A 120789-nucleotide genomic window follows, 5' to 3' on the forward strand; every position below is an offset into this window, starting at 1 on the left:
TTCTCAGGACTTTTCCCCCTTCCTAAGGTGATTGAGGGCAGAATAAGGAAGTAAGGAGGAAATACAATGGAAGGGAGGGTTGGCGGGTAGTTTATAATTTCAGGGTCCTTTCTGCAGGGTCAAGGTCACTCGGACCATAGCTCTACTCCCCCCCACCCCATTTTTCTTCCCTTTTTAACCCAAATTTTGCTGCCCTAGCGGTGATGCAATCGAATTCCTAAGGACTAGGTGCAATCAGATTTCACTGGATCAAGAGGTGGAGGTGGAGGTGGAGGTGGGGGTGAGGGGTGGGAGGGAAGGAAGGGAGGGGCTCAGCTTGGCACAGGATGGGTGGGTGAGAAACTTGTTTTTCCGGAAGAGGGGCTGCGCTCTCACTGGGCATCAGAGGGGCGACCGTCCTACCGGGAGGGAGAAAGGGGGCCACGGCAGTAGCGGAGCACGAGTTGGCTCCCGGCTGCCTCCCCCCGGCTGCGCTGCGGCGTGTCCCGTCCTCCCCGCCCCCCTCTCTCCACCTCCAGGCCCCCTCAGTGACAGCTTCCCCCCTACTCCCCGTTTGCCGCCCCCTCCCCCTCCGCATTGCCCAGCCCAGCTTGCAGCGCGGCGCTGGCGGTTGCGGCTTGGGCGCAAACCTTTGCAGCCTCTTTCTCCACGCTCCACCTTTCCCTCTCCAGGCTGCAGACGCGTCCCGGCCAGCTGCGCGGTTCAGCCCCAGAGGGCGGGGATTTTGCTTCAAGAGGCAGCGGCTGGGTTGGGGTTGGAGTCAAAGGGCGCAGGCTCCCTCCGGGGTGGACGGACTGAGGAGGTGGTGGCCGCTGAGTTCCGGGGACTAAGCGAGGGCATAAAGGAGGAGGAGGAAGGCTGGTGGGAGAGCCAAGCGGTGGGGAGCTGGGGGCGGGGAAGGTCCAACTGCGGAGGCCCGCAGAGCTCTAGCTCTGGAGTGAGAGGGCCCGGAGAGCCACGAGCCACGAGCCGCCCGATCCGGGAGGGAAGAAGGTGAGTCCGAGGAGTTGGAGCAGCCCGTTTCCTGGGCGCTCTCTGTCCTTCCTTCCCTCCTTGCTTTTGCTCATCTCTACCCTCACCCCCATCTTTCCTTCTCTTCCTTTCTCTTTCCTCTGCTGGAGTAACTTAGACCTTAGAGCTCCACGCTGCTTTCCTTTGGGGACCCCCCCCCCACACACACACCTCGTCTTTCCCAGGCGATCTGTTGTTTGTCGGCTTTGTTTTATTTTCAGTTGAGTTACAGGATCCGTACCTTCTACGTTAGAGAGGGCACCGGTTTCATATCGCCCGAGAGAAGGTCGCTTGCTGCTCTGGTGCCCCCTCCTTCCCCGCCAGTTCTGTGTCTAGTTTCCATTCTCTCTCCCCACCCCACCCCGCCGCCCCTGGAGAGGTCTGGCATTCTTTGCAAAGATGCTCTGCTCCAGTGGAGGGGTCCCCCCACCCATGTTCCTCATTAGCATGCTCTCGGTTCACTGATTCTTTTTTGTTCTTGGGTTCTGTCATGAATGTTAATGTCAAAAAATAAAATATATCCTCATTGGGAAAATGAAGTTCCTGTTCTAAACTATATAAGTCTATTTGCTCAGCCGATATAGGAGGGTGGGAGAAAAACGAGTGACTTATTCACCTCTGCCTGTATCCCTGAGATTTTTTGGTCTTCATTTTGTTTTCCTATGTTATCACCGGGGAAGGGGTGATTTGGGGCAGGTGCAGTTGGGGCAGGGGGTGGCTGGGACGGGGAAGAGGAACCAGGGCTTCCTGCGGTCCGCGGGCACCTTGCTGGTTGCTAGTCTCCATCAGCGTCCCGTCTGCATCCAGAGACTCACTTAAGCTCATTTCGTGAAACATGAAGGAGTGTCTCTCAAAAGAGAGAGGAAACAGGATGGGTTACGCTATGTGTGGGTGCATCGTTGTGGTGGTGTTGGGGCGAGGCAAAACTTTAACGCTGTTGAAGTGGAAACCTTCCTATGACAACACTTTTTGTTGTTGGAATGGGTCTTAAAGTACCAGTGTTATAACTGACTTAATGGCCAACCTGTGATAGAACCAAGGGTTTTAAAAAAATCGTTATTTTCCATTGCTTTTTTTTTTTTACATTACTGATGAAATTGTCTTTGTGATATTGGGAAGCTACCCACTTTTACAAGACTTCATACCATTTTTCAATTTGGGAAAACAAGTTTCTGTGACTTTTCCCTTGGAAAATTCCTCAGTTGTTTGGGGGGGGGGAGGGACTTCCAGCTCTAAGTTAAAGTATAACCCAAGGAAAATTGAAGAGGGAGTGGGTGATTCCGGGAAAGGTCCATTTATCCAGTAGAATATTCAGCAGCTGTCATTTGGACTTGGCATTACTTAGTTTAAGGATATGAGGTGGGTACAAATTTAGGCCTTTGCCATGTGTGGTGCAGAGTGCTGGGCCTGGAGTCAGGAAGACTCAGCTTCCTCAGTTCAAATCTAGCTTCAGATACTTACTAGCCTGTGACCCTGGTCAATTCACTTCACCCTGTTTGCCTCACTTTCCTCATCTGTTAAATGAGCTGGAGAAGGAAATGGCAAACCACTCCAATATCTTTGCCATGAAAATGCCACATGGGTCACGAAGAGCCAGACATGACTCAACAATAATAATGTATTTCTGGATTTTTTCAGACTGGCTGTCCCTGGAGATATATTTTATATACACCTTTGTAATGGCTGTCCTTTTGATTCCTTTACAGAATCACCACTGATGCTCTTTCCCCTGCTCTTTATGTGACTTTTATATAAAGTAATTCCTTATGAGAAGAAAATAGTTTATTTCTAGACCATAATTAATTTGGGGGGAGGGGCCAGGGCAATGAGGGTTAAGTAACTTGCCCAGGGTCACACAGCTAGTAAGTGTCAAGTATCTGAGGCTGGATTTGAACTCAGGTCCTCCTGAGTCCAGGGCCAGTGCTTTATCCACTGTACCACCTAGCTGCTCCCACAATAGCTATTAATGTGTTAAATTTGACTTCAGCATAGAGGCAAATTGGATGATGGGATATTATAGTTAAATAGTAGAAACTGGAGTTTTAAAGTAATTTTGAATTTCTGCCAAGAGTATCAGGTTCTTACTAGGCTTCCTACCAGTTACTTACAGGAATGAAAGAGATTGTTTAGAGGGCAAAAAAAGAAAATAGTGGGGGAGGATTGTCACTATAATATTTTTTCCACATAAATATTTTATTATTTTCCAGTTACATTTAGAGATAATTTTCAACATTTGTTTTTATAAGATTTCTAGTTTCAAAATTTTCTCCATCCATCTCCTCCCTCCACCCTCCCCAAGACAGCAAGTAATCTGATATAGGTTATATATGTACAATCACATTAAACATATTTCTGCATTAGTCATGTAATGAGAGAAGAATCAGAGCAAAAAGGAAAAACCTCAAAAAAGAAAAACAGCAACAACAAAAACAATAGAAATAGTATGGTTTGATCTGCATCCAGATTCAACAGTTTTTTTTCCCCTGGATTTGGAGAGCATTTTCCATTATGAGTCCTTTGGAACTATCTTGGACCATTGTATTGTTGAGAAAAATCAAATCTATCATAGTTGATCAACACACAATGTTGTTGATACCATGTGCAATGTTCTCCTGGTTCTGCTCATCTCACTCATCATTAGTTCATGCTAGTCCTTCCAGGTTTCTCTGAAATCTGCCTGCTCATCATTTCTTACAGCATAATAGTATTCCATTATATTCATATACCACAACTTGTTCAGCTATTCCCCAGTTGATGGGCAACCCCTCAATTTCCAATTCCTTGCCACAACAAAAAGAGCAGCTATAAATGTTTTTGTACATATAGGTCCTTTTCCCTTTTTTATGATCTCTTTGGGAAAAAGACCTAATAGTGGTATTGCTTGGTCAAAGGGTATGCACAGCTTTATAGCCCTTTGGGCATAGTTCCAAACTGCTCTCCAGAATGGTTGGGTCAATTCACAACTCCACCAACAATGCATTAGTGTTCCAATTTTTCCACAGCTTCTCCAACATTTGTTATTTTCCTTTTTTGTCATATTAGCCAATCTGATAGGTGTCAGGTGGTACCTCAGAGTTGTTTTTATTTGCATCTCTCTAATCACTAGTGATTTAGAGCATTTTTTCATATGGCAATAGATAGCTTTGATTTCTTCATCAGAAAACTGCCTGTTCATATCCTTTGACCATTTCTCAATTGGGGAATGACTTGGGTTCTTATAAATTTGATTTAGTTCCCTATATATTTTAGAAATGAGGCCTTTATCAGAAGTACTGGCTATAAAAATTGTTTCCCAGTTTTCTGTCTGCCTTCTAATTTTGCATGCATTGCTTCTGTTTGTACAAAACCTTTTTAATTTAATATAATCAAAATCATCCATTTTGCATTTCATAATATTCTTTATCTCTTGTTTGGTCATAAACTGTTCTCCTTTCCAAAGATCTGAGAGGTAAACTATTCCTTCCTCTCCTAATTTACCTATGGTATCACCTTTTATGTCTAAATCATGTACCCATTTTGACCTTATTTTATTATAAGGTGTAAGATGTTGGTCTATGCCTAGTTTCTGCCATACTCACTTTCAGTTTTCCCAGCAGTTTTTGTCAAATATTGAATTCCTATCCCAGAAGCTGGAGTGTTTGGGTTTATCAAACAGTATATTACTAAGGTAATTTACTACTGTATCTCCTGTGCCTAACCTATTCCATTGATCCTCCACTCTATTTCTTAGCCAGTACCAGATAGTTTTGATGACTGCTGCTTTATAGTAAAGCTTCAGATTTGGTACAGCTAGTCTACCTTCCTGTGCATTTTTTTTTCATTATTTCCCTTGATATTCTTGACCTTTTGTTTTTCCAGATGAATTTTGTAATTATTTTTTCTAGCTCTATAAAATAATTTTTAGGTAGTCTGATTGGTATGGCACTGAATAAGTAAATTAATTTAGGTAGAATTATCATTTTTATTATATTAGCTTGGCCTATCCATGAGCAATTGATATTTTTCCAGTTATTTAGGTCTGATTTGATTTGTGTGAAGTGTTTTGTAATTGTGATAATAGAGTTCCTGGGTTTGTCTTGGCAAATAGACTCCCAGTCATTATAATATTTTAAGGGATATAGAGATGTTTCTCATTTGACCCCCTCCTTGGTTTCCTTATTTGTAACATTAGGGGCCTCTAGATGGTGCCCTCCATTCAAGAGGACCTGAGTTCAGATGTCACCTCAAACACTAGATGTGAGACTCTGGGCAAGTCACTTAACCCTAATTGCCTTAAACATTAGGGCCCATCTCCAGTTGTCCTGTCATATATATATATATATATATATATATATATATATATATATATATATCTTGCCACTGGACCCAGATGACTGGAAGAGAGAGTGGGGTTGGTGACCTTGCACAGCTCTCCCTCATTTAAATCCAATTCAGTGAAAGTCATGACATCGCCCAGATGTCATGGCCCTCTTCTAGAATAAGCACAAGCAACATCTGTAAGATTGAGATAAAAAATAGCAGTATTCTCTTGAAACTAGTGTGAGGAGTAAATGCGATGTGCTTTGATAGCCTTAAAACATGATATAAATGTCAGGTGCTATAGTTTTTATTATTTTTCTAGTTCTCATTTTATATTCAATGGAATTCTGATAGAAGTGATCTTAGAACAGGTCACTATTCTACAGGTTCCGTGTGTGTGTGTGTGTGTGTGTGTGTGTGTGTGTGTGTGTGTAACATTTTCACGATTGCAGAGGTGGATATAATTGCCTTTTTTTTTTTTTTAGTGAGGCAATTGGGGTTAAGTGACTTGCCCAGGGTCACACAGCTAGTAAGCGTTAAGTGTCTGAGGCCAGCTTTGAACTCAGGTCCTCTTGACTCCAGGGCCGGTGCTCTATCCACTGCGCCACCTAGCTGCCCCCTATGATTGCTTTTTTTAACTAAATAAAATTGTCGGCATATACGTTTATCTTTGTAGGTTTACTGAAAGTATCCTTGGGGCAACTCCAGTAGCAGACAGGATGATAGGGATGAAGTATGCTTCATCTTGTGCACATATGGTTTGGATTTTTTTTTCCCATTGAGTCTTTATAAGTTGAGATCTTTTCATTCCACATAATTTTTAAAATTTTATTTTAAAAATTGCAAACTTAAACTCCAAATAAAATGGGGCTTTCCATATACATAGTATAACAGAAGAAAAGGACTATCTATACATGAAACTGTATAGCTATCTCTGTAATGGATAACCTTTTTTTTTTTCAAATACACAATAAGTTCAATATGTGACTTTCAAAGCTATCCAGTGTGTCTTTGGTTCTTCCTTGTCTTTCTTCTCTTCTGTGTATTTAAAAGTAGATGTTTCAATCCCCTCCCCTTCCTTCCTCTCTCCCCTCCCTCCCTTCTTCCTTTCCTTCCTTCCTTCTCTACTGCCCTATCTCTTCTCTGGAAAAGAAAAAGAAATGAAGTCTTTGTAAAAAAATATGATTAGTAAACAAAATGAAGCTCTGCATTGGCCCTGTCTGAAAATCTGTCTCTGCATCTTGGGTCCATTATCTTTTGGTCAGGCAGTGTGTAGCATGCTTCATCATCAGTCATTCGTTCTGCATAGTCTGGAGGTTATGAATATTCAGTATGGTAATATCTATGAAAAGGTTGTTTTTAGATTTTTTTTTAATTGGTCACTGTTATGCCCAGTTGATTGTGGGCAAATTATTTCTGTGCTGATGCTCTAGTTCTAATACAGTTTATTTGTTATAGTCTCAATCTTTTGAGATTTGTCTTTGCAGAATGGGATTTTGTCAGTTGTTGGTTTATAAAGGAGTATGAACTTCTAATATATTATTTGTATTTGTCTCATTCCTTGATGGGAGTTCAGATAAAAATGATTCTGGGACAGGTTGCTTTCCTGCCATTATTCTTTTGTAGTTAATGGTCTGTAGAATATTGCACAGATGGATAAAATAATGACTTTTTATAATTGAATAGAAATGTTGGGACATAAGCTTATCTTCTGAAGACTCACTGAAAGCATCTTTGGGACAAATCCAGGAGTAGACAGTATGACAAGAATGACATATACCCATTTTTATGAGATTTTTATTTCTTCTGCTAAGTATCTGTATTTTGAAAGGTATTTGTTTTATGTAGCTGGGAGATTATAATTATTGCTATTTATTAGTTATTGCTACCTATTAATATTCTTAAATGTTTATAGTTCAGTATTACGCTTAGGTGACTGGACAACAATTCTATTTATGATTGGTTTGGTTCCAATACAGATTAGTTGTTGGATTTTTGAGGTCTGTTATTTGTAATATGGGGTGTCACAGTGTATAGAATACTGGGTTTGAAATCAGGAAGACTCATATTCATGAGTTAAAATCATATATTTTACTCGCTGTGTGACCCTGGGCAAGTCACTTTTTTTTTTGGTGGTGCAATGGGGGTTAAGTGACTTGTCCAGGGTCACACAGCTAGTAAGTGTCAAGTGTCTGAGGCCAGATTTGAAACCCAGTACTCCTGAATCCAAGGCCGGTGCTTTATCCACTGTGCCACCTAGCTGCCCCGGCAAGTCACTTTTAATCTTGTTTGCCTTAGTTTCCTCATCTGTAAAATGAGCTGGAGAAGAAAATAGTAAGCCACTCCAGCATTTTTGCCAAAAAAACCCCAAATGGGGTCATTAAGAGTCAGACATGACTGAAATGACTCAACAACAAAGTTTATGAAAGAAAGCCAGCTTCTGATGCAGGTTGGTAGCCATCAAATCATGTGTTGCTTCTGATGCAGGTTGGTAGCCACCAAATCATGTGTTGCTAGGTGTAGTTAGTGGCTATGAAGTGGTCCTATGTTGTGCTGGTAACAGGGTTGGCAGTGACTTTTACTCATCCTAACTGTCTTTGGGCCCCATTCCCTTTAGGAATAGCTCAAACCAAGCCCAGGAAGATGTCTGTGGGTCAGGCTCAGTGCCAGCCTCATCTGTCATACCCCTCCTGGCCATGGTTGATTCATTGCCCAGAGGAACCCAGTTTAAGTATTCTTTTTGCCTTAGGAAGCTGTAAAAATGAATCATAATCCTCTAAATTCTGGGTCCCCAGCCAGAGATGGAACTCTATCAAAAGAGGGCAGTTTTAGAGCACTCCCTCCTCCCAAGAGGCTCTCTCCTAGTTGTCCATTTGAATGACTTACCTAGATCAGCAAAATGAGTACAATTATCCCTTCCACATTTGGGTCGGCATAAGAAATTAAATGGGGAGTTTTGTGGGAGCTGCAGACAACACACAAAGGCCAGCAAATGACACAGAAAAAGTTTAGAAACTCAGAAATGTGTAAAATATATGGATAGTATTATATTCAACAGAATTTTATCTTTTACCATAAATAGTCACATTTTTCTTCTTCTCTGGTACAAAGGGAAGGCCAACAGTGTTTACTCAGATTTTTGGGATCATGAAGGCACTGTGCCTCTAACCCCCTAGATGTGGAAGGGATAACTGTTAATTTACAGGATTTGTCAAAATTGCAGATTTAAAAGATTTAACTAAATGTTTAAACAAACTTTTTTCTTTTTTTTCTTTTCTCCTTTTTTTGGTGAGGCAATGAGGGTTAAGTGACTTGCCCAGGGTCACACCGCTCGTAAGTGTCAAGTGACTGAGGTCAAATTTGAACTCAGGTCCCTCCTGAATCCAGGGCCAGTGCTTTATCCATTATGCCACCTAGCTGCCCTTAAACAAACTTTTTAAGAAATGTATTTTCCTGTGCTGAAGAGTGTTAGCCTAAGGGGAAGAAGGGAAAAGTAATTGCTGTAGTCTGGAGGGGTTTTCAGCGACAGTTATCTATCCCTACATTCTTCAGTCATATCACCCAGATTCTGGAGTCCTGGCGATTCTTTCCCCCAACCCCCATCGCTGCTTACTGGCTCCTATGTGCTTCTTCTTCCCTCCTAGATTCTCTCCATATTTTCTTCTTAGAATGGAAGAAGTTAGCTTGTCAATGAGAGCAAGGCCCTGCCAGTAGTCCTAGAGTTGATTTAACTCTTGGGGCATTCTTATCTCCTTGGAGATTCCTAAGGTAATGCTATGTATGGAGTTATTTCATAAGTGCTCAATTTTTGCAGCCTGCAGTATTGTGTTGCCCTTTTGGCCATTTGCATAATGTACATTGATCAGTAAGCCTGGGCTCCTTGAGATGACTCTGTCTGTGATATCTGTTATCACTAAGTTCATTCTGAATTGTCATCATTGAGTCCCTCTGTTTTATTTTAAAAATCAGCATCGGGGCAGGTAGGTGGTACAGTGGATAAAGCACTGGCCCTGGATTCAGGAGTACCTGAGTTCAAATCCGGCCTCAGACACTTGACACTTACTAGCTGTGTGACCCTGGGCAAGTCACTTAACCCCCATTGCCCCACAAAAAAACCAAAACAAAACAAAACAAAAATCAGCATGACAGTTTGTTGGGAGCTTCTTTCACATATTATTGGATGTCATGCATGGAGGGCCTTTTGGTTAATGCTAGTTTAACATTATTATTAATTATTATTATTATTATCATCCTTAGGTTAATCCAGGGAAGTACAGGTATTGTCCCCATTTGACAGATAAAAAACAGGCTTAGAATGTAAGCATCCAGAACACAGAGATTTTTGTATTTTGGTCTTTGTATCCCTGGTACCTAGCAAACTTCTTATAACCTAGAAGATTAATGAATCTTTGTTGAATTGAATTGACTTACCCTTCGTTTAATGTCAAGGGTAGGATTTGAACTGAAGTCTTAATGTTTCCAAGGACAGTGCTCTCTCCAGTATACCACACTTCCTTTCTAATACTGTAAACAGCAATTAAAAAACATCTCCTGTTGCCTGTCACTTCACTTTCATGTCAGATTTTATATGTGTAGTTAACATTCATATAGTGCCATAATGTTTACAAAACACTTTACATGTGTTAACTCATTTGATGCTCCCAGCAATCCAGTGAAGTAGTTTTATATCTACTTTTTATAGTTGAGGAAGCTGAGACAGCAAACATTTAAGTGACTTGTTCAGGTAACTCAGGCTACTCTGTTAGTAAGTGTTTGAAGTAGGATTTAAATTCAGGTCTTTCTGATTCTAAATTCCAGACTTGATTCTTCTGTCGAATTTCCTTGGAGTGTCTATGTCTTTGACTGACATAGACTGACATAGACACTCCATTGAGGGTCTTGTGATCTGTTTGTGTTGGAAGATTTTACACCTTTTTCTTCTTTCTTTTCTTTTCTTTTTTTTTTTTTTAGGCAGTTGGGGTTAAGTGACTTGCCCAGGGTCACACAGCTAGTAAGTGTTAAGTGCCTGAGGCTGGATTTGAACTCAGGTCCTCCTGACTCCAGGGCTGGTGCTCTATCCACTGCACTACCTAGCTGCCCCTCTTTCTTTTCTTAATAGTACTTTTTTTCTAATTACAAGACTACTTTTTTTTTTTTTGGTGATGCAGTTGGGGTTAAGTGATTGCCCAGAGTCACACAGCTAGTGTCCACTGTACCACCTAGCTGCCCCTTGAACTGGTATTCTTATCACTTTTATTCAGTTGTGCTTTCTTTCCCCCCTTATTACTTAGGATATATGGATTAGAAGGCAGAATTAAGATGAAGGCAATAGTTAGAAAGGTCTGTCTTACTATTTCTGGAAGTCCAAAAAAGTTTTCTTCATGCTCATAATCCTTGGTGAACCCTGCTTCCTGATTATTTCCTGCAATTCTCCCGGTGATATTTTTTCTGAAAGTAGGTCTTGTCTACTTTTAGAAGAAAAACACACCATATAAATCTCCTTTGTGAAACATTATGTTTTTCTTCTTAATAGACAATCTTATTAAAGTATTCCATTTTTAGTCATTATATAAAAAGGATATTAAAACAAGCAGGATCCATTTTTAAATGGTAAGTTAGTGCTTTTTAAAAAAGCAATTTAGAACCATTATCTAAATATGCCATCAAGTGGTTTTTGTTTTGTTTTAGGTCATAAAGAAACTTTACTTTTTGTGATGGTTTTCAGCAGGAAACATGCAGCCTTTGTTTTTAACAGTGTAATAGTATTCCTTTTAGGGATGTGGTATAGAAGTGGGGGCTTGCATTTGAGAGACAGCAAGTCTGGATTGGACTCAATCTTTTGATATTTAAGAGCTGTGTGACATTGTGGGAGTCACCTAACTTCTCTGTTTTTGTTTCTGACTGGAGTTAAGTTCATTGGTACCACCTGCTTCAAAGGGTTGTTGTTTAGATCAAAAGCATGTCATCAGACCATCCATCTATAGTTGAAAGGGACTTCAGAGTCCCTCTGATATAGAGGTTCTTTTCCTTTTTGTTGTGTTGGCAGTCTGGTGAAACCTATAGTCCTCTTCTCAGAATAATCTTTTTAAATGCATAAAATAAAATACATAAGATTACAGAGGAAACCAACTGTAATGAAATGCAATTATCAAAATACTAAAAAAACCCACAAAAACCAAAACAAACTCACCAAGTTTCAGGTTAAGAACCTCCCCCAATTTTATAGATGAAGAAACTGAGGTCCAGAGAGGTTGTGCCTTGCAGGTAGTGGGCATCAGAGGCAGGTTTGAACCCAGGTCCTCTGACACCAGTACCAAGACTCTCTTTGTACCATGCTGCCTCATGTAATTTAAGCTATAAGACCATATAGATGTCAGCAATGCCGGGGTGACTTCCTAAGTGAGACAGAATTATAATGCAATAATGATTAGTTGGAATAGAAAGTTTTTAGAAGCTAGATATCTCTCAGTATCATTGGAATTCTTGAACCGTGGCCTGAAATGGATTGCTCTTGTCATTTTAAATCTGGACCACTGACAGTTAACTTGATACTATCCTACAAATGCTTTAGTCAAGAGGGACCCATTAAAGCTCTGTCATCTTACACAGACTAACTTCCATTCGGTCTAGGTTGTCTGAAGCCCCACAGGCTTTCTGAATGTTAAATTATAAGAGGGGAAAGCTTCAGAATGAGCATTTGAAGTTAATATTAAATTTGCTCAGCTCAAAGTTATTTTAAATAAGAGTTCACTTTAGCATTACTCTCTATCTTTTAAAATCTTTGCCTTCTCACTGCCTAGTGCTTTTTACATGGTCAGTGTTTTTGAGATAATGGAGAATTGGGGACTTCTTTCAGGAAGCTTTCCTGCTTCACTCTTCCAGCTGAAAGTATTTGTCCGGAGCACTTTGTCTGGATTTTCCTTAGCTCTTATCATGCTTTGTGGACATATTGAACCAAGTAGCCTAAGAAGGGATGAATGGGGACCCAGTCTGGAAAGGGAGCATCCCTGTTGATCAGAGTGGGATAAGCTTGGGAATGCCCCCCTGCACTTCAGCCTGGGTGAGATAGACGACAACAACAACAATAACATAAATTTTACAAAAATTAAAAACCTTCACAAATCTGAAAGCAATAACACCATCACACACAAACACATCTTTTAGTAGCAAGTGACTAAATATATTTCCATTGCATCAGGAAAATTTAGGAGATGGTCATTCGGCCCACAGGGAGTAGATTGCCATATCCTTCTCAGGAACAGTGTTGAGTTGATTTGGTCATGGTTCTAGAACTGGAGAGAAGGGAATTGGAGCAGAAGGTAGCTTGGGAGTAGGGAGTGAAATAAAGCATAGCCAGGATCTTCCTGAAATAGTAGTACAAGAAGGCAGACACTAATGAGAAGGGTGGCACTGGTGGTAGTGGTGGTGGTGCTCGGGGCCCAAGTCCCAGAGATAAAACGATTAAACCGTCCAGGCATGGTCTCTTGTCTGATTGAGAAGATGGCCACTCATTTCCCCACCTTTCATCTCTGTGAGAAAATAATGGGGTTTTATGAGACCCAGAGAGCCTAGCCAGACCTTTCTTTTTTTTAAAAAATAAAAGTATTTTATTATTTTCTGGTTACATGTAGAGATAGTTTTCAACATTTGTTTTGATAAGATTTCCAATTTCGGGGGCAGCTAGGTGGTGCAGTGGATAAAGCACTGGCCTTGGATTCAGGAGGACCTGAGTTCAAATCCAGCCTCAGACACTTGACACTTAACTAGTTGTGTGAATCTGGGCAAGTCACTTAACCCTCATTGCCCTGCAAAAAAAAAGAAAAAGGAAAAGATTTCCAATTTCAAATTTTTCTCCCTCCCTTTCCACCTCCCTAAGACAGCAGGTAATCTGATTTAGGTTTTAAAAATTTTTCTATATATAATAACATCAAATATATTTCTGCATTAGTCATGTTATAAGAGAAGAATCAGAGCAAAAAGGAAAAACCTCAAAAAAGAAAAACAACAGCACCCAAACCAAAAGAAATAGTATGGTTCAATCAGCATCCATATTCCACAATTTTTTTTTTCCCCCGGATTTGGAGAGCCTTTTCCATCATGAGTCCTTTGGAACTTTCTTGTACTGTTGTATTGGTGAGAAGAATCTAGTCTATCATAGTTGATCAACACATAATGTTGATGATACTGTGTATAATGTTCTTCTGGTTCTGCTCGTCTCACTTATCAGTTCATGCAAGTCCTTCCAGGTTTCTCTGAACTCCTCCTGCTTATCGTTTCTTACATCGAAATAGAATTCCATTACATTCATAATACCACAGCTTGTTCAGCCATTCCCCAATTAATGGGCAGCCCCTCAATTTCCAATTCTTTGCCACCACAAAAAGAGCAGCTATAAATATTTTTTGTACATGTGGGTCCTTTTCCCTTTTTAGCCAGATCTTTTTTAAGGCCAGCCCAGAGTCGGGAGAATTTCAAAGGAAATGTGGTCAGACCTTGGACTATGAATAGGAATTAAACCCACACCTACCTGAAGGCTTTTTTCCCTACCGAGGGCTCCACGTACTCTGACATCAGTATGCACTTCACGAAACCACCCTCAAATCCAATAAACTGATAGATTTGAATGATACTAGCCAATTAGCTTTGAGCAATGTATAAGGGTGGGTTCTGCTCTTGGCCCACAGGAAGCTTACAGGGTCACAGGAGCTCTTGGCTTGGAACGCTGGCAGATGATTCTCTTCTCTCTATCCTAGATAGGCCTTCTGATCTTTCTGAGTAATGCACTCTCTCTCTCTTTTTACTAATATTAAATATCCTTTAATAAATGCTTCATGCCCCAAATTGGTGCAGTAGCCTCTAATTTCTAAGCAGCTACATATTAAAACCCTAGCTAATTTTCCCTAAAACTTGGGACAGTAATAGGGCAATCCCATATAATTTTAATCACCACTTCACTATGGTGCATTTGGAAGGGAGCTTTCAAGTCTCCAAGTCTTTGGGCCTATGCAAGAGGCCCAATTTCCTTGAATAAATTGGGGTCATATTCTTCCTCTGAGCTCTTCAACCATAGTTTGTTATCTCTGAGACATTTGAAATTTTGTTTGTGTTTGGGGCGGAGGAAGGAAGATTAGTTTACAAGTAACTGACCTGTAACAGATTAAATATAACATTAGGCTAGATCCAGCAATTCAAATTAACACACCTTTATTAAGCTTCCTTATATATAAGGTCATGAGTGATAACTCTTTTCCTTCCTGGTACTGAGGTAAACCCTGGGGCCTCTTTGGCTGCTTAAGTCAACCTCTGGTAGGTCCTTTCAACCTGGAAAGTCTTCAAGTGCTAGATTGGGATCCATATGTATAGACATTATTCCAGGACTGGCCTACCTAAGTTTGGAAAGGTTTATCACCACAAGGCTGACCCTGATCAGGAGATCAGGGGAATTTTCGAATTCATACCAAGTCAAGAAAAGCCTTTACTCAGGTGTAGAGGGAGAACCTGTGCCAATAAAACCCATGAGTCCTTGAAGTATTGGAAAATGTATGTATGTATGTGTGCAGGGGCACTGTGCTAGAGAGATATAAAACAGTCTGTGAATAAGAGGAGTTACACAAATCCTCATGGAGTAGACCATTTAAATTCGGGAGTTTGTAAATATTTGGGATAGGGCATATTTAAATCCTTTTTAAAAAGTTGACATACATTTCTCTTTGACTACTATAACTTTTGTCACTCCTTTTAAAAATAGCTACATTTCACAGTTGTCCGAAATGAGCCAGTTCCTGTTGGGAGGTAATTTATTCTCTGAAGGCTTTGAAAAGTTGCCTAACATCTTTGTTTTCTTTGTTCCCACAGATCTCTGGTGAGGCAAGATTATTTCTGCAATGGGTGTCTGTTTATCAAATGAGGGAGATCACAGTCTTTGAATGGTTTGCTTGAGTTGGGGGTGGGAGGGGCTTTTTAGAATGTACAATGTAGAGTAGGCAAAAGGAATAGAAATAGAAATCAAAATAAACTGAATCATTCTTTTTTTCTTTTCTCTTTGTTTTTTGTGGGGCAATGAGGGTTAAGTGACTTGCTCAGGGTCACACAGCTAGTAAGTGTCAAGTGTTTTTGGTCTGATTTGAACTCAGGTACTCCTGAATCCAGGGCCAGTGCTTTATCCAGGGTGCCACCTAGCTGCCCCCTAAACTGGGTCATTCTTGTTGGACTCAGAAGAGAATTGCTTTAAAATAAACAAAGATGAGATATATGTTAACTTTTTAAAAAAGCAAAATAAAGATTAAACAGATTTGCCAAATAACAATCTAGAAGCAACTGAACACAGTAGCAAAATTCCATAATCAGAATATAAACAAGCATTTATTAAGTGCCTGCCATGTATCAGGGACTGTGATAGAAATATTAATACAAAGACTAAAACAATGAAACAAGCTTAAGAACCCCTCCCCCCAATTTGGATGTGACCCATATGGGAATAAAGGTTTTGTTTTCCTTCCTTCCTTCCTTTCTAATGGTGTGTGTGTGTGTGGAAATGAGAGAGAGGGGGAAGAGGCCTGATAATTAAAAAAGATTGAGAAATATGAGTAATATTTTTTTTTTTGGCGGGGCAATGAGGGATAAGTGACTTGCCCAGGGTCACATAACTAGTAAGTGTCAAGTGTCTGAGGCCAGATTTGAACTCAGGTCCTCCTGAATCCAGGGCTGGTGCCACCTAGTTGCCCCCATAATATTTTTAAAATAATAAAAGTTGAAAAGATGTATTCCCTAAACATGATGTTGTGATAAATAATGGAATTTGGCAGATTGATTGGGATGGGCCACACCTGTCCTGTCCTGAGTGACGTATGCTGCTGATGTCAGCAGGAGAAACTTCTCTCCACAGGCAGTTTGAAGGACCCCCTCTTTGGGGGGATGGAGAGTAAACGCTCACTGAGGGGAACTAAGTCTCTTTCAGGAGTCACTTTCCTTCTGGTGCTTCAAGCTGCAGGAGTGGGCAGAAAGAGGTTTTTTTTCCTGGCAGTTTGTCCTGTGGGCCCTGACTACAAAGCTGTTTCCCATTGAAGCTACAGACCCCAGGTGGTGAGTTAACATACAAGCCCTCCTCTTTTGAATTAGCTGAACTGGAAGCCAGTTTGGGGATTGTATAGACTTAGGTTAGAGTTAGGGGGATTATCCATTTTTCTTTTTCCCTATTCCCTTGTCTTTGATTTTATTAATTTCACCTTTTCTGTTTATTTTATTCCCATTAATGAAACCTGATTTTTTTGTGGAAAAGAAGCTGTTAGGCTCCTTTCTTATTGGCCTGGGAGAAATATCTAAAAAGGCAGTTCGGAGGGGAGGGAACTTTGGGCCTAGACCCTCATTATTTCCGGGACCCCAATATTACGGTGAGCCACTCAATTAACTTGCCCTATATCAAATTTGGCCCCAACAATGCCATAAGAAGATATAGCAATGAATGAATAAGAGGAAATATACACCCTTATTGAGTATACCTTTTCCTCAGCTATTAAGACCCTTTATTTCCTTTTTTTCTGCAAATGCTCTGAGACTTAGTTACCTAACAGAAGGACTCACAGACTTGACATGGAAAGGAAAAGGCCTCCAGTGGAGGTGCCTGCAGACTTAAGTGAAAAAGGCTCTGGGTTGGTGCTCAAAGATCAGGCAGTCTTGAAGGCATCGCTAGCACCAAGCAATGTAACTGGCACAGAGTAGGCACTTAATAAATGATTCTTTATTGACTGGGAAAAAAATGTAGTTGTTTTAAAAAGATATTTTGGTGAGGACAAAGCATATTTAAACAAAAGGGTTTAAATGAGTGGACTGGAGTATGAACTCACTATTAGACAAAAACTGGAAAATAATGTAGCAGAAACTTGGTTTAAGTAGCCAAACATTTCATACTGTCACGGGGGAAATTGGTGGTGCTAGGTTCTCATGTATTCCTCTTTAAAGAATTACACATCTCACACACAGTTCAATTAGAATAAAATAGTCTCTTATTTGGGCACTTAGAGAAAGAGACCGGGAAGGAAGTCAAAGACTTTCCTTCATGGTGGGGAGGAGATATCTTAGAGACATTTTGCTCCCTCAATAGAAGAAAGGCAAAAGCTTTTATAGAGGAAGGATGTTGGGGGAGAGATGGTGTGACCACCTGACTATGGAAAGTTCCCTTTGGAGGTGGGGAAACCTTGAATGAGGGGTGGGATGGGAAAGTCTTGAATGAGGAGTGGTGGTACTGACTTCTGGAGTTATTTCTGTCCCCTGGTGCCAATCAGGTAGCAGCTATGCCTATTGGGCTTATTTCCCCTACTTCTTAGGTGTATTCATACTTATAGCTAGTTGGCCAATTTAAACTTTAATAGTCCCTTAATTCTTTCATATGTCCCAATCTCATATCAATTCCATATACTACGAAAAACATGCTATATATAATGGATATATGACTTAAATATAAAAGACCATATTATAAACAAATTAAAGAGGAAAAGAAACCCTTTTCACAGATGTAGATGGGGGAATGTTTTTGACCAAATAAGGGATAGAGATGGTTACAGGATATAAAACAGATATAAAGTTATATAAGATTGAAAAACTTGGGTAGCTAGGTGGCACAGTGGATAGAGCACTGGCCCTGGAGTCAGGAGTACCTGAGTTCAAATCCGGCCTTAGACACTTAACACTTACCAGCTGTGTGATTCTGGGCAAGTCACTTAACCCCAATTGCCTCACTAAAAAAAAAAAAAAGATTGAAAAACTTGCATGAACAAAATTAATATGATAATTAAAAGGAAAACAGTTAATAGGGGGGAATCTTGGCTTTTTCTGATGAGATTTGATATTTAAGATATGTAGGGAATTGATTAAAACATATAAGAACAGGAGCCATTTCCTAATATGTAAATGGTCAAAGGATATGAACAGGAATTTCTCAAGGGAATTAAACTATCAATGACAACATGAAAAAATGTTTTATATGACTAGTGGATTTGAAATAAATTTGAAATGTAGAAATATAAATTAAGGTAACTCTAAAGTTTCACCTCTAATTTTGTGACAAAAATCACAAAATAGGGAAAATGATAATTGTTAGAGGAGTTGTGGAAGGATAAGCACACCAATGTACTACTGGAGAAGATGTGAATTGGTCCAACCATTTTGGTCCTGTGCCACCAATTATTTGGAACTGTACATTCCCCCCTCCCCCAAATCATTAAACTGTATACCCTTTGATCCAGTGATATAAGTACTAAGCACTTATCCCAAGGTAGTCAAGGAGAGAGAAAAAGGACCCATATGTACAAAAATAATTAGTAATATCACTTTGCAAAGATAGGAAAAGACCTAGAAACAAAGTACATGCACAACAATAGGGGAATGTCTAAGTAAAGCATGGTCTATAATGATAATGGAATATTGTTGCACCATATGAAGTGAGGAAAAGGATGGATTAAGAGAAATTTGGCTTTGAAGACACCTATGAGGTAATGCAAAGTGAGTGGAACCAGAGAAATCATTAGCACAGTGACTTCAATAATCTAAAGGAAGGCAACTTTGAAAGACTGGTCAATGAAGTGACCACTATTCCAGAAAACTAATGAATCGTGTTTCCCACTTCTTGGCAGGGAGATGATGAATAGAAGTGCAGGATGAGACACTTTTTCCAACATGATAAGTGTATGACTGTACTATATTTGTTACATGGGAAAGATTTGTATTTTTTTAGGGAGGAGGTGGAGGGGGGAGGGGAGTGAGTAGGTAATGATAATGTTGCAAAAGAAGAAAGGGACATCAATGAAACATTAAAAAACAAAAGAGAACAAAAGCAGGTTCAAAAGGAGATACAATCGGGGAAGTTTTGTTACTATTTTAAATTTAGTATATGTTTTAAAGGCTACAAAATAGAAATGCACAGTTCAGATACAGGCCTCTATCTCATCGTATAATGAAATGTTTATGTTTGTTAATATTTAAGTTCTTTAAAGAAAAAAGGGGATAGGGTTTTGTCACTTGGAGGAAAAAGTATTTTAGTAATTCAGTGTTCTTTCCTTTTTATATTCCAAAAGCTCTTCATATACTTCCCTATTGTCAATAGTCCATTATCACTAGCAGCATTAATAGTTTTTATTAACATAACTTAGCAGTATAAGCCTAAAAAGCTTTGCATTTTACAATTCATATTCTAATGTTTTTTCTTAATAGTATTTTTCCCCCAATTACATGGAAAGATAGTTTTCAACATTCATTTTTGTAAGATTTTGAGTTCCAAATATTTCTCCCTCCCTCCCTTTCCTCCCCCTCCCCAAGATAGCAAGCAGTCTGATATAGGTACAATCATGTTAAACATTTCCATATTAGTCTTCTTGTGAAAGAAGAATCTGATGTTTTAAAAGAATTCCCAATTCAACCCATAACTCAACAAGAGAATTCTTTTAAAATTATTTATTTTTAGCATTCATTTAAAAAATTTCTTTTGAATTCTAAATTCTTTCCCTCCACCTCACCTCTTACCCACCCATTGAAAAGGCAAATAATATGATATCAATTATATATATGAAATCATGCAAAATATATTTCCATATTAGCTATGTTGTTTGAAAAAAACAAGAAACGTATAATGAAAAAATTCTACTTTAATCTGCTTTCAGAGTTCACCAGTTCTCTCTCTGGAAGAGGTTAGCATTTTTTATTATGAGTCCTTCAGAATTGTCTTATTTTATCGATCAATTAGCTAAGTTTTTCATAGTTATCATTACAATGCTGCTGTTCCTCTGTCCAGTATTCTCCTGCTTCTGCTCAATTCCCTTTGCATGAGTTCATATAAGTCTTCCCGATTTTTTTGAAACCATCCTGCTCATAATTTCTTTATTATGTTTGTTTTATTGTGTTTTTATTTATTTTATTAAACATTTCCACCAATTACATTTTTCGGTTGTTTTTGTGGGGCAGTGAGGGTTAAGTGACTTGCCAAGGGTCACACAGCTAGTGTGTGACACAAGTGTCTGAGGCCAGATTGAACTCAGGTCCTCCTGAATCCAGGGCCAGTGCTTTATCCACTGCACCACCTAGCTGCCCCCCTGCTCATCATTTCTTTTAGCACAATGGTATTATATTCATACAGCACAACTTGTTCAACCCTTTCCCAATTGGTGGGCACCCTCTCCATTTCCAGGTCTTTGCCACCACAAAAAGAGCTGCTGGTTTGGGGTTCACTGCCAAAAGTTTTCATGAATCTTGGACATTTCCTATCAGTTTCTCAAGATTGGCCCCTGAACTAAAGTCACAAGGCAAAGTTAATTATAATCCACAGTTTCTAATATTTCTCCCTTCCTTCTATTTGAATCCTCTTTTTTGGTCAACTATTTCCACATAAGGAATTAATTCCAGGTCTTTAAAAGATATATATAGGCAAACAATTATACTTTGCCCTTAATTGTACTGTGGCTGCTGAGTGTCATATATGTGCACATTGCTCATTGTAGGACTTTATAAATTGTTGAATTTCATTCTTTGATGTCTATGAAGAGATGCAGTCTTCCCACCCTCCCCCAACCCTGTGATTCTTTGTGCCATGGAGGCAGCTGTAGCATAATGGATAGGGTGTTGGAATCAGGAAGGCTTGGGTTCAAATCCAGCCCTGACAATTAGCATCGGTGAGACCTTGATCTGAATCATACCAATTTGCGGGGAGGGCAAAGACAGACAGGGGGACGGCCACAATGTTTTACTGGTATCCTTGTGATGTCAGGAGCAGGGGAGGATGAAGTCCAGCACATCAGGCAGACTCTATGGTGAAATCATAGGAGGATATAGACAAGAGTTGGTTAGGATGAGCTGGTATAGATGGGTTGGTTGTAATTTATATGATTGGAGGGAAACATCTGGATGGATGAGCTCACTATCAATTTGAGTAACCCTAGGCAAGTCATTTAACCTTTTTATGTTGAGATAACTCCCTAGGACTTAATTATTAAGCTATCTGGAGGGAATTCCCAGCTGGGAGTCCCTAGTGTAATCACAGATGCTTCATCTATGCCACAAGGCACAAGTCTTTCTTAATTATAGCATATTCATTCAATAAAGTGTTGTTGTTTTTAAGTAAATATTTTTCTCAAAATTAGGTAGGGAATTTTAAGAATTCCAAGAACATTCAAAGAGGGAAAATAGGTGAATGCATATAGTGTTGGCTTTACTGAGGCCCCCAAGTAGTAGAGATTTTACAAACCCTTTCCTGTGCATTCAGACTTTCTCTGCATATTCTTTGGGTGGAGCATTTATTTTAGTAGGGCCCTATCCAAAAGTATCATTTGTTTTTTTTGTTTTGTTTTGTTTTTGTGGGGCAATGAGGGTTAAGTTACTTGCCCAGGGTCAAACAGCTAGTAAGTGTCAAGTGTCTGAGTTCACATTTGAACTCAGGTCCTCCTGAATCCAGGGCCGGTGCTTTATCCACTGCGCCACCTAGCTGCCCCAGCATTATTTGTTAGTAAACACTTCTTTTATAGCATCCATAAAAATTTGAATTACAATCTGTTGCCTTTTGCTTTCTAAGTCCAAACTGTATCATAGCTACAATTCTGGTCAGTTCTATTTTATCTGATGGGGTGTCTGATGCATATGATATGCTCGTCTTAACTTAAAATGGTATTAGATGAATCTCAAGAGTTACATGTGTGTCGTGTATGCAGTTAAAACAGTAGTTTATTGTTTTTTTTGGCCCAAACTGTAGGCAGGTTATGTTTGCTTAAGGAGCACGTGCTAGATTTGTACCAGGTATAAAAAGTTCAGTTTGTACATAGGAAAGGGAGTGTTTGCAGCTGCTCAGGATTTGTAATTTCTTCAATTTAGAAAATTGATATGGAAACTCCCTCCCTAAAGTGACTAAGCAACTATTTGTAATTAATAATCAGAGAGTTTCTTGGGGGTACTGAGAATTTGAGTGGCTTTCCTGCTGTCAAATCAAGTCAACCAACATTTATTAAGTGCCTACTATGTAGCAGGTAGGATTTTAGCTTTGATTTGAAGTAAATCAGGGAATCCAGGAGACAGAAGGAAGGGAGGGGAATTCTACTCAATAGAGGACAGCCAGTAAAAATGGATGGAATCTGAAATTGGAGTATTGTATGTGAGGAAGAGCAAAGAAGGATGGTGTTAATGGATTGTCAGGAGGATTGGAGGGAAATAAGATGCAAAAAGGCTAAAAAGATAGGAAAAGACCAGGTTATGAAGGTCTTTAAAATTCAAATAGAGTTTATTTTATATCCTAGAGGCAATGAGAAATCACTGGAGTTTAGTGAATGGGAGGGTGATATAGACCTGCATTTTAAGACTAATTAGACAAATGAGTAGAGAATGGACTGGAATGGGGCGGGGGGGGGGGGGGGGCCGGGGAGGGAGACTTGAGACAGGAAGACCCACCAGCACACTACTGAAAGAATACTGCCATGAGGTGATGAGGAACCATGCCAGGGAGGGAGTAGTGTCCAAGGAGAGAAAAGGGGGAGGGAGGATATATGAGTTAGATGTGATCAAGGTAATCAATAAACATTTATTAAGTGCCTATTTTGTGCCAGGTACTGTGCTAAGCATTGGGGATACAAAAAGAGACAAAAAACAGACCTTGCCCTCAAGGAGCTCACAGTCTAATGGGGGGGGGGAGGAGAAAATATACAAACAAATATATAGAAAGCAGGCTATGTAGAGGACAAATAGGAAATACTTAGCAGAGGGGAGGCACTAGAATTAAGAAGGCTTGGGGAAAGCTTCCTGTAGAATGTAGGATTTTAGTTGGGACTTAAAGGAAGTTAGGGATGTCATTAGTTGGAGTGGAGGAAGGTGAGCATTCCAGGGATGGGGGAGGGCCAGAAAAAATGCCCACAGTTGGGAGATGGTGTGATTTGTTTATGGAACAGCCAGGAGGACCGGTGTCACTATATGGAAGAGTACTTGTAAGGCGTAAGAAGACTGGAACGGTAGGAAGGGTCTAGGTTGTGTAATGATTGGAATGATGCCACCTACTGGAGACTTGCTGTGGGAAAGCTCTGCCATGAGGAAAATGCCTCAGAGGGCAAGGCCATGTGGCTTTTCCTTGGCGTCAGGAAGTGACATTTGCTCATGGGTGCTGTCTATCAAGGCTACCAGCCAATCAACTTGAGGAGCCTCCTATTTTCTGGGAGGAGACAGGAAAGAGGAAAGAGGGCCTGCTTGGAGAGCTCTCACTCTTTTGGGTTCCGGACTTGATGGTGGTGGTGGCGGCAGAGGACTTCACAGGAAATTTGAGGAAAGATAGGAATGCCAGGCTGTTGGAATTCTGTTCTCAATCTTTTTCTTTCTATTTTTCAATAAACCCTTAAAAACCTAAACTGGGGGCAGCTAGGTGGCGCAGTGGATAGAGCACCGACCTTGGAGTCAGGAGTACCTGAGTTCAAATCCAGCCTCAGACACTTGACACTTACTAGCTGTGTGACTCTGGGCAAGTCACTTAACCCCAATTGCCTCACTTAAAAAAAAAAAACCTAAACTCGTTTTATCAGTGATTTTAGTCAGTTTCCGCCAAAACTGGGGGAACAGATTAGAATCCACATTTAGAATCTTAAATTACACAGTTGGGAAGGTCTTTGAATGGCAAACAGAGCATTTTGTAATTGATCCTGAGGGTAATAGGAAGCCAGTGGTGTTTGCTGAGTAAGGGAGTGATATGATTAGACCTACTTTTTAGGAAAATCACTGGGGCAGCTAGGTGGCGCAGTGGATAGAGCACCGGCCTTGGATTCAGGAGGACCTGAGTTCAAATCTGGCCTCAGACACTTAACACTTACTAGCTGTGTGACTCTGGGCAAGTCACTTAAGCCCAATTGCCTCACCACACACAAAAAAAAATTAAAAAAAAAAAAGGGAAAATCACTGTAGTGACTGAATGGAGGATGGATTGGAGTAGGGAGAGACATGAGACAAACAGACCCACCAACAGGCTACTGCAATATTCCAGGCATGAGATGATGAGGCCCTGCACCAGTGTGGTGGCAGTGTCAGAGGAGAGAGGAGGGGTATAATGGAGAGATGTTTTAAGGAGGAAATTTATAGGCCTTGGCAACAGATTGTCTGGGGGTGGGGGAATGGGGTGAGAGATAGTGAGGAGTCCAGGATGACACCTAAAGTTGTGAGCCTGGGTCACTGGGAGAATAGTGGTGTTTTCTATTACTATATGAAAGGTTGGAAGGAGGGAATACTTTGGGGGGAAATGAGTTTAGTTTTAGACATGTTGAGTTTATGATGTCTATGGGACATCCATTTTAAGCCTTCTAATAGAGAGGTGGATAATACACAGGATAAAGAGTGGGAATATGGAAACTGTTGTCTTAGTAACCTCTTTCTGGCTCAGTGAAATCTTTACAATGCATGGATGGCAGGTATTGAAGTTAGTGAGAGCCTTTCATGCATTCATTTGGGACTACAGAGTTAAGCACTGTTTGTTAATCAAGTAGGAGTTCTAGAATATTGTAGTATTTTGAGTGTGAATTTCTTTTTCACCTTGTGACAGAATTTGGTCTTATAATTACCTTTTGTCTTTGTATCAAGCTCTGTCTAGGAATAAATAAATTAGTACCTGAGAAAAATTATCAGAAAAAAATATGGATTTTTGAATCAAGTTTTAGGTCAGAAAGTTTAAACATGAAAAAAAAAAACAACAAAAACCATAATAAACTAGACTTAGCAAGATATATGATCTTGGGCAGCTAGAGAGCATAGTGGATAAAGCACCAGCCCTGGATTTAGGAGGACCTGAATTCAAATCTGGCCTCAGACACTTGACACTTACTAGCTGTGTGACCCTGGGCAAATCACTTCACCCTCATTGCCCCCCCCCCAAAAAAAAGATCTGTCGTTCTCACTGTCTCCTGAGCTTCTTCCTACAGTAAATTAAAAATAAGTTAAAAGAGTTTTATTATTGCATTTTGTTTTATACCCCAATCATTTCCTCTAGGCCTGCCCTTACCCATCAAACCCTTACTTGTAAAAAGAACAACAACAAAAAGATAATTTCTTTTTAAAGGTCTAAGGTGGCTATATTCACATACCATAGTGTATCAGAGTTAGAAAGGCTTTCACTCTCTTCAGTGATTTCAAATCAATAGCCCTGGAAGAGCTCCCTTTCAGAGAAATGAAAAAAAACACAAACAACCCACCCGTAAGTGTAGTTGCTGGTCTTTGTAAAATTGTGCAGAAAGGGAGAAGGGAAAGAGAGATGGGTAAATGTGTCATGTTTTTTTTAAAGGGGAAGAAGATGGAGCCTTCAAACTGTAAGCCAGTTTCCTTAATATAAATTCATGGGAAAATGTTGAACATATTAAGAGGATGATTTGTGAGCATTTAGAAAAAGAAGCAACAGTTATTATTTTTTTTTTTGCAGGGCATTGGGGGTTAAGTGACTTGCCCAGGGTTACACAGCTTAGTAAGTGTCAAATGTCTGAGGCTGGATTTGAACTCAGGTCCTCCTGAATCCAGGGCCGGTACTTTATCTATTTCACCACCTAGCTACACCCTGCAACAGTCATTTTTTTTTTTTTAGTGAGGCAATTGGGGTTAAGTGACTTGCCCAGGGTCACACAGCTAGTAAGTGTTAAGTGTCTGAGGCTGGATTTGAACTCAGGTCCTCCTGACTCCAGGGCCGGTGCTCTGTCCACTGCGCTACCTAGCTGCCCCGCAACGGTCATTTTTACCAAGAACAAGTCACATTCATTCATTCATGGCTATTCATGACTACCAATGACTGTTGGTAAAGCAAACCTTCCAAACCTCTTGGCAGAGAGATGGTGGGCTGTGGGTGTGGAACGAACCATACATTCCCAGACATGACCAATGTAGTGGTCTGTTTTGCTTGATTATACTTATTAGTTACAAGGGAGGGCATCATGGGGAGGGAAAGAAAGGAGTCATTGGGAAGTGATAGTGGTATTTTAAAAAAGGAAAAGAACATCAGCAAAACAGGAAAAGAGATTAGGTTATGTTATGGTAACCTAATTCCCTTTTTGATAGGGTCATTAGACTGGTAAATAAGAAATGTTAACCAATTGATATGTCTGAGGTGATCTGTAGACTATCTAAGACCTGTTTTATCTTGGAGTATGCCCCATGAGACTTTTTTATCCAGAGTTGGGGGGGGAAGGAGAGAGGAGGGAGAGAGGGGGGTGGAGGGAGAGAGAGAAGGAGAGTATTTTACCCAGTAAGCTAACTTACCTAACAACAGGCTGGCATGGCCTCATCACTAGATATTTCTAGCTATGTGGCCAACTCCCAAATAGTGTCCTAACCCCAATCCATTCTCTTTCATTAAGCTGCTAAAATTGAATCTGAGAAGCGCTATCAATGTTGTAAACTTAGATTTGAGATCTGGTGGAATTGAATATAATCACTAGAACTAGAGAATATATGTTTTCTAAATGTCACTATTTTCATTGACTTAATAAGGAATACCCAGTGACTAGTACAAGGATTGTAACTGTGTTTGTACAAATGAAGTACTTTTAACTTTTTTTTTCTTGTGGTTTTTTTTTTAAGTGAGGCAATTGGGGTTAAGTGACTTGCCCAGGGTCACACAGCTAGTAAGTGTTAAGTGTCTGAGGCCGGATTTGAACTCAGGTATTCCTGACTCCAGGGCTGTTGCTCTATCCACTGCGCCACCTAGCTGCCCCTTTTAACTTGTTTTTGACTGCTTTTCCAGTATCGCTAAAAATCTCCGGTTTTGAATAGCAAGCTTTATTTTACCGTGTTATAAAAAGATTCATTTAGTCTGAATTCTTGAATTTCTCATCACATGACCAGAAACTCGAAAAAGCTTTGCCCCTAGTTTACTGGGATTTCAGTGAGGCATTTGGCAATACGTCTTGCATTGTCTTTAAGGACAAGATCATCAGTTCAGTTAAGTGGGTGTGTAAATTGATTGATTGCTGGACTTGGAGAGTAGTTTCTAGGCTGCTATCCCAAATTTTTACCTCAGCACTTTTTTTTGTTTTGTTTTGTTTTTTGTTTGTTTTTTTGAGGGCAATGAGGGTTAAGTGACTTGCACAGGGTCACACAGCTAGTTAAGTGTCAAGTGTCTGAGGCTGGATTTGAACTCAGGTCCTCCTGAATCCAAGGCCAGTGCTTTATCCACTGCGCCACCTAGCTGCCCCCTACCTCAGCACTTTTAACAGATAAAAGCATAAGCAGCATGACAGTCAGATTCGAAGAAAACAGGAAGATAGTAAGCATGGAGTCATGGGAATCTGGGGATTGACAGTCTTGGGGCTATGGAAGGGAGATGGTTCACTCTGAGATCCAGGTCAGTAATGGGCAAGCTCATGAAGACATGGGATCCAGAGGCTTGGGTGGAAGAACAAGAAACCAAATCTAGGATCAGAGAGGTCCAAGGTGGTAGAAAATGAATGCAGGGGCAGCTAGGTGGCACAGTGGATAGAGCACCGGCCCTGGAGTCAGGAGTACCTGAGTTCAAATCCGGCCTCAGACACTTAACACTTACTAGCTGTGTGACCCTGGGCAAGTCACTTAACTCCAATTGCCTCACTTAAAAAAAAAAAAGAAAGAAAGAAAATGAATGCAGAGCACAGTGAAGAAAAACATTAAGGTTAGAGGGAGAAGGATAACTTGAGAAATATCTGCCTCCTCTACATCTCACACTTCCCACCCCTTCTTATTCATACCACCAACACCCCAAATCAGACCCTTGTCACCTCACACCAGGATTATTGTATTAGCCTATTCATTGGACTCCTGTCTCTCCAGTTCCCACTTAACCTGCTTGCCAAGTGATATTATTAAAGGATGGGCATGACCATGTCACTCCCCTGTTCAAGAAGTGTCAGCTGCTCCGCCATTGCCTTTAGTGTAATAAAACACAAACTCCTCTGGTGGACATTTATCCAGCTCTGTCCTGTCCTTTCAGATTGATTACACACTAGACCCCTCATTTACTTCTATATTCTAGTCAAACTGGCCTGGGTTGTCTCACCTTTCTGGAATGTGGGTTCTCCTTCATCACTTCTGCTCCTGGGGACTTTTGACCGCTTTCAAGTTAAGACAAGCTAAGGCTCAAATGGCACCTTTTCCAAGATGCTTTTCTTTTAAAGAAAAAATTTCCTGAGTTGCGAGTGCTCTCCACTACTGTGGATTTATTCTGTATATATGTCTTTATATTTTATAAATGAAGATTATAATAATAGTACCTCCCTCCCAGGGTTGTTGTGAATATTAAGTGAGATAATGATAAGTAGAGCACTTAGCACAGTGCCCAGGACATGGTAGGCACTGTGGCCGAGTAAAATTATATGTGGCTGCTTTATTTCTGTCCCAAGTGTAGGGAAAATTAGCTGGGGTTTCTAATATAGTTGTTACTTATAAATCAGAAGCTTTAGCACCAGTTTTGGACATTAAGCATTTATTAAAGCATACCAAGTATTAGTAAAAAGAGAACACCTGGGTCAGAAAGTTAAGAAAAGGCCTATCTAACCTAGAGGAGAGAATAGAGCTCAGCCTGGCCTTCTAGCCTAGAGGAAAAATAGAGCTCAGCCTGGCCTGTTTCTTCCTCCAAGTCTTCTGCCACCAAGAGCACCTCCAAGAGAGTCTATTTTTTTTTTTGAGGCAATTGGGGTTAAGTGACTTTCCCAGGGTCACACAGCCAGTAAGTATTAAGTGTCTGAGGTTGGATTTGAACTCAGGTACTCCTGATTCCAGGGCTGGTACACTATCCTCTGTGCCACCTCTGCCCCTCTAAGAGAGTCTAATTGTGAATAACCATGTGTGGAAGTTTTTTCTGGATCCGGAGGAGAGGTGGTCCTTACACACTGCTTCAAGCTAATTGGCTAGCATCAACCAAATCCACTGGTTCACTGGACTTGAGGGTGGTCCCTTGTTGAGGTCAGAGTTCATGCCCTCTGAGAACACAGCCTCTTGAGGACCAGGCAGCTGTGGTTTTAATTGAATTAACTTTAAGTGAGTTAATCAGCAAAGTCAGTCAATCCAATCAATCTTAATCCAATCAATGAGGGGCCCTTTGGGCATTCCCAAAACCCTATTATTTTCTCACAGCACCATATATAGGTATTGATATACACACATCCACACAAGTACATATACTAATACACACATATACTTCATCTTCTTTGTCTTGTCTTTGTCTCACTTTTATAATAAATGCTTGCTGATTGATTGCTTTTCCTTGCCTATACATTTGTGTAGCAGACCGAGAGGATTTGAGGGACCTTGAAGTAAACTGAGGTACCCTAGACTCACAGAGTCCTTTGTAGTTTACAGGAATGAATTCCTCCTTTGAAATAGGGCTGCTCTTGAGGGCAGCTAGGTAGCACAGTGGATAAAGCACTGGCCCTTCATTCAGGAGTACCTGAGTTCAAATCTGGCCTCAGACACTTGACATTTACTAGCTGTGTGACTGTGTGACCATGGGCAAGTCACTTAACCTTCACTGTCCCACCCCCCAAAAAAATTAATGAAATAGAGCTGCTAATTTTGGGGCTAGCTGAGCAAGAGAGGTAGAGGGTGTGTGTGTGTGTGTGTGTGTGTGTCTGTATGTGTGTGTTTGTGTATGTTTTCATGGAACCAGAATGAAAAGTACAAAGCAAGACCTAGGTAAAAGGATTCAATTAGATCTCCAAAGGCTTTGTAACTTTTTATTTATTTTAATTCTTTTCCAAGTAGACCATATTTTTATCTGCCTTGTATCCCTTCTGTATTTGGGGAATTTTGACAGTAACAGTAACCTTGTAAGAAATTTAGTAGTACTTTCATGGTGCATAATACCCTTTGATTTGATTGTAAAGCTTACTTAAATTTAAGTATGCCTTCAAAATTTTTTTGATCAAAAGGAAATATTTCCTAATTTGGGGTGAATATTTTAGATATTTTGGCTATACATTCAAGATATCCAAAATTAATTTGAATGTCCAGACAATGAAGTGATCTAATAAACTGAAATTTCTAATTAATGGAGAATTTCCGTCTATTCTCTCCCTCTCAAAAATCCCTTTTTAGTTGAGTTTTTGGTTCATTGTCATGTCTGGATGATTGTGGGCAACAGGTTTATTTGTGACAGTACTTTGTTTCCATTATTTATTTGTTTATCCAGTTCTGTTATTATTTATTTTATTCTTATGCATTTGTTGAGGTCTGCATTTTGGGGGGGGAATTTGTTGTTTTTTAGGTTATGAAAAATAATGAACTTCAGTTTTCTCATCTGTAAAATGGGGCAATAATAGCATCTACCTCTCAGGGTTGTTGTGAGAATCAAATGAGATAATCGTAAAGTGCTTAGCACGTTGCCTGGCATAGTAAGTGCTTTGTAAATGTTGGCTATATATAATTTTTGGTTATTATTATTATTGTTGTTACTATTTTCTTTTGCAGGGCAATGAGGGTTAAGTGACTTGCCCAGGGTCTCACAGTTAGTGTCAAGTGTCTGAGGCTGGACTTGAACTCAGGTCCTCCTGAATTCAGGGCTGGTGCTTTATTCATTGTGCCACCTAACTGCTGCCCCTATTATTGTTACTATTAACCTGGAGTTTGTGAATTTGTTATTTAAAAATATTTTGATGGCTGTATTTCAGTATAATTGGTTTCCTTTGTGTTCCTCTATATTTTATTTTGTGCATTGAAAAACATTCAGAGAAAGGGTCTATAGGCTTTACTAGACTGACAGAGTTGGGGGTCCATGACACAGAAAAGTTTTAGAATCCCAGTTCTTATGTGTGACTCTAGCCATAAGGTCTTGTCTTGGTAGTTGTTTGGTGAAGTATTAGACAGTTTCTGCTGTTTCCTTCCATAATTAGCATTGATCAATGCATGTAGGACTCCTTCTATAATTTCTGTAATCCTGAATTCCCCTCATAAACTCCTGTTTTATAATCAAATTTGCATGTCAGCTTCTTTGTCTATATAGTCATGTTTGAGTTCATGTGGATGTGCCCCAGAGAAGAGCTCTGGATTTCACTGGTGGATCTTAGCTGCTTCGTGGGCTCTATCTGGAGGAAAGCCACTTTTATTTAAAAATGACAAATCCAGCTGCCTCTACCTCTTTTTCTCTTTACTATTTTTTGGTGAACCATAATTGCTCCAAATGTAGTTCTATAAATTTAAACTTTAAAAAATCAAATACTATGAAAATAGCTATCAATTCTCTTCCTTTTTGATGCAAAAATATTAATCTTTCTGCAGCTGCTTTAGGGTGATGGACCCATATCTGTTCGTATCCATTTTATAGTTTTTAAACTGTATATTAAGATTGGTATTGCATAGGAATTAATGGCTTTGAATGTGTTTTTTTTTTTTAGTGAGGCAATTGGGGTTAAGTGACTTGCCCAGGGTCACACAGCTAGTAAGTAAGTGTCTGAGGCCGGATTTGAACTCAGGTCCTCCTGACTCCAAGGCCAGTGCTCTATCCACTGTGCCATCTAGCTGCCCCCTTTGAATGTGTTCTTATTGAGGTTTGATTTTCAGGATGCTAGTAAGTCTTCTGACATGCACTAGTTATAGCTTTCTCCTTGATAGCTTTGTGTCTGAGTAATATTTATCATTATTATTATTGATAATAGTAATATATGCCATGGTTTAGCCAACTAGACCACTCTCCATCCCTGTTCTTGTCCTGCTGTCTCCTGTCTCCATGCGTTTTCTCCTACTGTCTCCTGTTCCTTTACCCTTCCAGTTCTTGAAGCCAATCTGTCCTATGAACTCCATGTTAGGTGCTACCTCCCTGAGTTCTGTGAAAGTGAACTTCTTCCTCAAATCTCCCATGAAACATTGCTTGATCTTCTCCTTTGAACTTAACACTTATTTTAACTTATTTCAAATGTACATCTTCCTTCTCTGATAGCTTGTAAGTTACTTGAGAATGAGATTGTGTTGTATTTATTTCTGTCTCTCTCAGGAATAGCACAATACCTTACATATAGTTAACCATTTAATAAATACTTTTTAGAATAGAGCTGTCAGTGAGTAATTATGTGGTTGTAAATTTTTTTAATAACATTTTTTAAAAGAAAGAGGTAGTGTAGTAAAAGATCATGACTTATCTTCAGTCTAATAAAATACTAATAACATTAAGAGTACTATATTAATAATAATTAATAGCAGTAACAATAACACAGTGCCTGCTTTGTGTCAGGCACTGTGCAAAGTGCTTTACAAATATCTCATTTGATCTCCACAACAATCCTTTGAGATAGGTGCTATTATTGTCTCCATTTTTAGTTGAGGAAACTGAGGTAAATAAATGTCTGAGGCTGGCTTTGAACTTGGGTCTTCCTGACTCCATGTACAGTGTGCCATCTAGTTGCCACCTATCTGGCTGGTCCCAATATATCTGACCTTGTCATCCCTCTATTCGGTAAACCTCAGTGGCTTCCTATTCCTCTAGCATCAAATACAAACTCCTCTGTTTGGCATTTAAAGCACTTCACAACTTGGACCCTTACTGCCTCTTCATTCTCCTTATATATTACTTCCTCACACATACTCTATAGTTAACCCATACTGACTTGCTGTTCCTCGTGCATGATGCAGCATCTGTCACAATCTTAACATCTTTGCACAGGACGTCTCTAATACCTTGAATGCTTTCCCTCCTCACCTCCAACTTTTGGAGTCCCTGGCTTTCTTCAAGATTCAGCTTGAGTGAGTAGACCAGTCAAGATGGCAAAGCAGAAAGAAGTACATTAGAGCTCTCCCCCAGATCTCCTCCACAAAGACCTAGAAAATGCACGAGATTGAGTCTTGATCAGGAATTTTTTTTTAAAAATAGCCCTTTTTCCAGTCTAGGTCAGCATAGGGAGACAGAAAGATCTGTGGACGTTGGGGGCTAAGGCTACCCAGCACCACTGCATAGAGTATTCTGGTGTGAGACTGAAAAGGTGAGGCTGTACATCAGGACAAGAAGATGCTCCAGCCCAGCCCTCACCTTGTACAGAGTATAGGATGAGGTGCCACAGGGCAGCTGCATCACTCACTACTCAGTTCTAGGTCACAGATCCAGTGTGGAATTGATGAGGGGACCTGTGTCTAGGGGTGGGCCAGAGTAAGGTGATGCCATGAACCCCATGCTCTATAGTGAACAAGAAGCAATTTCAGAAGCTAGTGGCAGCTGTGTAGTTTTGACCTCAGGAGGAGAGTGAGGTCTCAGTTCCGGCTGCCTGCCCAATATGAAGATGACAGTGGGATAAACAGGGCAGGAATTACAGACCAAAAGGGAGCCTGAAGTCCTTTAACTCTAACTGAATCTCTAGAGCTTTCCAGCTGACTGTGGCTTAGTCAAGCAGCAGTCTATTGGAATTTCAAACAGGGGCAAGCCCACGGATATATATTGCTCATACTCAATCCAGGTCAAAACTTGCAGAACTCAGACCAGGGGAGCATTCTATATTCTACTACTGGGAGATGATGCATGAGGGCTCATAGGGACTAATAAGACAGAGGGCCTGGGATTGTTTTTTTGTTTTGTTTTGTTTTGGTGATCCTAAAAGAAGAAATAAAAGAGGTTAAAAGGAATACATTAGAGAGGGGAAAAAAGGGAAGGGAAGAGTGGGTAACATTATCTCACATAAAACATACAAAAAGGGAGGAAGGAATGGGGCATGTGACAAGACTTGAGCCTCATTCATATAAATGGGCAAAAGAGGAAAGAACATGCAGTTGGGTGCAGAAATACATTTCACTTAATCAAGAAACAGGAGGGAAAGGGGAGAAGGAAGAGGCGAAAGATAAATTAAGAGAGGGATTAGGACTAAGCAAAATAAACTCTAAGGAGAGTGGATCAAGAAGAAGGGTTTAAAAGAAACAAAAAATGATATGAACCTGTGATTGGGCTTTTGTTAGGGGAAATCGAAAGAGAGAAGGGAAAGGAAGCAGAAGCAGACTGCCTCAACCTACAGCACTGATGCTGAGCACACCATTCCCTCTTATTTATATTGAGGGGACAGGAACAGAGAAAATGAGAAGTATAAGAAAATAGGATAGATAGAGATACACAATTAGCAGTCACAACTGAATGTAAAAGGGATGAATTTACTCATAAAAGAGAAGTATATAGCAGAATATGTTGTTTAAAAAAGGTAAACACGGAAACTACATTTTGCTGAAAGGCACTATAGATAATGGGCAGCTAGGTGGCACAGTGAATAGAACCCTGGCTCTGCAATCAGGAAAACCTGAGTTCAATCCTTAGACACTTACTAGCTGTGTGAATCTGGGCAAATCACATCTCCTTTTTTTTGCCTCAGTTTCCTCATCTGTAAAATGAGCTGGAGAAGGAGATGGTAAAGTATTCCATTATCTTTGCCAAGAAAACCCCAAATGGGGTCACAAAAAGCTGGACATGACTGAAATGATTAAACAACAAACCATATCAGTGCTAAAGACTAACCAAATTTTTATAAGCATTTAAATACTTAGAAGAAATAAAACTATGATATTTTACCCCTTTCAGACCTAAATAAATTTAACAACAACAAAAAGTTAAAGACCTGAATAAAATTTTAGGAAAGTTAGCTATGATGGACACCTAGAGTTTATTTAATGGGGATATTACTCAGCTGTACATAGTACCTTGACAAAAATTGACCCTGTGTTAAGCCATAAAACTCTCATAAACAAATGCAGAAAAGCAGAAATATTAAATCTTTTATGGTCCACATTACAATAAAAATTATATTCAGTAAAGGGCTGTTGAAGAAATGATTAAAAATTAATTGTCAAAGGACAAATCATAGAAACAATAATTTCATTAAATGTAATGACAGTAATGAAATAATGTACAAAATTTTGGCATGCAGCTTAAACAGTCCTGATGGGAAAATTACTATCTTTAAACACTTGCATCAATAAAAAAGAGAAAGAACAGATCAATAAATTAGGCATGTGACTGAAAAATATTAGAAAAGTAAGTTCACTCCCTGATTATATACCAAAATGGAAAATTAGTGTAGAAATTTACAAAATTGAAAGCAAGATTCACCTCAAGTACTGCTTTCTGCAGGAGTCTTTCCCAGTTCCCCTTAGCTGCTAGGGCTTTCTTATTCAAGGTTACCTTGCATCTGTTTTCTCTGTATTGGCTACATGCATGTAAATACACACAGACATGTATATGCATGTACCCATACACACAGTATAGGTACAGGCACAAGTATAGACATGTACACATACATGTACAGGTATATACCAATACATGTATGTGTGTAAACACACACATACTGCCTGTCTTCCCTGATAGAATCTAAGTTACTTGAGTTTCAGAACTAATTTATTTACATCTTTGTATCCCTAGCTCTTGGACATGCTTGGCACTTAGTGCTTAATATAATTGTCGATTGATTGATGTGTTCTAAGTACTTGATAAATGCTCTCCCACTAGTACATTTAGTACCCCAAAATATCTTTTAGCATTATCCTCCTTTAGCATATGCTCTGCTTTGATAATTGATTTTTTTTTTAAAAAGAATCATCCTTTTTTAGTTATGATTTCCAAGAAATTGCAGTTAGACTCTACAAATGGTAGTTGGAATTAGACAAGAACTCTGGACCTAGTAATTTATTTTCTTGGAAGGGAGGTAAGGTGATTCAGTTAGATGGCATTTATTTTCATTCATTTCAACCTTGTTATTATAGTGCTCCTTCTGTTAATGAAGAGGATGACTTTTTAATGATACTTTGTCATCAAAAATTTTATTATCAGAGATAGAAATAATAAAAGAGCCCTAAGGATGGATATATTCCAAAATGTGGTTCCCCTCCCTATCATACCCCCACAAGCTTCTGCCTATATTTCCATGACCCTCTGCACTCAGGGAGTGGAGAGAACACTGTCTCTTCCTTCAGGATAGTTACTATTCCAGTGTGTGATTTGCACATGACCATAGCCTAGCAGTGCCTTTTCCACTCCCAGAAGACTAATTGGTGCAGATCCCAGGAATACTCTCCTACCCTTCCACTTGCCCCACACCTCTGCTGCTGCTTAATGTCCAGAAGACCAGAACACCTTCAGTTACCTTGTACTGAGATTTTCTTTTTTTCTTTTTTTTGGTGGGGCAATGAGGGTTAAGTGACTTGCACAGGGGCACACAGCTAGTAAGTGTCAAGTGTCTGAGGCCGAATTTGAACTCAGGTACTCCTGAATCCAGGGCCAGTGCTCTATCCACTGCACCACCTAGCTGCCCCGCCTTGTACTGAGATTTAATAATAGAGAAAACAACTGTGTGTCAGAAAGTCTGTGTTGTGATGAGTAAAACTAAATGTGTGGTTGCCTTATTCCTGTCCTAAGTGTAGGGAAAATTAGCTAGGGTTTCTAATATAAAGTAGAAGCTTTAGCACCAGTTTTGGGCATTAAGCATTTATTAAAGCATACCAGGTATTAGTAAAAAGAGAACACCTGGGTCAGAAAGTTAAGAAAAGGCCTATCTAGCCTAGAGCTCCAGCCTGGTCTGGTTTTTTCTCAAGTCCTCCACCATGAGCTTGTTGAAGCAATGAACTCTGTGTGTCCAAGCCCCTTCCTGGGTCCCTGGAAGAGGCAGTCCTTACATACTGCTTCAAGCTAATTGGCTAGCATCACCCAAATCCATTGGTTCACTAGACTTGAGGGTGATCCCGAGTTGAGGTGAGCTCTTCAGAGTCAGGCAGGTGTGGCTTCAATTAAATTAACTTTAAATGAGTTAATCAGCAAAGTCAATCACTCTCAGTCAATCTAATAAGTTCAAATCAATCTGGGGCTTTTGGGCATTGGCAAAAAGCCCATTATTTTCTTACAGTGTGGTGGCTTAATTTTAATCAAAGGTGATTTACTGCTGTAGATTCCATTTTTTGGTATGTATACCTAATTGCTTAAGCTCCCTGATTTCATTTTTTAATTCTTAGAGGGAAAGTCTTTTCCATAAATGATCTTTGGGATATCGTTGTTGAGCAGCATTTTTATTCAGTACATCAATAAGCATTTATTAAGTGTCTGCTGTGTGCCAAGCATTTGTATTAGATGGCTGAGACTTACTCAGAGCACCAAGGGCTTAGGTGTCTTGACTGATTCTCCTCACTCTCGTAAAACTCCATCCTGAGTTTGGTCCCATAAGCAATAGAAAAGGAAAGAGGTTGGTTTTGGAAAGGGTGAAGAGTTGCAAAATCCTATCATTGCTTGTTGAGTTTTATAACCTTTCCCTTACTCTTGCCCTTTCATTCCTTCTGCAAGCTGATCCACATTGCAAGTATTTATTTGTTATTGCTGTTTTTTTTAATTAAAGTCATTTGAAATCCTTTTTGTTTTGAGACTTTTTCAAGAATTTCACAACTTCCTTTGAAATGATCAGAAACATTTCAAAATATCAACCAGCTATAGCATATCAAGTTTTTTTTTTTTTTGGGGGGGGGGTCAATGAGGGTTAAATGACTTGCCCAGGGTCACTCACACAGCTCATAAGTGTCAAGTGTTTGAAGCCGGATTTGAACTTATGTCCTCCTGAATCCAGGGCTGGTGCTTTATCCACTGCACCACCTAGCTGCCCCCTATAGCATGTCAACTTTGGAAGGGACCTTTGAGATCATCTAGTCTAACTTTACAGGATAAATAATTGAAGTTCATACCAGGCCTAACGTTTGTGGTCAAACTGCAAATATATTGGCATATTTACCACTCCTTGAAGTCTTCCCTGATGATGTATTTTTAAACTGCCCTGTATTTATTTATCTATGCATATGTTGTATCCTGCAGTAGAGTGTGAGCTACTTGAGGGCAGAAATTTTTTTTTTTAATTCTTAGCACAGTGCCTAGAACTTAATAAATATTTAATGAATTGAAATGAGTTCTTATGCCAACCAATTCTCAGATTTTTTTTTATAAATGACATTCTTTTAAAACCAACATTTGTTCCCCACCTTTTCCCTTTACTTTCTCTCCTTTTCTCTTTCTCTCTTTCCTGCCTCTTGCTTTCCCCCTCTTTATTTCACATCCCTTCCTTAACTTTCTTTTCTTCTCTTTCTGAAGTTACCATTGCAGTATGGTTTGATTCTCTTTCAAAGTCTGTTACAAACTCAAATTAAGGCACACCATATTATTACACAGCATACAAGTACTGTCTTCTACAGGGAGAGTAATGAATGTCAACTATTCCATTTAGCTTGACAAGGATTGAATACAGCCTAGTGGTTAAAGGGCACAATCAGAGCCAGAATGCCTTGATTCTCTCCCTGCTTTTCATGCAAGACACTTTTCCTATGACCTCAGCTAAGTCACATACCTTCCCCTTCCACAATTATGCCTTCTGAATGACAGGACTTTTTCTGAGAGACTTGCTCCTTACAAAGTTGTCTGAGATTGACTGATGAAAAGCCTTGTCTAAGCAAGAGGGTAGCAGTGATTTGCACAGCAAGATTCCCATGTCACCTTTGTAGGGTATGGTTTCTTCTGTTGCTGTGAGAAATGTTTTAAAGAAAGTGTCATTAGTAAGTGTGGCTTGTTAGTGGATATGCTCTGATCTGTGCTTATAAAGAACCAAATCATAAATGTTTCACTGGGAAGTAGTGAGAGTTTTCTTCCTTACAGGACTATACCTGGTATGTTGGAATAGCCAGATTCTGGATGTGATATCAGATGAGCATCTTTATTTATCTCTTTATACCCTCTCCCCCTTCCCACTTTCCTAAATTTTCAAATCTTTTATGGTTCCCGGAGAAAATGTCAAACTTCAAAAAGAGGAAATGGGGCAGGTCTACTGAGGTAAAGCTTCTCTGTCTTCTACAAACATTGTAGAACAAAGTCTTCTATTAAGCTGAATGACATTTAAAATATTAGTGGTACCTAGGGTATCATTTAATTCCCTGATGATAATGATAAAGATTTCATTTTGAATCCATAGGTTCCTGCACCTGATTTTGAGATGATGGGACTAGGAAATGGTCGTCGGGGGATGAAGTCACCACCACTCCTGGTAGCGGCTTTATTGGCCTGTGTTATCGTCTTGGGTTTCAATTACTGGATTGCAAGTTCCCGTAGTGTGACCCTCCAGGTATGAACGAGCCTTGGACTTTTCTTGGGAGGCCATAAGAAATTTATCGTTGCAAGAGACCAGCTAGTTTCTTGCCTTGGTGTGTTTAGCAGGATTCACTCACTAAGCTTTGGCTTTTTCTTTGTCAGTTTAGGAGGAAGCTGTAGTGGCCTATAAAAAATTCTGTTGCAGTGCCAACCTCTCTCCCCCCACCCCAGTTGGGTTCAGTCTTGGCTCTGTCTGTCTAGACCCCTCCCTTCTCTTCTCTTAACACAGGGTTTGTGTCACACTTGCTTTCAAGCCAAGTCACCCTGAGCACTTTTCTAGGAGAAGCATATGCTTTGTCCAACCATCTCAGCCCACTGTGAATCTTCTCAAGATTTCTTCCCCCATTTTTTTGTCTTGCCATCCTTTCCCACCACTTGGCAGTTCTTGAGAGAGCCATGTTGAGTGGATATTGGCAAGAGTAATTGCCAAGATGTTTTGAATATAAGCCAGTCCCAACTTTGCATCTTTTTCTAGCTTTAAATCAGTCTTTAGTTTTTGACTCTAAATATAAATTGGGGAGTGATTTTGGAATTATTTGGAATGACAGATATTTGTAAATCTATATGAACATATTTTATACAAACATTCATATTTATAGATAACATGTATATATGCAAATATATACACATGTATATTTAAATGTTTAGTAGAACCTATCAAGCATCAATACAGAAAACCAAAGTTATTTGGTAATTGTTTGCATGTAAATTAATTTTAAGACACAAAGACCCAGAGCATTTTCCCAGTCTTTCCCTCCAACTTCCATCAGAATTCTTTTTTTCATTGTTATTCACTTTTCTTTATATGATAATGGCTAATAGCTAACATTTATATAGTGGTTATTATGTGCTAGGCACTGTGCTAAGTGCTTTACAAATATTATCTCATTTGATCCTCACAATATCCCTGGGAGGTAGATGCTATTATTATCATCCTCCCCTTCTTATAGTTGAGGAAACTGAAGCAGACAGAGGTTAAGTGACTCATCCAGAGACACACAGCTGGTAAGAGTCTGAGGATGGATTTACACTCAGGTCTTCCTGACTCCAGGACTAGCACTTTATCTACTGTACCACCCAGCTACCTAGATGATAGTGTATATTCCATACCCCTGGTTCAGGGTGTTTTTTTTTTTAATTTACACTTTTTCATTAAAGACAACTGTCATTTTTTCATTCCTTGTATTTGTTCTTTCTTTTTTTTGTGAGGCAATTGGGGTTAAGTGACTTGCCCAGGGTCACACAGCTAGTAAGTAAGTGTTAAGTGTCTGAGGCCAGATTTGAACTCAGGTCCTCCTGAATCCAGGGCTGGTGCTCTATCCACTGCGCCACCTAGCTGCCCTGTATTTGTTCTTAATCACATTATGATATCCCATTTACATCTGTGTGTCACAATTTGTTTAACTTTTTGCTGGAGTCAGTGGATCTAGATTTGTGATTTCGTTAATGTGAGGCAGATGCACTCCACAAATGCAGATCAGCAATTCTAGTACAATTTATAATCTTAGAGAATTACTGGGGGTCCTGAGAGATTAATTGACTGGCCTAGGGTCACACAGCCAGTTTGTGTCAAGGTGGGTTCAAACCTACTATGCATCCTCCTGGCCTTCAAAGCTTTCTTTTCAAATAAAGTCAAGTGAGATAAAAATGTAAAATATCTTGCGAACATAAAGGTGATAGATACATACACACACATATATAGAGAGATACATAGACATAGATATAAGTATAGTATATGCACATATGTGTACACATATGTCTATGTGGTGTGTGTGTATACACATATATGCATGCTATTATTATTCTCTTATGGGTTTATTTTTCTTTTCTTTTTTGGGGGGGCAATGAGAGTTAAGTGACTTGCCCAGGGTCACACAGCTAGTAAGTGTCAAGTGTCTGAATCCAGATTTGAACTCAGGTCCTCCTGAATCCAGGGCTGGTTCTTTATCCGCTGCACCACCTAGCTGCCCCAGTTTATATCTTTTTAGTCCTCAAATCTCTTACTACAAATAAAATTTAGATCACTACTATATTGTTATGTTTCCTTTTATTACACTTATTTACCAAGTGAATATCACTTTCTTTTTATGCCCATGTTCTGAGTTGGCAAGTTGCTAGTTCCTATAAATGTGACCTTTTCTATACTATTTCCCAGGAGTATCTACCAACCATGGCTACTTTCTTCGGGAGCTTTTTCCCCAGATGGAGGAGGCCTTAGGATAGATGGAATTTCTGACATCCTGAACTCAGAATGCATTTTCCTGTAGAAAAACAGTTATAAATAATAGTTGGGAGTAGTTGAGATGGGCCTCTAAACATTCCACATCAGTTACAGTTTGGGTTAGAAAGGCTTTTGTGGGATGGCTGAGGAATCTAACCATCTGTTTTCCATGGGAAAATGCATTTTGAGTTCTAGATTATAGCCCTGCAAATGAACTTTTAGAACTCAGTTATAAAGAGGAGCCTGTTTATAGTGCTTTTCTGGCCATTTCTGCTGAGTGGTATTGCCATTCTGTTTGAGTCATCCTGCTCTCGACAGTGGTGATTGAGTGTTTGTCCGTTATGTTTTGTTTTCCATTCAGACTCAGATCTTAGAGTTGGAAGGAAGAGTCCGAAGGGCAGCAGCAGAGAGAGGTGCTGTGGAGTTAAAAAAGAATGAATTCCAAGGAGAATTAGAAAAGCAAAGAGAACAGCTGGACAAAATCCAATCCAGACACAACTTTCAGATGGAGAATTTCAATAAGATGTACCAGGATGAAAAGGTAAGACCTGTTGTTATTGCCTTCTGCCCCCAGTCCCTATCAGTGAAACTCCCTTCCTCCTTTCAGGCCCCATCCTTTTACAGGGTTAAGTTAGTGTTCCAGTGTTCTATAAACTGTGGGTGTACAAAGGAGTATTTGCATCCTTAATTAAGCTTCTTGTCTTTGTGTGGTTTTTTGGAATTACTACTATGGTATTATTTTCCCCTCTCTGTTAGAGAAGGCTCTGAAGTATGCACACTGTAAATTTCCTTGGGGAAAAAAATAATGCCTCAATCATAACATTTAATAATTGCTCAAGAAGGACATATGTTTCCTTTTGGAACTCCAGGATAGTTCATCTTATTTTCATTTTGCTTTGTGGCTCTAATAAAAGGATTAGGAATAGACCATATGTAACATTTCATATATCTGACTTTTTTTTTGCACTACACCCAAATGATGAGTGAAAATACTCAATCATTAAACCATTTAAATGGATAGCAATTTTTTTTGGGCAGGGCAATGAGGGTTAAGTGACTTGCCGAGGGTCACACAGCTAGTAAGTATCAAGTGTCTGAGGCTGGATTTGAACTCAGGTCCTCCTGAATCCAGGGCTGGTGCTCTATCCACTGTGCCACCTAGCTGCCCCTGATAGCAATTTTGATGTTAGCCACATTCTTTACATCTTTTCTGCCTGGAACCTTTTACAGTCTGCAGATGTGGTGAACTTGACTAAGACATTTTACCAAACAACCTCAATTTTTCATTTTTTTTCTTTTTTTTTTTTTTTTTTTTTGGTTTTGTGAGGCAATTGGGGTTAAGTGACTTGCCCAGGGTCACACAGCAAGTATGTGTCTGAGGCCAGATTTGAACTCAGGTCCTCCTGAATCCAGGGCTGGTGCTTTATCCACTGCGCCACCTAGCTGCCCCAATTTTTCATTTTTTAAAAAAATAAAAGTTTGTTTTTTTTAAAGTTATAAACATTTTTATTTGTAGTTTTGGGTTCCAGTTTTTATCCCTCCTCTCCCTCCCTTCCCCTCCCCTCCCCCTTCCCTGAGGCAGTAAGCAATCAGATATAGGTTATACATGTATGATTATGTAAAACATGACCATATTAGTAATTTTTTCTTTTTTTTTTTTTAATTTTTTGTGGGGCAATGAGGGTTAAGTGACTTGCCCAAGGTCACACAGCTAATGTCAAGTGTCTGAGGCTGGATTTGAACTCAGGTCCTCCTGAATCCAAGGCCAGTGCTTTATCCATTGAGCCACCTAGCTGCCCCCATATTAGTAATTTTGTAAAAGAAAATAAATAAAAGAAAAAAATGAAAGAACGTGAAAAATAGCAGGTTTCAGTCTGTGTTCCATCAATATCAGTTCTTTTTTTGGAGGTGGATAGTTTGTTTCATCATTAGTTCTTTGGGATTGTCTTGGATTATTGTATTGTTGAGAATAGTTAAGTCATTCACAGTTCTTTATCAAATAATTGCTGTCTCTGCACAATGTTGTCTTGTTCCTGCTCACTTCACTATACATCAGTTCATACAAGTCTTTCCAGGCCTTTTGGAAATCATCCTGCTTATCATTTCTTATAGCACAATAATATTCCATCACCATCATATAGTTTGTTTAGCCATTCCCCAATTGATGGGCATTTCTTTGATTTCCAATTCTTAGCCACCACAAAAAGAACTGTTATAAATATTTTTGTACAAATAGAACTTTTTGTTTTGGGAGGATGAAAGAGATTTTTAAAAAAGTGAATTTTAATAGCATTTTATGTTTTCCAGTTATGTGTAAAGACAATTAAAGAGTTATATTTGGTGTTTGATAGGTTTTCTTCCATGTCCTGTTACTTAAGAGTACACTTCATGGAAAGACCTGAGTATGAGTGAATGAAGGAAAATTAAATGCTTAGGGAAATAGTATAGTATAGCTTGCATTCACAGAACTTGTTAATTCAGAACATCAAATGATTTTATTTTTTAATAAAAAATTTCTAAAATTTTACTTTTCAGTTTACAAGTATTTTTCTCCACTCCTACTACTTATCCCATTACCAGGGAAGAAAACCACCCCAAACCTTTGTAACAAACAAAGCAAATTCCCACATTGTCCATGTCCCAAAACACACATCTCATCTAACATCTTGAATCCATCACTTCTGGTGCATGATGCTTCATCATTAATGCTCTGCAATTGTGTTTGTTCATTATGTTAATCAGAGTTCTTAATTCTTTCCAAGTAGTTTGCTTTTATCATGTTGTTCTTGTATAAATTATTCTCCTAGTTTTGCTCACTTCACTCTGAATCAATTCATATAACTCTTTCTGGGATTCTCTGAAATGGTTGCTTTTTGTTGTTTCTGACTGTATTACATTTATATTCCATGCTTTATTCAGTTGTTCCCTAATCGATAGGCACTTTCTCATTTTCCAGTTCTTTATTACTTCAAGAAGAGTTGTTTTTTGTAGCTATGGGTCCTTTTCCTCTTTGATCTCTTTAGGATATAGACCTGTTGGTGGTATTATTGGGTCAAAGGGTATACACAGTTTAGTGACTTTTAGGGCATAGTTCCAAATTGTTTTCTAGAATGGCTGGACCAATTCACAGCTCTACCAATAATGCATTAGTGTGCTTTTATTCTCTGAGTCCCTCCAACACTTACTACTTTACACCTACCAGATTGTCAAAAATGATAAGTCAGAGTTGTTTTAACTTTTATATCTCTAATTATTTTAGTGATTTGGAGTATTTTTTCCATATAGTTATTATTAGTTTGAAATTCTTTCTTTGAAAACTGACTGCTCATATTCTTTGTCCATTTATTCTTTTGTTTGTTTTTGTTTTGTTTTGTTTTTGTTTTGTGGGGCAATGGGGGTTAAGTGACTTGCCCAGGGTCACACAGCTAGTAAGTGTCAAGTGTCTGAGGCTGGATTTGAACTCAGGTTCTCCTGAATTCAGGGCCAGTGCTCTATCCACTGTGCCACCTAGCTGCCCCTGTCCATTTATTCTTGGGGAACAGTAGATTTTATCCTGACTTGACTGCATATTGTGTGAACTGTCCTATCTCTAGTTTAAAGGGTGGTTTTAAAATTATGCAATCTGAGGGCATGACACCTTCAAATTACATCACACCTGGACTCTGAGTCAGTAAATCAAATACTACCTCACATCCTAAGTTATGTGATCATTGGCAAGTCATTTAACCTCAAAGAGCTGGAGGTCTTAGGCCTTTAAAATGAGCATAATCACACTTGCATTAACTACCTCATGAGGGTTTTTGTGAAGAAAGCGCATTGCAAACCTTAATGCAGGGATTCTTAACCCTGAGGGGTTCAGGATAGATTTCAGAAAGTCTGTGAACTAGTTTTAAAAGATATTTTAATAATTGTATTTCAATATAATTAGTTTCCTTTGTAATCCTGTGTATTTTATTGTACACATTTAAAACCACTATTCCAAGAAGGGGGTCAACAGGCGTTACGAACAGACTGCCAGAGGGGTGTGCAACACAGAAAAAGTCAAGCCCCCTACCTTGAAGCATTATACAAGTACTTGGAGTTATTTTTAATTTCCTGCATAAATATTTCTCTCCTTCCTTTTTTTTCTTCTGGGATCGTTTTGAGAAACCAATATTTCAACTCAATATTGTGAGAAGCAGAGAACCCTGTTATTTTCATTCATGAAATTCTTCTTAACTTGGTGATGTGGAACATTGTCTCATGTGTATATATACCTGCCTGATGAAACTATGTTATAATGAATCATATAATATTGTCTTATCACTCATTACCTGGACCATTGTAGCAGCGCCCTAACCAGTATCTTTGATTCTTCCTTCTCCAATATATTCTTCTTCTTTTTTGGGGGGAGGGTGCAATGAAGGTTAAGTGATTTGCCCAGGGTCACACAGCTAGTAAGTGTCAAGTGTCTGAGGCAGGATTTGAACTGAAGTCCTCCTGAATCCAGGGCTGGTGCTTTATCCACTACACCATCTAGCTGCCCCGCCCCGCCCAATATATTCTTTGCACAGTTGCCAAATTAATATTCCTAAAATATAATTCTTAGCATGCCACACTAACTCCCACCAGAAAAAAAAAAAAGAAAAGAAAAACTACATTGGTTCCCTATTTATTGCCTCTAGAATAAGCTAGAAACTCTCCAGTCTGACATTTAAAGCTTCTCTAACTTGGCTCCCACCTACCTTTTCAGACTTGTTTCAGATTATTGCCTTTGACATCCTTTGTTCTAGCCAAACTAGACTCTTTGTTCCCCAGACTAGGGGTCCTGCATCCCATCCCCAGGCATTTGCATGGCTGTCTTGTTTTCCAACCCTAGAATATGCTTCCTTCTCTTCTCTGCTTAGTAGAATGTTTATCTGGCAGTCCAGGCTTAGCTTCTATGCTACACTGTGGAAAATCTTTTCTTATATCCTCTCCCCTCCCCCAAGCTCTCTTTCTTTAATTACTTTATATTTCCTTATCTCTATATACATTGTAGCTCCCACTTTCCTCTTCCTCCCTGCCCACAGGAGATTATAAACTCCTTGAGGAGAAGCATTGCTTCATTTTTGGTTATATCTCCAGTGCCTAGCAAGTTGCCTTGCACATAGTAGCCACTTAACATTTGTGTTGAATTGAATTGAGTGCTGTTTTGACAAATGTAATGAGTAGAAATAACATGCAGGATGGAGGGAGGGAACAGAGCTACTATGGCTTTGAAGGGAAAGAGCATCAGTTTTACCAGGAAGGGGGAGCAGGAAACAGGCAGAGGAAGAGAAGAGAGGAAGGTGGTGTTTTTCTTATGTTGTTCACACCCTTTTCCTGTTCCATGCTCCTGGATCTTTGGTAGTTGCTTCTTTGGTCTGGGCAGTTTGGAAGTGGCAGTGGTTGTGCGTGCGTGCGTGCGTGCGTGTGTGTGTGTGTGTGTGTGTGTGTGTGGCAGTTGGAGGTTTGAGGTTAGGATGATAACACACCTCCAGAACATGTGATGATTGTAAAAAGACTTTTCCCACAATGGACATATCATCAGATATATCACACGAGCATTTACATCCTCTGTCCTTTTTTTTTTTTTAAACACATGAAGAAAATTTGGGATCTGAGAGGATATGTCACTTACTTGTCTTTAATCACAAAACTGGCAAGTATCACAGGTAGGGTGTAAATAGGTGTTTCCTGACTCCAAGGTTGGTACACTTTCCTCTACATTGTACTTGGATGTGGGTGGCAGGACGGATCCTACTCCATTTTTAAGTTCCTAGTTCATAGATTTAGAGCTGGCAGGGATTTTAGAGGTCATCCCTTCTACTCTGTACTCTCTCCCCCTGATCATTTTATAGTTGAGGAAAACTGAGATTCAGAGAGAGTAAGTGTCTTGCCCAAAGTTATACAGATAGTGAGTGTCACAGCTGGGATTCAAAAATCACTCCCTGTCTAATATTCCTTCCCAGGCCCAGCGTGTTGTATTGTCTTTCTTCCCTTCTCTATGCACAGTACTTTCTTGTGAGTGATTCAGACAAATGGGCAGGAAGAACAGAAGGCATTAGTTGTCCAGAATTATTTGGCACAGAGAATTTGTCACAAGTAGATCAACAAAGCACTTTTGATAATGAGCCATCTTCTGTCATGGAGATGCATTTTTATTTTACAGAACATGTCTTTTATAGGGATTTTATGGGTTTATTTTAACCAAAAGGTAGTGTGGTGTGTTTTTTTCTCCTGGCTTAAGTATTCAATCTCTTTCAAAGATTTTGGAGAACTCATGAATTAACACCAGAAAACCATGATTTTTCATAGTAAAATCCAGTCCTTTATCAAACATAGGTCTTTTGGAAAAAAACTAGTGTCAGCTTTTAGAAGTTTTTAATATGATCCCTTATTGAAGAATTGTAGGCAAAATTATCCTTTTCCTTTTTTCAGTGGTCTTTCTCCTTCCCTAGAAGGTTTGATGGGTGTTGTTGAGTTTCTGGGATGGGGATGCTGATGAAACAATTGCTTTCTGGTTTGCCTTGGGTGAATGTTTTTCCTAGTTGGTTGTATGAACAGTAGAAACATCTATATTGCAAAATTCTTAAGTCTCTTTGTCAGATTGGTTATTATTTAAGCAGGAACATAGAACATTTCCTTCTTTTCATTTAGTTAGCAAGATATTTTATATCACTATTCTTTTGTATCATCTAAAATAAATTTTTATTGTAAACCCATGATTGTAGAATTTGAGTCAGAACAGTCCTTAGAGATCTTCTTAGGGAACTGGGTGCCTCTGGTCAGATTGCTCTCCAAAAAAAGGGACCATCATTTTGACAAGAGCCCTGGATTTGATTGATTAAGAAGCTGGCCTCAAATCTAAGCTCTCTCCTGAATTCAGGTACAGCATTCTTTTCATTGAAACATACTGTAGCTCAAGAAAACAGTGCTTCATGGATGTTATAATTTACTTGTCTCAGACAATTAGAGAGTTTGAACATTTTTTTTTGGTAATTAATAACAATGGTTTCCCCACCCACCCACCCACCCAATGGTATCCTTGAACCATTTATCTATTGAGGATTGGATAATAATCTTGTAAATTTCTATCAAATCCTTCTAAACTCTTGTGTTAGATTTTTTTCCATCTATGATTATTGCTGTCATGGGGAAAATAGGTGGTGGGGGTCCTTAGGTATTCCTCTGTAAAGAATTACACACAGTCCAATTAGAATTAAAATGGTCGGGGGCGGCTAGGTGGCACAGTGGATAGAGCACCGGCCCAGGATTCAGGAGTACCTGAGTTCAAATCCGGCCTCAGACACTTGACACTTACCAGCTGTGTGATCCTGGGCAAGTCACTTAACCCCCATTGCCCCGCAAAAAAAATAATAAAAAACCAAAACAAAGAATTAAAATGGTCCTTTATTGTGTGCTACAGAAAGTGACCCAGAGGGAAGTCAAAGACTTAGCATCAAGGTGAGGAGATGGCTTAGAGACATCTTTCTCCTCCTAGAATAGAAGACCAAAGTTTTTATAGAGGATAGATGGAGTGACCACCTGACAATGGAAAGTTCCTTTTGGGGGTGGGGTGGGAAAAGCTTGAATGAGGAGTGGTGGTTCTGACTTCTGGCGTTCTCTGTTTCCAACACTGCTCAATAGTAGCCATGCCTTATCTTCCCTTACTTAGGTATGTCCATCCTTTAGTTTTGCTTCTCAAGGAGAAAACTTCTGAGTTATCCTAATGTCCTAATTTATCCTAATATCCTAATTTATCCCCATGCAAATATTTTCCCTCTTAATATATTTTCTTTTTATGTTAGATGATATTGACTTATTGAGCAGGAATCCCCCTTGCGCCCCCCCCCCCTTTTTTTTGGTTTGTTTTTTTGGGAGGTAATCAGGGTTAAGTGACTTACTTGCCTAGGGTCACACAACTAGTAAGTGTCTGAAGCTGGATTTGAACTCAGGTCCTCTTGACCCCAGAGCTGGTACCCTATCCACTGTGCCACCTACCTGCCCCTTCATTTTTTTTTTTTCTGGTGAGGCATTTGGGGTTAAGTGATTTGCTCAGGGTCACACAGCTAGTAAGTGTCAAGTGTCTGAGGCTGGATTTGAACTCAGGTCCTCCTGAATCCAGGGCCGGTGTTCTATCTACTGCACCACCTAGCTGCTTCCCCTTCGTTTTTATGTAATCAAATCCATCTCTTTTGTTTTCAGTAATTTATTCTATTTGTTAGACTAAAACAAGTTCTTCACAATTGAGATACATTGTTAATTTTTCAAATTTTAAAAATATTTTCTTTTTTATATTAATCCATTGGAATTTTATTGTAATATGTAGTGTAAGAGGTCCATTTCAGCTAATTTTTACAAGGTTGTTCTCCAGTTTCCCCAATAATACAACACATAGAAAGAAACAAGAAGGAGGAGGGCAGGTATGGAGATGGGGAGGATGACAAAATCCATAGGAATGTTGCCAGGCAAAAAATGATGAGAAGGTTGCCCTAGGTTCCTTCCTTAAAGGGAGGAACTGGGAAGAGCTCTCTGATGTCTACACTCTTCTGTCAGAGGGAGGTAAGGGCCCCAGGGGTTAAGTGGTACTGAGGAGGAATATCCTGATGACTTTTCTTTCTTTTTTTTTTGCTGGGCAATGAGGGATAAGTGACTTGCCCAGGGTCACATAGCTATTAAGTGTCAAGTGTCTAAGGTCAGATTTGAACTCAGGTCCTCCTGAATCCAGGGCTGGTGCTTTACTGTGCCACCTAGCTGCCCCCCTTATTTTTTTTTTAATTTTTTTGGAAGGGAAGGAGATTTTTTTTCTGATGATTTAAAAAAAATTAAAGTCCATTAATTATCTATCTGATCAGTCTTCTGAGATTAGGCTATTTAAGTGATCTATTTCCTATTTTGTCAGTTTGTGTGTTTTATATTTATTTTCCATTTAATTAAGGTCTCAAATGTACCAGAATAATGCTTTTTGTAGTTCTCTCTGATAGGTGTATTATTTTCTTTTGTGTTCATTGTGATAGCTTTTTTTAAATAGTTGAGTGTTCTTGATGTTTTAGAAATTAAGCCTGACAATTTTTTATTATTTTTAATTTTTAAATAAAACCAAGGAGTATTTTTAAGAGCTTGCACTTCTAAAAATAAAATATTATTTTGAAATGTAGTACATTCTTAATGCAAATAAAAGTAAAATGGTATTAAAATTCAGAAAAAATTAATTGAAAAATAATTGATGGGTTATATAATTCTCCTGAGTTATATTCTACCCATGTTCTAAATTAAATAGGAATTTTAAATCACTAAATATATACCAATTTGAAAACCTAATAAGACACATTTCATTTCAAGATGGCAAACCTAGACATAGACATATGCTCACTTTTAAGCATAGATTATTTGCTCATCTCTTTACATTTTTATACATCAAGCCCTAGTCTCTCCTTTAGGCTCTAGTTCTTATCACCAGTTTTCTGTTGGATATTTTAAACTAGATGTTCCTGAGACATCTTAAACTCAACATGACTAAAATTGAACATATTATCTTTTCCCTAAACCCTTCCCTTTCTAGACTTTCCCTATTTTTGTTAAGGAACCTGCCATCCTTTTAGCATCTCAGACTTATAATAGCATTATCCTATACTCTACTACACTCTCTCTCACTCTACATATTCAGTCAGTTGCTGAAACTTGACCTTTCTACTTTAAAAACATCTCTCAAATCCAACCCTTTCTCTCTACTCGTAGAACTACAACCTTAGTTCAGGTTGGCATTAGGTTACTGAAACAGACTCCTAATTGGTCTTCCTATCTCAAGTCTCTCCCCACTCTACTTCACACTAATCTGACCATGTGACTCTGCTACTCATCTATCTGGTGGCTTCCTATGTTTTTTCTAAAATAGATTATAGACTTTACCATTTAGCTTTTAAAGATTTGCATGACCTGGTCTCCTGTGTTTCCAACCTCATTGGACATTACTTGTCTTCCTGGACTCTGGGATCTGTCTAAACTTGCCTACCTCTCTGTCTCTGTCTCTGTGTCTCTCTGTGTCTCTCTCTCTCTCTCCAGAGAGAAATACATAGACAAAAGTGAGGTGGGGAGTGCTTGTCTGAAACAAAATTACCTTAGCCCACTCACTTATTGAAGGGATACTCTGTGGACCTTACCTACCTAACTGAATCTTCTAGGTTAATCTCAGAATAGGAGAGGCAGGGGTGTGACAAATATAAAAGGTACCAGGATATATTCTTTTCAATACCCTGCCTTTATATCCAGTGGCTTTTCCTCTCTGCCTACCTCTTGGTTTGTTGTTTTTTTTTAAGTTTTGTATACTTGATATGTCCTTGCTCATTTTCAAGTCCATTTCACAAGCATTTATTAAGCACCTTCTGTGTGGTAGACTCTGTTCTAGGTGTTTTCTTTCAGTCATGTCTGACTCTTCATGACCCCATTTGATGTTTTCTTGACAGAGACATTGAAGCGATTTGCCATTTCCTTCTCCAGCTTATTTACAGATGAGGAAACTGAGGCAAACAAGGTTAAGTGACTTGCCAAGGGTCACACAGCTAATAAGTGTCTGAGGCCAGATTTGAACCCAGGAAGATCAGTCTTCCGGACTCCAGGTCAGGTACTCTATCCACTCTGCCCCCAATGTTTTGGGTGTTGGGGGTACAAAGACAAAAATGAACCAGTCTATGCCCTTAAGATCATGCCTTCTACTCAGGAAACAACGTGTATGTAGAAAAGAAAATAGAAACAAAATAACTCCAGGGGTTTGGGGGAGAAAGCACTAACATCTGAGGGGATTAGGAAAGTTCTTGTGGTGCACAGGGAACTTGATCCATCTTTGGGACTAGAGATCCTGCCAGTCTGTCAATGCGTGTGACTTTCAAAAGAAAGAAGTTGTTCTGAATCTTTCCTCAGACACTCACTGGCTGTGTGGCTCTGGGCAAGTCATTTACTCTCACTCAGTATAATAAAATGGGACTTAGAATGCCTGTAGCACATGCCTCTTACAAGGTTGTTGAATGAAATGAATGTATATAAAGCGTGAAGGCCAAAATTTGATATACGGAGCGTTATTTGGGTGACGCCTTAATATTGGGGTCCAGGAAATATGAGGAGCCTTTTAGGTTCATCCTCCCCTCTGAACTGCCCTTTTTAGATATTTCTCCCAGGCCAATAAGAAGGGAGCCTTTAAGCTTTAGTTCACAAAAGGATTAGATTTTATTACTTGGGAATTAATTAAATAACAAAGGTGAAACTAATAAAAATCAAAGATAAGGAAATAGGAAAATAGAAATACAGATAAATATTCTTAACTCTAAGCTTAACCTATTCCATACCTAGACTGTTTCCAATTAAGCTAGTTCAAAGGAATTTAGGGTTTTCCTTAATTAACTCACGGAACCTGAAAGTTTGCAGTTGCTTGCGCTGCCAGAATAGCAGCCACCAGAGACAGCTAACAGGCACGAAAAGGATGAGTCCCAGAAGATGCCTAGCATTCCAGAAGCACCCTTTGCCTCCCTTCACGGAGCATTCAATCTTTCCTTCCCCAAAAGGGAAGGTCCTTCAAAAGCTGCCTAGCATACATAATAATTTTTACCACAAAAGTACTTTGCAAACTTTAAGATGCTACATAAATAGTACAAAAATATTTTTAGCTGCTCTTTTTGTGGTGGCAAGGAATTGGAAATTGAGGGGATGCCCATCACTTGGGGAATGGCTGAATAAGTTGTGGTATATGAATGTAATGGAATACTATAGTGCTGTGAGAAACAATGAACAGGAGGAGTTCAGAGAAACCTGGAAGGATTTATGTGAACTGATGCTCAGTGAGATGAGCAGAACCAGGAGAACATTGTATACAGTATCAACAACTTTGTGTGTTGATCAGCTGTGATAGACTTGATTCTTTTCAGCAATACAATGGTCCAAGATAATTCCAAAGGATTCATGATGGGCAATGCTCTTCAAATCCAGAAAAAAAGAACTATGGAATCTAGATGCAGATTGAACCATTCTATTTCTATTTTTTTTCTTTTTTGAGGTTTTTTCTTTTTACTCTGATTCTTCTTTCACAGCATAACTAATCAGAAATATGTTTAATGTGATAGTACATATATATAACCTATATCAGATTGCTTGCTATCTTGGGGAGGGAGGAGGGAGGGAGAAAAATTTGAAATTGGAAATCTTATAAAAACAAATGTTGAGGGCAGATAGGTGGCGCAGTGGATAGAGCACCAGCCCTGTATTCAGGAGTACCTGAGTTCAAATCTGGCCTCAGACACTTGACACTTAGTAGCTGTGTGACCTGGGCAAGTCACTTAACCCCAATTGCCTCACCAAAAAAAAAAAAGAAAGAAAGAAAGAAAGAAAGAAAGTAGATCTTTTGGGGGCAGCTAGGTGGCACAGTAGATAAAGCACCTGCCCTGAATTCAGGAGGATCTGAGTTCAATTCCAATCTCAAGACACTTGACACTTACTAGCTTTGTGACCCTGGACAAGTCACTTAACCCTCGTTGCTCCGCAAAAAAAAAAAATGTTGAAAACTATCTCTACATGTAACTGGAAAATAATAAAATACTTTTATGAAAGATGCTACATAAATCGTCATCATCATGATGCTCTGCCCAGCCAGTACTCTGTTAGGAGTCCCACGAGAAGGTACACACCAAGAAAGGATAAGATGCAGATGTTCACCCTTCAGGCACTTAATGTCCATTTGGGATGATAAAGCATGAGAAATTAGCAGAACTCAGTTAAATGTTAACCTGGGAGTTCAGGAAAGGGAGAGATGAATGTGGGCTGGAAGATCAGACAACACTTTATGGAGGATTATAAGACCATTTCTGTGTGTATATGGGTGGCTGGGTGGTATAGTGGAGAGAATGCAGGGCCTCTGACAGTTACTAGCTGTATGACCCTGGGCAGGTCATTTCACCCTGTTTGCCTCAGTTTCCTCATCTATAAAATGAGCTGGGGAATGAAATGGCAGCCCACTCCAATATCTTTGCCACAAAAATACCAAATGGGGTCATGAAGAGTTGGACACGACTGAACAACAATATATATATATATATGTATGTGTGTGTGTGTGTGTGTAGATGCACACATGTATACATGCATGTATATGTACATGCATATGTGTGTATATCTCTATCTAGATTTAGATAGTTTGTTTAGAAAAAAATAGAAAAATAGAAAAATAGAAAAAAATAGAAAAAAATCTACATTAGCCTACAAATGAAAGAAATTCATTTGGTGAGTCTGATCTCTCTTAAACACACTTTTGGATTTTTGCGCTTGGGTTTGTTTTTGTTTTTGTTTTGTTTTTTTGCATTGCTAAGCTCTGAGACAAAGTTTTCTGGTACTAGCCTCAGAATCTCCTGAGGCCTCTTTTGGCCTCCTTCCATGTTCTACTTATATAATAGAAGAAATGGCATTATAGCCCAGAGCATCATGCTGTTCTTTATATAAGGTTGGGAAAGGATCATTTAGCTGTTGCTATTGTTGATCAAGTTAGAATATTTTATTCCTGTCAAGGGAGGGAAATGGGGAAGGGTGCCTGGTCCCTGAGTCTATAGCCTTCTTTTCTACTCAATTACTCTCACTCATGGGCTCAGTTCTGCCCACACTGTGATTGTTTGTTTGGGATCCAGATCTTTATTTGTCTATCAAAACCCTCCAGCAAGCCAGACAAGATCTCTCTGTGGGGTGCTTTGTCCTACAGTGGACCAGGACCACCTGGTGGGGATATTTTCTTTTTTCTTTTCTTTTTTTGTTTTTGTTTTTTGTTTTTTGAAGGGCAATGGGGGTCACACAGCCAGTAAGTGTCAAGTGTCTGAGGCCAGATTTGAACTCAGGTCCTCCTGAATCCAAGGCTGGTGCTTTATCCACTGCACCACCTAGCTGCCCCCTGGGATATTTTCTTTTGATAAAGGATGGTCATGTGGTTGTAGTCAGTGTTCATATTGTTTTCATGGTTCTGCTTTTTTTATTTTGCGTCAGTCCCTATACATCTTCCTCTGCTCCTCTGAATTTCTCATATTTATTTCTTACAGCACATATTCCATGTACAATGGAATGTGATATTCCATTACATTCATGTACCACAATTTACTTCATTTGTGACACCTCATACCACCATTTCTCAATTGATGAGTTTCTTTTTTTTTTTTGCTATCACAAAAAGTGCTGCTATAAATATATTGGTGTATGTGGAACTTTTATTTTTGGCAGTAACCTCTCTGAAGTATACACCTCAGTGGATTAAAAGGTATGAACCTCATAGGCCCTTTTCTTAGTCTACTTCTAACTTGCTTTCCTGAACAACCTCAGAGTTATTTTGAATTGTATTTCTCTTACTATTAGTGATTTGTAGCAATCTTTCATAAGCCTATTAATTTCTGATCCTTCTGACAAAGACTTTCTCGAAGAAAGTTTTAGAAAAATCACTTTCTTGATGAAAGTTTATAGAAAAACTGAAACCACCAGTGGTGGACTTAACACCCTATTGGTTACCTTGACTGGTCCTGGAGTGGTGGTTGGGACACTGCTTTCATATGTGTAGCAACCAAATGATTTCCTACTCCATCATGTCTTGTGAAACCAAGATGACATATATTACATCTAATGGGTCTTGGCCATTGGTTCAGGCCTAGACCTGGTAGTTTATGAGTTTTTCTTTGTGCAAAACGGTTCCTGGCACTAAATGATTTTTGGAAAGCTGCCTTATTGAATATTTTTCTCAGACACATAGTTTGAGAATCTGTAGCCATGGGAAGCTTTTCTCTGGACTGAGCACACTGCTGAGTTCAGTGATGCTTACATCACACATTTAGAACTAGAAGGGTCCCAGTCCAGCCTCCTTATTTTATTGGAAATTGAGATTTGTAGAAATGAAGGATGTGTCTAAGGTTACACAGATAGTGAATGTCAGAACTGTGAGTTGAACCCAGGTCCTCTGATTCCCAGTGGAACACTCTATCCACTGTACCATATTCAACTCTGAGCTAAGGCATGAAGCTTACTTACCATTGCTACTATCAGTAAATCAATCAATGAACATTTATTAAGTACTTACTCTGTACCAGGCACTGTGCCAAGCTCTGGGGATACAAAAAAGAACAAAAGACAGTCTCTACCCTTAAGGAACTCACAATTCAATGGGGAAGAAAAGAAACAAATATATACAACAAGCTATATACGGGAACATAGGAAATAATAAAAAAGGACAACCACTAGAATTAATGGAAACTAGGTGGTACAGTGGATAGGGCATTGGGCCTGGGGTCAGGACGACTTGAGTTCAAATTTGGCCTCAGATACTTACTAGTTGTGTGACCCTGGGAAAGTCACTTTACCCTGTTTACCTCAGTTTTCTCATCTATAAAATGGGGTAGACAAGGAAATAGCAAACCACGTGGCTTTGCCAAGAAAACCCCAAATGGAGTCACAAAGAGTGGGGCACAGCTGAAAGAACTGAAAACAACAACAACAACAAACAACTAGAATTAAGAGGGATTGTGGAAGTCTTCTGGTAAAAGATTGAGTTTTAGTTGGGACTTAATCTAGTGTCTTGTGAACAGCAGACTTTCTTCTCTACTGAGAATCCCTGTGATTCAGTTGTAGTCTGCTTAAGCAGAAACCTAGTACCCTCTACTCTCTTGTTAGCCGCCATCCATGTCAGTTGTTTTCCTCCCATTTACCTTTGTGCCTTACGAAAACCCCTTCTGTGGTTAACAAATTGCCTTTCCTGTCAGGCTGCTTCCCTCTTCTAGCACTCACAAAAAGATATTTCCCCCGGATGACTCTGCATCACTGGTTTCTCTTTCCAGTACTGGATGCACCTTGTCTCATGCCCTTCCACAAGGGCGTCTAAAAGAAGGCATGCTCCAGGCTTCTTGTTCCTGGCTGCCACTTCTAGGCACTTTGTCTACAACCATGGCTCAACATCTTCCCTCATAGATGTGAATCAGCCTTTCCAGATGCTGGTGGTTAGTCTTTCTCCTTTCTTAAGAAGTTCAGAATTTTTTGCTCAGTCTTTCTCTCTATTTCTATCCCTGCCCTTGCTCTTGGGAACTTTAGTTTACACACAGATGTTTTGGGGGTAGCTAGGTGGTACAGTGGATAAAGCACTGACCCTGAATTCAGGAGGACCTGAGTTCAAATCCAGTCTCAGACACTTGACACTTATTAGCTGTGTGACCCTGGGCAAGTCACTTAATCCCCATTGCCCCACAAGACAAAAACAAAACAAAACAAAATCAAGTGGCTTTGTTTCTCATTTTGATCACCCACCTCAGTGGCTATAACCTCCACCTATACTCCACATCAGCCACTCATGGAGATCTTTGATCTCATTATTATCCACTGATGTTTCACCCCCACAATCCATAAGTCTGCAATACTTATTGTTGTTCAGTCATGCCCGACTCTCTGTGACCCCACGGACCATGGCACACCAGGCCCATCTATCCTTTTCTATCTCTCAAAGTCTGTCCAAGCTCATGTTCATTGTTTCCATGACACTATCTATCCATCCCATCCTGTGCCATCCCCTTCTCCTTTTGCCTTCAATCTTTCCCAATAGCAGGGTCTTTTCCAATGAGTCCTGTCTTCTCATTATGTAGCCAAAGTATTTACGCTTCAGCTTCAGTATTTGACCTGACAGCAAATACTCTGAATTAATTTCTTTTAAGTATGACTGATTTGATCTTGATTTCCAAGGGACTCTCAAAAGTCTTCTTTTGTATCACAACTCAACAGTGTTGGTTTTGAGGCACTCAACTTTTCTTATGTATACTTTTTTTTGGTTAGTAAACAGTATTTTATTTTTTTCTAGTTACATGTGAAGATCATTTTCTTCCTTCCTTCCTTCCTTCCTTCCTTCCTTCCTTCCTTCCTTCCTTCCTTCCTTCCTTCCTTCCTTCCTTCCTTCCTTCCTTCCTTCCTTCCTTCCTTCCTTCCTTCCTTCCTTCCTTCCTTCCTTCCTTCCTTTCTTTCTTTCGCGGGGCAATGAGGGTTAAGTGACTTGCCCAAGGTCACACAGCTAGTAAGTGTCAAGTGTCTGAGGCTGCATTTGAACTCAGGTCCTCCTGAATCCAGGGCCAGTGCTTTATCCACTGCGCCACCTTGCTGCCCCCTGAAGATCATTTTCAACTTTCTTTTTTTAATAGCTCTTGAGTTCCATTTTTTTCCCCTTCTTCCCTCCCATCTCCCTCCCCAACATGGCAAGCAGTCTGATAAACTTTTTTTGGACTATGACTCAACCTTTCCCCTGTCGCTCTTCCTCTTCCTTCCTAAACACTATTTTCTGTCTTTTTAATCATAGCCTTCAGTGGTCACATTCCTCTTTTAGATTCCCAGGATATCACCTCTTCATAGGCCACCTTTTCCTCCCTTCAAAATGTCAACCCTATAGTTAACCTGTTTAGCTTTTCATTGATCTTTACTCTTGAATATCACTCATTTATTGCCTCTTGATGCTTGCAGTAGAGAGAGTAACTCTTACAGTAGTTATCCCCTAGGTATTGAGTGTAAGAATAAAGGTTCAGTGTCCTTTTGATGGGGATAAGAAAGCTGAGAAGGTCCACTGACATACAACTAATTTTTTAAAAAGTGTCCTTGATAGTTTAGTGGAAAAGAATATTGGATTTAATCTTTGCTCTGTAATTTATCACCAGTGTGACCTTGGATAAGTCACTTATCCTTTCTGGGGCCAAAATTCCTCATCTGTAAAATGAGGGTATTGGTCTATATGAGTTCTAATTTGTGATCCTATGAACCAGTAATGTCCATTACCAGCAGTGGAGGGAGTGATGGTTGGAGAAGATTTCTGAGCAGAGAAATTTGTGATTAAGGAAGATGGATAGCTTTATTTACCCCCTTAAATCAGCCAGTGAAACACAAAGCTTTTATTGAGAGCTTGGTATGTGCCAGGCACTATGTATGATAGAGTCTTATAGTGTGACTTTTTAATTTAATTTGAAATATCATGATTTTAAAATTTGGTTTAAAGTATCATGAATTCTTGAATCGTCATGAACAAGTGCAAAAAATAAGTCAAATAAAAATCATTTTTGGATTATTAGTCACTATAAGTGATCCTTAGTAGTATTTCATTCCATCAGGTTTTAAGTTCCACAAAACTAAACAGCAATCAGACATTATTTGTAGTATTCTACACACATGACTCCCTCCCTTCCCTTCCATGAAAGGAAACACATTTTCTCACTTCTCTTCTATGGTCAACCTTGATCAATATCATTGTGTATAGCATTTAGTTTCACATCATTGTTCTTTCAGTTTACATCATTGTAGTCATTGTGTTTCCTTAAACAATCTGCAGACTTTAAGTTCTGTAGGTGTGCATGGAATCCTTTTACTCTGGTGCATAGTGGTTTTTTTTGTTTTTGTTTTTTTTAGTGAGGCAATTGGGGTTAAGTGACTTGCCCAGGGTCACATAGCTAGTAAGTGTTAAGTGTCTGAGGCTGAATTTGAACTCAAGTACTCTTGACTCCAGGGCTGGTGCTCTATCCACTGCGCCATCTAGCTGCCCCCCATAGTGTATTCTTTAATGAAAGAAATAAGGTTGAGTAATCTTCTATGTTATCCAGTCAAGGAAAAAAATATCTCTTGGTTGATTATATCAGGAATTGAACAAGTTCAGTGGAAATTTATTAAATGCCTCTTGTTTGCAGATTACTCTGCTAGGCTTGAAAGTAGCCTGAGGTAGAGCTATACTGTAATGGAAGTAAGTACCAAAATGTGATTTGTGTTAAAAAGTATTTTTCCAGTGACTTAAAAAACCCTTTAATAATAAAAAATTTAATTATTATTATACTTATTATAAAATAAACCTTTTATAATAAATAAATTTCTTTTTCTTTGTGGTGTTTAGATTGGGCTTTAAGCGATGTGGGAACTGAACAGGCAAAGAAGGTGAGGGGAAACATTTCCGGCATAGGGAATAGTGTGCACTAAGGCCCAGAAGTGGGAAAGTAAGGAGTGTATTTGGGGAATGGTTTGACTGGAGTATAGAGTGGGGAGGAGAGTAAAAGGAAATAAACTAGGGAAGGAAGAGCAATGTCAGATTTTGGTGGGCCTTCAGTGCCAGAAACAGAAAATTGAATTTGACTCAGTGGGCAATAGAGAACAAATAAAGCTTTTTGAGCAGAGAAATGACATGATCAGATTTACCCATAATGAAGATTAGTCTGGCAGTGGTATGAAAGATGGATTAGCACAGGGAGAGAAGAGGAGGACATTTTAGAAAGCATGTCTAGGGCTAGGGAGGTAATAGGCTTACAATAATGTATGTCAGGCCACCTCTGGAAGTGTCCGGTTTGGAGCACCACAATTTAGGAAAAACAGTGAGAGTCTGGAGGGGGTCCAGAGTCAAGCAGGATGTTCAGGATGTTGAAAGGCCTTACAGTCACACCCTTTGAAGATGAGTTGAAGAAACGAGATTTGTTTAGGTCTAGAGATGAGAGAACTTGTCCAGAGGCTGTAGGGTAGCTTTTCTTCAAGTGGTTGAAAGCCTCTCAGATGAAAAAAGAGATCAGATTTGTTCTTGTTCCCAGAATGCAAAATAGGAAGTAATGGGTGGAAATTAACAGAGAGATGGAAGATACAGGTTAGATGGGACATAGGGAAAATCTTCCTAATAACAGAGCTGATCAAGGGCAGGCTTGAGAAATAGTGCATTACCTCTCTTTTTTTCTTTTCTTTTCTTTTTTCTTTTTTTTTTTTTGGTGAAGCAGTTGGGGTTAAGTGACTTGCTCTATCCACTGTGCCACCTAGCTGCTGCCACCTTCTTTCTATACCATACCAAACAATCATTCCTTCAAATTTCCCTTGACTACTTCCAGTGAGAGGTAATGCACTAGGGGCAGCTAGGTGGTGCAGTGGATAGAGCACCGGCCCTGGAGTCAAGAGGGCCTGAGTTCAAATCTGATCTCAGACACTTAACACTTACTGGCTGTGAGACCCTGGGCAAGTCACTTAACCCCAACTGCTTTAGTTTTCTCAGCTAAAAAATGGGGATAACAGCACATGGATCAAATGAAATAATATTTGTAAAATACTTAATAGCACAGTGCCTGTCCTATAGTAGGTGCCAGGATAAATGCTTATTCCCTTCCTCCCTCCCTTTCTAGAAAGGGTTCTTGTTCCAGTATGGCTTGGACTGAATATCTGCAGAAGGTCCTTGCCAGCTCAGAGATTCTGATAAGCAACCACATGTCAGATTTCAAGATAGCTACCTTTTTGAATAGGAGAGATGAGTGAATTTCGAAATAAGAAGATAACATAGAGAAAATTCTTATAAGTGAGGGATAGAGGTTAAGGTGAGGAACTCACCTTATTTCAGTTTCTGCATCCTTTAGAACACCTTGCTATGCAACGAGTGTGCCTAGATATGGCTGCAGTCTGAATACCCACATTTGATAGTGCCTTTTGAGAGTGGAGAGGGTTAGACAGGAACAACATTTTTGTGGGCTTTGAGAAGAAAAGAGTTCTAAAATAAAGTTACACTGTTATCCACCAAAGAGGCACAAACATTTTTTTTTAAAAAACATTTCCTCTGTGTTATCTTTGAGTCAGGAGACTGAAAACGTAATGAATTTTTAAGTGCCCTCTGGACTGCTCACTGAAAAATGGCAAGAAAATGTAGTACATGCAAAGAAAGAGGGATGTCATTGAATGCACCATAGGAGATAGTGTTTGGGGAGAGACTGGGAAATCTTTCTCTCCCCAGCAGGCTCATTTTGCCAAGAGGGCCAAGGCTGCTTCCTGATGCTGTATTAAGTTTTGCTTGCCAGCGCTTGGGAGACAGGGGGTGGAAATCATTTCATATTCTGCTTTCCAGTTTGTGAAATTCACCCAAATTGGTGTCTTTCTTGCTGCAGTCTGTGTGCTTCAATGTTCAGACTTTGCATTTCATTTTGAAAGGTTGTAATGTAACACATACAGTAACCATGTGGACAGAGAAGCATCAATGTAACTAACTGTATTTGTAATGGGAACACAATTCCCTCACTCATCTTATCTGACTAGCCACTGTGGACCATATTTCTTCCATTTTCCAGTATAAGATTTTATGACTATAAATAGAAATTCCCTTCAGTGTAAATGTATTTCTTTATAAATAAATTGAATTAAAATGTCATAAATGACCATAGCAGCTTCTGAAACTTGTTCAGAATAGGATATTTTACCAGACTGCACACATTTATGGACCTTCTGAAGGTTACTCAATAACCCCTTAGCTATTCTCGCCCTTCCCTATCTTTGGCCTGAATGGGCTTTGTCAGTGAAGTGTTCTTTGAGGCATATGGCACAAAAAGTTGCATATTCCAGAGTGACTGCACCTTTGTTTTTAACTTCAGTAAAAAGCTGAGTAAAATCGAGGTCTGTAGGCACTGGTCAGTGACAGCCTAGAGATCTTGTTTGGAACGTCCTTTCCCATCAACTTCACTCATCTGGTTTATTACCCATTCTTCAGGCCCCAATGAAAATGCCATCTCCCCTGACATTTTCCCTGGTCTCAATGAGAAGTGATCTTTCTCCATCTTTCTCTTTCAGCTTGGATCTCTCTTATTGTCCTTTCACATTCAAATGCCATCTCCTCTTAGAAGCCTTCTCTGTTTTCATTGGGAAGTAAACTCTCTGTTGAATTTTCCATGGTGCTTTCACTTTGTGGCCCATTTTTCAATCCTCACCTTTTTTTGTAGTGCTAAATACTTCCTCCTAATAGCAATAGCTTTTGTATCTATAGCATTTTATGACTTAGAAAGCATTTTCTTTTGTTACAACTCTGAGAGGTAGGTTTTGCAAACATTATTATTCCCATTTTGCAGATGAAGAAAATAAGGTGCAGACAAGCAAATGACTTGCCCACAGTTGTATAGTTAGTAGGTATTAGAGGTGGGATTTTAAACCCAGATGACTCCTGCCTCCAGTTCCTGTATCATCCCTGCATATTCCCTGCTATTGGAATGCTCTCCCTTCCCTTGTTTTCAGACACAAAGCACTCTCCCCATGCCTTTCCTAGGTTGCTAAATGCTTGCTTCTTTCTTATGCCCTTGGCTGGTTCCTCATTGTCTTCTCAAACTTATAATGTGGTTGTTCTCAGGGATTTGTTCTTGGTCCTCTTATCCTTATTCTCCATTATTTTCCTTTGACATTCTCACTCCTACAACTTCAACATGGAAATGTATCTCTCTAGTCTTGACCTTTTTTCTGAAATCGAGCTGGCAGGCCAGGTGGTACAGTGGATAGAGCTCTGGATTTGGAGTCAAGAAGAGCTCAGTTCAAGTCTTAGCTCAGACACTTGCTAGCTTATGTGACCTTGGTCAAATCATTTAGCCTCATTGAACCTCAGTTTTCTCATCTATAAAATGGGAGTGACAATTGTACCCTTCCTCCCAGGGTTGTAGTGAGGATCAAATGAGATATTTGTAAAGTGCTTTACAAACCTTAAAGTGCCATGTTAATGCTAATTGTTATTACTGTTATTTCAGAGATCATGATACTCTAAAGTGCTGTGCCTTAGCACCACACACAGTATAGGGGGAGGAGGTTTTGTATTTGTAGTCAAAGGACCTTCAAATCCCATCCCCACTAAAGTATTAGTGTGTCACTTAACAACTCTGTTTCCACATGAATAAAATTAAATATTTGAGTTAGATATACCAGAGATCTTGAGCAACACTAATCCATGGGTTCCACTTTTTAGCTTCATATATATATGTATGTATATATGTATATATATGCGTGTGTGTGAATATATATATACGTATATACATACATACATATATATACATACATACATATATATGTATATATATGCGTGTGTGTGTGAATATATATATACGTATATATATACATACATATATATATATACATATATATATGTCTTGTTTGTCTGTCTTGTCTGTCTATCTATGGAATCTTCTTCCCCTTCTTTTTTTCAGTTTAAAGCCCTTAAGACTATTTATTATTTATTTTGTTGTTCAGTCATATCTGACTCTTCTTGGCTCCATTTGGGGTTTTCTTGGCAAAGATACTGGGGTAGTTTTCTATTTCCTTCTCTAGCTCATTTTACAGGTGAGGAAATTGAGGCAAACAGGGTGAAGTGACTTGCCTAGGATCACACAGCTAGTAAGCATCTGAAGGCAGATTTGAACCTGTGAAGGGTGAGTCTTCCTGACTTCAGCCTAGCACTCTAACCACTGTACCATCTAGCTGCCCCACTTAAGACTGTAGGCAAATATATTTTAGCAGTCCTTATAAAGTGCATTCTATCCCTCCCTGGGCAAGAGTCCATTATTCCTATATTCTAAGCCAGGGTGTGTGTGTGTGTGTGTGTGTGTGTGTGTGTGTGTGTGTGTGTGTGTGTGTGTGTGTGTGTGTGTGTACCCTAGACCCTTTGGCAGTTTGGTGAGAAAAATACTTGAAGTTGAAGGGAATGTTAAATATTAGTTAAGAGGTTCATGAAAGTAAAGATGGATTTTTTTTCCTAACCAAAACCAAAATAACCCCTGAAATCTATACATAACCGCTGGGGTCTGTGGATTTCAGGTTTAGAACACTGTTCAAAGCTATGATGCTGAAATATGGAACTTATTCTCAAATACCATTTTTACTAGCTCTTCATGTCTCAAATCTGCTTTTGTCTTTTCAAGCCCTTGACTTCAATCAGCAGTAAAGATGAAAATGCTACATGTGCCCTTATGGTATTTAGTTCCGTTTAGGATTGAACATTACTGGACTTAACATAAGCTTTAACAATAGATACCTTCTGTTAGCTATATTTGTTTAAACAGCTATGTTGTACATGAATCAATAGAAATGGGTGGTAGTCTTCAGGTTTGATAAGTCTTGGGTGGTTCTCTGTTATATCCGCAATCTATGACCTGTGAAGAGTGTAGACCTCTATTATTACTGTCAGACTGAACAAATAGCTGCTTGTTTCTTCTTCTGGGCCTTACTGGATGGTCTGTGCTGACTATCTCTTTTGTGCTTGGGTACACTTAACTTACTTTTTTTTGTTTTGTGGGGCATTGGGGGTTAAGTGACTTGCCCAGGGTCATACAGCCAGTTAAGTGTCAAGTATCTGAGGCTAGATTTGAACTCAGATCCTCCTGAATCCAGGGTCAGTGCTTTATCCACTGCGCCACCTAGCTGCCCACTTACTTTTTACTGTTGCAACCTTTTTGGTTCCCAGGTTAACTATATTTCTTTTAATTATTTATCTATTCATTCATTTATCCATTATTTATTCATTCATTCATTCATTCAAGTGCTCTGGTCCTTGGGGACCTAACAGATATCTAAGGATGCCAGTTCTATTACTTTCCATCTTGGTTCAGCTCATCTGATCACTCAAGGACCCTTGGAACTTGGGTGTTCTGAGCCTCTAGTAACTCAACATTGAGAGGCCATCTTGACACTGAGGAAACCATTCTCAGCCTCAGTTTCCTCGTCTGTAAATTGGGGATCAAAAGAGCACCTATCTCAAAGGGTTGTTGTGAGGACCAGATTAGGTAACATAAAAAGTTTTTTGTAGTCCTTAAAGTGCTACAAAAACAGAAGCTGCTATCATCATCGCTATTATTATTATTATTATTATTATTAAATACAAAAAAATGAAACAACCCTTATTCTCAAGGACCTTGCTCAGTGTCACGCAGCTAATAGGGATTTGAACTTAGGTCTTCCAGACTTACCCATAAAGTGCTATATAAATGGTTGACAGGGGCAGCTAGGTGGCACAATGGATAAAGCACCAGCCCTGGATTCAGGAGGACCTGAGTTCAAATCTAGCCTCAGATACTTGACACTTACTAGCTGTGTGACCTTGGGCAAGTCACTTAACCCCCATTGCATTTCCCCTCCCCCCCATTAAATTTAAAAAATAAAAATGGTTGACAGCCCTCCTTCTGCTTAGGACATCTTTAAACAGGCTCTCCTCCCATATTTGGGATAACTCTTCCTCACCACATCTGGAATTCCTCAGTTCTCTTCAAGGCTCACCTCAAGCACCAGTCCTTAGAAGAGGTCTTTACTGGTGTCCTCAGTTGTAAGAACTCTCTTCATCCCAGTACTTTTCACCTGCATTGTTCCACCTCCCAGCCCTCACAGTAGAATGAAAGCAAACTGTCTTTATATACCTAACACCTGGAACAGTGCCTGGCATATAGTAGGTGTTTAATAAATGTTTAATTTTAGTTTCTTGGTTTTGCTAATGGATTTAGGATTTAAATTAGGCAGTTTTGCCCTTTACCTCCAATTATTTATGAGCATAAGAATTTAGACTTGAAAGGGATCTTAGAGGTTATTTAGTTTAGCCCCTGGTCTTATAGATGAGAAAACTGAGATCATGAAGAGTTGAAATGACTGGGCCAAACTCATACATTTAGCAGGCAGTAGAGTCAGGATTCGAATCCGGGTCTTCTGACTTCAGATTCTGTGCTCGTAAGAGACTATAGTTGTTTTTTTAAGATGATTATTTCCCCCAGTTTTGAACTGTTACAAACTTCAGCAAAAATGAATATTTCCTTTTAGAAAGGACAGAAATAGAATATCGTATGCAACATTGTGAACTTTTGTTAACATCTTTTTTCTTTTAAGGCGTATATTATGAGAGATTATAATTAAGCAAATATATCACTCACTTGCCTTCCTTTCTGGCAGGAATAGAAAATTAAATGAAATCAGTGCTCCTCACTACATATCTAACTTGAGCGTCGCTTAGCCTGGGCTTAGTGGGCCACAAGTGTGGACTTTTTGTGTATGTCCTTGATCCTTCCGGCCATACCTTGTCTTTCCTTTGGCTTTCTCTGGTCACTTATGAGCTCTTCGCTCTCATACTGAGGGTTGGTAAGGTCTGAATTAAAAAAGAGAAACACATACATCAGAATGTTCCCACCTGGTTCAAATCTTGATTTTACACTTAGAAACTTCCTTCAGATTAATGGATAATATGGATTAATACTAGGCTGCCCTGAGAAATTCTGTTATAACAAAGTAAATACTTGATTAATTGGTGAGCTAACAATGCATTCCTGTATTACCTGCATTAATCCTCTGCTCTGTGCTGGTTCTTAACAAACCCTGTGTAATCCCTTGTTCTTGGACTTCATCTCAGTCATACAAAGCTGGTTTTCTTCACAGAGGCCTTTCTTTTATGCCTTAAACAAATTTCTCCAGTGCATTGGTGACAAACTCAAAATAGGAACAGATCCCCACTGCCCCAGATTGACCTAGAAAACCACAGATTAACATTATGTTGTATTATATTTTTATTTATTTTGTTAAACATTTACTTTTTTTTTTAAGGAAGTCAGGGTTAAGTGACTTGCCCAGGGTCACACAGCTAGTAAGTGTCTGAGGCAGGATTTGTACTCAGGTCCTCCTGATTCCAGATCTGGCTCAAACTCAGGGGTTTTTGGTAGGGTGAGTTGGGTACCTCTGCTCCAGGACACTCATATTTACTTGCTAGTCCTCAGTAATCATCTATTTGTCTGACTTGACAACAAACAACCTCTAAATAGAAAGATGACTGGATTTAAGATGACTCTATCATTAGTGCTATAGCATTAAATTGGGGGGGGGGGAGGAAGAACACCCTACATCTGAGTCTAGTCACATTAAGCCATGAGATGAAGTCACTGTGCCTTCTGAAACCTTCCTTTGCCTCATTGGGAGGTTCTGGCAGGAAAAGGGGGCTTGCTTGCCAAGGTTTCTCATTAGTCGTATTAGTTAACATTTATTGAACATCTTGCTGTACTCCCTGTGAAGGAGACATAACACTTGGCACGAAGGCATATAATTGAAACATCAGGAAAGAGAGACACAGGCCACAAGTAGCCTGGGCCCTGGAATCCTTTTTCTTTGTTTGCTTCTTTCTGCCTGCCCCCCTTTTCAATTGCTTCCATTAGGTGGGGAACTGCTAAAAATAGCAATGCCCTGCCATTTATTTTTAATCTTAACATCATCAGATGTATATTTTTGGTTCTTTTTGTTATTTGAGATGTGTTCACATTCCTAGTAAGGTCACGGCTGAGGACCTCAGAAGGGTATGTAAATAGGAACCCTTTTAGGGGAGAAAATGAAGATGCAGTACTTTGCAGATGTCTTGGTTTCTGTATATGAGCCATATTTATTATATAATAGCATTCCCCTATATTTCCCAAATCCCCTGTCCTTAAAAAAATTTTTTTTTTGATGGGAGCAAATGGTTTATTTTTTTTTTACACTTACTCTTAATGCAAAGTTTATGGCAATATATGGGCAAGAATTGTTTGGGAGGAGAAAGATTCACAAGAATGGGATCTGTTCTGATGGAAGAAAGACTTTCCCCAATCAAAGATGGTTCCCCAGAGGACTTTTCATGGAGCCCATAGCTTAGCAGGACCTCAGAGGAAGGTCCTTTAAACCCTTGGTGTCAGACACAAGGTCATCAAGCTGTGCATAAAGATCACCACAAATAAACAGTATTTATGTTTTATTGTATTTTTATTTTGTTGTGTTTTCCAATTACATTTTTAGGACACACTTTTTGTTTGGTTTTTTTGAGGGGCAATGAGGGTTAAGTGACTTGCCCAGGGTCACCACAGGTAGTAAATGTCAAGTGTCTGAGGCCGAATTTGAACTCAGGTACTCCTGAGTCTAGGGCCAGTGCTTTATCCACTGCGCCACCTAGCTGCCCCTCCAATTACATTTTTGTTTTGTTTTGTTTTTGCAGTGCAATGGGGGTTAAGTGACTTGCCCAGAGTCACACAGCTAGTGTCAAGTGTCTGAGGCGGGATTTGAACTCAGGTCCTCCTGAATCCAGGGCCGGTGCTTTATCCACTGCGCCACCTAGCTGCCCCTTCCAATTACATTTTTTGGTTTGGTGGCACTGGAGCATTTAGTTGAAGCAGGTCTCAAACTTCTGCTTTAAATCATGCTTATTCATTGATTTTTCTGGCCCAGGAAATATTCACATTCCAAAAAAAACCCCAAACCAAACTAAAACAAAACAAACCACACTTAAAGGGAGTGATTCTAGCTTTGCTTAGGCTGGTGTTTGACATCAATCCTTGATGGTGATGCCTTCCATCTGTAGTGTGGAGTAGTGGATAGAGTGGAGGAAAAGCTAAAAAACTGGAAAAGGTTTTAAAAGGCAGGTCTTCCCACAGTGACTTCTTACTTTTACCTGGAGTACTGTGAATTCTCAGATTGTTATGCAGAACTAAATTGAAGACAAAAGCACACACCCACATCCCAAAGTCTAAGGGACATCACTTGTCAATGAATCATCTGCCAGAGTCCTTCCCATAGCACAGGTCATTGAGAACTGAATGCATCATGTTGTCAGAGGCAGTCAATTGTAGTGGAAGGAGTACTGGAGTTAGATGGGGGAGACCCAGCTACAATTTCTGCTTCTGACACTTGGTACACATGTGATTGTGAGCAAGTTATTTTTCTTCTCTGGGCCTCAGTTTCCTTGTCTGTAAAATGAGCACCATATCCCATATACTACTTGCCTCATAACATCTGTGATGTAACTGCTATAGATATGTAAGCAACTGTCCTATTTTATTATGAGAAAACTCATTTGAAACCATTGTCATTCTGTGTTGAATTAATTTGAAATCGTTTTGGAAATATTCTTGGGAGAACTCCTCAAACTAGCTTCACAACGGGTCTTGTTGGGGAAGGAGCAGAAGGATTTTTGCCCAGCACTCTCCAGTTATTTGTCCAAGTTTATTTCCTTAGGAACATTTTTCTGCATAAAAGAAGCAATTAAGGGACAGCTAGGTGGCACAGTGGATAGAGCACCGGCCCTGGAGTCAGGAAGACCCGAGTTCAAATCCGGCCTCAGACACCTGACAACTTACTGGCTGTGTGACCCTGGGCAAGTCACTTAACCCCAATTACCTCACCCCCCAAAAAATATTTTTAAAAAGAAGCAATTAGTCTTAATTTTTTCGTTGTTTAAATATAAGAAAAGGGCTGTTAAGTATCTTCATAAAGGGAAGGGGAAAGTTGTACAGTAAGCAAGAGTCCTGTCCTGGACTGGAACCCATAGCCAGAGGTCATAGATTTGTAATTTTCTAGGATTTTTCTGTAAAACCATTGTTGGTATCTTCCCCTCACTGGGCATCATGGCTAGTGTACAGATATAGCTTCAAAGAGATGTGATTTCATTCCTTCTGCTGATTAGTAGACGTTTAGTCTTTGTGAGCTGCTATGGCCAAGAAAACCCAAACAAAACCAACCTGACGACCCCGGGACAACAGGCCCCTGGGATCATAGATTTTGAGCTGGAAGGGACCTCAGAGGTAAGCCAATCCAAACTCTTCATTTTACAGATGAGAAAACTGAGGCCCAGGAAGGTTAAGTTGAGGTGCCTCAATCACACAGGTTGTATTAGAGGCTGCCTCCTTTAGATTTCCAGCTTTGCCACTTTCTTCAATGCTGATCATTGCTACTATTTCTCTCTGATTTGGTAGCATCTGCCATTGCTTTTGTTGTTGTTGAGTTGTTTCAATTGTGTCCAACTCTCCATGACCCCATATGGGGCTTTCTTGGCAAAGATACTGGAGTGGTTTGCCATTTCCTTTTCCAGTCCATTTTATGGATGAGGAAACTGAGGCAAACAGGGTTAAGAGACTTGTCCAAGGTCACACAGCTAGTAAATCTCTGCAGCTGGATTTGAACTAGAGTCCTCCTGACTCCAGGCCCAGCACTCTATCCACTACATTACCTAGCTGCCCACCTGTGCTTATACTCAGTAGCATTCTGTATTGAACTTGGAGTCACTGAATTTATATCTCACCTCATGCACCAGCTGGGTGACCCTCGGCAAAGTCACTTAGCCTCTCTCAGTCTGTTTGCTCATCCATAAAATGTGGATGATAATAGCATCTATCTCAGAGGGTTGTGAGGATCCAATGAGATGATGTATGTAATGTGCTTTGTAAACCTTAATGTTATATATAAAGGCTAACTCTTATTACCATTAATGATCCCCACGCCATTATTAGGCCTTAGAGGAGAGCTTTAGTGGAAGGGTAAGCTTGTAGTCATGGGTTTAGAGATATGGTCTCAGAGCTAGGAAGTGCTACTTCTGACACGTGTGCAGTGTGACTGAGAAAGTTACATTAGTTGCTCGAGATTCTAGGCCACTTTCTAAGACTATATATTCAGAGAAGTTGCTGACCCATATTGGTAGAGGGGATTTCCCTCACCTGGAATTTTCTGTGTTAGTGAAATCACAGGTTCATACCCTGCCCCACCCAACCTCAGAATTATCTTTGGCTGTTGGATTAAAATTGTCCTTTTTGGTTACCTTTTGAGTATAAATACTCCAAAGATCATTCTAAGGGGCAACTAGCTGGTGTTTAAGGCAATTGGGGTCAAGTGACTTACCCAGGGTCATACAGCTAGTAAAGGTCCTCTTGACTTTAGGGTCAATGTTCTATCCACTGCACCACCTAGCTGCCCCACTTGGATACTTTAATGCAAAAATCATCAGAGGAGAATGGCAAAAAATAGGTTGGAAATGTGGCTCCTTGAAAAGAGGAGAGATGAAGTCAAGGGCAGATAGGTATCACAGTAGATAGCATGCCAGTCCTGGAGTCAGGGAGACTCCTGAGTCCAAATGTGGCTTCAGACACTTAACTAGCTGTATGACCCTGGGCAAGTCACTTAACCCTGTTTGCCTCAGTTTCCTCCTCTGTAAAAGGAGCTGGCGAAGGAAATGGCAAACCATTCTAGTATCTCTGCCAAGAAAACCCCAAATGGGGCCATAACGAGTCAGACATGACTGAAAATGAGTGAGTAAAGGAAAGTCAAGACCAGCGTGAGTTTAGAATATAGGCTCATTTGCAAATTTTGCACATTTGGGGTCAGGGACCATTTGAATCATATGATCTTAGATCTAGAGCTGGAAGGAAGCTCATATGCCATTTAATCTAATTTCTTCATTTTACAGATGAGGAAACTGAGTCCCAGTGAGCTAAGGTGCCTTGCCCAAAGTCACTCAGGTAGTGAGTGCCAGAAAGAAGCTTGAACATAGTTGCTTGGACCTCAGAGTCACATTCTACCCCCACCCTTCCCCACTTCACCATGCTAAATATGTGTTGTACGCCAAATGTACTCCATCTGTACACCCAAAAATGGCATAGGGGAATGAACTCAGAGAAATCTGGAGACCCAATTCAGCCAGATCTTTCTGAGAGCATGGAGGGATGAAACTGGAGGGAGGACAACAAAGAGAAGAAAAATGGGGGGGGGGAGGGGGTTCCGGGAATTCTCAACAGAAGCAACCTGGTAAAGTGGAAAGAACAAGGTATTTGGAACCAGAAGACATGGGTTGTGATATCAATCAACTCTTTATGCTGTTTATGATCTGAGGGAGCAAGTTGGTTTATTTCTTGGATCTGAGTTTCTTCACCTGTAAAATGTTAAAAGCTGACTTCTAAGATCACCGCCAGCTTTAATAATATGATTTCCCTCCCATTTCTGCCACATGTCTTATACCCAAATCTTTCTCACTATTCCCATGTCTCCTGGATTATTATAGTAGCTGCCTAAGAGACTTACCTGAGATTTTTTTGTTTTTGCTGTCCCTTTTTGGATCATTGCCATCAAAATAAGCTTTCTCATGGTTATGTCATTCTGCCACAGTCCCTGATCCCTTCCCTTTTTTTTTTTTTCAGCAACAAACATTTATTTTATTTTCCAGTTACATGTAAGGGTAGTTTTCAACATTCATTTTCATAAGATTTAGAGTTCCAAATTTTTCTCCCTCCCTTTCCTCCCCCCTCCACAAGATCACAACCAGGTTATATATGTACAATCCACAAGTGTTCTTTTTATCAGTTCTTTCTATAGGGGTGCATAGTAAGCTTCCTCATTAGTTCCTTGGGATTGTCTTGGATCACTGCACTGCTGAGAGTAGTTAAGTCATTCACAATTGCTCATTGAACAATACTGCTGTCACTACGCACAATATCCTCCCAGCTCTGCTCACTTCACTATATATTGATGTTCATTAGTCTTTTCAGGTTTTATGGGGATCATCCTGTTTGTCATTTCCTGTAGCACAAGACCATTCCACCACAATCATATAGCACAGCTTTTTCCATCATTCCTCAATTGATGGACATTCCCTTGATTCTCAATTCTTAGCCTCCACCAAGAGTTGCTATAAATATTTTTTGTACAATTTGCCCCCTCTTCTCTTTTTCATGATTACTACTGTTAACTGTTTCCCTTCCATTCTATTCCCTTCCCCATGATATTTATTCTATTATCCATCTTCTTTCATCCTATCACTCTTCAAAAGGGATTTGCTTCTGTCTGTCCCCTCCCCCACTCTGCCCTTCCTTCTTTTGCCCCTCTCTCTTTATCCCATTCCCCTCCTATTTTCCTGCAGGGTTAGAGAGGTTACTCCACCCAATTGAGTGTGTACATTATTCCTTCCTTGAGCCAATTCTAATGAGATTGAGTGATCCCTTCCCTTTTGACCTATTCAGTACTGACCGGTTCATCTTTGGGTCTCACGTAGCACATTGTTCTGCACATTGATAATGCATTTAAAATACCTTCTTTTGTATTAGGATCATCAGCCTATGTTTCCCTGTCCTCCGCTAGCTTGTAAAATACATGAGGGCAGAGCTGGATATCTAACCCCAGAAACTTGTGCATTCTTAGGTGCTGAACTGGTGATAGTTGAATCAAAGTTAATTTAAAGGGAGAGCCATAAATTTGTGACAGATTATCACCACCATCCTCATCATCCCTATCATTGAAATTACATTTTTTTTGGCAGGTCAGTGAGGGTTAAGTGACTTGCCCAGGGTCACACAGCTAGTGTCAAGTGTCTGAGACTGAATTTGAACTCAGGTCCTCCTGAATCCAAGGCCAGTGCTTTATCCACTACGCCACCTAGCTGCCCCACAATTACATTTTGATAAAGTAAAATTTAAAAAAATTAGCAAACAAAAAATTGCATTTACTCCAAATCTCCTCCTGAATCTGCCTTACTTTTGTGAAAAGCCTTAAGTTTTGAAGTGGAATTAGACAAAATGAAGACGTGGGAATAAAACAGTTGGCTTAAGGTTGGTTACCCTGAATCAACTTAATACAAAGAAGTTAGCTGGGATATATGATGTCTGTGTGTGTGTATAGATGGGATATATATGAGAGTGATTTGATAGTAGTGTTTTTATTTTTTAATAACAAGAATTGACATTTATATAATGCTTTCAAGCTGGTAAAGCACTTAAAAAAATCTACTTGAGCCTCACAACAATCAACAAGGTACAGATATTGTAGATCCCCACCCTCCTCTATTTTACAGATAAGAATAAGAAGTTGATGAGGTTAAGTGACTCACCTATGGTTAATCTAGCCAGCTGGTATCAGAAGGCAGGTGTGAAGCCAGGTCTTCTGGGTACCGTGTTCAGCATCCTGTCTATTATTCTGTGTTCCCTCTCTTGACTTTCTTTTTCTTTTTTAGAGAGAAAACACACACATAATCTCATATCTATATCTATATTGCTATCGATATACATACGTGTGGATGTGAATTGATATATGTACTGCATATGTATATGTACGTATGTATGTATATATGATATATACATACATATGTATTTGTGTGTGTGCATGTGTTAAAGAGGAAAGAAGGAAAAGATAAAACACTATCTACCCTTTAGTATCTTCAGATCACATCCTCATCCTGGTGGCTCATTCTAATCTCCATTGGCTCTCCTAAGTGTTTGTATTCTGTAGCACTTCAGCTTCTCCTTTCAGAATGTGGTAGTTTAAAAAAAAAAAATCCTTGCTAAAAATGATCCTGTGTTCCGAAATCATGTGGTTGCTGAATCTTCTCGCCTCCATTTCCTGTGTGCACAATATTTTACCAGTTTGACCTCTATCTATTGCACCATCGGACGGTTTCACTTTATAGTCAGTTACACAAGGCACATAAACAGCTTGTAAGCCCTGTCTTTCTTTGAGGAGAGCAGCCGGAACATGATGAAGTGATAGGGAACATTTTGACTCTTTAATTGACTTTGCTTTTAACAAAACAGAACACTTGTATTAAGTGAGCTGCTCTGTCTAAGGCCTAAACAGTTCGATTCCGGATTAAAATGACTAGACTTTAGGCCCAGAAGAGGACCTTAGAGATTCCTAGTCTGTCCTGCCATTTTGAAAAAATGGAGATGCAGTGGGGTGTGGCCTCATAAACCACCTCCTCATGCCCATCAGGAAGACAGGAAAATGAGATCTGGTGGGGGTGTGGTAGAAAGGGCACTTCGTGGATGTCAATCTGAGAACCTAAATTTGCTTTCTGGGTCTATCTGCCCTTATTATCTGTGTAAATGACCGAACCTCGATAGGCCTCCATTTTCTTATCTGTAAATGAAGGGATCAGACTAAGTGACCTTCAAGGACCTTTGCCAGCCTTCCATCCAGGATCCCATGATCCCAAATGACTCTCCTGACATCACCAAGCGAGGCTCTGCACTCAATAAGGTCTTGATGACTGACTGCATCAGGGTTAGTATTGGATGAAGCACAAGACTGGACAAAGGTCATAGTTCTCCCAAGATAATTGTCACTGCCTGTCTGCACAGCCTCAGATGAGCCACCTCATTCATCCTGCTGGGAAGATAGGAACTGCCACCCACTTCTGTCCCAGACTGTTGCAGACCTGCTATATCTCAATCCTGGGCAACTCGACAACAGAGTTCTCTTTCTCTGCTCCTCAGTTGTTGAGGAGCAGTGGAGAAAGACATGAAACTGAGCTGTTTTCACTCTCATTCCCTCATAAGGACTGTAACAAACCTAATTCCCTGTGTCCAAGTTCCTAACTGCACTTTGAACGCCAACACTTAAAGGAAATGAACCTGCCCTTCAAATCCTGCTTCTGTCTGACTCTAGGCAAGTCATTTTTTTTTCTTTTTTGGGGGGGGGGTGCAATGAGGATTAAGTGACTTGCCCAGGGTCACACAGCTAGTAAATGTCAAGTGTCTGAGGCCGGATTTGAACTCAGGCCCTCCTGAATCCAGGGCCAGTGTTTTATCCACTGTGCCACCTAGCTGCCCCCCCCCCGGGGCAAATTTTTAAACTGCTATCTGACTCAGTTTCCTCAACTGTGAAATAGGGATAGGGCAGCTAGGTGGTGCACTGGATAGAGTGGTGGACTTGGAGTCAGGAAGACTCATCTTAATGAGTTCAAATCTGGCCTCAGACACTTACTAGTTGTATGAACTTGGATAAGCCACTTAACCCTGTTTCCCTCAGTTTCCTCATCTGTAAAACGAACTGGAGAAGGAAAGGGCAAACCATTCCAGTATCTTTGCCAAGAAAACCCCAAATGGGGTCACAGAGTTGGACATGAGTGAAAAACAAATGAACAACAGTGAAAACAGGAATAATAATAGCACCTACCTTGCAGGGTTTTTGTGTGGATCAAATAAAATAATATTTGTAAAGCCCCTAGCACTTTGTCAGGCACACAGTAAGTGTTTAATAAATGCATACTCTTTCCTTCCCCCTCATAAAATGAGATTAGATTATAAGGTCTTTAAGGGCCCCTTCCACCCTTAAATCTTATGATCCTATAAGTCTTGCTTTAAAAGGGATTCTGTCTTTGCATTAATCTTCAGAGGGAGGAATGGTTCTAGTAACTGTAGCCATGTGGCTCTGCTAGCCAAAACTAGATTGATTGACTTTGCTGTCAGGTTGTGGTTTTGTCTAGACCTGAGCAAATCATTAACCTCTCATTGAGGAACCTATTCTCTGTTTTCACCACAAACTCCACTCCCTCTTCTTCCTACTTTTATGACTATCTCTTTTCAAAATCTCAATCTTGTAAAATCAGATCAACTTTACATTGGCTTCTACCCTTGAATCTCTTTCACTTTTGCCCAGTTCTTGTTCATTGCTTTCCATTTTCTTTCTTTCTTCCTTTAAAGGATAGAGCCTTTATTATTATTTTTTTTAGATCCAAATTCTCTCTCTTCTTGCTCTCTCCAACCCAGTGAGAAGGCAAGAAAAACAAAACCTATTACAAATATCTATAATCATTTCAGATAAATGTATGCATTAGCCATTCCTTCCTCTTCCCCCCAAAAAAGAAGAAAAGAAAGATAAATTTAGTATAGTGCGTGTACACAGTAGGTGCTTAGAAAATGTCTTTGGACTTAAGTTGAGTTTATGTTTTCAATCCCTCCAGTGTATGAGAAAGCCTTTTCATCAGTCCTCATTTCTGACTTCCCTTTGCCTCACTGTTTTCTTACCTTAAAATGTCTTTTGTTTTTATGGGAATAATGGGAGTTTGAAGGGCAGCCCTGCTGTTCCCTTCAAACTAACTTTGTCATTCTCTTGGGTTCTCTTGAAACCAACCCACTTCTGTTCTTCTCCCACCTCCTACTCACCTCTTTAAAAATTTTTTTAAAATTACATCTAAAAGAACTTTATGATTTACAAAGCATTTTAAGTACAACATCTCAGTTGATTCTTGTAGTACCCCTGTGAGGGTAAGTACTGTTATTATTTTTCCAGAAGAGGGAACTGAGATCCAGAAGGTTTAAGTAAACAGACAGAGGTTGGCTTGAGTCCTCTTTCCAATACACCAAGCAGTCAGCTGTGAAACAATGGCAAGCACCATGGTTCAATGGATGAAGTCCACTGGACTTGTGGTCAAAGAGCCTGCGCTTGGGGGGCAGCTAGGTGGCACAATGGATAAAGCACTGGCCCTGGATTCAGGAGGACCTGAGTTCAAATCTGGCCTCAGACACTTGACACTTACTAGCTGTGTGACCCTGGGCAAGTCATTTAACTCTCATTGCCCCACAAACAAAACAAAACAAAACCAAAAAAAAACCCCCAAACCCAAAACACCTGGGCTTGAATTCATTCTGCAGATGAGGCAGATGAAGTTTTTAGGTTGCCCTACCAATATTACTTACATTACTTACTCAGTCAATCCATAAACATTTTTTTTTTTTAGTGAGGCAATTGGGGTTAAGTGACTTGCCCAGGTTCACACAGCTAGTAAGTGTCAAGTGTCTGAGGCCGGATTTGAACTCAGGTACTCCTGACTCCAGGGCCGGTGCTCTATCCACTGCGCCACCTAGCTGCCCCTAATCCATAAACATTTATTAAGGGCCTAGTGATACCAGGCACAGTTCTAGGCATTAAGGATGCAAAGCCCCTGTGCTCAAGGAACTTACATCATGAGTAGAGAAGTAGCTGGTGGCACAGTGGTTAGAGTGCTGGGTTGTAGAGTCAGGAGGACCTGAAGTTCTAATCCTGCCTCATACCCTTACTAGTTGTGTGACATTTAGCAAGTTACTTCACTTCTTCTGACCTCGGTATCCTCATTTGTATAATGTGGGGTAGCTGGACTAGGTGACCTCCAAGATCACATATAGACAGGGGTGTAATGGTAACTATCTGGGCATACTTTAAAATTTAATCTTCATTAGTAATATTTTCTCTATCACTTTCTCAAGTGTAGACACTCAAAAATTAAATGACAGTCAAATGATGAGCAGACAGAGTCAAGAGAAATAGAACATCAAGCCCTGATTTGTAGCATTTGCGGGTTTAGGAGGTCTAAATGCTTGTACTGAAATTTTAACAATTGACTCACTGGAGTTGGTTTCAGCACGACCCTGCTTCCAAATCAGAATCTACAAAGTGCTGACTGTGTGCCGGACACTGTGCTAGGTGCTGAGGATGCCAAGACATAAATCCCTGCCCTCAAGAAGATGACATTTTATAGAGGGAGACAACACATACATAGAAAACCATATACAAAAGATGGAGAGTTGGAAAGTTATCCATGGAAGGGAAAGGAATTTGCAGTAACTGACCCCCAAAATAATGATGTTGTTTTGTTGTTTTAATTGCATCTGACTCTTCATGACCTCATTTCTTGGCACAGACATTGCAAGTGGTTTGCCTGTTCCTTCTCTAGCTCATTTTTACAGATGAGGAAACTGAGGCAAACAGAATTAAGTGACTTTCCCAGAGTCACACCGTTAGTAAGTGTCTGAGGAAGGATTTGAACTTGGGCAATGAGTTTTCCTGATTTCCAAGCCCGGGGCTCTATCCACTGCACTGTACCCAAACAAATGTAAGACATCCCAAAACCCCACATTGCCTCCAGTTAGTCAGCAGCTTAGCCTGGGAAATGATGTAGTCTTTTGACTCAGCAAATCAGTGGTTTATCCATTGCTACTGGTTCCTTTTGCTTTGCATTTGTTTTTTTGTTTTTTGTTTTGTTTTGTTTGTTTTTATTCTGAACAGAATTTTATTTTCCAAAATATATGTAAAAACAAAATTTTAACATCACTTTTTAAAAAACTTTGTGTTCCAACTTCTCTTCCCCCCTCCATTTCCTCCCCCCACCTACAAGAACTCAATCAATTCAAAATAAGTTATACATGAGTAGTCATGGAAAATTTTCCATATTAGCTAGTTGTGAGAGAAAACAGTCAAAAAACCCAAAACTTCAGATTAAGGAATTGTCAAAGAGGAAATGAAAAAAAAATTTTTTAAAATGTGTTTCCATCTGTTTTCAGATACTATCAGTTCTTTCTCTGCAGATGGGCTGCAGTCTTCATAAGTCCCTCAGGGTTACATTGGATCATTGCCTTGCTGAAAACAACCACATGCTTCCCAGCAGATCATCCCCCACTATTGCTGTTATTTTGTATACAATACATTTCACTCTGCTTCAGCTCATGTAGGTCTCTCCAGGTTTTCCCGATAGCATCCTGTTCATCACAACCTCTATATCAACCTTAAGCTTGACAGAGAATCTTCTTCACAAAAGCCCAGTAAAGTAGGTACCATACATTTTGCCATTATAATCAATCATCATAACTATTTCCCTCCATCCCACTCCCTTCCCATGACATTTACTCTATCTTCTTTTTACCTATTCCTCCTCAGAGGTGCCTTACTTCTGACTATCCTCTCCCTTGTTCTGTATTCCCTTTTTTCACCCTTCCTTCCTTGTCCTCTTCCCCTCCTATTTTCCTGCAGGGTTAAATAGATTGCTCCTCCCAACTGGGTATGAAAGCTATTCCCTCCATGAGCCCACTCCAATGAGATCCGGGTCCCTGTCTGCTTTGCGTTTGTATGGAATAGTTAAAACGTTTTCCTAGGACCAAAATATAATAAATACAGTCATACATAGATCTAGTGCTGGAAGAGACTTTGGAAACCATGGAGTTCAACCCTTTCATTTTACACATGAAGAAACTGAAGCACTTAGAGCTTAGCTAGCTAGGTGCACAGTGACAAGGGTTAGAATTGAAGCCAGGAAGACTGAGTTAAAATCCTGACTTGGACACTTACTAGATGTATGACCCTAGGCAAGTTACCACCCCCCTGGCTGCCTCAGTTTCCTCACAAAAAGGAGGCAGGTAGGTGGCTCAGGGGATAGAGGACTGGATCAGGAGGTTGGAAGACTTGAGTTCAAATCTAGTCTCAGTCAAGTCACTTAACTTCCATTTGCCTTAATCCAATGGAAAAGGAAATAGGAAACCACTCCAGTATATTTACCAAGAAAACCCCAAGGATAAGCATTAGTGTGCTTTGGTCCACATGGGGTCAATGAAGAGTTCTATATGATGGAACAACAACCTCACAAAGTTATTGTAGGGATTAAGTGAGATAACATATGAAAAGTGCCTTATAAGCTTTGAAGTTCTATAGCAATGCTATTATTATTGTTGTTGTTATCATCATTATTATTTTATATAACTTGCCCAGGGGCATACAGCTAGTTAGCATCTGAGGCAAGATTTGAACTCGGATGTTCCTGACTCTGTGCCCAGCATTTTACCCACTGTGTGCCGTCTATCTGCCTCTTCATCGATGATTTAAGCTCTTCGAGGACAGGGCCTTTCATTTTGTATTTGTATTCCCAGGGCTTAGTGGCACCGTAGTAGTCACTTAATAAATGTTTATTGATTGATCACGACTTTCTTATCTACATTGGTGTTAGGTACCTTGGAGCTTAGTTGCCTCATCTGCAAGATGGAGTTAAGAATATATTCCCTACATACTTTAGAGAATTATTATAAAATGAGCAAAGGGTAAGCTGCAAAGAGTTATTGTCATTATCATCTCCGCTAGAGTCCTCTTTCGATGTCTCATCGTGGAGTGGACATGAGGTCTTAAAGACTGTTCCAATGAAACTTTGAATACAGACATGAGAATAAACTAGTATCTTTTGTTCAGGAACCAACTGGCCATTCTTATAGAGCTCCATCATCAGAAGCTTGGTCCACTAGGTGGTGAAGGATTTGTTTTTGGCTTTTGGAACATGTTGTGGTGGTGTTTTAGTCATTTAGCCATGTCCAACTCTTCATGACCCTATGGACCTTAGAACACCAGGCTCTTCTTTTCTCTAGTCTCTCAAATTCTCTCCAAGTTCATGTTTATTGTTTCCATGACACTGATTATCCATCTCATCCTCTGCCATCCCCTTTTCCTTTTGCCTTCAATCCTTCCCAATAGCAGGGTCTTTTCCAATGAGTCTTGTCTTCTCATTATGTGGCTGAAGCATTTAAGCTTCAGTTTCACTAGTTGACCTTCCAGTAAATAGGCTGAATTAGTTTAGTTTCTGTTAAATTTTGACTAATTTGACCTCCTTGATGTCCAATGGACTTTCAGAAGTGCTCTCCAGCACCACAATTCAAAAGCATTAATTCTGCGGTGCTCAGCTTTCCTTATTGTCCAACTCTCACAGCCATACATTGCTACTGGAAAAACCATAGTTTTGACCACATGGACCTTTGTTGGCAAGGTGGTGACATCTCTGCATTTATTAAATCATCCTATGGCATGGAGGGACTTTGAGCTCCATCAGCAGAGAGAGCACCATGCTGATGAACTAACAGCCTCTTAAACTTGAAGTAAGAAGTATTATTTACATATTTCCTGTAAGTAAAGGTTCTAATGTTTACATGGGCTAAGTGAAGGAATTCATTGGATGGAATCATTAACCTATTCCTCCCTTTATTTCTTCCTGTAATTTGGAATTTACAGAATTTGGGGTGCACAGAGCATTTACAGTCTTCACTTGCCTCAGTGGCCAGAGATGTGTAGGGCTGGACTGATACTAAGCACTGTTGGATTTTTGACCCTCTGTAGTCTATTGAGTGATCCCAGCTGGTCTATACCAGCTGTTGAGGTTATAAGACCACAGGCGACAAATGTAACTCAAGCTTTTATTTGTGAATGGGCGTGTGTGTATGTTGACATGCAGAGGGGGCACTCTGAGCTGGACTGACAAGGAGGAAAGGATCTATTTACCCTCTCCTCTGGTTACATGAACGTCAGGTGGAAAGTAGTTCCTGAAATGCCTTCTCCCCACCCCTTCCTTTTCTGCAGATGCTGCCTTCATTTTGATTAAGTCCTTCCTTGAATGTGAGCCTAGCACTGATGACAGCTGCTTTGTATGTGACTTGGGGGGAACTTGAAGGAATTGTTGATTACTGGTAGAAATGAATGTCTTCTTTTCTGTTCAATGTGTTCTTTTCCTTTAAGCTGATGTAGGGAAGAATTTTCATGTTGGTTTTGTCTTCTTTTCAGGCACTTTTGGTAAATAACATCACCGAAAGTGAGAAAGTCATCAGGAGCCTGAAAGGTATTTATTTCTTCTGCCATTTGCCCTGAGCCAGAATTAAGGCTGGCCAACAAAGACTAGCCTTTCCTCTTGTGATTTTTTGGGGAGTTTTAGTACTGTCATAAGGCTTGGATATTTTTTGGGACAGTCCTCATTTAAAATAGTCTGTCCTGGGGGCAGCTAGGTGGCGCAGTGGATAGAGCACCAACCCTGGAGTCAGGAGGACCTGAGTTCAAATCCAGCCTCAGATACTTGACACTTACTAGCGGTGTGACCCTGGGCAAGTCACTTAACCCCAATTGCCTCACCAAAAAAATAAAATAAAATAAAATAGTCTGTCTCAGTTGAACTAAATATATACCTAAAAAGAAAAGCAACCTGCCCGTCAAAGAGATTCGTAGTGACACATCCAGTCCTCTATTTCTGTTCTACTATGTTATATGGAAATGCCCATTGGACATTTTGTTTGATATTTAAGTTCACAATTAAAAGTTTTTTAAAAGTTCCATCCCTTTGTCTCCAGAAACCCTCTGGATGCATTAGAAATCCTAGTATTGGTAGAAACTGATTTGAATCCAATCAGTTAGCATCACAATGAAAATATATGGTTCATATGATTAGTTATTTGACCTTAGGCAAAGCACTTGAAACTTGCTGGGCCTCAATTTTATCCATAGAAGGAAGGCGTTGGTAAAGACGATCTCTATGGGCCCTTTTCAGGTCTAAACCATGAACTTTTGTGACAAGAAATTTAAAATCAAGAGAATCATAAGCTGAAGAGACATGCCCCACCCACGAGAAGGGAGGTGTGGCAGTGGTGATACCTTTTCTATTCAGCAAAATAAAATATTATTTGCATTAGTCTGACATAATATAAATGTACATTTATAGCAGCAAGATAAAGTTTATTGTTCTTGCAACCTGGTTTTAGATTTGGAAAATAGGGTCACCATATGGATTGTGTTTATTTTTATGAATTTAAATGATAGAAAATAAGAAATGCTTTTCTTTTCACTTACTAGCTGTGTGATCCTGGGCAAGTCACTTAAACTCTCCTTGTGCCTTATTTTCTTTATCTGTTCAGTTAAGGGGGTTGGATTCAGTGGTCCCCAGGTAACCTACCAGCTCTAAATCTGTGATTGATTTTTTTTCTAGGTTATATATATATATCTTAGAGAAAGAAACTTTTTTGTTTTTAATCAAAATTAATTTTAAGTGGAATATCCTGAACACAAATTATCCTCCTTTTTATTCAACAAGAATTCATATTCTTGTAGGTCTATCTCTTGGTTGCTTTAATTAAATTCTGCTATTTGTAATTCATTTTTCTCATGGCACTTGATGTAATTATGAGGAAATAAATGCATCAAGGGTCTTAACATTTGCTGTTTGGGAGGTGTTTGTTTTGTTTTGGTTTTTTGTTGATGTTTTTTTACCACTGGGTGCTCTTCATTTGACCACAGAAATTTGGAGCTGGAAGGGACTCTAGAGATTTGGGGATCATGGTTCTGTAGCTAAAATGGATTTCGAGGCTATCTAGTTCAAGTCTTGCATTTTACAGATGAGAAAACTGAGGCTATGAGCAATCAAGTGACTTGCCCAAGGCCACCTAGGTAGGAAGCATCAAAGGTAGGAGTTGACCTCCGGTTCTTTGATTCTAGATCCAACAGTCTAAATTCTCCGTTTTTGTGGGAGAAGAAACTGAGAGAACAGAGGTGCAGGGACCTGCCAGGCTTGAGCTTATAAGAATCCTAAGAACACATGGTAGAGGAGAATGGAAAAGTCATGAGGAAATTGTGAGGTTGTGTAGGAGTATGGTTGAAAGCACAATGTTGGGAGACCCAGAAGACCTGGTTCCCTGTGCTAACTCTTCCCCTGATTAGCCACGTGCCCTGGGATTAGTCAGCTCGTCACTCTCTCTCATCTAGAAATTGAGGGTCTTGATCCAGTTGACCTGTAGGGTCCCTTCCAGCTCTAATGACATTTTTTTTTTTTGCTGGAAAATGAGGGTTAAGTGACTTGCCCAGGGTCACACAGCTAGTAAGTGTCAAGTGTCTGAGGCCAGATTTGAACTCAGGTATTCCTGACTCCAGGGCCGGTGCTCTATCTCTCTAATGACATTTTATGGTGCCAGCTCTTCAGTTTGGAGTGCAGGACCCTGTGGATCGCATCATTCCTGAACCTGTCTGTCTTTGTAGCCACCACAACCTACCACAGGAGACATTTACAAGATATTTGGGATTGTGAATTTACAGCTGGGAGGGTCTTTTAAGGGTCATTAAAGCCCAGCTCCCTCATTACAGATGAGGAAACCAAGACCAGAGGAATCACGTGACTTGCCAACCAGCACAATTCAGGTCTTCTTGACTCCAAGTGCAGTGCTGGGACCACCCCACTACCTCGCATATCGTTCTCCCTCTGCCAGTGTGTGACCCCCTCCTATTTTCCCCATGAAGCAGTGTGGCTCTTCTGCAGAGATATTGCTACAAGCAAAGCTTTAGAGAATGGGGGAAAGAAAGGTGATCCATTTCTTTAAGGGAAACATGCCAGCTTCTAGATAAGCTCATTGGGTAAATGATTGCTACCCCAGAACCAGAGAAAAGCTCGGATCTAAATGAGTTGGTCAGTCGTTATCCTTTGTGCCTGAATAAGATCAAAATGACACCACAATGTTGGGGTCAATTTTAATTAGTAAAAGGAGGGCATTTATTTAAATACTCACCTGCAAGTTAATAAATTTATATGGCTTATTTAAATATTGAAATGAGGATATTTAAATATGAATAGACAAAATATTTAAATAAGTAGAAGGAGACTTAAGTGAAGTAAGTGTAGGCCAAAGAATGATTTCTGGTAGTCCTCTCAATGGAGATCGTTGCTTATTTGGCACAATAATAATAAGATGAGAACAACAAAAACTACTGGCATTCCTATAACTCTCTAAGGTTTGCAAATGTTTACATATGCTATCTTTGTTTTTTCTTTTCCTTTTTTTTTTGGTGAGGCAATTGGGGTTAAGTGACTTGCCGAGGGTCACACAGCTAGTAAGTAAGTGTTAAGTGTCTGAGGCCAAATTTGAACTCAGGTCCTCCTGAATCCAGGGCCAGTGCTCTATCCACTGCGCCACCTAGCTACCCCTATATGCTATCTTTGTGAGGGGAGGTGCTGATATTATCCCCATTTTCCAGGTGAGGAAACAGACAAAGAGACAAGAGGTTAATTAAGTGATTTGCCTAGGGTCCTACAACTCCCATGTATCTATGGTGGGATTCAGACTTGCCTCTTCTTAATTCCAAGTCCAATGTTTTTAGCTACCTCAAATCCATTTGAGGAACACACAGAGGAGGATCCCAGTCTGGGATGAGGAGGGAGTGTGGGATTCAGGTTCTTAGGTACGATCTCACTTTCTCCATCCTTTGTAGCATCCAAGTGAAGTTTCCTCATATGCTTTAGATTTGGCAGGAGTAGAAGGGGTGGGCAAAGGTATTTATTTGGAAGAGAACTTGGATCTTTCTGAAAGATAGCTGAATAAAAAGCAGGTGCCAGATTCTCTCCTCTCAAAGCATGAACTCTTAGGAATTTGGTGATTAAATGTGACAAATAGAGATGGCTGGTGGTGTGACTATTATGGTCTACCTTGCCTTCTTTTTCTTGCTTCCTATTTTTGTCTCCTCCTCATCTCCCATCTTCATCTTCCACACTTGTACCTTGCTGTTAGAGTATTGCGGTTTTTCCTTCTCTCTGGCCTTTGTGTGTTTGTTGCCTGGGACCTGTGATCCTCTAGTGATCACTATTCTTAATTTTTGGCACAGAACATTTGAAAGACTTGCAGAAGAACTATGGCAAACTCCAGCAGGACATACTTCAATTTCAGAAGAACCAGACCAACCTGGAGAGGAAATTCTCTTATGATCTGTAAGTGTGTTTATCAACTGCAAGCACAGTTGTTGTTTGAAATTCGGAAGCAATTTTTTTTTTTTGAAAAGTCGCAGGACAGAGAAAGAAATTGGCAGCATACATAGTCTTGCCAATCCATTTGATTATAGCTAGAGTGCAGAAAGAAATGGTAGTATGTTTCATCATGAGTCTTCTGAAGTCTCAGTTGATCCTTGTGCTAATCAGAGTTCTTAAGTGTTTCAAACTTGTTTGTCGTTACAATATTGTTGTGGATGAAGCATTCGCTCAGTTTTGCTCACCTCTCTCTATATTAGTTCATACAAGTTTTGCTGGATTTCTCTGAAGCCATCCCCTTCTTCATTTCTTACAGTACAGCGCTATACCATTACATTCATATACCATAATTTTTGTTCCCCCATTCCTCAATCAGTGGGCACTCCGGTTTCCGGTTCTTTGCCACCACAAAAAGAGCTGCTATGAACATTTGCATACATATGGCTCCTTTCCCTTTCTTTGATCTCTTTGGGGAAATGTAGACCTAGTAGTAGCTTTGCTGGGTCAAAGGGTATGCACAATTTTATAGCCCTTTGGGCATAGTTCCAAATTGCTTTTCAGAATGACTGAAAACTGGTTTCCTTTGAAATCCTCAGTATTTTATTTTTGTTGAGGCATTTGGGGTTAAGTGACTTGCCCAGGGTCAGATTTGAACTCAGGTCTTCCTGAATCCAGGGCCAGTGCTCTATCCACTGCACCACCTAACTGCCTGTATTTCATTTTATTTTAAAACATTCTGAGAAAAGGGCCCATAGGCTTCACTAGAGTTAGAAATGAGTCCATATTACAGAAAAGTGCCTTGTCTTAGGCACTGTAGGGTACATAATGATTGATCCATTCAATACATCCAGGTTCTATGATTGTCATGGTGTTGAGGAATGACTTAACCTTTCTCAGCCTCAATTTTCTCATCTGTAAAATGGGGGTAATAGTAACACCTATCTCCCAGGTTGTTGTGAGGATCAAATGAGTTAACATAAGTGAAGTACTTTGCAAAACTTAGTGCTTTATATAAATATTTTGGTATTTAATATTGATATTGATCCTTTGATATTAAGTCATACTGCCTTTTATTGCTTAAAGCTTCAATTCTGGGGGCAGCTAGGTGGCACAGTGGATAAAGCACCGGCCCTGGAGCCAGGAGGACTGAGTTCAAATCCGGCCTCAGACACTTGACACTTACTAGCTGTGTGACCCTGGGCAAGTCACTTAACCCTCATTGCTTCCCCCCCCCCACACCCCGCCAAAGCTTCAATTCTTAACCACAAAAATACATCCCAAACATTTTGATCAGAATAAATCTTAATCCATTGATGTGTTAGTGAAAACTTGCCCAGCAGATAAGCAATGAAGTTGCATTTTTTATATTGGTAAAGGCTGGTCTTCCAGTGAACACTTCAGCAGTACCTTTTGGATTTAAATAAGGAAGCACCTGTATTCTTCCCCAGTCACCATACTTAGCTCAAGGAGTTGTATACAATGGTCTTTGCTGTTATACATTCTTCCTCACTCCCTTCTCCCTCTCTGTCTCCATCTCCCTGTGTGTATCTGTGTTCTGTGTCTTTCTGTCTGTCTTTCTTTTACTTACCACACCCATACCCCTTGTTTTAAGACTCAACAGGTCTGTGCAGGAAAAGCCAATGAATGTAGAGGTAGAGAACTCACCCCATCTTCTCTGTCTCTCTGTCTCTCTGTTTCTCTTTCTCTCATTCTCTCGCTCTCGCTCTCGCTCTCGCTCCCACTCCCACTCTCTCTCTCTCTCTCTCTCTCTCTCTCTCTCTCTCTCTCTCTCTCTCTCTCACACACACACACACACTCTCTCCCTCTTTACCTCCAAATGGAATTTCTTTTGATTTACTGCTCAGAATGTACTCTGCTTCACTTAATAGATGTTTTTGCCTGAGAAACTGTGTAAGCTATTCTCTCTCTCTCTCTCTCTCTCTCTCTCTCTCTCTCTCTCTCTTTCTTTCTTTCTTTCTTTCTTTTTTTTTTGATGTGCTTCTCTTAAAGAAGACACTGTACCTGCCTTGAAGGAGTTTAGAGGATCACAGAGGGAAATAAAACATAAACCCAAATAACTTTATAGTTATAAATCAGTGATCCAAAATGAGGTATGAGTATAAGGAGGTGTATATAAATGTATGAATACAGAACACTAGGAAACTTCAGGTTTAAAGAAGGATGGGTTTTTATAGTTGGAGCTATTGGGACTATTGAAAGTGCTTAAATTATCTCCCAAATGATTTCTTTTTCATTTGTGCCTCCCCGTGTACTGGGAGGGGGAAGGGGTGGGTTGTGCACCTAGTGGGCTTCCCATCCAGTTCATTGCTACTCTAATAGGCTCCTCTCTCTTTTTTTTTTTTTTTTAGTGAGGCAATTGGGGTTAAGTGACTTGCCCAGGGTCACACAGCTAGTAAGTATTAAGTGTCTGAGGCCGGATTTGAACTCAGGTACTCCTGAATCCAGGGCTGGTGCTTTATCCACTGCGCCACCTAGCCGCCCCTAATAGGCTCCTCTCTTAGGCGGAAGCAGTATTAAAATTGAACTTAGTGCAGACACTCATCAGTTTAGTGCTCAGTAACTCAGAACTCTTGAGCTCAAGGTCCACCACCCTTAGCTTCTGACCCCTAGCTGGGATTGCAAGCATTTGCCATCACAGTGAGCCTTCATGCTTTTTTCTCCCATACCGAGATGAAATCAGCTGAGTGATCAAGAGCTATTACTGGTGGTATATGTTATGATGTGATGCCATATGATGGTTAACATACTCATTTAAGCATCAATTTTTTTTAATACTTTCTACTGATCATTTGTTATACTTTTTCATAGCATACACTGAACCTGTAGTAGAATAGTCACAATATCTAATGACTTTAGAGGCACGGTGGATGGAGTACTGGACTTGGATGCAAGAAGACCTAAACTCAAAATCAGCCTCAGACACTTAACTAGCTACATCACCTCAGGCCGGTCACTTCACTGCTGCCTACCCCAGTTTCCTCATCTATAAAATGGGGATAATGGCACTGCCCAACCTCCCAGAGTTGTGAAGATCCAGTGAACACATATTTATAAAACACTGTACAAACCTTCAAGTGCTATATAAATGTTAGCTGTAATATTCTGCACATTTCACAAATTAGTTCCTTTTAACCAAAAGTAGGTGTTGGGGCAGCTAGGTGGCACAGTGTATTAAAGCACTGGCCCTGGTGTCAGGAGGCCCTGAGTTCAAAACCGGCTTCAGACACTTGACACGTACTAGCTGTGTGACCCTGGGCAAGTCACTTAACCCCAGTTGCGCCCCCCCCCCCCAAATAAATAAATATAATTAAACGAAGAAACAAGAAAACCAAAAAGTAGGTCTCTGGGCCTTTAGGAAACACAAGCTAAATCAGGGACCTGTATTAGGGACTCCTCAGAATTCCTCCTGGCTATCTATTTAGAGCACAGAATATATTGGCAAGCCTGTATAGCTGGTTTGATGCAAATGCCTGATTTAATTCTAGGCTCTCTTTGCCTTTGGAATGTTTGAAGGGCAAGGATAGAATACTCTTATACTTATTCACCATCGGGCTAACACTGATATTGCACTTTAAGGTTTTGCAAAGAGTTTTATATACATTATCGTATTTGACCGTCACAGCAACCCTGGGAGGTAGGGGTAGAGTAGGGGCTGTCATTGTTCCCATTTGATAGTTGGGAAACATGAGGCGTGGAGAGATGAAGTTGTTTGCCCAGGATCACATAGCTAGTAAGCCTCCGAGGCAAGATTCAAACTCAGGTCTTCCTGGATTCAAGTCCAGCATTCTACTCTCTTAGCTGCCAGGCTCTAGCCCTGAGCTCCTATGTAGAAATGTCATTTATTTATGTGTACTATTAAGTGTTTGTCTTATCTCTTTTATTAGACTCTAGTATCAGAGGGAAAGGGTAGCTAGGTGAAGTCATGGTGCATAGAACGCAGGGTCTGGAGTCAGGAAGACTTAAGTCCTTCCTTCCTTCCTTCCTTCCTTCCTTCCTTCCTTCCTTCCTTCCTTCCTTCCTTCCTTCCTTCCCTCCTTCCCTCCTTCCCTCCTTCCCTCCTTCCCTCCTTCCCTCCTTCCCTCCTTCCCTCCTTCCCTCCTTCCCTCCTTCCCTCCTTCCCTCCTTCCCTCCTTCCCTCCTTCCCTCCTTCCCTCCTTCCCTCCTTCCCTCCTTCCCTCCTTCCTTCCCTCCTTCCTTCCCTCCTTCCTTCCCTCCTTCCTTCCATCCATCCATCCACAGGGCAATGATGGTTAAGTGACTTGCCCATGGTCACACAGCTAGTACATGTCAAGTGTCTGAGGCTGGATTTGAACTCAGGTCCTCCTGAATCCAGGGCTGGTGCTTAATCCACTGCACCACCTAGCTGCCCCAAGAATTTCTCAAGTTCTTAAAACACTTCCATATGTGCTGAGGTAAATATTTCAGTTAAATGACTGATTATAAGATTGAGCAATTGAGCAGAGAGTAGTCAGATGACCCCCAGAACTAGTTGTCTATGAATCGGGAAAAAAGGTATTTTATATCAATACCACACAGGGAACAGACATAGATGAATTATTTCCCAAGGTCACATAGCTAATCAATAACTCAGACAGAAGCAGGCCTTTGTTCTAAAAATGTGGGTTTCTGGGTAATCAGACTTGGCTTATTTTAGAACACAATGAATTTCTAGTTCATGAAATAGTTACACACTTAGTAATGTCATTTAATTGTTTCCAACACATATCCTGACCTAACTTAAGTATTATCTTCATGCAAAAGTACCTTACAGGCAGAAGAAAAAAACTGTGTGCTAAATAAAAATTCATTTAGATCATAAATTTAATAACTATCAATAAAACGAAATAATTATGTGGACATACAAAATAAAGAATTAAAAATATTACATAAACCTTAATGTTTCACCAAGTTGAACCTGGTGAATTAACAAACAAAAGTAATATTTTTTTCCCTGAACTTCCTCAGGTCAATGTGAAGTTTTACAACCTTTGGCTTTGCTTTCTCTTTCCCTCCCCCTCTCCCACCTCTCAGTTCTCCTCTCCTGCCTTCATAAGAGCAGACTGAGTTTTGATAGGTAGATAATTCTGGGTTCATGGCTTATGCTTATTAGTTTTGGAAAGCTTTTTTATTGCTTGTATATCTCTTGTCCCTGCAAAATTTGCTGTGCTCTTGATTACTCTTTCTTGGTAAGTGATTCATACATTCATTTTTTTTCTTTTTTTCCTTTTTTGCTGGGCCATGAGGGTTAAGTGACTTGCCCAGGGTCACACAGCTAGTAAGTGTCAAGTGTCTGAGGCTGGATTTTAATTCAGGTCCTCCTGAATCCAGGGCCAGTGCTTTATCCACTGCACCACCTAGCTGCCCCCCGTACATTCAGTTTTGAAGCTTGCATTTGTTTTTCTCTTATTGGTATATAGTTCTGGACTCACAAATGCTACACCTGGGTCCCCTTTGGGTCACTCTCTGTTCAGATCTCCAGCTTCAGCCTCCATCCAGTGTATTCATTCTCTCAGAGATCAAAGCAGATTTGGCATGAAATAATCAGCAGAAGAGGTTTTGTTTTGGTGAGGCAATTGGGGTTAAGTGACTTGCCTAGGGTCACACAGCTAGTAAGTGTTAAGTGTCTGAGGCTGGATTTGAACTCAGGTCCTCCTGATTCCAGGGTTGGTGCTCTATCCAATTCACCACCTAGCTGCCCCCAGAAGAGTTTTTAACAAAGCAGAATAGTGACGTAAATAAGGAGGAACAATTCCTTCACACACACAAGGACACATTCTACCATGGAAGAGAGGATACCAATGGCCTTGGAAGACTTGTGTTGCATGGCTTGCTTTTCTGACTCTTCTCTTTGATTCTACAACTTGTCACTTGGTGCTTCCCCACACAGGAGGAAGCTGGGCTACTTCCTCCACTGTTCCTACTGTTCGTTGGTAATGTTTCTCAGCTCAGCTGCTGTTGCTATCTGTTGTATCTTCACAGAACTATCTCTATGAGGCAGCTTCTTCCCATCCAGAGAGTTTTTTATAGGTCTTTTGTTAACCATTCTTAGATCTGCTTCAACTTTTTTATGAGTCAGTTATAGCTACCTCTAGCCAGGATAGTAAGAGTTATTCCAGTTAAATGTTTTCCTTCCCTCCCTTCCTTCCCTCCTCCCTTCCTTCCTCCCTACTTTCTTCCCTCCTTTCCTCCCTCCTAGGTATGATAAATCTTGGGTTTTTCATTTTCTGGATCCTATCCATTTGTTATTTTTATTTATACTTCACCAGGTTGTTGCTTGGTCACTTTGGGAACATTTTATTTGATTTCCTATAATACAATGTTCAGGTTCTTTTGTTTTTCTTAAATTTCTGGGATGTGAGTAATTCTGAAATTGCTGCATCACAGTCTGAATCTGTCACTTGGAACTACATATTTTCTAATAATTTGGATAATTCAGAGATTTCTTTGAGCTCCTCTCTATTTTCTACCTGTTCTGCATTGTATGAAGTTATGTATAGTAATTTCTCTCTCTCTCCCTCCCTCCCCCTGCCCCTCTCACACACACACCCTTGTTTTTTGGCATCATTTAATTCTTTTAGGTGGGGCATTGAGGGTTAAGTGACTTGCCCAGGGTCACACGACTAGTTAAGTGCCAAGTGTCTGAGGCCAGATTTGAACTCAGGTCCTCCTGAATCCAGGGCCTGTGCTTTATCCACTCCACCACCTAGCTGCCCCATGCATCATTTAATTCTAGTTTGATTTATTCTATGATTTTTATTGGGCTTATCTCATGATCTCTTATTAGACTCAGGATTTCCTTATGAGTGTCAATTCTTGGTCAGCTTCTTTAAGTGTGTTCCTTATCCATTTGAAGACATATCTTGGAATATCTTGAATGGTTTCTTTGTCTGTCTTTGTTGTTTTTAGTACTTTAGCTTATTTAGTTGTTCTGTAGCATTTTAAATTTTATTGGTGCTCTTTCTTTTTGTGTGCTTTTTACTTGTGTTGTCTGATGTGTGTTCTGTGTGTGTGTGTGTGTGTGTGTGTGTGTGTGTGTGTGTGTTCCAGACATATTTCTTCTCTATATTTATCTTTTTGTGGCCTATGTGAGGAGTAACCTGACTCCCAAGTTGCTGTCATGCCATCTTGGATCACTAGTAGATTTTTGAGGTGGATTTCATGGTTGGAACAGAAAAGTACATAAGCTCATCTAATATTATTCCTTAATGATGGATTGTTGTTGTGTTTTGTTGTTTTTTGTACTTTCCTTTTGGACTGTTTTCCTCCTAAAGGAACCAGTGCATCAACCAGATGAAAGAGTTGAAGGAACAGTGTGAAGAAAGGCTAGAAGAAGTCACTAAAAAAGGGAATGAAGCTCCAGCTTCCAGAAACCTCAGTGAGAAAAATGATCCAAACAATCAGGTAAGTCTGTACTTCATCTGTCATGATTCTGATCAATACATTCCCTTGGCATTTTCTGCCTTTTTTCTTTTAGTTTTCTGCTTCCCCATAAACCACAGTGGCCCTAGTCTGTTCTTGTTAACTCAGTACCTTGGGCACTGGATCAAGGGAGCCTAGCCCTTTTTGAGTTTCTGTCATTTGACAAGTTTGTGGCATGGTGCAGTAGAAGGAACTCTGAACTTGGAATCAGAGGACCCGAGTTCTGGGGACAGCTAGGTGGCGCAGTGGATAGAGCATCAACCCTGGATTCAGGAGTTCCTGAGTTCAAATCTGGACTCAGACGCTTGATACTCGCTGTGTGACCTTGGGCAAGCACTTAACCCTCATTGCCCACGCGCCCCCCCCCCCCCAAAAAAAAAAAAAACCACAAAACCCACCAAAATCCAAAAAACCTGCAGAGGACCTGAGTTTAGCCCGCAGTCTGGTTACTCGCTAGCTGTGTGACTTTGAACAAGTCACTTTACTCAGTCAATAAACTTTTATTAAGCACCAAATGTGTTCCAGGCATTGCTGTGCTGAGTGCTGAGGATGCATAGAAAGGCAGTGGACAGTCTGTTCTCTCAAGGAGTTCATACTCTAATGGGGAAGACAACATGCAAATGACTATGTACAGACAAGATTCATAGAGGATAAATCAGAGATAATAACAATAGGAAGGCACTAGTTTAAGGGGATTAGGAAAAATTACCTGGGAAAAGTAGAAAGTAGAATTTTAGGGGGGACTTGAAGGAAGTCAGGGAAGGTAGGAGGGTGGTGAGCATTTGAGGCATGGGGACCCATGAAGATGCACAGACAGAAAAGGAAAAGCAAGGAGGCTGGTATCACTGGACTGCAGGTTACACGATGGCATTGAAGGCAGGAGAAGATTAGAAATTTTGTGGGGAGGGGCAGCTAGGTGGCACAGTGGATAGAGCACTGGCCCTGGATTCAGGAAGACCTGAGTTCAAATCCAACCTCAGACACTTGACACTTACTAGCCGTGTGACCTTGGGCAAGTCACTTGACCTCATTGCCCCATTAAAGAAAAAAAGAAAGAAAGAAATTTTGTGGGGAGGGGGAGGTGATGAAGGTCTTTGAATGCCAAACAAAATTTAATATTTGATCCTGGAGGTAATAAGGAACTACTCTGGCTTTGCTCAATGGAGGAGTAACATAGTTGGACCTGCACATTGGGAAGATCACTTTGATGGCTGAGTGGAGGATAGATTGGAGTGGGGAGAGAATTGCCACAGGCAGACCCACCAGAAGGTTCTTGTAGTAGTCAAGATGTAAGGTGATAAGGACCTGTACCAAGGTGGTGGCAGTGTTAGAGGAGAGAAGGGAACATACAACAGAGATGTTGTGAAGGTGAAATTGTCAGGCTTTGTCAACAGATTTAATATAAGGGGTGACAGAGGGCGGATAATCAAGGACGACTCATTGGTTTGGGAGACTGGGAAGATGGTGGTACCCATCAGAAAGTTTGGAAGCTTTGGAACAGGGAAGGATTTGGGAGAAAAATGAGTTTGGTTTTGGCCATGCTGATTTTATGATGTTCATGGATCATCCAGTTTGAGAGATCCAGTAAAGTGTTGATGTTAGACTGGAGATCACAGCATAGAGGTTCCAGTATTTTACTGTTCTGGAACTCAATTTCTTCATCTCTAAAAAAATGAGATTGTTGCATTTAAATTGATATTACATATGAATTTTAACTTCTCAAATGAGGTAAGGGATGTTCTGAGAGCAAAAATGAGGTGTGGAATATGGTAAAAATTTCAAAGGCTCATCAGGTTTTTCAAGAAGGTGATGGACAGTGTTTAGCAAGAACTAAAATCATCTAAAACTTTTTTTTAAAAATTAGGTAATCCTTCCATCAAATCCAAATGCCATTAAACCTACTTGCCTGGAGTGACCCAAGTTTTATCTAGCGCAGAATATTTCCAAGTTTCTAATATAGTTAGATTTTCCTTCTGTGATTTCATGGGTTTGTAGAACAAACCTAGAGAGATCTCAGAAGCCATTTACTCCAGCCCCTTCATTTTACAGATGGGGAAACTGAGACCCAGGGAGGTGAAGTGATCTGGCCTTACATAGTGAGAGTCAGAAGTGATATTTGAACCCATGTTCTCCAAATCTAGAACCAGAGCTCCTCCCACCATATCATGCCACCGTGTTCAGTTATCTCTATCTTAGAGTTTTCTGGTCCTAAAACATATTCTAGCTTGACCCATAAGATGTTATCTCATCTTGAAAGCCATTCCCTTATTCAGGGTAAGTAGTAATTTGTGAATGATTAAAAAGGATTCCTTGCTTAACTCATTTTTCACCGTAGGGGAAGGCAAATTGCTCTTTAAAAACTAGAACAATATAAAGACCTGGTGGAATTGATCAATTCTGGTACAAATCCAATCTTATAATAACCAAGATAGCATCATAGTTCTTTGGTGCTGTTGGAATTTTTGTTGTGTTGAATAGCTTTTAAAATATGTGGACCATTTTTTCATATGAGAAAGGGTTTTTGTGATATAAATTATACTTATTTAGATAGCTGGTTTACAAGCTCTCGGTCTTTCATGACTCATAAGTTAATCCCAGCCGGTTCTTTAGGGTTATCAGAATTCAGGCTAGTCTTTTCTGTTTCTGAAGGATTTTGTGGTTTCTGATTCTGTTGTTATCACTGTAGAGTTTTATATCAAATTTGACACGTGATGGACCCTTAGAATTTTAGAGTTGAAAGTACCTTAACTGTTACTCAGTTTAATTTCTCCCAAAAGCATGAATCTTTTCTACAATTTTCTTGAAAATTCAAAGGATAGAGAGCTAGGTGCCATGTCCTCCCCACCAAAAGTGCCTTGTGTTTACTTTGTATATCTTTTGGTTTTGCTTCTGTGTATACTTGTTGTTTCCCCCAATAGATTTTACATTCCTTGAGGGCAGGGATTGTTTAATTCTCTCTTTGCATCTTTAGCACCTCAGGCACAGTGCCTGGCACATGGTGGTGTGGTTAATAAATTAATAAATGCAATTTATGTGATTGTGGGTGTTTTAGCTAGCCATCAGTGAGCCAGAGCAAAAGCAACATGAATCGGAACTGAAGGATGTAGAAGTGCAGCATGAGAATGGAAATACAATTCCTGAAGGACCCATCTCTCCTTCTGAGAAGATCCCAAATGTGATGAGACAAGAAGAAAAAGGAGGTAAATTGGATCTAAACAATTAGGTGTCTCCTAACCCTGTTCAGTTAAAAACAAACGTAAGTCCCCAGCAACCAAGTGGAAAGAAACTAGGGCATAGTTATTTGGTGCAGGCTCTTGTCTCCACAGTATACAGGATGGATTCCACTTTCTTTTGTGACTTCTTCCCATAAGTCTACAGTGAAGTAGGGCAACTTATTCTTGGAACAAGGAGCAGGTTGTATCTTAATCAGGTCACAAAGATGGGAAAAAAAGATGACTTTGGGCATAAATCTTGTTAGAAGGTAGATAGTCAGGGCAGCTAGGTGGCACAGTGAATAGAGCACTGGCCCTGGAGTCAGGAGGATCTGAGTTCAAATCCGGCCTCAGACACTTAACACTTACTAGCTGTGTGACCCTGGGCAAGTCACTTAACCCCCCCCCCCCCAAAAAAAGAAGGTAGATAGTCCCATTTAGGGTCTCAATCATTACTGAGGCTACATTGATTGGGTACCTGACTATTAGAGAAGAGTGTTGTTGTGCATTGAAAAACAATATATATGAAGAATTCCTAGAAACATAAGAAGACTTATATGAATTGATCCAGAGTAAAGTAAGCAGAACCAGGTAGATAGTATGCATAATGAAAACAACAGTATAGGTAGAAAGACTATAAAATGGAATTGAACACAATGGAATCATTATAACTAAATGTGACTAGAAAGAGGTGTTGAGAAAATTCATTTCTGTCCTTGTTTTGTAGACATGGGACATTATGTATACTCTCAGACTCCCTACATATATTGGTTAGTTTTGCCAGAGTGCTTCCTCCCCTTCATCACCCCAACTTTTTATAATTGTTTGTTCCAAAGGATGATTTGTTGTGTAGGCGAGGAGAAAGGAAAACATTCAGAAATGAGGGTGATTTTAAAAAGGTGTCAATAATTTTAAAAAATTGTTAAAAATAATATTAATGGGGCCATTAGAAAAAAAAATTAATGTGGCCAACCTATTCCCTAGAATTGACTGATTTTTTAGGTGGCCACTCTCTGGTCGTTCCCAAATGTATTTTGCTCAGTCAGAAGTGATTGGAAAAAGAACAAAACACAAAACTAGCTAAGATGTTCACCTCACTTATGGGCAAGTTACTTTGAGTAGTGGAGACCAAACAGTTCTCCAAAACTAACAATGGAAAAATCCTAGGTCCAGAAAAGGGTGTGTGACATCTCCCTTTTCTTCCCCTGGGTATGCAGAAAAGACAGACTTAATGGTGTAAAGAGTGCCTGGATCTGAACTCACTGAGAAGGCTGTGTGAGGTGAAGGTGGGGTGGGGATTGGATTTGTCTACCAACAAACTGTGTTCTTCCTGCAGAGACCAATAACATCTTGACTCCCAGTGAAGAGGAGGCTCAGAATGAGAACCAGGGAGGTGAGATTTTGTCTCCAGAGCCAGGCAGAGAGCAGAACTCCAACAATAAAAGAAAAGAGAGCACTGAACTCGGAGAATCTCTCCAGACCCAAAATGGGCCTGGTGGCCTTCTGCTCAGCCAGGAAAATCGTGAAGCTGATGAGCCAGAGAGGGATGAGCTCGTCATTAGGGAAGATGAACAACGGGGTGAGCAGGATGGTGCTCAAGATGGTAAGTAAAGAGGCTTTCTGGGTAAGGCTTAGGCTGGCATCTCTTCACCCAGGAACAGGCTCTTCTTTTCCTTATGGTAATGGATTCTGTGAATTTTTCAGAGCATGTGTTCACATATTGGTGGTTCCCCAGGAAGGAAGGAAGCAAGCAAGCAAGATTTTATTGAGTGTTTACTATATGCCGGGCATTAAACTAAGTGCTAGGACACAGATACAAACCAAAAAGACTGTCATTCCCTGCCCTCAAGGAGCTTACATTCTTTTTCTTTTTTGCAGGGAAATGAGGGTTAAGTGACTTGCCCAGGGTCACACAGCTAGTAAGTGTCAAGTGTCTGAGGTTGGATTTGAACTCAGGTCCTCCTGAATCTAGGGCCAGTGCTTTATCCACTGTGCCACCTAGCTGCCCTAGGAGCTTCCATTCTAGTGGGAAAGACAAGGAAGAGTGAGCTGAAAACTGAAGAAAGGGTGGGACTGGGACAGGGAAAGACTAGTAGGGGAGAGGGCTTAGAAAATTTCAGCCTGGTATACCAAAAGCTAAGGTAGTAAGCAGATAAGCATTGAGGGAAAGTGATCGGGGGCACTTCATGCAACATCAATGGGACTCTTGTGGTGGCGGCAGTGTTGGTTGTTCTTAATAACGATAGCGATGTGGTGAACTTGACTCTGTTGAGTTTTCTAAGCTTTCTTTTTGTTTTTTGTTTTTTGTTTTGGCAATGAGGGTTAAGTGACTTGCCCGAGGTCACACAGCTAGTAAGTGTCTGAGGCCGGGTTTGAACTCAGGTCCTCCTGAATCCAGGGCCAGTGCTCTATCTACTGTGCCACCTAGCTGCTCTCTCTAAGCTTTCTTTTTAAGTATTAATTCAACCCTGTCCAGTGGTATGCTGTGTTACGGGCACATGTTCTTAGTTTTCAAATTTTGATTTATTATATTTTAATCCAATTGCCATTTAAAAATGTAGTATGGTTTTACTGTGTCGCTCTCTTACTCAAAAACCTTATAAATTCCCTATTGCCTATAGGATAAAATTCAAATAGCTTAGATTTGCATTTAATGTTCCTCCCAGTCTGTCTTTCCACCCTTATTTTAACCTTGCTCCTCCTTCCCACATTCTCTATGCCCAAACCAAACTGATTTATTCTTCTCAGTCAGATCCTGTCCCACTGCTTTGTATTTGCATAGGCTGTACCCCATGCCTAGAACAGTCTTCTTCCGCACCTTTTCACAAGTGTTACAGAGGATCACAGATTTAGAACTGGAAGAGAGACCTCAGGGGTGATTTAGAATGTTCTTGTGTCATTTCAGTTATATTCAACTCTTCAAGACCCCATTTTGGGTTTTTTTTTGGCAAAGATACTGGAATGTTTTACCATTTCCTTCTCTAGCTCATTTTACAGATGAGGAACTGAGGCAAACAGGGTTAAGTGACTTGCCCAGGGTCACACAGCTAGTACATGTCTGAGGCCAGATTTGAACTAAGGAAGATGAGTCTTCCTGTATTATAGTTTAGTGGCTCCTCTTTCTATTTGAGTTTGTCACCATTGGGTTCATTGACCTCCAAGATTCCTTTTGTCTCTAGATCTTTGATCCAATATCTAGTTTTAAATCTCTTCTTTTTAGAGAAAACGAAGACCTAGAGAGAAGAGATTTGTTGATAGTCCCACAGGGAGTAAGGAGAGAGATCTTGAACCTAGGTCCTTGGACATAAAATCCAGTTCTCTTCCCATTTGACTAGGTTGCCCTTTTTAATTGAATTGGGTTGATGAGAAATAGTCTGTTTTTTAGGTGGAGAATTGGGTTTGAGCACAGGGGCTGCAGCTACATCTTAAGTAATAACCAAGTTATTTAGAAAACCAGAACAGCATAAGATGTAACCCCTTCTTCCCCACCTCACCCCATCCTAACCTGAGTATTTAATACAAGTAGATGCACTTCATTCTCTTTACATTTGCAAGTGTCTTAATTTATATCATGAGCCAATCAGGCAAAGACAGTTTAATCCTATGCTTTGTATAGATTTCTAACCACCAGTGGTCACCCACTGTTAATGACAGGTGACTTGGGTTGACTGTAGAGTCTGACTTGAAGCCAGGAAAGACCCAGATTTGATCCCATCATCAGGACAGTAAAAATGTGACTGTAGGCAAGTTACCTAATTATCTGAACCTGAGTTCCCTCTCATATAAAATTAAGATAACACCTGTAATACCTATCTCATGTTTATGGAAAACCTTTCTCTAGATGCAGATAGTGTCTTCTTTCGTATGTCCATTGCTTTTTCCCTTATCAGAATATAAGTACCTTGAGTGCAAAGACTATCTGAGTTTTTATATTTATATCCCTAGCACCTAGTCCAGTGTTTGGTGTCAAGAAAGCACTTAATAAGTACTTGTTCATTCATTCATTCATTCATTCATTTGAAGAGCTAAAGTAAACAATGAATAATTATTTTTGCTGCAAAGCTCTTTGTAATTTTGCCAAGTAGTTTAGCAATGTCATGCATGGGGTACATTACATGCTAGTAGGCCAACAGTGGCCTGTTCAATCCAGGAAAGACATATCTGCTGTAATGACTGAATTTTTTTTGTTGGTTTTTTCCTTTTGTGTTCAAAGTATACATTCTTCTTCTTCTTCTTCTTTTTTTTTTTTTGGTGAGGCAATTGGGGTTAAGTGACTTGCCCAGGGTCACACAGCTAGTAATTGTTAAATGTCTGAGGCTGGATTTGAACTCAGGTCTTCCTGAATCCAGGGCCGGTGCTCTATCCACTGTGCCACCTAGCTGCACACATTCTTTTAACAGACATTTATTAAACTCCTACTACATACAGATATTATGGTGGTAGGGTGCTGATGGAGATACAAAGTCTTGATAAGACACGATCCTTACCCTCATGCAGCTTACATTCTAGTAAGGGGACAAGACTCTAGCTCATATATAACTATAATCTATTTACATAATGAAGACATTAGAGAGGAACTGAGCAAAGTATTCTGTGATTACATTTAGTGGAATCATTTGGTAAGAAGTTCTAGTGTCTGGAGGTGAGGCCCTAGGCTTTTGACTGTATCTGGTTGTGGAAGATGAGGTTTGATTCATGCATGTCTAGGTCAGTTATTAAGGGCTTCTACCACCTTGATTCTAACCCTGCGCTACCACCCCCATGTTGTAGTTGATATAGTGACTAGCTAATGTGTATAGATAGCTAATATAGCTATTTTTGGGGGGCGGGGGGGCAATGAGGGTTAAGTGACTTGCCCAGGGTCACACAGCTAGTAAATGTCAAGTATCTAAGGCCGGATTTGAACTCAGGTCCTCCTGAATCCAGGGCTGGTGCTTTATCCACTGCATCACCTAGCTGCCTCCAAATAATATAGCTAATTTTGATGGTATGACTAATAACCAAACAGGATTTTTCAACAAAAGGAACACTGCCAATGGGATATCTGGGATTTTTCCCCCCCTTTTAGAAACATGTATGGATCCCATCTTGACATCTTAGCTAATTCAGGGATATATATTTGTTCTCCTATTGATGGAGACCACAGGCCTCCTGCATTTCTTTCTTTCTTTCTTTCTTTCTTTCTTTCTTTCTTTCTTTCTTTCTTTCTTTCTTTCTTTCTTTCTTTCTTTCTTTCTTTCTTTCTTTCTTTCTTTCTTTCTTTCTTTCTTTCTTTCTTTCTTTCTTTCTTTCTTTCTTTCTTTCTTTCTTTCTTTCTTTCTTTCTTTCTTTCTTTCTTTCTTTCTTTCTTTCTTTTTTTTTTTGGTGAGGCAGTTGGGGTTAAGTGACTTGCCCAGGGTCACACAGCTAGTAAGAGTTAAGTATCTGAAGGTCAGATTTGAACTCAGGTCCTCCTGAATCCAGGGCCGGTGCTCAATCAACTGCACCACCTAGCTGCCCCTCCTCCTGTATTTCTTAGACTTTTTGTGAGCTCTTTTTCACTCTCCCTCCCCTCCAAATAATGTCATGTGGTGGTTGCTGCTTTGATTTTTTTGATTTCTTTCTGAATTTAGCTAGGCCAATCAACAAACAAACAAAACAACTATAACTTGTCATTGGGCCTATACCAAAAGTCTTTCCAGTATGGTAGGACTTGCTGGCCCTTACATTCCACTGAGATGACGGGAGAATATGTGATCACCACAGAGCCACAATATGTATGAGAGTAGAGTTGGAGGGTGTTTTGTTTTTTTCAGGTTTTTGTGCATTTAAATAAATGCTCAGATACCACAAATGAACAATGATCAGGGCCCAGAATTGATTTTTTTGTTTGTTTTTGTTTTTTGTTTTTGCTGAGCAATTGGGGTTAAGTGACTTGCCCAGGGTCACACAGCTAGTAAGTGTCAAGTGTCTGAGGCCGGATTTGAACTCAGGTCTTACTGAATCCAGGGCCAGTGCTCTATCCACTGCGCCACCTAGCTGCCCCTCTGTAACCTTTCTGATGGTCCGAAACCACTCTTTGCCACACATACCCATTTATCCTAAGATACATATTTCTTTGGTGATTGTATAGGGCTACTAGTTGTGGAATGTCACAATTTCTGAAGAATCAAAATCGCAGGGGACCCAAAGGGCAGTGGAAAAACATATCGCAAGCATAAGTAGGCTCCTGTATATTCTGAGTGATAGCCTGCATTCAAGAAGTTATCCCCTAGGAAATGCATTATCAGAAAAGGAGGCAGGCAGGTCATCTAGCAAGAACATGGGACAACTGCTTGCAGCTCTAGGACCCCCAAATATTGGAAGGCCTCCGGTGTGTTGAGTAGAAACTCTGTAGATGATTTATGGGAGGAGATGGTAAATGATTGCACAGGAGGAAAAGGCATGGATGGCTTGCACTATGCACCGTTGGAACAATTACACGCTTGAGCGAGATCACAGACCAATTGAAAGTAAACAAATTTAAAGAAAATGAAGCAATCTGAATGTATCCCTTTTATGTGGCTTTTATTCAGGTCTCATTTCTGGATGCTGCTTTTATTATCCCTTTACTTGCAGAAGTAGGGATGCTAAGCACCTTGAAGGATATCATTCCATACAACAATGCCCTTTATCTTTTTAAGAAAAAAGCCCGGGGCCAGCTAGATGGTGCAATGGATAGAGCACTGGCCCTGGAGTCAGGAGTACTTGAGTTCAAATCCGGCCTCAGACACTTAACACTTACTAGCTGTGTGACCCTGGGCAAGTCACTTAACCCCAATTGCCTCACTAAAAAAAAAAAAGAAAAAGAAAAGAAAAAAGCCCAACCTCCAGGCCATTTTACGTATTAATCTCTGTTTGGAGTGAATGGGACCTATTCCCAAAGAGGCAACTACTGAATGGAAATAAAGTATTTCCCAAAGTAGGGTATGCCTCTTTTCCTTAAATTGACTTTCTTCCTCAAAATATTTCTTCAATTTCTGGGTGATTTTTTTTTTTCACTGTCACCCTCACATAGAACATGACTTTTACTTTTGGGAAATTACAAATGCTGGTTTAGAGCTATATACTAAAAATTCACATACAGGATGTCCCAAAAGTATTAGTGCAACTTAAAGCCTTTTTTAAAAAATAGTACTTTTTTGTAATTCCATGTAAAGATAATTTGCAACATTCATTTTTGAGCTCCAAATTTTTCTCCATCCCTTCTTCCCTTCCCAAAGCCAGCAAGTGATCTGATACAGGTTATACATTACTATCATGTTAAACACATTCCACATTAGTCATGTTGTGAGAGACAATCAGAACAAAAGGGGAAAAAAACCCCAAGAAAGAAGAAACAAACAAAATAAAACACACAAAAAACCAACCAAAAAAAAGTGAAAATAATTTTCATTTAGACTCAATCTCCAATCTTCATTCAGACTCCATAGTTCTTTTTCTGGATGTGGAGAGCATTTTCCATCATGAATCTTTTGGCATTGTCTTGGATCATTTTATTGCTGAGAAGAGCTAAGTCTATCACAGTTGATCATTACACAATGTTGTTGATACTTTCTACAATATTCTCTTGGTTCTGCTCACTTCCCTTAGCATCAGTTCATGTAAGTCTTCCTAGGTTTTTCTGAAATCTGCTCATCATTTCTTTTTTTGTTTGTTTTTGCAGGGAAATGAGGGTTAAGTGACGTGGCCAGGGTCACACAGCTAGTAAGTGTCAAGTGTCTGAGGCCAGATTTGAACTCAGGTCCTCCTAAATCCAGGTCCAATGCTTTCTCTACTGTGCCACCTAGCTGCCCCACCCATCATTTCTTATAGCACAATAGTATTCAACTTTAAATAACAAAATTGCAGTGAGACTTTTGGATACCCTGCATATAGATTATTACAGGGTACAGTTATTACAGCCAAGAAAAAGCTGGTATTATAAGATTATTGAACAAGTAGTTTTTATTTCTCAGTATTCTATTTATAGGTAGTACATAACGATATTCCTAACACACAGGTCTGACTCAATTAGTCCATTGCTCACTAGGCAAGTAACAAACAATTATTAAGTCTTTACTGTGTACCAGGCAAGAGTGCTAAGCACTGGGAATATAAATATAGCCAGATGGCAAACTGGGCAGGGCACAGGGCTTGGAGTCAGAAAACATCTGAGTTCAAATCTAGCTTCAGATACTTACTAACTGTGTAGCTGTGTAACTCTGGGCAAGTCACTTAACCTCTGTCTGCCTCAGTTTCCTGAACTGTGAAATGGGGATAATCATAGTACCTATCTCACAGAGTTGTTGTGAGGACAAATGAGATGTTTATGGGGGCAGCTAGGTGGCTCAGTGGATAAAGCACTGGCCCTGGATTCAGAAGGACCTGAGTTCAAATTCGGCCTCAGACACTTGACACTAGCTGTGTGACCCTGGGCAAGTCACTTAATCCTCATTGCCCTGCAAAAACAAAACAAAACAAACAAAGGAGATCTTTATAAAGTGTTTAGCACAATGCCTGACATAGTAGGAGCCCTTTATTATATTTATTTATAAATATATATATAAAAATCCTTATTCCCTTCCTGCTCTTCCTCCTGACCCCCCAAATACAAACAAAGAGAAAGACAGGACCTGCTCTGAAGGAACTTACGTTCTATGAAAGAAGGCAACACATAAAAGGGGAAAATAGGATAGGGTTGACGGAGGTCAGGAGGGAAGGCATCCGTGCCATAGCATGGTGGCAAAATCCAGTCAGGAGCATAGCCAAGAGAAGAAGAATCAAGTCTGACCTGCCTGGAGTTGTCCCTGAATTGGAGGAAGGCCCTGAAAGGAACTCACCAGTGGGAGGAAGGGGTTGGCACGGCAGAGGTTCCAGGATCTTCAAAGGCAATGAGGCCCTGGGTGTTGAGGCAGGGTTCTAGGGTGAGGAGGTGGCTGAGTCACAGGGGCAAAGTCCTTGGTGTCAGCAGGCGAGCCAGGAGGGGAGTAAACCCCAGTGCCAACACCATCCCCTACCTCCATGTTCAAACACAAACATTGTATTTCAGTCCTTTATGACCTGGCTCCAACCCAACTTTCTAGCTTTATTCTCCAGTGATCACCTTAATACACTCAGGGGTCCAGCCAGTTTTCCTTCCCCACCCAGGGCAGTGAAGGTTAAGTGACTTGCCCAGGGTCACACAGCTAGTAAGTGTCAAGTGTCTGAGGCTGGATTTGAACTCAGGTTCTCCTGAATCCAAGGCTAATGCTTTATCCACTGCGCCACCTAGCTGCCCCCCAGCCAGTCTTTCTGCTGTTCTTTTCTTTTTTTTTTTTGGTGAGGCAATTGGGGTTAAGTGACTTGCCTAGGGTCACATAGCTAGTAAGTGTCAAGTGTCTGAGGCCAGATTTGAACTCAGGACCTCCTGAATCCAGGGCTGGTGCTCTATCCACTGTGCCACCTAGCTGCCCCTCTACTGTTCTTTACACATGACTCTCCATCTCCCATCTCTGGGATACCTTCCCTCCTCAGCTCTTAGAATCCCCAATTTCCTTCAAAGCTCTGCTTCAAGGGCCTTTTTTTTTTTTTTTTTAAAGTGAGGCAATTGGGGCCAAGTGACTTGGCCAGGGTCACACAGCTAGTAAGTGTTAAGTGTCTGAGGCCAGACCTGAACCCAGGCACTCCGGACTCCAGGGCCGGTGCTCTATCCACTGCGCCACCTAGCTGCCCCTCAAGGGCCATTTTTTACATGAGGCCTTTCCTTGTCCCTTCATTTTAGTATACTCCCCACCCCCACACACTTTTTTTGGGGGGGGGGTGAGGCAATTGGGGTAAAGTGACTTGTCTAGGGTCACACAGCTAGTAATTGTTAAGTGTCTGAGGTCGGATTTGAACTCAGGTCCTCCTGAATCCAGGGCCGGTGCTCTATCCACTGCGCCACCCAGCTGCACCCCACCCCCCCCTTTTTTTTAAAATTTGCTTTTATATGCACACAGGCTCACAGATTTATAACTGAAAAGTACTTCAGAATACCTTCAAATTCCTTGTTTTTACAGAAGAGGAGACTGAATCTCAGGCTATGTGATTTGCTCAAGGTGGTGCCTTGGTAGAACTAGGATCTGAACTCTGACCTCATGATTCCAAATTCAGCCGGAAAGTTCAGAACTCCCTCCATCAAATCAGGCTTGTTTTTGATGATTGTTTTAATGTCTTTACAGGAATAAATCGACCCAAAACAGGTCCAAATGAAGACTATAACAATGATGAAAATGAAGCTGAGTCTGAGAGAGACAAGCAGGCAGCCCTCGCGGGCAGTGATAACAATCAGAATGGTAAGTGTTGTTAGGGGTCTGGTCCTTTCTCATTTTATCCCCCCTCCTCCTAGGAATGTATGACCATTGTAATCCTAATCTTTATCTTGTCAAGCTTAAATTTTTGGGGGGCAGGGAGTGCCTTCTTTTCTTCAGAAGGCTTTGCAAAGGCCAATTACATTTTTAAAAAATAGATCTATATTGATATCATTCATTTTTACATTGCCTGAACTTCTTCCATTATTCCTCTTGCTCCCAGAGAGTCATGCTTTATAATAGTTTTTTTTTTTTAAGTGAAGCAATTGGGGTTAAGTGACTTGCCCAGGGTCACACAGCTAGTTAAGTGTTAAGTGTCTGAGGCCGGATTTGAACTCAGGTACTCCTGATTCCAGGGCCGGTGCTCTATCCACTGTGCCATCTAGCTGCCCCTATAATAGTTTTTTTAAAGAAAAGAAAAAGGAAGATGGAAAAAAATTCTTGTAAAATCAATCAAAACATTGCAAAAGACATGATATTAAATGTAGTTTTCCATATCTGTGGACCCTGATCTCTGCAAAGGAGTAGGCGGTAAGTATCTTCTCAGATCTCCTCTTTGGAGATTAACTAGCCTAAAAACTTATAATTTTGTAATGTTCAGTTTCAGTTATCTTGTAGTTCTTTCCATTTATGTGTTGGACTGATTACATTTTTTAAAAACAATTTTGGGAAAGGGAGGTAGCATTCAGAACCAAGTTTCACATCAGGGACTTTTATGGAGATTTCATACAGTGCTGAGGTCTCTTTAGAACAGTTCAGCTGCAATTGATGGAGTCACTGAGTGTATTTATCTTCTTTTTTTTTTTTTTTTGGTGAGGCAATTGGGGTTAAGTGACTTGCCCAGGGTCACACAGCTAGTAAGTGTCAAGTGTCTGAGGCCAGAATTGAATTCAGGTCCTCCTGACTCCAGGGCCAGTGCTCTATCCACTGTGCCACCTAGCTGCCCCGAGTGTATTTATCTTGCTAAGTCTACCATAAATGCTCCTCAGATCAGGGAGTGTCCCATAGAGCTTTGTCCTAGGGGACCCTCTTCTCTTCTTTCTCTATACTACTTCACTTGGTGATCATCTCATTGGCTCCCATGGATTTAATTATTATATCCTTGCTGATAATTCTCAGATCTACCCAACTTGCCCATACCTCTCTCCTGACCTGTAGCCTCATGTTTTCAGTTGCCTTTCAAACTAATCACACTGGATGTCCTGTAGACATTCTCATACTCAATAAACTCCAGTGGTTCCCTGACAGCTCCAGGAACAAATAGAAACTCCTCTGTCATTCAAAGCCCTTCATAACCCAGTACCTCCTCCCCCCAGAACTCCAACCTTTCTAGTGTTCTTACACCTTACTCCCTGCCATAAACTCTTCCATTCAGTGACATTGGTCTCCTGCATGTTCCTCAAACAAGACCCTCCATCTCTAGGCATTTTCTCTGACCGTCCTCCTTAACTTTGCCTACTGACCTCCTTGGCTTCTTCCAAGTTCCAACTCAAATTCTACCTTCTACAGGAAGCTTTTCCCAACTTCCTTTATTTCTAGGGCCTTTTCTCTGTTAATTATTTCCTATTTATCCTGTATATAGCTCATTTATACATAATTGTTTTGTTGTTTCTATTAGATTGTAAGCTCCTTGAGGGCAGGGAACACCTTTTGCCACAGTGCTTAGCAGCACAGTTCCTGACACTTGATAAATGTTTACTGACTGACTGGCTTCCCAGAACCTGTGCCCTGTAGAATCAGGGACACAGCAAGACTATTGGAATTCTCTGAGATAATCCAGAGTCTGGCAGCATTTCTTTTGCTGATGTCATAGTAATTTCCATTTGTGACAGGTTTTTTTTTCCTATTGAGAAAAGTCCAGCATTTTAAAAAAATCCACAGACGTGGAAAAAAAAATTTTTTTTTTTGGGGGGTGAGGCAATTGGGGTTAAGAGACTTGCCCCAGGTCACACAGCTAGTAAGTGTTAAGTGTCAGAGGCCAGATTTGAACTCAGGTACTTCTGACTCCAGGGCTGGTGCTCTATCCACTGCACCACCTAGCTGCCCCGAAAAAAATTTTTTTCTAATAAAATATTAGCCATAACCTGTATGGTGCCACAACAGAAAGAAGATCTGATTTGTAGTTAGAAGTTTGAGCCTAGGCCCTAGTCCTAGTTCTTCCTACTTCAGACTATCACCTCTATTAGCCCATTTCTTCCTTTGTGAAATTAGGAAGCAAGGTGGCTGTGAGGCTCAGAAGAGAGAACTGATGGGATAGTGCCTTAAACAAACAAAAAGCCAGATATCTGGTTTCATTGGTCCAGGAACTCTACATGAGGAAACTATCTTCTAATGCTGATCACCACCTGTTCTGCAGCTAGTAGCCACAGAGATTTTCCTGGGCTACTGTGAAGTTTAGTGGGATGGGGGTTAAAGCCAGGTTTTCTTGACACTGTGGCTGGTGCTGCCTTGTAAAGGATAAAAGGGAGACACAGACACAGAGGCAGATATTGCACTTTGTACAGTCAAGATTCTCAAAATAATCATGGTGGTGACAGCCTATTCAAGTTTACACACATTTACACAGAGCTGGAATGAGCTGGAGCTCAGATCTCTTGACTTTCAGTCAGGTGTCTTTTCTCCCCGATAACAATTTCTTTTAGCCTGTAGAAAAGGTATAGAACTGAGTACTATACATGCATGACCAAAGGATCTTGACATTGGGCTGAATTGAACAAAATGAAATTTGATAGGGATAAAACAAATTTGATAGGGACCAAAGTCCATAAAACCAGTTTCACAAACAAAGTGGGAGAGGTAGGGCTGGATAGTTCATTTGAAAAAGATCTAGAGATTTCAGTGGGTTGCAAACTGAATATAACTAGAGGGTGAAGTGGCAATCTTGGGAATGCTAGTTAAGTCTAAAGCTGCATTAAAAGGGCATAGCACTGAGGAATGAGGTGATGGTCTCACTGTACTTGGCCCTTAGTCAGACCATATCCGGAATATGGAGTTTGAGTCTGGGCATTATATTTTAGGAGGGCATTATTGGTAAGTGGCAGAGAATGCAGAAAAGGGCACCCAGGATTATGAAAGACTTAAAGTTTATGCTTTATATGAATCAACAGAAAGAGCAAGGCATGTTCAGCTGAGAGATAAAAAAAAAACCTTTAAGTGAAAATATGGTAGCTGTCTTCAAGTATTCAAAGGGCTGCTGTGTGAAAGGGAAGTGAGTACATTCTTCTTGGTGCCCAACAGGGCAAAACCAGGAGCATTGGGTGGAAGATACAAAGAGAAAGACATAGGCTTGATGTAAAGAAAAGCTTCCAGATGATGATTCGAGCTATCCCAAAGACTGGCTGCTTCAGGAAAAAGTGTGTTCCTCCTCATTAGGAATCTTTAAGTAAGAGGCTAATGGACCACATGTTGTGGATCTTGTAGATGGGAGTTTAAAGCACAAAGGGCTAGAGGCAGAGGTCCTTGATTCAAATTCTCTTTCTGATGTTTTCTTTCTTTCTTTTTCTTCTTTTTTGGTGGGATAATGAGGGTTAAGTGACTTGCCCAGGGTCACACAGCTAGTAAGTGTCAAGTGTCTGAGGCAGGATTTGAACTCAGGTCCTCCTGAATCCAGGGCCAATGTTTTATCCACTGAGCCACCTAGCTGCCCCAAAACTTTCTTTTATATATATATATATATATATATATATATATTTCAGGGCAATAAGGGTTAAGTGATTTGCTCAGGGTCACACAGCTAGTGTCAAGTGTCTGGGGCTGGATTTGAACTCGGGTCCTCCTGAATCCGAGGCCAGTGCTTTATCCACTGCACCACCTAGCTGTTCCTCTTCTGATGCTTTCTATTTGCTTGCCCTTCAGGAACTCAATTCCTTGAGCCTCACCTTCCTCCGACTGTAAAATGACACGGTCTTTAATATGTCCTTTCCAGCTTTAAATCTGCAACTAGATGGCCTGACGTTGGACCTTTTCAACTCTGATATTTTGTGTCTTGGTGTTTTGATGATGGTTATTTCATAGATTATAAAATAACTATAACAGAGCATGTTCTCTTTTTACCAAACTAGACTTGTAAAGCTTCTCCTCAATGCATTACGCTTTGAGTCAAAGCATATAACCGAAGTGCTTCTACTCAAATGGAGCTTAGGAATTTGAAATCTGGGCAGTTCCCACCTTTCCTTGGCACGGAGTAGATATTATGAGAGCCTCGTATTCACTGCCTCATTAACACACATATAGCTCCATTCTCTAAAGTGCTTTGCCAGAACACAAGAAAGCATCACACCAGGAATTGGGATCCTGTGCTATGTCTATCACAGTAATTCTGCAGAAGATGTTTGGAATGTCCCTCTAAACGTGAGCGAGCAGTGACTTTTATAAAGCTTCTTTCAGAAGGCTTCTGAAACATCCTTCTGAGAGCTGCCGCTTGTGTGCTGGCGCTCTTTATTTAGTCTGAGATTAAGTATAATAAATTGGAGGAGGCAGAAGCAAAAACAAAAGCCCTTCCAGAGGTGCTTCTTGGTGGGAGACATACTTTGATCATCAAGTAGAGTTGTATTTGTTCACCTACTGTGATCTTTCCAGGCAGTTCTAAAACCTACAGAAGGATTTGGAAGAACCAAACAATGCAATAGAGATCATGTTGGACTTGGTGTCAGAACTTTGATGTAGATCCTGTCAGAGGCTCTGAAACAATCTAGGTGGCTGTGAGCAAGCCACTTCTCTAAACTCATTTCCCCATCTACAAAATAGGAATGTTTTCAGTACCTGCTCCTGGGGAAATTTTGAGGAAAGTGTTTTTAAATCTTCAAGGACTATAGAAATGAGAGTTATTACAGGAAAGATGAGAAAAAATCATTTTAGAGTATAGCTTTTAGAGGCTTGGACAAATCCCTTTTAGTGGTGAATATAATTATGAAATGTCTGATTAATTTTTGATAGGGCTGGTCTTAGTCAAATTCATGATGTATTATAAGTGTAGGTGTATATTGTATGCACCTTTAAGTCTTTCACACTCTTGGATTCCCTCTTGTGCATTCTCTGCAGCTTATCAGCCACCCTAAAATGTAATGCCCAGACCCAAACACCACAGTGAGATGATCACCACATTTGATAATACAATGAAGACTCTTGTGGAATTAACATAGAATATGCTTGTTTTTAATACTTATGGAGGTTAATAGTTATTGCATGATAGCTGTTGTGACTTGTTGGTTATATCTGTGGGATTCATTTAATTATATATAGAGATAGATATACATATATATGTGTGTGTATATACATATATATGTATATATACAGAAATATACACACACACACAAATATTCCTGATTAAGGATATATATATATATATATATATGTGTATGTATGTATGTATGTATGTATGTATATACACACACATACATATACATACACACACATAAGGGCTAAAATTCTAGCTAAACTGTCTAAAATATCTAATGAGTGGTCGCCAATAAATTATAAGCTTTAGCAAGAGTTAGACTTTTAAGCATTTATTAAGGAGAATAAGAATTTGGTAAAGAGAGAAGAAAAGGCCTTGATTCCTATCTATTAAAGGGAAAGTGCATTTCTAGCTCCCTTCTCCACCAGGGTCCTCAGGAAAGAGCCCGACAGAGCGCTAGTCCCTTCCTTCCCCCTCTCCCCTCCCTTCCCACTAGCCAATGTCATTTCCTGACGCCAAAGAAAAGACTCCTGGTCTTGCCCTCAAAGACCTTCGCTTCATGGGCGGAACTCTTCTACAGTAAGTCTCCAGCAGGTGGCGTCATTCTAATTGTTATACACACACACACACACACACACACACACACACACACGTACACATATATCCTTAATCAGGAAACCTCACTTCCATTACATTGTTGCTCCTATGGGAAAATGTAATAATCTATTTTATAATACAGTTTGTGGGAATTTATCTATCATGGTGGAAAATGGTTGTTGTGTATGCCAGTTTCTAAAAATGTTAATACAGGAAATTCCTTTTCCTCTTAGAACTAGATACTGAAGACCAGAACAAAGACAACACCAATGATAACTTAGTTGAAGAACGTGAAAAGTGAATCCAGGGTTACAGAGAGCACTCGCAACAGAAGATCCCTGTGACAACGAAATATTCTTAAGTATGAAACAATCTAATGTGTGCACTGGGAGATCAGTGTTGGGAAATTTTAATATGTACACAAGATTCCAATAATAGGGGGGAAAATAAGAATGTCAAATGTTAAGACAAGATTTGGGTTTGTTTGTTTTTTTCCCCTGGGATCAGCTTCAAGGTTTCTAAACAGGTAGAGATTTTTAGAAAGGAAAAACTGACCACCTTTAAAAAAAAAATTGGAAAAATGGAGAACCCATGAAAATACTGTCCTTGAAATAGCCCAGGAGTCATATTTCAAGTGCGATTCTTAATGTGGCACCATGGCTCCAAGTATTCTTAGATGTTATTAAAAACTGTCTGACATGAGTCCAGCTTCTGGCCATTAAGAGTAAAAGTCCACTGTGCTCTGTGGGATCCCCAGAGCTCAGTTTTTCCTCTTTCTGCTGTGGAGTGCATTTCTCCTTTTGCTGCTCAAGTGTGTCACTCTTACATCTGTTTTCAAGGTGAGCAACATAGACAGTGAGAACTGGAAAGCTGGCTCTCTTCTTTTGAGACAGATGCACTTCCTGGTAATTCTGACAATCAGAATAGCCCTTAAATACTGACTGTTAATACACAAACCATTACTAGCAACACTTAAGCAAGACTAAATGGAAAGTTCTTGTTATGATTGTGTATCGTGTGCATTTTATTCTTTTAAAAGTTCATTATATGACACTGTTTTTAAATGATTATAACTTACTGAGTATGTGTATTTCCTTTCCAATTAGGGACTTCTCTAATAACTCAATATTATGAACAAAGGAGAACTATGATTAACCTATAAACAAAACAGGAATCTAAGCATTAATGTCCCATGGGCATTTTTGCATCACAGGACACAAAGACAGAAATATGGAGTTGTCACTAAAGTTAATTTGATCTTGAAGTGACTCCATGTCTATGCGGGTTAAAACAAAATTAATAGGGGCGGCTAGGTGGCGCAGTGGATAAAGCACCGGCCCTGGAGTCAGGAGTACCTGAGTTCAAATCCGGCCTCAGACACTTAACACTTACTAGCTGTGTGACCCTGGGCAAGTCACTTAACCCCAATTGCCTCACAAAAAAAAAAACAAAAAAAACAAAAAAAAATTAATAGAAAACACACTGTTGTGGATTTGGGAAGGCTTGGAGAGAAAGGCAAAAAGGAGGAAATGAGGGAGGTTTTTGTCCTACATTTAACACATTAGTTTGTATTGGGAAGAAAATAACCTAGGTAACAAAATTTCTTCTAATCTGAATAATTTAGTTAGATGATGTTTATTTTGGAAATGAATTCACCTTCTTTTATTGTTTAATAATTAAAATGACTACTTTGTTATAACACAGACTGTGAACATAGGTAATAGATTTGATGTCTGTGCTTAATATTTAAGGGAAAGAGGCATCCAAAACAACTGTCTATAAAATCACTTTTTGAATGCAAATTTCCATAATTAAGAAATCTCTAAAATATTACATGGCATATAATAAATTAAGAAAATAGAGAAAATAGTTTGCCTTTAAGATGTAGTTAGAAACATAGTTTTAGATTTGGAAGGGGGCATTAGGCATGATTTCATCCCTCTCCCTAATTTTAAACACAAGCAAATAGAAGCTCATTGAGTTTAAATAACCTTTGCAAGGTCACACAGAGCTAGAACAAAAACCCAGGTTTTATGAATTGTGATCCAATGTTCTTTTAATACCACACTGCATTGGGAAGGGACAGGTGAAGATAGAGACTTCTCTTTTCATGCTACAATGTCTTTCTTGTTTAGTCTTATATCTCCCTCCTTACTCAGTTACTAAGACTAACCACTTCTTAAAACCAGGTACTTGTTAAAAAGCACTTCAACAATTCCATGGTTTCACATATTGTGACCTTATTAGATGAGTTGTTGTGGCCCAAAACACTAACCACTTGGCAGCCAGCCTTGGGGTGAAGAGTATCTTTGGACTTTTCAGCTAGGCTGGTCCTTAGAGAATGGCAGAGACTGTGGCTGGGTCCCTACTCAGAGGCTTAGCACAACCTGTCAAAACTTGCACCATGAAGCTTTTGAGAATCCAGGTTCATTTTCCTGCCATGATAGAAAAACAATCCGTAGACAATAAAGACAATTTGAGGGCATAAAAATAGGCTTACAAAAAATAAGGCCTTTAACAAGCTTTTCTCTGTGTCATTTGGTAACTTGCTAATAGAGATGACGTAAAATCTCCCCTGTCTTTGAGATACTGTCTACACAGTCTCAGCCTGCTCTTATTCGTGCAGTGATACGTTCAGGGGTTGAAAAATAAAATCTCCCATTGCCATTTCATTGACTAAAGCCATATTGATAGACCAGGAAAAAATCCGACCCACCATCAGAAAGATAGTGCATTTCACGTTCATTACAATGGTAACGGCTTGGGCTGTCATACACAGTGAATTCTGCGCCCTCTTGTGGCCATTGGCACATATGTATGAGGCAGTAAGTCTGTGATGAAGAATTTTCTTCTTTATATAATGTCAAACAGGCATCCAGTCCATGATTTTAGTTTTAACAGCACCATGTACTAACCAACTAAGGAAGGACTAATTTTCCAAAGTAGCCAGCAAACTACTTGCCCAAGCACACTGTCAATCATAAAAATTATTCTCCTTTATTAAAGTTTAAGGATCTCTTGTTTTCCATAAATCAGTTATATAAAGGCATTAGGAATGTAGTCACCTTAGGGTTCTCTTTTCACAAAAGAGAATCTTAAGGTAGTTTTCCCCTACAATTTCAGTAATGTCCTCTGATCCATTAAGCAACTTATTTTTAAGAGATACCATTAATAGTTTTATTGTGTTAGGTACATTAACTGTACCTTTCTATAATGAAGGGGGTAGGATGGGGACAGAATTAACTCTTTGAAGTAAATCACCAGCTTACCACTATTATGCATTTTGAAGGAAGAATACTTTAGTGTTATTTTTTTTAAATGGTTATTCTTACAACTTGTAGTAACTGCTATTTGTTAGACATTTGCTTGTAGTAAAACCTGGAATGGTGAAATTAAACTGTGAAGAACTTTTAAAATCATGGGTCATTTAGGGTTTAGATCCATTCCTACAGCTTTGTATTTGGCTTAGATTAGTTTGTATTATGAAATAATGAAGGGGATAATGTTTACTGAACTTGGAAAAACTTGTCTAACAGTTTTGTTTTAAATGTTTGCTTTGAAATTGTTTGATTAACTTTAGAAAAATATTTAATACTTCAAAATAAAAATGAATTATGTTATATGCATGGGTTATTGTATTATTTTTCCCTGCTAAACAGTTGCAGAACATTAGTGTCTTTTTTTTTTTTTGGTGAGGCAATTGGGGTTAAGTGACTTGCCTAGGGTCACACAGCTAGTAAGTGTTAAAGTGTCTAAGGCTGGATTTGAACTCAGGTCCTCCTGATTCCAGGGCCAGTGTTCTATCCACTGTACCACCTAGCTTCCCCCCATTAGTGTCTTTTTGATAATGATTTAGTCATTTATAAGACTTTGGTATTACAGGTGGCCACTCATTTGAAACAGGGATTTACATTTAACACATTTGCTAAGCAAATATTGATCTGTTGTTTTCCCCCTTTTTTGATTACTTACCTTATTCTATATGCACTAATTTTATTGGTGCATCATTTTTCCTTTTGTATAATCAAAATTATTCACATTATCCCTTGTTTGGTTAAGAATTCATGCCATACCCATAGTTGTGAATAGCATATGATCTGCTTCTCTCTTTTTTTTTTTTTTTTTTTTTGCGGGGCAATGGGGGTTAAGTGACTTGCCCAGGGTCACAGAGCTGGTAAGTGTCAAGTGTCTGAGGCTGGATTTGAACTCAGGTACTCCTGAATCCAGGGCCGGTGCTTTATCCACTGCGCCACCTAGCCGCCCCCTGCTTCTCTTTTATATGATCTTTAATATTTAGGTTGCTTATCTGTCTTGAATTTATCATGGAATATGGGGTAAGATATTGGTTATTGCCTCAATTTCTGCCAGACTGCTTTCTAGTTTTCTCAAAAGTTATCGAATAGGGAGTTCTCCCCTAAGTAATATAGGTTGATTGCATTACCTTTTCTTTCTTTCTTTTTTTTTTTTGAGACCAGATCTCCCTATTTTGCCCAGGCTTCAAGTGCAGTGGCAACTTATGGACCTCATCCTGCACTTGTTCAGTTATGGAAGCTTTACCTGGTTTTTGTTTCCAACCCAGGCTGCTTCACTCCTCCTTAGATATCCTGGTGCCCTTTATCTTGGTGACTCATTATATTGGTCCTTAACTTAGTATAGACACCTGATTGAATTAACCTACTGCAGCTCAAAACCCCCAAGCACAAGTAATCCATCAGCCTCAGCCTCCTCAGCAATAGGCATTACATGCATGCGCCACCACACCACTTTAAAAGTTGTTGTGCTTGGGGCAGCTAGGTGGCGCAGTGGATAGAGCACCGGCCCTGGAGTCAGGAGTACCTGGGTTCAAATCCGGCCTCAGACACTTAACACTTATTAGCTGTGTGACCCTGGGCAAGTCACTTAACCCCAATTGCCTCACTAAAAAAAAAAAAAAAGTTGTTGTGCTTGTCTGCTTCCTTTTGTTTTCCTTAGTGCTTAAAAAACAAACAAAAAGTTTCAATGGCTCTCTTTTTCTGTGGCATCCCTGTTGCTAATTGCTCCCCTCTCCACCTTCCAATTAAAGAATGGGGAGGGGGTGCATCTTGTAACAAATTAGCATAGTGAAGCTGAATAAATCCATACAAGGCCCATTTCCAGAATGGCTTATCTCTTTCTGCACCTTGAATCCATCACTTCCCTTAGGAGGTGAGTAACATGCTTTATCTGAGATCTTCTAGAGATATGGCTGGCCATTGCATTGATCAGCATTCTTAAGACTTTCAAAGTTTTTCTTCATAATTTAGTTATAGAAGTTGTTCTGGTTTTGTTCACTTCATTATACTTCAGTTTTTTACCAGTGATTTACCAGGATTCTCTGAAATGGTCTCTTTCAACATAATATTTTCATTACATTCATATACTTCGATTTATTCAGCTATTCCCTAGTTGATCAACATTCTCTTAGATTCCTCTCTTCTCTCCTCATTCAGTAAGTTTACTTTGCTTGTGATCATTCCCCTTCTTGGTATTTTCCTTCTTCTTAGACACCCCTTCTCTTTATTCCTGCTGGTTCCTCTATTGAGTTTGATATTTTCCTATACCATATTGTTTGTGTGTTATGTTCAACTGTAAAGAATTAATTTGAGGTTTTTATGACCCCCATCTTTTGACTGGAATTAAAAAAAAAAAAAAACCTCAGCACACACACTGGCCTCTGGGGCTCCACAAACGGCATGGTGCTCCACCCACTGGCACCTCATGTCATCACCACTCGCCCATGCCTACATGGGCCTAGCAAAATTATAATGATTGGAAGCCTAGTGAGGGCAGTCATGTGACTGTCAGAGCAGCCAGCCAATTGGCTGGGGGCTGTCTGGGGTCTGCTGAGAAGAAGGGAGGAAATTCACAATTCTAGCTGGAACCTGGAAGGTGACAGGATGCTGCTGTATATTCTCAGCTGATTCCTGGGTGGTGGTGTTATTCAGGTTGTATAATTTCCCTTTCCCCATTTTATTTCCTTTCCCTTGATCCTACTGATCCTGTTTGTGTGGTTTTTTTTTAAGTTCGTTCTTGTTAAAATAAATCCTGCTCTGTTTTGAGGGAGGCTTGCTGGTCTCCTTCCTTGCCCCAGTATTGCAGGGAGATGCTTAGTTAACACTCCCCAATTAAAAATTGGTCCCCACAAATCATCCTATATATGGTTTAGATATAAGTGGAGTTTGTCTGATCCCTTTTTTCCCTTCCCCTTTTTTTCCATATTTGTATAATCTGTCTCATGTTCCCCAGTTGTGAGAAGTAACAGTTTCCACCTACTTCTTTTTCCCTTCCACACTATTCCTTTTATTTTCCTTTCTCTCTGCTTCTTAAAACTGTCAGAACAGAACCAATCTGCCCCATTAGTTTTTTATTTCTCTCAATACTCTTTAAAGCTATTAAGATTCTGAAGGGACCTTCTCTTTCTTCTTTCCCTATTAAAATCTTAGCACATCCTCATTTAGTCCTTTCTAGTTGCTCAAAAACATTTACCTTTTTGGGGCAGCTAGGTGGCGCAGTGGATAGAGCACCAGCCCTGGATTCAGGAGGATCTGAGTTCAAATCCGGACTCAGACACTTGACACGTACTAGCTGTGTGATCCTGGGCAAGTCACTTGACCTTCATTACCCTGCCCCCCCCACCCCCCATTACCTTTTTAGGTTTCTCTTGACTAATGTTTGTCAAAGTTCCTTATTCAGCTCTAGTTTTTTCATCAGAAATGCTTAAATGTACTATTCCACTAAAGGTCCATTTTTCTCCCTTAGGATTTTATGCTCACCATTGCAAGGTAAATTATCCTTAGTT

At 40.0% G+C, this 120789-nt stretch overlaps 1 protein-coding gene across 1 annotated transcript; it reads left to right on the forward strand.

The window, feature by feature from the left end:
* The first annotated feature begins 861 nt into the window (after positions 1 to 861).
* Positions 862 to 114273, forward strand: GOLM1 (golgi membrane protein 1). Its single transcript, XM_043968798.1, has 10 exons — positions 862 to 993; positions 39207 to 39356; positions 41965 to 42144; positions 83235 to 83289; positions 87081 to 87183; positions 94512 to 94641; positions 97712 to 97859; positions 99208 to 99474; positions 108071 to 108184; positions 114206 to 114273. The coding sequence occupies exons 2-10, from the start codon at positions 39228 to 39230 to the stop codon at positions 114271 to 114273; spliced, it is 1194 nt and encodes a 397-aa protein (XP_043824733.1). The 5' UTR covers positions 862 to 993; positions 39207 to 39227.
* Positions 114274 to 120789: the final 6516 nt, after the last annotated feature.

The sequence above is a fragment of the Dromiciops gliroides genome, chromosome 1 (assembly GCF_019393635.1).
Source record: "Dromiciops gliroides isolate mDroGli1 chromosome 1, mDroGli1.pri, whole genome shotgun sequence".
Taxonomy (NCBI): Eukaryota; Metazoa; Chordata; class Mammalia; order Microbiotheria; family Microbiotheriidae; genus Dromiciops; species Dromiciops gliroides.

Excerpts from the sequence above, each read along its gene's own strand:
- GOLM1 (XM_043968798.1), top strand. The coding sequence starts at position 39,228 with ATGATGGGACTAGGAAATGGTCGTCGGGGGATGAAGTCACCACCACTC. Across the intron at positions 97,860-99,207 it reads GAGACAAGAAGAAAAAGGAG|AGACCAATAACATCTTGACT; the intron begins GTAAATTGGATC and ends TTCTTCCTGCAG. Across the intron at positions 99,475-108,070 it reads GCAGGATGGTGCTCAAGATG|GAATAAATCGACCCAAAACA; the intron begins GTAAGTAAAGAG and ends ATGTCTTTACAG.